At 42.7% G+C, this 128199-nt stretch overlaps 3 protein-coding genes and 1 long non-coding RNA gene across 12 annotated transcripts; 1 reads left to right on the forward strand and 3 right to left on the reverse strand.

Moving 5' to 3' along the window:
• Positions 1–8132: 8132 nt before the first annotated feature.
• Positions 8133–58476, forward strand: C12H16orf70 (chromosome 12 C16orf70 homolog). Of its 9 annotated transcripts, none has more exons than XR_004002791.1 (18): positions 8537–8989; positions 10109–10240; positions 16371–16453; positions 21209–21292; positions 27894–27937; positions 30769–30848; positions 34656–34750; positions 38720–38817; positions 41295–41407; positions 46208–46341; positions 47607–47690; positions 48470–48552; positions 49866–49909; positions 52513–52556; positions 54094–54152; positions 55837–55909; positions 56435–56879; positions 58265–58476. XR_004002791.1 is itself a non-coding variant. In XM_030581422.1 (17 exons), the coding sequence occupies exons 2-17, from the start codon at positions 10177–10179 to the stop codon at positions 56522–56524; spliced, it is 1272 nt and encodes a 423-aa protein (XP_030437282.1). In that variant the 5' UTR covers positions 8133–8188; positions 10109–10176; the 3' UTR covers positions 56525–57428. The 9 variants fall into 9 exon arrangements, 6 of the variants coding, with proteins under 6 accessions (XP_030437282.1, XP_030437279.1, XP_030437280.1 ...); XR_004002792.1 differs by lacking the exon at positions 58265–58476 and having other exon boundaries at positions 56435–56610; positions 56772–57428; XR_004002793.1 differs by lacking the exon at positions 58265–58476 and having other exon boundaries at positions 56435–56610; positions 56777–57428.
• A 10829-nt stretch (positions 58477–69305) lies between these two features.
• On the reverse strand, positions 69306–88671 carry B3GNT9 (UDP-GlcNAc:betaGal beta-1,3-N-acetylglucosaminyltransferase 9). The gene is given in 3 exon segments (XM_030581431.1): positions 69306–72710; positions 72713–72814; positions 88385–88671. Coding segments are annotated over 2 exon segments (1275 nt in total). The 5' UTR covers positions 72747–72814; positions 88385–88671; the 3' UTR covers positions 69306–71469.
• An 11356-nt stretch (positions 88672–100027) lies between these two features.
• Positions 100028–104278, reverse strand: LOC115660255. Its single transcript, XR_004002794.1, has 2 exons — positions 101058–104278; positions 100028–100530 (listed from the first exon to the last, which is right to left on the reverse strand). It is a non-coding gene; the product is annotated as an uncharacterized LOC115660255 (long non-coding RNA).
• A 146-nt stretch (positions 104279–104424) lies between these two features.
• Positions 104425–123447, reverse strand: TRADD (TNFRSF1A associated via death domain). The gene is made up of 5 exons (XM_030581436.1): positions 123155–123447; positions 117662–117812; positions 112848–113125; positions 109999–110191; positions 104425–106497 (listed from the first exon to the last, which is right to left on the reverse strand). The coding sequence occupies exons 2-5, from the start codon at positions 117801–117803 to the stop codon at positions 106187–106189; spliced, it is 924 nt and encodes a 307-aa protein (XP_030437296.1). The 5' UTR covers positions 117804–117812; positions 123155–123447; the 3' UTR covers positions 104425–106186.
• Between the last annotated feature and the right edge of the window lie 4752 nt (positions 123448–128199).

The following is a 128199-nucleotide window of genomic DNA, read 5'->3' on the forward strand; positions in this document are numbered from 1 at the left end:
AAATTCTATTAAACCATTCCAAAAACCTCTCAATAACAGACCAATGCAGGCAACAAATTCAACTTTCAATTAACTAAAGTTATCTGTAGATCAGCATTGTGGTATGCCTGGCAGTAACAGCCTTGAGTAGGTTACTATGCACAGTAGGTTGCTTTGGAAGAAAAGAGGGACATCATTGGTGCAGCCTCTGCTTTCTCAAATCACATTGCTTAAGTGATGACCCTGGTTTAATACTCTTCTCTTCCTGAGTCATTCGTCATCTCTTTTCAATAACTTTGCCTGCATTTGCTCAGTTTTTGCTTCAATCTTTCCTCTAAGACTTTGTTCCACAGCTTTCTGTTTGCACTGAATTTTTCCCAGATGAATTGTCAGTAGATTTCCCTCAGTTTACTCTATTTGCTTCCTGACAACATTTATTTAAGGCACAAGTGTTATATTCTACATGTTGGGATGGGGTGTAAAACCCCACACTGGAGAAGGAGGGGTTAAGAAGCTGCTCTGAGCCCAGGTAGCTCTGCCCTGCCACACCTGCAACTTGCCCAGCCTCTGGAGAGGATCTTAAAGGGGAGCAGGTTGTAGCTTACTTGTGGACTGCCTGAGGAGCACTGTGGGAAGTCCACCTGCCAGAGCGCCTGACTATTGATGGTCTATGTGACCTGCTGAGGGAAAAGGACTCTGGACTTTTGCAATGTCAGAGACCTATTCCTTGATTTGTTTTGTTTACACGTCCTTGTTTTTCACCTCTTGCATGAGGAGCTGATAGGCAGTGATCCAAGGAGGCAGCCACATAGCACTCCAGTGTTCAGGACTCAGCTGCTTACCTCTAGATCCTGGATTGGAACCTGATGGACAGAGTGGGCCTGGATTCTTGTGCCCAGCCCGTTGGGGCTAGAAACAAAGAGCCTATCCCTGATACTAGTGACCAAGGACTAGGAAGACCTCATATCCTGGGGAGTCCTGGCTCTGGGATTTTAGCTAGGTGAGGCCTGGAGCCCCTTTCTGGACAGTGGGACTAGTCTTGGTTGAACTCCTCAGGTACCGTGGAAGGGGTGGACACAAGTTGCAGCCCAACCATAGGTGGTGCCTGTGAGGAGCAGACCCCTTCACAAACCTATATACAAGTATCTTAATGCAGTTGCACCACAGGATGAATGCGATATCTTGGAATGCTGTGATGCTTCTTAAATGGAAATGCACAGTAATATAGTATCGGGGGTAGCCATGTTAGTCTGTATCCAGACCTTGGGAGGCAGGCCAGTCCTCATTTACAGACAGCCTCCCCACACACACCTGAAGCAAATACTCACCAGCACCTACACACCACACCACAGAAACACTAACCCAGGAACCAGTCCCTGTAACAAACCTTGTTGCCTATTCTGTCCCCATATCTACTCTAGCAACACCATCAGAGGACCCAACCACAACAACACACCATCAGGGCCTCATTCACCTGCACATCCACTAATGTGATATATGCCATCATGTGCCAGCAATGCCCCTGTGCCATGCACATTGGCCAAACCAGACAGTCTCTATGTAAAAGAATAAATGGACACAAATCGGACATCAGGAATCATAACATTCGAAAACCAGTAGGAGAACACTTCAGTCTCCCTGGACATTCTATAACAGATTTAAAAGTAGCCATACTTGAACAAAAAAACTTCAGAAACAGACTTCAAAGAGAAACTGCAGAATTAAAATTCATTTGCAAATTTAACACCATTAATTTGGGCTTGAATAGGGACTGGGAGTGGCTGGCTCACTGCAAAAGCAGCTTTGCCGCTCCTGGAATTAACACCTCCTCATCAATTATTGGGAGTGGACTACATCCACCCTGACTGAATTGGCCCTGTCAACACTGGTTCTCCACTTGTGAGGTAATTCCCTTCTCTTCATGTATCGGTATATAATGCCTGCATCTGTAAGTTTCACTCCATGCATTTGAAGAATTGGGTTTTTAACCCATGAAAGCTTATGCCCAAATAAATCTGTTTGTCTTTAAGGTGCCACCAGACTCTTTATAGTGAAGCTGTTAAAAGTCTTGGCCTGGCCCGGCATCACAAAATAATGAAATGGCTTAGCAGATAGCATGTCCAGCTGACATGACAAGCAGGAAGTAATTATAACATCAGCTGGCAGTTATGCAAATACACCCGTTCTAATTATCCTCCTGGTGTTGTATGTAGTCTAATAGTGAGATGCTATCTATCTAACTATCTATATACTCTAAAATTTTGCCCCATCACTGTCAAAAGAGGCCTGTAACCTCAGTCTTATTAGACTCACCACTGCTCCTAAATTCCCAGATCATGTCAGTGACCTGTTTTTTATCTTCTGCTAGCAAAGTAACGACACCTCCTTGTCTCGATGTGGCTCGGATGCCTTTGTTATTTTTACACTTGGGAATTGTAATAGTTTCCAAATGGGATCGAGTGTGATGTGCTGAGGCTATCCTGTCGTACCGGTGCTGTATTTGTGACACTGCATTTGGTTTGTTTTAGTTCTGAATCTTGGGGTTGTGATAATTTGTGTTAATTTTCCTTTGTTTTATTCTGGCTAGATGTGGGAGTGGTAATGTGAGCGAAGGGGGGGGGCATTCAGGGACTACCAAAGACAATGGGTAAAATGGACATAGTCTAGTGGCTAGGCACTACCTCAATATACATATTGAAAGGGCAGATACAGGATCTGTGCCTCACCCCCAAGGGGTTCCACTCTTCCTTAACGGAAAGTCATGTGGCCCCAGTGCCTCTGAGACTGAGACTCTCCCTGAAGGAGATTTCAAAATTTGTTTTTGTCCTGAACAGGAATGAAAAGTCAAAATCACAGAATTCTTCATGTAAAGAAATATTTTGAAATATTTTGTTTTGACAATATCATGCTGACACTGATACAAAACGTTAAAATATACGTTTTCATAACTTCTCATAGACAATTTTGCTGAGATACATTCCTGTGAAACACTTTGCTTTCAATGAATCAGTGCTTTGTGACAGAAAAATGTTCAGTGGGAAAATTTTGCCCAGCACGAATAAATATATCTTGAAATGGCCAGTGAAAGTGGTCTTACCAGAGAATGCAACCAATCCCATCCTATCATGCCAGGAAGGAAGTTGGATGTGAAGGGGTATAGCTAACAAGGCACAGTGAAAGGCAGGAGTTCTTCAGGATCTATATCAGGAGTCGGCAACCTTTCAGAAGTGGTGTGCCGAGTCTTCATTTATTCACTCTGATTTAAGGTTTCACGTGCCAGTAATACATTTTAATGTTTTTAGAAGGTCTCTTTCTATTAGTCTATAATATATAACTAAACTACTGTTGTATGTAAAGTAAATAATGTTTTTAAAATGTTTAAGAAGCTTCATTTAAAATTAAATTAAAATCCAGAGCCGTCTGGACCAGTGGGCAGGACTTAGGCAGTGTGAGTGCCACTGAAAATCAGCTCACATGCCGCCCTTGCCACGTGTGCATACATTGCCTATCCTTGCTCTATACTGAGAGAAGCAAAGGGATAAGCCAACTTTATCTGCATTGCCAATAAAGAGTATCAGCCTGTATTCCTTTGGCCCTCGATAGTAAGAGCTTTGCAATGACACAGGAAGTTGCCTCAGTCTCACCTGAGCTGCCATGAGCAGCGGCAGGAGATGCAGACTCCACCAGGATAAAAATTATCGATCTGAATTTTATCTATATATTTGTCAACTATATATTTATATTATTTTATATCTATATATTTCTTCCACTGAACTCATTGGCAAGATTCTTTCCTAGTGTAGCTCCAGTAACTTTACAGAACACCTCTGGTTAATTTCTCTCTCACATGCTTTCTCTTATAAAGTGTGCATCTTTTTTTAATAATAAATAAAGTTTAACTGTGGTTTATTTTGGCACAATCCATCCAGCAAGATGTAAATCTTGCCTATGTCAAGAATTGGAAAGAGCAAGAGGTGTAGGCGTGTACGGTACACTCATGTACCATTTGTCTTGCAGAGATTCTTATTTAAAGACATGAAGTTCTGGGAACTGTGTTTGTGTGTATCCAAAGAGCCAGGTGGGTTAGCTGGAACCAAAAAGGCAGGTGCAGTGCAGATGCCAGCATGAAGACTGAGAGGCCTTTTAATTCATGCGAGTTCTTGAATATAAACAATGTTTGTTTGCTATAGCCAAACCTACACTCTCTGCTGGAGGTCTTTTTGTATAACATTTAGGCAAAGTTATTTGAATTTTCCATTCCACTATTGGTCACCATCTAATTTTTTTCAATAGATCTTTGCTTATGAATCACAGCATTATTATTTTATAGGCAATATATGTTCCTTATTTGGTTGGTTCAGTAAGTCCCTTTCAAATGTTTTGATCCTTGTGTGGCCATTGGTGAAAGAGTGTCATAAACTATTATATTTAATTTAATGATTTGTTGTCTAGACTATGGTTTCATCAGCAGAATCTGTTTTAGGAGTAACTTTGATACAACAGAAGGAGGAAGAGGTATTTCATCATGCCTACTGTTCCTTAAAGGAATAAAAGAATGGAGCATTTGTGTTCTACAAACCCTTTAATGCAAAAGCTTCTCAAAGTGCTTTACAAAGTGATGAGGTTTTGGTGGTAGTGTAGAACTGTGGAAACAAATGCCACAGCTATTATGGGCTCAATATTAGTAACTTCCAGCCTTGGGCATTAATACATGTTTTATCAAGAAACTCTTAGCTGAGACACTGGGGTTATCACTTTACTCAATTTCAAAATATGTGATGAGCTCTTTAACTTCTTCTTAGCCCCAGGGAGTATGGTTTCATGTCTCATCTGAAGGATAGCCCCCATCCCGATGCAGTAAGCCCTGTTACGGCACTGAGTAATACCACTATCTACAAGGGGTAGATTTTCAAAGAAATGGGCATAGATATAATACATGCCAGGACATCTTCCCCTACGCATTTCCCTCTCACAAGAGGATAGTACTCAAAGCAATATAATGTACAATCTTACTGAACCTGAATTTCCCATTTAGCCCATTTAAATCTGTTTTGTTCCTCTCGCCCCTTGCCACCTTGTCCTCCTCTCCCCTCATGCATGCTGCCTGGTTCCCTTCTTTCCTCCTAACCGTGGACATGAGGCCTGGGTTCCTTATCCCCTTAGACATTCTTTTCCCACTAGCAACTCCTACCCTGCGGATTACACTGTCCCTGGGAGTCTCGTGTTTCCCCTCCTCCTCCTGTATTAATAACCCCTAGATCTACCCACTTCAACTGCTTTTTCTTGCAGCAATGAACATGATAAGTGTAGCATTGCTAGAAACAAGGAAAAGTCAGTATCACATGACCTGCCAGCTAGGTGGACATCCCACAAAAGCTCCATGGACCACTGGTAGTCAGCTGACCAGAGTTGAAATGTCAGCTGCTTTTAACACTTTTTAGCAAAGTTTTGATTTTAGACTAAAACTCTGAAAGGTAAATTCTTGGAACAGCCCAGAGATTTAATGCAAACAGTATCTACCCTTTATTTCAAAGGAGCTAGTTACGTTTTTTTTAAACTGCTGCTTCTTAGCACCTGCTAGGAAAAAACCTGGAGCTCAGCTCCTCCCACTTTAAGTACTGCCAGAAGGATTAAAATAAAAACCTCTCTCCAAAAGCATGTTTTTACTACCCTATACGCATATCAAAGAACATTTTAAAGGTCCTGCCTCAGGGCATCTGAAATTCTGGTCAATGTGAGATCAGCAAGCACAACATCCAGGCGCGGCTCTAGACATTTCGCCACCCCAAGCACGGTGGCATGCTGCGGGGGTCGCTCTGCCGGTTGCTGGGAGGGCGGCAGGAGGCTCCAGTGGACCTCCCGCATGCATGCCTGCGGAGGATCTGCTTGTCCTGCGGTCCGCTGGTCCTGTGGCTTTGGTGGACCTCCCGCAGGCACGCTTGTGGGGAGGTCCACTGGAGCTGCGGGACCAGCGGACCCTCCGCAGGCACGCCTGCGGGAGGTCCACCGGAGCCGCCTCCCGGCGACCGGCAGAGCGCCCCCCGTGGCATGCCGTCCCAAGCACGCGCTTGGCATGCTGGGGCCTGGAGCCACCCCTGACAATATCCTTCCAGGGTATTTTCTCCTGAGAAACTGTAAAAAAATTAAGATTTCAGAGTAGCACCCATGTTAGTCTGTATCCACAAAAAGAATAGGAGTACTTGTGGCATCTTATAAATTAGTTAGTCTCTAAGGTGCCACAAGTACTCTTGTTCTTTTTATAAAAATTAAGTTCTTGGAATGGTGAGATGCATGTTACTTTGTGGAACGGTTTATGATGTCACAAAATCATGCAAATTAATAGATGGAAAAGACCTACAGTATTAGGTTAATTAGTCCATCTCCCTGTTAGTGCAGGATTAGTCCCTGGAGTCCATTTGATTTTTATAAATACATTCTATAGCGCAGATACAGAAGTAGACGAGGCCATAGAACTGTTTTGTTTTCACCTTTCACCTTGCATTCTGAGAGGATAGAATAAAATCTTGTTTATTTGGAGTCCTTCCAGATTTTGCTGTTTCAGAAAGAGTTTGTGAAGATTGGAGATCAATCTGCTCGTAAGGTTTGACCCCTGAAGTACAGAGAATAATATCAAGATACTCTCCTTTCCATAGGACTTCTATCAGCACACAGCCTGAAACTCTTCTCCATTGCCTTGGTCTAGGGTGACCAGATGTCCCGATTTTATAGGGACAGTCCCGATTTTGGGGGGGGGGGGGTTCTTATATAGGCTCCTATTGCCTCCCACCCTCTATCCTGATTTTTCCACAGTTGCTCTCTGGTCACCCTAAAGGATATTTGTGCATGTTAAAGTGAACTAATAATGAGGGTCCTCAGAAGACATCCATCCTCCCTCGTCCAATTTAGGAGGAAGTTGGGAGCCTAGGATTCTTCTCAACCAGCTAAATCAAAATACAACTTACCTTTCTCTGCCTATGCTAGGATTTTACAATTTTAGCTACCACAGATTGGCTCTCATAAAAAAACACCTTTTTCCTAAACCCAGTCATAGTTGCACAGGTTTAATTAAATGCATAACCTTAAACCAATCTAGCATTCATCCACCTTAGGAAAAAAGATGTGTTCTTACCTCATATTAGCTAATACAAGAAAACTAACACAACTTGGACTGGAGACTCGGGCTCCGAACTCCCCCAAGTTTCAGAGCAGAAGTTACAACATCTACTCACCGCTGCCTTTAGCACACTAACCTTAGGCTGGGAGGCTCACTCTTGGATGCACTGTTGCGATACCCTAAGGAGCAGTAACATTAGAACAGGCCTGGCTAAAGATGATCCCATAAGCAATTCTAATTATTAAATCTTCTGCTTCCCTGAAGCTGGATCATTGCTTGCTGGGGCTCGCTGCATCCACCCTCCTCTTCTGTTAAAATAAAGGGCAGCCTCTGCAAGCTGCTGTTTGGAAGAACAACCGGGGTGCCAAAATCACAAGTCTCCTGCTATTTTTTTGGTGTTTCTTAAAGTGCCAGCTGCTGCACAGCAGAAAGCGCAGGAGAGACTCAGCATTTTAAAATGATGTATGTTTCTAGCCCTTCTGGCTGCCGAGGAAAGCTTGAAAATGTGACCCAAGTGCACCCCAAAGTCCCAGAAAACAGAAGGCAAACAAATGGATAAATTGTCTGATTTTTAAACCAATCTCAGGATTTTTGGGGGCAGAACCCTGGTTTTGGAACCTGGGGAGCTGACAATGCTAAAACGAGGTGCTGTCCCCAGTCCTCTACCATAGACCTTCTTGGTCCAACCATCCCCTAGAGGCGACATGGTTCCCCCTCCCACCCGCTGCTCTTGAATGGGTCAGGCCCCCTTTCTCTGTTATCCCCACAACACCTTGTTTCCCCTTGTCCCTGCCTGTTTTGCCCCACCTCCCTCCCCTTATCCCAGCCTTGCCTTCCCCTTCCCCTGGTTTTGGAGCCCGGCCCCTCGGCTAGGTGAGTTGGCCAAGGCTGCACAGCGCGTCTGTGGCACAGTCGGACTCGAACCCAGATGCCGAGCTCCAGACGAGGGCTCTAACCCCCGGCCTCGCGCCTCTCGCACGCGCGCACACACGCGCGCGGCCCCGCCCGCGTCAGTCCCCAGCCCCGGCCCCGCCCACCCGGGGCGGTCTCGCCTGACGGCCGTTGCAAAGGACTTTTTCAGCAGCCGCAAGTGAGGTGAGTCGCGGCCCTTCGGAGCAGGGGGAGGAGGTGTTAATGCCCCGGCGGGGGTGCCCTTCATCCCCGCGCACGCAGCTGGGGGGGGCTTGGTCCCCCCCTTTTCCCGGAGTGGGATGAGCGCAGCGGCCGGGAGCTGCTCCTCGCTGCGGGCGAGCCGAGGCTGCGGGCGGGGGGACCTTGGGCCCGCTCTGGGGCGGGGGGCGCAGGCCCTGAGGAAGTGAGGGGCCCCTGAGCCGCTGTCCCCAGGGGAGGGGGGCTCTTGGCCCTGGTGTGAGGGGCTCGCGGGCGGTGAGGCGAGTGGGGGTTGGGGGGCTGATGTAGAGGGGGGAGATTGGGGGGGCTGGCGTGGAGTGGGGGGGGCTCTCAGGGGGGGCGTGTGACTGTGGGTCTGACCGACGTTTCTGTGGTGGTAGCGCTGAAGGCCATAAGCCGGCTGGGCAGGCTTACCGTGTAGAAAGGTGGTGGGGTCATCGCCCTGTTTTCGGGGGCCCCCAGGAATAATTGGGGGAAGGCTGTTCTCCAATGGCAAGGGCCCATCAGGAGAGTGGAGGGTGCCAGAAAGGACTCTGGGGATGGGTCACATAGAAGGATCAGCAGGGTAGCCTTAATACTGGGGTCTTGCATCTGTGGGAGCCCTGTGGTTTGGCTATGATTCAGGGACCCAACTTGGATTTCTTCTCATCCTTGCAGCAAAACCAGAAGGAATGAGACAGCCCATCTGTTTTCCAGCAGCTTTTATCTGTGAATTTCTTATGAACTTCATTGTAGTATCTGTTTAATAGCTATATAGTGTCATAGGTATGTAAGGTGCTCTAGTGAAATAAAAAATACTGTCCATACAGTTCTGCCCCCAAAAGCTTTCAATCTAAGGGTATGTCCACTCTACAGCACCACTATGCCTCTGAATAGCAGCAGCATAGATGCTTCCTGCGTCTACACTAAAAATGTATACACCAATATAACTCACCCACTACACTGACGACATAACTCCACCTCCTTGGGAGGCGTAATGATTAAGTTGACGTAGTTAGGTTGATACAGCATTTATGCAGACACTGTGTTGCTTATATCAAATGTTACTACCTTTCAGAAACCATCTCAAAATGCCCAACGCTGGCAGTTAAATTGGTGCAAGTGCTCTGGGTGAAAACATGTGCCACTGATGAGCATAGTGTGGATGTATAAAACCGATTCAATTACTGCAGTGGCTCTATGTTGATGTAACCTAGATCATTTTAATTTTGTAGTGTAGACTTGCCTTGAGAGGCAAGAACTAGATAGACAGAATAAGTCCATCAACCTAGCTGCGTCTACATGGGAGGTTAGGTTGACCTAACTGTGTTGCTGGGGACACAGTTTTTAACAGCCCTGAGTGATGTAGCTAAGGCCTTGGCTACACTGGCGCTTTACAGCGCTGTAACTTTCTTGCTCAGGGATGTGAAAAAACACCCCCCTGAGCGCAGCAAGTCACAGCGCTGTAAAGCCTCAGTGTAAACAGTGCCCCAGCCCTGGGAGTGCGGCTCCCAGTGCTGTAAGCTAATCCCCACGGGGAGGTGGAGTACCTGCAGCACTGGGAGATCTCTCTCCCAGTGCTGGCGCTGTGACCACACTCGCACTTCAAAGCACTGCCGCGGGAGCACTCCCGTGGCAGCGCTGTATGGCTGCAAGCGTAGCCATACCCTAAGTCAACCTAAGTTATAGGTATGGACCAGGCCTTAGCTAGACTTGCATGAGGTCTGGTGACAACAGACAAGGGAGGGAATGGAATAAAATCCCAAAGAGGAGACAAAGGCAGACATGAGCAGTGATTTCTCCATCAGAGTTTGGAGGAGGGAGGGGAATAAATGCATGTTGTTTTGGGTTGTTCCCTGAGAGTCAGATGAGGATTGTAAATTAGATGTTTTTCTCATGCTCCAGCACAGGTCCAGTTGCAGTAACATCGTGATCTGCTGTGTGACTACTGGGCCGATACTCTGGCAGAGCCAATGCTAGATCTGGAAGTGGTTCCCGAGCGATCTCTTGGGAATGAGCAATGGGAATTCACCTTGGGTAGGTCCTGTGCTTGGCACTTGCCTTGTCATCACATTTTTCCATGCTGTGTTAATAAGAAGTAACGACGGCCAGAGGTTTCCCTAATGCTTCTAGCATTATTCTGAATTACTGAAAATGAAATTCCTTAAGACTTTTTTTTTGTCTCTTTTGTTTTTGGCAGTTATTTTAAAAAGGCAAAGTAATGCTAACTTTTATATAATACCGAGAATATTGATGTACATATGTAAGAATACTTCATGTTTATTTTTAAGGATGCTCTTAGACTGACTCATGTTTTATTTATCATCTGCATTTCCTTCTGTTCATACTTCCTCCAAAACCTCTTGTTGCTATTTTGGACCAGTCATTTTGAGTAACCTAGAGGAGATGACCTAGATGTACTAATCATAGTCTGGGTAATATCAGTCAAGTGACATCGGCCTGCTCAAAAACTTACTAATACTTTGCATTTATAGAGAGGTTTTTGTATAAGGATCGCTAAACGCTTTACAAATACTATTTAAATGTCACAACATCCTCATTGGGGTAACTGAATCGTGGCATTTCCATTTTACCAATGAGGAAACAGAGTTTAAATGACTTGCCCAAGGTTACATAATAAGCCTTTCTCCTTCCAGTCATTCTATACAGTCTTCCTTAAACCACATGTCTTTGGTAGATTCCTCTTCCCTCCCTCCCCGCCCCCAGCAGTGTATCAGAGAGAACTCCTGCAGCCAATCCAAATTTAGTTGATTTTGTTCAGAACTAATTCGAGGCACTTAAGTGTAGCAGTAGATTTTTATATGTTGTGGGTCCTCCTACAAATGATTGACTCTTCAAACCTATATTGTAGTAATAAGCGATCAGCATTTAAACATTACTACAGTTTGTCATAATTGTAAGCAATTACGAGGTTTTTCTACAATTGTGTATGTGTGTTAGGAGTTTCCGCACCATACTGCTTTGCCTGTAATTTCCCAACGTTGCTATTGATGGTTCTGAACCACTGGGGTAACAATGGTGGGAGTACTGGTATAGAGAGAGCTGCAGATAGGCACCATTTTTAATCTAAGCAGTGCAGAAGCTGCAGTTTCAGACATGAACTGATAAGCGGAAAAGGTTTTGGTTTCGAGTCTATATTAGGCAATTGTCTTTTTGGTAAGCAGCTCTTAAATGGATATATTATGATTATGGTAGCAGCAGTGCAGTTAAGCCTGTTCAGAGCCACACTTGCCTCTCAATACACTGTCTTTCTGAATTGTTCTTGAAAGCTGACATTTTCCGTGCCTGTTCTCAGTCCAAAGAGTGAAGTTCTTTTTTTTATAAAGTTTCATAAAATTCTGCTTGACCATTTGAAGTCACTAGTATATGGGGTAAGGGAAAGAAAAGATGTAGAATATATATATATTTGCTCTTCTAAGCCAAAAGCTAATTCATTTTGGCTCTGATCCTGCAAAGACTTATGCATATGTTTAATTTTATGAGTTGTGAATAGACCTGCATTGCATAAAATATGTGTAATTCTTTGCAGGATGTGAGCCTTGAAAAGCTCAAAGATTTGGTGTATACTTAGCTTTCAGTTTGCAAGGCTCGAATTCTTACATCTGAAAACTAGCAGCTTGTGCAATATTTCACTGTTTGCAATTTTTATTGTACAACTAATTTGATTAACCCAATATCTGTATATCCAAATAATCACTGAAATAAATGGAGGAGTATTTATGCATGTACACACAGTTCAGGATAGTTACATGTATTGCAGCGGTTTCCAACCTTTTTACACCCAAGATCACTTTTTGAATTTAAAGGCAACCCAGGATCTACCCCATCCCTTCCCCGAGGCCCTGTCCCACTCACTCCATCCCTCCTTTCTCCATTGCTCACTCTCCCTCACCAGGCTGGGATAGGGGGTTGGAGTTCGGGATGGGATGTGGGCTCTGGGCTGGGACCAAATGGTTCCCAGTGTGAGAGGGGGCTCTGGGCTGAGCCTGGGGCAGGCAGTTGAGTGTAGGAGAGGGTGGGGGTGCAAGCTCTGGGAGGGAGTTTGGGTGCAGGAGGGGGCTCTAGACTGGGGCAGAGTGTTGGGGTGCAGGAGAAGGTGTGGGGAGGGGGCTCTGGGCTGGGGCAGGTGCTTGGGGTGCAGGAGTGGGTTCGGGGGTGCAGGAGGAGGTATGGGGTGCTAGCTCTGTGAGGGGGCTCAGGGTTGGTGTGCAGCCTCCCACTGGGTGGCACTTACCTTGGGTGGCTCCCGGTCAGTGGTGCAGCTAGGCTAAGGCAGGCTCCCTGCCTACACCAGCCCCATGCTGCTCCCAGAAGGGGCCAATGCCTCCCTGCGGCCCCTGGGGATGTTTTGGGGACATGTGGCTCTGCGTGCTGCCCCTCTCTGCAGGCATCACCCTCACAGCTCCCATTGGCTGCAGATCCCCATTCCCGTCTAATGGGAGCTGTGGGGGTGGTGCTTGCAGGCAGGAGCAGCATGTGGAGGGAGACCCCTGTCAACCTGTCCCCAGGTCTGCGCTCACCACTTCCGGGAGTGGCATGGGGCCAGGGCAGGCAGGGAGACTGCCTTAGCGGCTGCCCTGCTGTGCCACTGGAGATCGCAGTCGACTGGGAGATCCTCTAGAGTCGATTGAGATTGACTGGTTGGTGACACTGATGTATTATATGCCTGATAATACAGAAATAAACTTGTTGTGCATTTATTTCAGTGTGCAGTGATTTGAATCTTATCACAAATTAAATACATGGCTGTCATCTTCAGTTTAGTTATGTGCTACATATTCTGACTAAGACACCCCTTGTTGGAGCTCAGATATCAGTGCTCTCGCTCACTGTTGGTTCGGCCCTGCATAAGTTAACTGATCTTTTTGTGTTTGTATTATCTGAAGTTCAAAAAAAGCTACTTCAAAATAGTTATCACACTGCACGGGTTTATTTTGGTGTGTGGGCACTCATTGTTTTTCTTTCCTTTATAAAAACAAACAAGCACAAGAAAATAAAATGCCCTTCAACCTTCCTCACCAAAAAATGCAAACAAACCTGCTAATGCCACCTTAAAGTTGAGATTACAGATACATGCACACGCAAGAGGAAATTCATCGGTACAGTGCCTAATGTAAACATAGCTCTGCCATATGAGTGTGTAATACATAATTAGTGTGGCCAAGTAGATTAGAGTAGGGGACTAATTGGCAGTCAAGATACTTAAGCTCTGTCTACTTCAGGGATATCTTGTCAAATTTCCCACTGTTGTTAAAAATTGTTTCACTTCCACCAGTTGTAGCAATGTTGGGATCCCTGCTGTAAATGGATTGCTGGCTGCTCCTGATACTTTGAGCACCATGTTGTCTATACCTGTTCTGGGCAAAATTAGATTACGGGGTTCTTGAAATGCTGATGACTTGGGCTCTGAACATTAAACCACTAGTGGAGATGATTAGTGTGAGATGTCGACACAATTTTCCTGGTGTACACAAGACCTTGGATTCTGTTCCTGGGTGTACTGCATATAATAGTACCATATTGTCATCAGCTTTCTATTTGATATACTTAAAATAATTCACTTACATTTCTCTTGCTTTTGTTATACTTCTTTCCCTTCTTAGTTTCACTCATGTATTTTCTATCAGTCATGGTGCATCTTTTCCTGCACTCACCACCTTAGTGTCTGTTTTCTCTTGTTGTCATCTTTGCTTTCCCTCCCCCCCCACACACAGGTGAGGCCAGAGGGAGCCCACTATCCATGGGCAGTGGGTTGTGGGAAGTCAGCCTTGCTGTCCCAGCTGCTGGGATACTGGGGTGCTGACACTGGACTGTCTTCTGGCTTGTAGGTGTTTTGGGGATGGAGGTATTTAGTTTATCTGGCCCTCCCTTGGCTTTCTTGTCTGCTGCAAGAGAGGGGAAGGTACTCTGTCTGTTCCCCACCTTTGTTTAGGTCCTCCTACAAACTATTCCTAGTGTACCTATCACTACTGCTGCTTGTAGCTTTGCCATGCTCCAGTGGATGTTGATACAGTATTAACATTGAAATGTACAAAACAGTATAATGCTTCCTCACTCACTCTTACTCATCTCCTTTGCTCCTGTTTGCTCTTAATGAGGATTTAGAACTTCTTCCCACTCTACCCGCCAAAGAACTTACTCATTTTTTGTGCATTAAGTGTTGGAAGAGCGTATTTGTTCCCTGCAAGGACTGATTATGCAGCCTCTTTAGCACACCCAGCCTCTGATGATCATAGGAGAGAGCATGAGGTTTGGAGTTCAATCTGAGTATCCCACACAGCAGCTGAGAGCATTGCCACTGTGGGTCAGCTTGTCTGTTCTTATTTAAAATAATTTAAAAGTGAGATAGTATTTCTTTCTCTATCTCCTGGGAGTACAATCTGCCATTTATGAAGAAATTTGTTCTTCTCACTGATGTGTACTCCAGGGAACAACTTTGCAGCAAAATTTATATCCAGTACTTACGTTTGAACAGTCATCTTCAAATTTGCCTTTTGTGGAAAAGCTTGCACCCATAATTCTCCAGCAGTGAAAGCAGCAGTGGGGAGAGGGCTGAGACAAAGGGTTTGACAACACAGTGGTAAAAATGTTGGCATCACATCTCTGCTATAGCTTCCACTATTGCTATGGTGGAAATGTCCTGGCAACAAATTACAGTAGAACCTCAGAGTTACGAACTCCAGAGTTACGAACACCGGAGTTACAAACTGACTGGTCAACTGCACACCTCATTTGGAACTGCAAGTATGCAGTCAGGAGCAGCAGAGACCAAAAAAAAAAGGGAGGGGGGGAAGGGAATGTGTTAAAGTACTGTGTTAAATATAAACTACTAAAAAAAATGGGAAAGCTTAAATAAAAAAGGTTTGACTATGTAAGGAAAATGTTTCTGTGCTTGTTTCGTTTCAATTAAGATGACTAAAAGCACCATTTTTCTTCTGCATAGTGGAGTTTCAAAGCTGTATTAAGTCACTGTTCAGTTGTAAACTTTTGAAAGAACAGCCATAATGTTTTGTTCAGAGTTACAAACATTTCAGTGTTACAAACAGCCTCCATTCCCGAGGTGTTCATAACTCTGAGGTTCTACTGTAGATATAGTTTTTTTCTAATATAGACAAGGTCTCATCTCTTGTTTCAGGAGTTGATGTTACATAGCTGATTCTATACCAAGAATAGTGCCTTACTTAAATTTAAGGTGTAATTTATATCCGTCAATTAAAAATTTACATTGAGTATAAAATATAATCTGACCAAAATAACACATACCATGGTATGTTTTCCAGAATAGGGACACTTTGCTTTTTTTAAAATTACAAAATTAGAAAGAAGAAAATAATGTAGAAAGAAGCAAGAAGCTAAAATAAATAGCAAATCAAAACTATAAAAGCTGAATTGACATGTAGCAATCAGTTACATTTCTGTATGGGTTTATAAGCTTTTTTCAGCTGTCGAATTGTGATGTTGGAACCAGGAATATATGTACAACTTCTTTACACATGATCACATTTCATTAAGAGATACCACAAAAGTTTTGACCACATTACTGAAGAGGAGCTGACACTGCACTATTCTCTATGTAGTATTAGCTATGTAACATCAAACACGAAAACAGGAGATCATCTACTTTAAAGTCTGTAATGAGCTTTGTTAGAAACTGAATTGCAGCAGGATCTTGCCGTTAAACCACATACTTACCTTAGCATGCATACCTTACTTGATTCTGCAAAAAGAGTTTATTTCAGAAATAATGGTGTGTAATGGGCTTTGGATCAGGCCCTTAGACACATTATTGGAGAATTAAATCCACCAAGAAAGGTGATTCAAATAGAAAACTGCTGTATATACATAAGAAAAATGTGAACTCTTTCTGCATAAACTTTGGCTTGTTATTTTCCTTTGTTGGAGATAATGGGTCTTTATTTTTTGAGTAGAAGAACTTTATTGTTTGGTGGATAAGCACAGACCTTTCTGTTCCAGAAACACTGCTGAGGTCACAAGTGAAGTAGGCTTTTGTTATTGTTTGCAAATCCTTATGTTGCAACTTACTACTTTTAGGTAATGAGCCAATTTTACCTCACCTTTAACCTATTGGCCAAATTTATTATCTGTGTGGAGAAATTTGAGAAATATGACTTGTGTTTATTTACAGGAATGCCATTGGCTCAAGCTGTAGCAATTCTTCAGAAACACTGTCGTATTATCAAAAACGTCCAGGTTCTCTACAGTGAGCAGGTGAGTAGAGAATGGCCAGGCCAGGTTGTTAAAGTAATAATTTTGTGATAACTAAGCAATAAGATATGAAGGTGTGTCAGTGTTGTGTAATGCTACACCCTGTGTATAGTTCAGCCACATGTTGTGGCTGTTGTCTAATATCACTCATCTTGAAGTGTGTGGCTTTTAAAAGTGGCTAGTTAAATATTATTATGTGTGTTTTTTGAATAACTCTTTCAGGAGGGTAATCAAAATATTTTATCAGCTGCTAGGATTCGTTGTTATGGCATGATATTGCTATAGCTTGGAATTTTCAGGCACCAATAATTCATTCTTTGGTGAATGCTACTTTTTTATGTTGACATGTTTTAGTAGGATAGGGAGCTCTGGAAATAGTGTGTTGAGAAATGGGAGTTTATTGCTAAGGTTGCTAAACTGAGTAGTTCTGACTCTCTTGATATAAAAGGATTTAAACAAGTAATGGCTGTTTTGAAACTGAGTTTAGTTTTTATAGTATAGGAAAGGACTTCTGCAGCTCTGCTCTTTAAATAGCTGGGCAGTGATCTTCTAATCTGTTCGCATTGTTTCTGTCAAGTGTTGTAATATTTTGTAATGGTGAAATACTTCTAACTTTCTCAAGTCCTGTCTGATGCAGTGATGATGAGCCCATGGGAAATGCTACTCTTGCTCTTCTGTGCATCAGCATTTCTGCTTGCAAAAGCAGATGCAGTAATTTAAAACACCTAGATGTCTTAATCATGCTTTTGCATGATTTAAACATTATCCAGTGTTACATTAGTTCCTGTGCTTTTGATGTCCCTCCTGCATTGCACGTTGTAGTGTACTGGAGGCAAAATCTATTAACTAGGTGTAATAAAATGCATTTTTTAACTTCTCTAGTTTTTGGGCGAGTGTGAGGAAGGGAGATGGGGATACCGAATACCGTGAAAATATACATGCTGCCTGTTCTCAGCTACAATAAGCTTGTGTTGTGATCTGTTGTTTTTAGGAAGCAGTAGATTAGAAGACTTTTTCACATTGTCCTTAACTAAATCTGTTACAATTTGAATTTGTATCAACAATCTAAAGACTGAGCAAGAGATCCTCTGACACAAGAGTACAAAAATAATCAAGGGAGAATCCTGACTCTTTGGTTTACTGCCAGATACATATCTCATTAATTAAATGAGTTTTATCCTTTTTTTCTTTCCAGGTAATATAGATTTATGGCTTTCATAATGTCTACATATTTACTTTGCAAATTAGAAATGTAGCCCATTACAAATAATACACTAGACCATCTGTATGACAGTGGTTAGTAACAGCATTAGTTTGTGTCCCACATTTTCTCAGCCCGTCAGTACAGTGCACTGCAGAATATCTTCTGGTTTTATTTAGAAGAATAATGTAATCCTTGTTTCATTCTGTGATGTGGTGTAATAGAAGGGTTAATATATCAGCGCTAGAAAACATAGCATACTGTTCGTTGAGCTTTGTGCTTTTAGAAAGATCATGCTGAGACTAACTAGAGATCTTTCCTCAAAGACCATCGTTCATCTTCACTCCTCAAATGATCATAAATATAGAAATGTTTTTATGGGATCATGTTTCCTGAGGAAAAATGTTTGATAGATACAGTATCAAAAATAAAAGTATTTTGAGCATTGAGAGTGGTTCTAAACACGTGTTTAGATTATAACCATTCCATACTAAGCACTTATATTAATTAAGCCCCAGGCCTGCAACTGACTGCATGTGGGCCCAACCTTGTTCTGGGGCAGATCCTCACTGATTTCAGTGGGGCTTCGTGGGTGCAGGGATCTGCTGGTGTGGTCACTTGGTTTCAGGGCCTTAATGAAGTGTCTCTTTTTGTTGTCTGGTCAAAAAGAGTTATGTTTATATACCTGGATTTAAACATTGAGAATAACTCCTCTTCTCCATGATGTTTTTTAAAACATGTTTAAACAATAGAACATAACAGCTTAAAATATTTGAGCATCTAGACTACTATCGTGAAACTCCAAGAGTGTGTGTTAATTCTTTACAAATGTATCTAAAAAGACTTCTCAAATTCAGCCAGCTCTGTTCATATTAAGGGTCTGATCTTAACGAACATGGGAAGCCTGAAATGCAGCAGAAAAGCTTTATGAACCTGTCTCTGTAACTGTAAATTGAAGGAAAAGCTTAATTCTGGGGTTTCATTGCTGGTGAATTTTGATCTATGGGTATTTAATACCTTTATTTCTAAACTGTCAATGGGAGCTGGGCATCTAACTCCCATTTGTGCCTTTATAAAACTCCCCCTCCATCTTATACCATCAGAATATAGTAATACCTTCCATTTCCCATAGACTTATGTGGAGTGGTATTGTATAGAAATCACCTTTTGGGAAGGGTTAATCTCAACCACCTCCTGGAATTTTTTGTCATATTTGAAGTTTCGCTTTGAGTACTAAAAATCCCATTAATTTAACTTGTGTCCCCCAAATTTTTCTTTCTTTCTGGCCATAAAATCTGTCATAAGGGAAGATGACCTGCAGAGTGTGGTAATTACCATGGCTTCTCTCAGATTGTTGTTTTCCCTCGTTAATAATGTTTTCAACTTTCACACTAAGCCTGAATTAAATTTATAAACATCCTGTGTAGAACCTTAGAAGTCAATTTGCTTAATCTCCTGGATAATGAGCTACTAAAATCAGTGGAATGCAGAGCCCATCACGTATATTCGGAAAAGTTATGTAGTATGTCTTCGGCATAACACAATGGATGTTCTTAACTATGTGTATAAGCACTGAATTAATTTTCTAAGACATCAGAAAAGTTCTAATACTAGCACTGATAGTCTTTTCTCTTGATATATGACATGCTTAAGTATCTCCTAATTCTAGACAACTTTGCATATTTGCATGTTTACTTTCTCACAGCTACCTTATTGCTTGGATAGAACGTAACTGGTTTTCTGTAAGGATGGATGCGATACTTAGTATAGAGTGGTTATAATCTAAACACAAATGTGTTTAGCACCATTCCCAATGCTCAGAATGTCTTTATCTGTGGTACTGTACCTATCAAACATTTTTCCTCAGGAAATAAGATACTATAAAGACATTTCTATATTTATGATTATTTGAGGAGTGAAGAGCAAGAATGCTTGCTGTTGGAGTTTCTGATGGCATTCCTGAGTGTCTCTCTCCACCTCCCGTGATAAAGTATTTTCCATTTTCCCTTCTCGTAGTTAAAGGAGCATTATCAGTTGATAAAAAGGCCCCAAAATGTACTCTCCGTAAAGGAAAACAAATCCTATGCGGCATTTCTGGAGAGAGTACTTTTGTATATTGTTATAGTAGCAGTTAAATCATAGGGAAAACATACAGTACATACAATATTTCAAACCACTTTTGGTCTAACTACAAAACATTCATGGAATAAACCACATTTATTTTGCACCTTTGACTTCCTTTTATTTAAAAAGTGGATTAGATAGGAGCCTGGATTAAATAGGCAAAGCGATTTAAAATCACATTCAGAGGTCCAGGATTTGGTCTATTCAGTTGTGGACCTATAGCAGTTTTCAGATTCGTTTACAAGATATCAGTCAGAGATAGCAATGAAAGTGTATCCCTGAAGTTTTTCAGTGGTATAGAGCATCTATCCTTGGTTGTTCATGAGAAACCTGGCTTTAAAACTATGAAATTCTGATGTATAGTAAACCTTATTTATATTTTACAAAAACAGTTCTAGTTTCTCTCACCTGGAGGCCTGTACAGTTGATTTACTTTAATTACTGAATCTGACTAAAAATCATAGATATGCTGTAGTTATAGCTCTCCCTTCTGCTGCCATGACAGTCTGTTCATGTTAGGTCAACTTCTCCCATTTGAGTTCCTCCAGAGGGGTAAGATTCACAGCAAGACTTACAGTGCCGGACTTTATCTTAGGTTGTGAATTTTAGTGTTGTTGGCTGCCTTTGCTTACCTACCAACCTTCTCCACCTGCAGGGAAAAGTTGGAAAGGTGGGTTTCATTGTGTGTGTGCATGCGCGTGCGGGAATGTGGGGTATGTGGTCAGACTGGCTGTGCTAGAGGCAATTTACTGGGTATGCCTGGACTACGTTGGCAGTAGAGAACTGCTATCACAGTATACCACTGAAAATAGAGACAGCCTTAGAGTCTGATCCAAAACTGATTGAACCCAGTCAAATATCTGTTCACGTCACTAGGCTTTTATTTAGGCTCCTAGTTATTATGACTCACAGTAACTAAGGAAACGTAAATTTGCAGCAGTCTGTCTGAAATATTCCATTTAGAACCTCACCCAGACTGGTTATGATATTCTTTGATATTTGACGTGCATACCACTTTCTTAAGTATAATATGTAGTCATTGCTGAGGAGAGGCTCTTCAGTCTCCATAAGATGAACCCACCAGTGCTGAGTGCAACAAACTATCCTACATGATGTGTTCCAATTTTTCACTCTTAAGCCCAAAATGTCAGTTTCAATTGCCCTTTTTCCATCTGTAAAAGCAGCAAGAAAGCTATATTCCTACTTGGTTGTGAGTTCATGCAAGGTGTGAACTTATCAACAACACTTCTGTTTCATTAAATAGGAAAACTGAAGGCTACATGTACTTCGGTTTAGGCATATACATAGAACAAAACAATTGGTTGCCATGCCAATTGAATTGACCATTTGGGAAAAATATTTTTCTTTGCTTTTTATATATGTGGCAACAGTCAGCTTTCCATCTAAATCCTTCTACTATTTTTGTTTTACAGTCTCCTCTTAGCCATGACCTCATCCTTAACCTGACTCAGGACGGAATCAAACTGCTGTTTGATGCTTTCAATCAGAGACTTAAGGTACCAAAAAAGTAACTAAAATAGATTCTAGCCTAGTCTTACAAATACTTAAGTTAACAAATCATTTTTTTTTTACATAGTGTTTATATGCCAACTCTAACAGACTCATGCAGTACAAGACTATCGCTGTGTTTCTGTTTGTAAATACAGAATATCTTAATATTTTGAAATATATTGGGCATTTTCAAGAGTGATCTCTTCCCTACTTTGTTCCAAATTGGGTCATATGCTAAAAATGGCTGAGATCAGATCCTGCATTTTTGCAGTGGGGGGTGTGTGTGTGTGTGGTGGTGGTGGATTTTTTCCATTTGCCCTTTTATTCTTTGCTTCCATTTTATCCATATAAACACTTTTTTATCCCCTAATTCTTGCTTTCAGCTGAACTAAATTCATGGTATACTCATGTAGCCACTAGTGCACCTGAAGTCATGTGGCATCTCAGAAGACCAAATTCAAATAAACAGGTACTCCTCCATGGAGTTTAGCTTACACTGAATTAGCATTTGTACCACCATCATTCTAACAGTGCTCCCAGCAGTATCCATTAAGTGATGCTGTACTCAAAGAGGTGCATCTCCCACGAATGCTTTGCAGTTGCATCATATTTGCTAGAAGACAGGCTGGTTACAACTACCCTACTCATAGAATTCAAGAGAAACAGAGAAAATACTGCTATTGTGGTGACATGGTTCAGCCAAGCAAATGGACAAGTACAGGTGTGCAACTGTAGAGATGTGATTAGGTTATTACAAAATAAAAAGGCTTTCTTAATTAAAACACCGTAGCTGTGTATTGGTTGTGGGGTACTGAGCCGTTCACAGAGTCACCAGTTCAAGTTCTGGTCCAAATTCTGACCAAGAATCAGTGTTGGCCGTTCAGTAGTCTTTCTGAAACAACTTTGTGACACCCTACCAAGTCCTGTTTCTAGTGGACAAGGTGTAGACAGAAAACCCCTACCCATTTGGCACAAATTGACATGCTACTTGGCATCACCTGTACAAAAGAGAAGTACTGTGTGAACATGATTAGTGATCTACAGTGTCAACTCTGACAGTGGTTCCTCCAGGAGAGGGTGCCTCACATCACCCTTCCAGCCACGATCAAGGGTGATATATGGCGGGGGTTCTCACCCTTTTTCTTTCTGAGGACCCCCCAAAATGCTATGAAAACTCCATGGGCCACCTGTGACACAATAAATGTTTTTCTGCATGTAAAAGCCAGGGCGGTGTTAGGAAGTAGCAAGTTTGGGGCACCATGCCACAGGGGCCCCCATGAAGCTACATTGCTCAGGCTTCAGCTTCAACCCCGGGTGGAGGGGCTCAGGGGCCTGGGCTTCAGCCCCATGCAGCAGGACTTCAGCTTTCTGCCCTGGGCCCCAGCAAGTCTAATGCTGGCCTTGCTTGGAGGCCCCCCTGAAACCTGCCCGAGGCCCCCTGGACCCCTGGTTGAGAACTGCTGCTCTATGGAACCTTGTTTTTTCTACCTGTGGCTGTACCGTCTGTAGAGAACTGTGCTCTCCCAGCTTTCAGTTTAGACTTCCCATGAGCACAAAAATCACTGTAAAGCCACTACAGAGGGTTGAGGGGAAGAAGTTAATCAACTGAAATATAAGATATTCTAATGGACTAAATATTTGTGAATTGCATGTAATTTGGATTGTTATTTTTAACTAAATTTAAGATTTCTTTATAGTTCAATACCATTATGCATTCATATATTTTATAATTGTTAGATGTATACCTTAAATGTTAAAAAGAAGTTAATATGTGCATTTTTCAGGCTAATTTTCCATTAAGAGTCAACGGAAATGAAATGAGATGTGATCAGATATTTTTCCTCCTTCAGAATGGGCCGGATTATAGTTTATAATTGAATTATGGAGGCTTCTGTTTATGAAATCCTTCCTGTATTAATGGGATCTTGCTGTCTTTAAAACAGAAGTCTTATTGATATTCAAACAGTGAAAGTGATGTTAGGGTTATTAACAGGATGTTTTAAAGCTGTTTTTCAGAAAGAGCTGCGTTTTCCCGGTGTGGGCTGTTGCTTGACCGTAGAAACTCTTTTCAGTAGCATTATTTCTTTAAAGAAACTGAGCTTGATAAGACTGAAATAATCACTTCAATTATACATCGCATTTCCTGCCATTTATCTGAGCCTCTGAATCTCATTTTTAATAAATAAAGCAGCTCCTTCTCTCCTGCCACCCCCAAATCTCTCACTTCAGTTTTTGAGAGGGTGGGATCAATGTCATTTGGATACCAATAGCACATATTCAGGAGTTTCCCTTCTATTCTTCCTCACTCTTATGTGTTTAAATTCTCCACCTACAGTCTGTTTAAAATTAGCAGGGTTAAACAAACTGATCTGGTTTAGTGGTCCAGTAAAAATGCATTTTGGTCTCTAATCTTAGATGGTCAACAGTTGTGTTGTAAATTGTGCAAACTGTACAATTGTAAAAGGATATAATAAGTATTTTGTGAAATTTAACTGATATTTATAAAGCTACTTGGGACATATTCTGTGTGCGTGCACACATTTATTTCAGATCACTTCTTAGTGGAGTGATCAGACTTGTTTTAAGAAGAATTTGTTTTTGGTGGGGATTATTAAAGCCTGCTGTAAAGATGGTATGATTCATTTTAGTTTCTCCATGATTCAGAACCCTAAATTCAGCAGTGAAACTGACAAAAATCGTGTCACTTCACTCTGCTGTTACTTGAATAGTATGTAGCTATTAGAGCTGGTCATGCGGAAGATAATAATAAATAAAGGCTTCTGGAAGGTAGAATGGCAGAGTTTGGAGGCTGAGGGAATAGTGGCAATATCCATGACATGCTTTTTGTGCCTGTCTGGGTAGGAAGAGACCTCTCTGTACCTTCCAGCAGCCAAAGGGATGAGGGGTCTTTAAGTCTATTGCATATATTACCCAGAGGCTGAAATGAAGCATGGTGCCCTGGACCAACTTTTAGGGATAGCACTCTAATCTGAGTCCAAGTACTATCCTCCTCTCACCACGCCCCACTCCTATTCAGCTAGGGAAGGAGCTAGACTTCCACTATGCTGTCGTTTCCCGTTGCCTTGCAAATTCTACAAGCCCTGTAAAGTATTAAATATTCAACCTGTAAATGCTCTAAAATTCTTTTAATGTTAGATTATAGTAAATTGTTTAAACTACTGATCTTTCTCAAATTCAAGCCAAAAGCTTCTTGATTATGCAGAGATTGATCAATAATTGGGTTTGAATGCTGCTGATTACACATTTGCTTTTATGAGCAGTGGAATAAATACCATGGTTGTTTTGTCAATAGTAGCTAAGCTAGTTTTTAAAAAGTCCTGCCTTAGCCTTATGGCTTATTGCAGTATTTCTTCAGTGGGTGTGTCTGCAATGACTATGAGTTTATGTAAATGCACTGAGTATTGCTGGACTGCATAATTATCTACAAATGTTCCAAAATAGAGCTTGTTTCTTTCTCTTACCTGTAGTTTATAATTGTGTGCTAGACATGAATAGATTTTGAGTTTGAATAATGGGATGATAATTTGATTAGGCTTGGAAGAACTGGATTTTTACTGGTAAATGTCAATTTCACAGTACACATACAAACCAGTTAAAAAAAATTTCCATCAGTGATAACTGAAATTTACAGAGCCATAGTAGAAATATTGCTTGAGATCTTATTGGAGTTTGATTTTTAAGAATATTTACTTAGTATATTTTGACATGTGATGTTGACAACTTTTGTTTTAATGGTTATAAAACTTTAACTTGTTGATTCTCAGTGTCTGTCATGCGATGTTGACAACTTGTGTTTTAATGGTTATAAAACTTTAACTTGTTGATTCTCAGTGTCTGTCATGCAGTAATTGTTTGACTCCTCCCATAATGGGAAAACTTAAATCAATAAAAAAGAGAAAAAGCTTAAAAGCCATAATTTTGCCCAACTTTGAGAATTTAAATTTATAAAAGTAAAAAGTGATTAAAATAAACATCAGTGTCATCCATTGCGATAATAAAAAAAAATTGAATCATGTCAAGCGTACTTATGATGAATTGGCACTTTTTTGACTACTGTCAATGCCTCTTGCTGACTTGGAGTTCATTTACCGAACACACAGTTACTTCAGCTGACTGTGCTCTTTCTGTGTTCTTTGATTCATCCTTTATTATATTCCTGGATTGTGAATAGTTTTAGCCAGGCAGCAGCCTTTGATTCCAGCACTCATAAAAAGCTGCTGAGTATTTTCCATTCTTGGGTTAGGCTAGATATTTTTTCCCTCACTTCCAGAGATGTCCATGTGCAAAACAAGAGCATGTGGAGGACTTAAGAAAATGGATTTTGGAAAAAAACAAATAAAAAATAGGACTAGTACTGACTCACAATAACGCCATTTAAATGATCTTCATTCTTACTGGGGCATCTGTTAGATCGTAGCAGGCAATCTAGAAGAATTGAACCAAAATTCTAATAATACAAAGTGTCCAGGATTTTAAGAAGCAGAACTAGGATGACTATATTTATATATAAACTTGCTTTAATGGACGGAAGAGAAATACTTGTTCACTGGGGTTTGTTTGTTTGTTTGTTTGAAGTTGAGTTTACCAAATAAAAATGTGTTTCCTACTCAGCTTCTTAGTTGTCTAAAGTGTATTGGCTTTTTCCTTTATACTTGTCATTTTGCTTGGGGAAATTTTCATTTTCTTATGCGTCAACAGTATACAATTAAACAGGAAGTACTTATTATACAGGATGTTGTGTGTAGTTTTAAATGTACATTATAATATTTTATATAGGGATATTTGCCAAACAAATTACTAAAACAAGACTTCCTTCTTGGTTGGTGGCATTCATATGAATTTAAAACCATGTGTGTTCAGTTAATATGCAGCATAATATGCAGAGTTTTTAAAAGTCTCTCCAAAATTCTCAGTACTACTTATGATGGGAGATTCCCCTTTATCTTCCATGACCCTGTGTCCACAGCCGCATTTCCTCCAGCCACAGTGGGAGGGCTTCTGTTAAAGCTTCATGAAGGATTATCCAGGGCAGCACAAGGCTCCCTGTTTTTTGCACAGCAGTTAGACACCATCCTCTCTTTCTCTCTGCAGCTACTGGCACAGGAAGAAAGGTATCTAAATTTAGGAGAAAGTGCGGGAATGGAGAGGGGCCAAGTTTAATCCTTTTTTATGCCCTGAAAATCTGCTTTAGGCCAAATCTAGCATCAGGAGCCATTAGTGCAGATTCCTGTTCCCCAAGGAGACTCATCAAGATCAACAGGAATCCATCTAGGTGCAAGAGTCTGCAAAAATGTATGCAGGCTCAGGCCCTCATAGTGGAGGTTCTGATGAGATCTTCTCTAAATTAAACAAAAACAAGATATGTACATAAAACAGAAATATTTAGAGTTATTATGCCTCTGGTCTGCTGTTACCCTTTATGGATGGCTATTTTAAGTGTCTGTTACAGCACCTAAAGGTTAGGTTAGGTGTCTTGTGTGTTTACTTTGAAAATTAAAACTTTTATATCTGCCACAAATCACTTTGCTGAGTGAAAAAATGAGAGAAGTCTGAATATAGTGAAAGGTGTACAAGGAACCATCATTTTTAGGCATCTGAGGAGTCCAGCCCAAAGAATCTTCAAATGTATTGATAGCACGTCTGTTGCATTTCCATTAGGAGACCACCTGCATTTGGTAAACATTTACTGTCACTTCCTTCAGAGATTGCTTAAAAGAAGTTGCTCTGTGAATACTACTTTAGCCCCCGATCTGCCAAAATGATCCATTCATACAGATCACCATTGAAGTCAGCAGGTTCCATTCAGGTGCAAGGATCCACCTTTGCAGAGTCATTTACAGGATTGGGGGGTGTTTGGTGCTTGTTTTAGAACTGTGATAAACTCTGAAAATTGATGCTCACTAATCTATCTTGATTTGTTTGCAGTGTTGTTATAGCTATCTTGGTCCCAGAATGTTAGAGAGACGAGATGGGTGAGGTAATATCTTTTATTGGACCAACATGAGGACCTGAAGAAGAGCTCTTTGTAGCTCGAAAGCTTGTCTCTTTCACCAACAGAAGTTGGCCCCCGCAAAAAAATATTACCTCACCCATCTTATGTCTCTAATCCAGTGATGGGCAACTTGCGACCCGCGGGCCACACACGGCCCATCAGGGTAATCCTCTGGTGGGCTGCGAGACAGTTTGTTTACATTGACCATCCACAGGCACAGCGACCTGCGATTCACCGTTCCTGGCCAATGGGAGCTGCGGGAATCATCAGCCAGCATGTCCCTGCAGTCCACGCCGCTTCTTGCAGCTCTCATTGGCCGGAAACGGGGCACCGCGGCCACTGGGAGCTGCGGGTGGCCGTGCCAGTGAACGGTCAATGTAAACAAACTGTCTTGTGGCCTGCCGGCAGATTATCCTGATGGGCAGCAGGTTGCCCACCACTGCTCTAATCTGGCTTGATTCAGTTAAAACCAAACAGATTTCCACTAGAGAAGGTGAACTTGCAGTAATAACTTGGGTCAGTAGTCTGCCCTAAATATCCTATTTCAAACTCCTGTGGAACTTCAATAATTTTTTCTATTTTCTGTCTTTCAGGTGATTGAAGTTTATGACTTGACTAAGGTGAAGTTAAAATATTGGTAAGTGATTTAAGATTATTTTGTACTATTGGGTCACACATGATATTTTAGTTACCGTCTCTTTTTCACTCCAGTCATAATTATTACTGGACTGCACTGAATTTTTGTCTCATTAATTTCTCTTCAGGAAAACAGTTGTACATTTTTTCATGAGAAGTTAATTTAATTATTCAGAAGTAAAAATAATAGGTGATATTCTCAGAATATATCAAATTAAAGAACATGTTCTCAACAGAAATAAGTTCTGGGTACATTTTGAACAAGAGTCCAAGTATTTAAGGTTGGCAGGCATGATGCATGTTGGATCATTAGTTTTGTGGTGCCAGTAGGATTGGTTTGGGTCAGTTATACTGTATTTTGTTGCTTATGCTTATTATAATTATTCTGTTTAGCTGGGGAAGAGCTTTCAATTATTTATATGCTACTCTAACAGTGAGAACAAAATTCAGATAACATTTCTAAGCGTATTCCCTGTGTACATTACCAATCCCTTGTTTCTTCTAAGGTTTTTAGACTTTCTGTTCTCATATTATTAAACATGTATATGTAGCACGAAAGATGGGCATGGACCTTTACAAATAAAGTTTCAGACTCTCCCTCAAGGACCCTTAAAATCTAGGGGCAGATATGACTTCAGGCAAGGGAGAGAAAAGAAGACTTACACAATACAGCTGAGGTTTTATGTTCCATACAGACATGCATTATGAGAGTTATTTGGAGATGTATTAGGTGAATGTAGAAGTCTGGGTGGTATATAGTGCTTGTGTTAGTGACTGGCAGCGACTCCCATTTTTCTGGGAATCTGGCTTTTTTCTGGTTGCCACCAATTTTTCATCTTGTGTGTTCTATTCACTGATTATTTTACAAGTGTGAATGTGGTGGGTAGGGAATGTTAATTAGGTAAAATAAACTGAACAGCATTCCACTGCCACATACAGTATGTGGTATTATATCTAGTTTTTTTTAGAAAGCCTGCATCCCATAATTATCAAAGGTTAGTTATAATAAAAAATGATCCTTGTGAAATATTTTAATGGACATACTATTGAAATGGTTTATGCAAGCCAAAGGCAGAATTTCTTTGATTAAAATCAAAAGTCCATCTTTTTCTTATTTTCAAAAGCCCACCTTATGAGTATGGAATTGTCATTTTTCCTCTGAGCTCCAGGGCTGAACCTGAGACAGAACTTATCAAGACTTTTTTGTATTGGGAGTTGAAGGTTGGGAAGCTGCGTACACAGAATGATTTTAGAAATACCCACAGATGTTTGTAATAGTTCAATTTAAGTGAAAGATCTTTTTTGAAAAGAGATCAGTGCTCGCTCTCCCATGTGGCTGTCCCTTAAAACCTCTTTGTTATGGAAAATGGCTGTAATACCCTTCTTTCCAAATTTCTTGTAGCAATCATGGAATTATAGGGTTAGAAGGGACCGCAAGGGAAATTTAGTCTAACCCCCAAGCAGTGGTATCAAGTGATGAAAGCAGGGTCAAATTCTTCTCAACAGAGCAAAACTTAAAATAGCTGCAATTCGTGGATTTGGGAAGTTTTCATATTATGTGTATGAAGGCAGAGTCTGATTTTATAAATCCTGTATTATCTTTTTATAGAAGTCTAAGGGCCAAACCCTGTTTCCTTACTCCTGATACTCATTCAGAGTAACTCCACTGACATCAGTAGAGTTACGAAGGAGTAACAAAGAATAGAATTTGGCTTTAAGAATTATTTCCCTTCTGTTACAAAAAATTCATATAGTTTTTGGCTGAGCTTGTGAGGCCAAAAACTCAACTTGATGGCATTTCTCTGTTTAGATGGAACACTAACTTTTGAACATAGCCTCCAATCAATTCACATCACAGTGAATCTTGAATAGAATCCCTCAACTTAGATCTGTCCATCCTCGCAGGTGGTATACAAATGTTGACATCCTGAAAAAGAGAAAAAAGGAGAATGAGAATGGCGGACACTGACATGGGGGATTGGGGGAGGGGTACAAAGTAACACTGCCTGGGGTAAAATGGGGACACACACAGCATGAGGGAGAGGATAGAGGGTTGCAGGGAATCTCCTAAAATAGAAGGAAATGGGAGGGAGCCCCTCGTGTGTGCAGTTAGCTTGGCTGACAGAAGCAACAAAGTGAGTGACCCCAAAGTATACCGTATATAGTCATTCATAAGCCGAATGTTTTTGGTAAAAAAGTGACGCATCAAAGAGTGGGGGTCGGCTTATAAATGGATCTACACCAAAATTTGTTGATTTTAAACTCTATGGAATCATTGAATTGAATATCTAATACATTGCCGTTTTGTTTACCTGGAGCATCTGCAGGCATGGAGCCCCTCAGCTCCCTGTGGCCGCGATTCGTGCCACTTCCCACAGATCCCATTGGCTGGGAACGGCAAACCGCGGACACTGGGAACTGAGGGGCTTCATGCCTGCAGATGCTCCAAGTAAACAAAACATCCCGGCCCGCCAGCAGCTTACCCTGATGGGCCAGGAGCCAAAGTTTTCCAACCCCTGAAATATAGGGTCGGCTTATGAAAGGGTCATACAGTTTTTGCTATTTTTACCTAACCATTTTGGGAGGTCGGCTTGTAAACGAACAAGCTAATGAACCAGTATATACCGGATTTAATTCTCCTTACCTTGTTAAAACATGAGGTGTTTTCTCTGGTATTGGATTGCTATGTGAGATAAATGTAACATAATTTTCCCTTGAAGAATGAGTTGTCTGAGCATTCTTTTTTTTGTAGTTAGATGATTTTAACTAATGAACCCCAGCTAGTAGCCCACTCCTTAATGATGATTCAGTGGCTTTCATTTTCTTTTTCAGTGGTGTCCATTTTAACTCTCAGGCAATTGCTCCAACCATAGAACAGATTGATCAATCGTTTGGAGCAACACATCCAGGAGGTAGGCTGTGGTATTTCTGAGGTCATCCCAAGTAGACTTCACTTACTATCTTCATCCAAATGAATTCATCTCTTGGTTAACATTAAGAATGACAAACTGTTCTAAAGAATATGCCGTGTTTTCATATGAGAAGCCGATAAAGCCTTCCGATCTTAATTGAAATGAATTATGTTGTTTTTCAGAGAGTTGTCACATTCTTACACTTTACAAAATATTCCCATTATATTTAAATTTGAAGGTGGCCTACTTAGGTAACTAAAATAATGTGAAATATATGTGGCCTGATAATATGTTCACGTAGCATTAATGGGCTCACGTGAACCCACAATAACAAGGAATTTCTAAGGTTTTTTCCTTTATTCTTGTCTAGTTTAGGTGGAGAGAGAATTTTCTCAGGCCATGTCTACACAAACGCTTACTGTGCAGCAAGTTGGGGTGTAAAGCTCTAGCATACCGTGCACTAACTGTCCGTGTCCATCCTGCTGATGCGCACTACAAGCTTCAAGCAACAGTATGTCAGTGTTCCCTGGGGAACATTTATCGTGCATCATCAAGTCCACGCAGGCAGTGTGCTGGAGTGCTGTAGATATATATACCTGAGCTTGCCACTCAGTAAGTGTTTGCGTAGTGATGTCCTAAGTCTCAGTGCCTGGTTAACTGGACTATGGATAAATACAGAAAAGTGGGTGGGGAGTGAGATGCCCCCCAGACCAGGGTAAGAACACCGGACTGTTTCAGTAGTTCCTTATGGCCACTCTCCAGTCTGGAGGTTGGAACAGCAGCCAGACCTTCTGAGCACCTGCACAGGTGTCACTGGATCCATGTAAACAGACCACATTGTCATGTGATGTGGTCAGCAGGATCCGCAGTGCTCCCAGCATGAATCTCTCTGACTTCAAGGTGTGGCATTCTAATTTATTAACACAAACACATAAGAACATAAAAATGGCCCTATTGGGTCAGACCAAAGGTCCATCTAGCCCAGTATCCTGTCTTCCGACAGTGGCCAGTGCCAGGTACCCCAGAGGGAATGAACAGAACAGGTAATTATCAAGTGATCCATCCCTTATCACCCATTCCCACGCAATCAGTGTACAGAAGAAATGAGAGAAATAAAGTACAGACTATAAACAGATAAATTCCCCAAATGGGCCCAATACCCCCTTCAAAACTTCTATCTCACAAGGTTGCCCCTTTGTATTCTTGATAGATTATTCTCACTTGCTCCTTTCTTGATCATTTACCCAACCTTCTACTATATAGAATCACTGAAGAAAAGGGAAATCCAACAAAACAGAAGTACATTACCCAGTGTTTTTGATAGGTGATTAAAAGAAACAATGATTCCTGCAACTCCCAGGGCAAAGGGTAACTAGAGTTGAATTACCTGTTGGGGAGAAGCCTTGGACAATCAAAACCGAGTGCAGCCATAACTGTGAAATAATTCCTCTCTTAACTGGGGACTGGGGCTTATGTCAGAATAGGCAAAATACCATTTGGGCATCCTTTCTCATGTCTCTTTTGGCCTTATGCTCAATCCAATTGCCACACTCCAAGCTGGTTCTCCATCGGCTAGTACCAAGACACTCTGTGGTGTGTAAGGATGTATATCCCTATCTCTTGCAGTGTTACCACTCTGCTGGCGGCTTCTTGGACAACCTATTGCAGGGATTAAGGGATGTGGAAGGCTCTGCAGGGTCTGTATTGAATTATATTCCTTTAACCATGTAATGGTGCCAGGGATATAATTGGATAGAGACCCTGCAGTAATTGGATACACCAAATTGGAGTAAGTGAAGGCTGGAAGAGTTGTAGCCTTTACGCTGTGAGTGTCCTTGATTTTCTGTATATAAATCAAGCTGTAACACTGTGAAGGCCCTGAGACTCTAGAATGGGTGTATACAAGCACACACACACACACCCCTGGTTCAACATAGTGAATTTAATAACCATCTGGGCCTAGAGAAAAATGTCTGTTTGATAGAGATTTTGTAGAGGGCCATGGTCATGCTTCCTTTAATGAAGAAGGGATGGGAAGGCGGATGTTGTGGGGGATGGGATTGGTGACTGACTAGCTGAGTTCCTGTTGAATGAACTACTTTAATGCTATTGAGATTTATTTGTATTGTTAATGTGTTAGGGTGCTTAGAGTCTTGTATAGCCATTTCTTTAGTTATTTCTCTTTATATATTACTACTTAAGATATCTTGACTTCCCTATGAAAGCATTACCTTCTCCGCTCCCCATTTTGAGACACTTCACTTATTTGTTTACTGTGATGCAGAGTTCCCTCTAGATTGTCTTTGGCTTGAGCGGGCTCCAAACACCACTGCACAATATTTTTGTGCTTGGGCAAATGGATGCTTTTTAGGGAGCAGGTCCTGAGGCTAGGTGAGGTGGCTGGTATGGTGTCAGCCAGAGGAGTAGGCAACTGGAAACGTGGAATGTGCTGTCTACCGTTGTAGCAACGCAGCAGCAAGTTAATTCAGTGTAAGAAGACTTGAAAAAAAATATATAGGGGACACCATAGCCAGCCACCACCTCCTCCTTCAGGCCCTGCTCCCCTGGCTGGCACCTGTATCCCTATCCCTGCCACCCTTCCAGACCCTATTCCCCCAGCTGAAACCATACCTGACAATGCACACCCCAGAGCCAGTTCCCCTGGCTGGCACCTGTATCCCTATCCCTCCCACTCTTCCAGACCCTATTCCCCGGCTGAAACCATACTTGACAGTGCACACCCCAGGGCCAATTCCTGTTCACCAGTGCCATGAGCAGCCCCAGAACAATGAGGAAGATCCAGTCCCCACCCACCTTAGAGATCAAGACCTTCTGGCTTTGCATGGTATAGACTGTTGGGAGAGCACGTGAGCCTGAGCACCAGTGGGGGGGAGCACAGGGAGGGGCAGAGCCTGCAGGGCCATGGGTAGGAAGGGCGCGTCCTCTCTGCTCAGCCCCATGGAACGAAAGGGATCCTGGAGGCAGAATCAACCCCACTACCAGCGCTGCCAGTGTATACGATGGGGGGTATTTAGAGCGTTGGAGAGAGAGGAGGGCGGATACCCAAGGAGAGTCACTTTGGGTAATTGAGGGAGGATTCTCAGGGAGCTGGGTGTGTGTGTGTGAGGGGCCACCAAGGGGGAATGTGGTAGGAGGAGCCATAAGGACAATTCCTGGGGCGTTGGTCTTCCCTGGAATGTGTATGATGTGGGCAGGTTCTGGTTGGCAGGGTCCCTGGGAAAAATAAGAGGGGATACAACTCCTGCTCCTGAGGTCTCTGGAGCTCCTGAGGGCAGCAGGCCCAGATGGACATGAAGTTGTTCTGTGACAGGGAACTTGCCTTCTTGCAAAGTAGAAAAAGAAGCAAGTGACATGCTGCCTCTCACTGGCACATACCCTGGAACCATAGGAACCTTCCTCCTCTCACGATAGGGAGCAAAATCTCACATGAAGCCTCGTCCTTGCCATGGCGTGGCATTACATGGTCTGGAGTCAGCCCTCTTGCCATTGTGTTTGTTGTAGGGAGTGTAGCTGGGTGCCTGTCCCCTGACCTGGGGTCTGAGCAGCAAGATTTGTGACATACGGTATATTCAGGGTTGTTCCGTGTGCATGTGGTTTACAGGGAACATTGCTGCGATGTGAGACCTTAAAATTCCATATCATGTCATGATAGTTCATTCTTCTCAGATATTTTGCTGGGTCAGGAGCATGCAGAAACAGCAGACTGAAGTGATAGAAAATGCTGCTAGATCTGAACTAGAGAAATCACTGTCTGTTTCTGTAATTCCATTTTCTTTCTTTTTCCAGTGTACAACTCAGCTGAACAACTCTTTCACCTCAATTTCAGAGGACTGTCTTTTTCTTTTCAATTGGACTCATGGGCTGAAACTCCAAAGTACGAGGTCAGGAATCATTCTTAGTTAATAGATACTCTGCTTGTTTGTTTTTTGTCTTTGTAACCATTGCAAAATATCATCTATAGTTTGCCTTGCCTGCAAGCAAAACAAAACCTTCATCTGGATGAAATTTAAATCTTAAATTGTGCTCTGACCCATTTTCTTACCTTGAGTGTAATCATTTCAAAGCCAGAGATCATGCCTGGCTTTTAGCAGAAGGGTGTGGATGGAGGATTTGCTTCCAAAACTAATAGGGAATAGCATTTTCATTATTGAGCAGAATCTCTAAAGTTTGCTTCTCAAATGTGAACACCCAATTAATATCTAAAATATTTCAGTTAATCTCAAACGATCTATAAATTCTGTTTGAATTCCTCCAAAGTGATTGTGCAGCTAATTAGAACAGAGTGCATAAAATACACTTGCTAGATAGGAGAGTCTGGTAATCAAAATTACATGTGTTATGCTATGTAGGTTTCCGTATTCACTAAATGTTTTGATGGGTTACTAAACGCTTAAGTGGGCCTAATCCTATATCCATTGAAGCTGGTGACAGATATAACACTGACTTCACTGGAAGCAAGCTCAGACCTACTGTGGTAATACTAATGGAGGCATATGTATAACTCACTTCTGTGTTAATGAAAATACCCTCTATTGTGTGATCCAGTCTCATCACCTAAAGGCAATGCATATTGTACAGTGTTGGATTCCGTGACAAGAACTGGAAAAGGGGGAGCATAGGTTAGCCAATATAGTGGCATATGTTCTCATTATATCAGCAAATTCCTCGATCAGTAGGCTTGCTATGTGTAGAGAGAGCATTTAGAGTAGGGGTCTCAAACTCCCAGCCCCCGTGGGTCTCTCCCTTGGCCCCACCTGCCACCCCCAGGCACTCCTCCCCAAGGGCCCCGACAGCACAGCGGAGCTGAGCGGCTTCTGCCTGCTCACTCCAGTGGCTGCCGGCCCCTCCTTGCAACCTTGAGGAGGGGCTGTGCCTCCGTGGGCTGCCCCCATTCCCAGCACCCCCACAGCCAATAAGAATCTGCAGGGGCAGTGCCTGGGGGCAGCAGCGCGCGGAGGCCCCCCAGCCCACCCCGCCTTGGAGCCTCAGTTAAGCGCTGCACCCCCGAGCCCCTCCCAGAGCTTGCACTCCGACCCTTGCCCCACATATCCCCTCCAGCCCCCAAAGTCCCTCCCAGAGCCTGCACCCCCTTCCCACACACCCCTTTCTGCCCACAAACTTCCTCCCAGAGCCTCACCTCCTCTCTACACCCCCAGCCCCCAAAACTCCCTCCCAGAGCCTGCATCCCCTTCCAACCCACCCACTCCCAAACTCCCTCCCAGAGCCTGCACCCCTCCTCCCTCCTAGAGCCTGCAACTCCACCCCCTCCTCCTGCACCCCTGCCCCAGCCCAGAGCCTGCATGCAGCACCCAAACTCCATCCCAGAGCCTGCACCACAGACCCCCTTCCCAACCCAAACTCCCTCCCAGAACCCAACCTCTCAGCCCGTCTGCATCCAAACTCCCTCCTAGAGCAGCACCAGTCCCCTACCCCAGACCTTCTCCCCCACCCAAACTCCCTCCCAGAACCTTAGGCAGGCGGAGGCTGAGTTGGGGGGGAGTTTTGGGGGGCAGGTTCTGGTTGGCATGAGTGACATTATTGGCCCGCTGGGAGGTTTTGAGGACTGGCATTAGCCCTAAGGTAAATTGAGTTGAGAACCCTGATTTAGAGATTAAGGGCATTGCCAAGAAGCTTAATGACTTTTGTATAAGTCTTCAACAAGTAAGAGAATTGGGAGATACCTACCCAAAAGGTATTCTTTGCAGATATTTAAGATAGTGTCAGCAAATGAGGTGTCAAAAAAAAAAGCACTGGAACAAACTGAGAAACTAAATTGCAATGCCCCACCAGGATCGGATGGTATTCACCCAAGAGTTCTGTAAGAATGAGCTGTCTGAACTGCTTAATGAAAGATTTTATTTTTATCAGGTATTATATCAGGAGACTGGAGTATAGCCAATGTTGTGCCTATATTTTTTTTAAAAAGAGCTGTTAGGAAAGATCTTAACCATTGCAGACCTATGCATCTTATTTCAGTACCAACTTTGGCTGGCTAACTGGAAAAATAATTAGGGGTAGTTACAAAACACATAATAAGAGCATGTCTTGACTGGAAAAATTGTGCCTCTCAATGCTATTAGAGTTATTTAACAGGAGTCTCCAAAATAGAAGCTAGAATTGATTTTTACTTTCAAAGCCTTTCACAAAGTTACTCACGAGAGGCTATTATGGTTCCTAAGCTTTCTTATGATAAGAGGTAAAGTTCTTCCATAGATTATAAATTGTTGTAGAGGTAGAAAACAAAAATGATCAGCATGGAAGGAGATCAACAGTGGAGTTCCCCCATCGAAACATACTGGAAAAGTGGTTGAACAGTGAAGTAGTGAAATCTGCACTTGACAGTTGTTTTTTTGCAGATTAGGAAGGATTGTGTGGAAATCCAGAAAGACCTCACAAAGCAATGAATGTCATGTCTGTTGCAAAGTCCTACTACTTGTTGTAAAGAACACTTTGAACTTTTGATGCACGTTGGGTAAAAAACACCTGTAAACTTCCTTGTGGGAAAACACAATGAAAACTTCGGCTCAGTGTAGTCAAAAGGCAAACAAGAAGTTTGTTTCTATTTAGAAATGACTAGAGACTGAACATATTAAAATGACATTGACTGTCATTTTCCTTAAATACTATTAATTTGGTTTCCCCTTGTCTTAGACTGCCAGATTGTTAGGACTAATTAGGTTAGAAAGGAAACAGTGTGTGAAATGATAGGTATATAGTGAAAGGTCAGTTATTCCTGTTACGTTTCCTGTTTTTTCTTACAAAATATTTTTTAATATTAAAAAATGTTGATGTGTTTAGTTTAGGTGAGGTCCTAGTGGAGTAAACCAGTTAAAGTAGGAAACTCTTTTGCATAGTTATTTTTTCAGTGTGTGTTGTTTCTGTGTCTGTATGTTATGCCAGGGAACAACATAGCACAACAAATTATTTTCCTTTCCAAAGCTAGTAGTGTGTGTTTGAATAGTGTTGCAGAGACAACCTTGTATGCATCCAACGAAGTGGATATTCTCCCACGAAAGCTCATGCTCCAATACGTCTTAGTCTATAAGGTGCCACAGGACTCTTTGCTAATCTTGTATAGGTGAGCTGTATATTCAGTATGCATACCTATAAACAGATTCACTTAGGACAGTATCAGATTTCCTTCTTGCGCACCACTCTTCTTTAATAACAAGATTTTTAAATCATTGTAAAAATTATCCATACATAAATAACACTGAATTGTGTTGGAGGGGTTGGATAAGAAAAGAATACTGAAAAGAACCAGGTAAGTCAAAGTATTTTCTCTGACAAAGGCATTCTCCAAACCAGCAGAGGTACAAGCATTAATTCTTAAGTTTTTGGGGAACAATTAACTGGTTTCAGAAAGCAAGCATAAGTAATACGACAAAAGATTGATAAGATTTTAAAAAAAAAAAAAAGTGTCACCCACATGTACAATTTTCCAGTACCATAAATACTGTAGCATACCAGACCTAATGCTTTCAGAGCCAGTAAACTTTTTCAAACACTAGTCCTGAACTAGAATGTCTTGGGTATATGTGTGGCTTATGTTAGGTAACTGAAAAATTACAGCCATCTTGCAGAGGGTAGGTAAAATAACTGAGCATTTCCACCCCACCATGAGCATCAACGAACAATGCAGTGCAAGCAAGTATTTTCCAGTGGCTTTTTTTCCTGCAGTTGTAGTGTACAGACATTCAGGTTAAGTATAACTAGAGATGTACAGTCTGTATTTACAAATACAGTTGTGTGGTGCAATATTTTGAATGGAAATGGGTGTTTTTAGAGCAATGTATATGTTTGTCATACAATATATAATAGTCAGTTAGAATGTTTTTATATATTCACAGCCTAACTTTGCTCATGGCCTAGCTTCTCTGCAAATTCCCCATGGTGCAACTGTGAAACGTATGTACATCTACAATGGAAACAGCCTGCAGGATACGAAGTATGTATAGCTGAATTGACAAAGGTGGTTAACCAATATCTAAAATGTTTTTTTCTCCTTCATGTGTATTTATTTATTTATTTAGACTTATATGAATGCCAAATCTATAAGAAATGCAGTGTCTAGTTCCAATTGTTCCTTTCTCTGGATGGTGCCAAATACATCATTTTGTGGTAATGCTTCTTCAAATATTTCTGGATGTTGCGCACAGAACCATACTGTCCTATGAAACAAGGCTAAATTCTGATCTGATTTACACTGGTGTGAATCTGGTGTAAATACATTTAGATTAGTTGCACTAATCTAAGGCTATGTGTACAGCGTGCTGCAGTGCAGACTACTGGGATGTGAACTGCAGAGTGCATGCAAGTGTTGGACTTACTGCCCCATGTGAATGCTGCTGACATGAACGAAAATGTACCTAGTTCACGTTAACTTAGTCCTCTTTCAAACAGGAATATGTTAACGTGAACTAGGTACCTTTTTAGTTCATGCGAGCAGCGTCCATATGGGGCAGTTTAGAGCAAAGCAATTCCCACTGCTCTGCAATTCACACCCCCCATAGTCCTCACTTCGGTGCAGTGTAGACAACCCCTAAATCAACTAAGATCAAAATTAAGCTCAGAGGATAGGTGGGGTAGTATGGAAGAAGCAAGTGAGACTGAAGGAAACTCTTCTCCAGGAGTGAGGTTACATGCTCCAGGATGAGGATATGAGCTGTATTGGGAAAAGCCACTGTACTTACACAGTTTGCATGTACACTGATGCCCTTTATTTAGCTAAGTCAAGCTGACTGGGGCAAGGAACAATATTTTCGCTATTTGTTTGTCGTGTCAATGGGGCTGCAATTTCTGATTAGGGCCCTTAAGCTTTACTGCAATACAAATAATAAAATACCAGTCTCCGTGCTCATTTAGCATATGAATAATGTGCCATTTCCTTATTTCCTTCCCACTGATCCTCAAGGGATTTGTGTGTCTAACTCCCGTGAGTACGAATGGGAGTTACTTATATAAATCCCTTATCAACAGGAGAATGAATCCTTGTGTCTTTTTTTCCTATCTGAATGAACTGTTACATTCATATATGACATGGCATTTCATTGTTCCATATTAAGCAATACTGTACTGTTACCATTACTTCAAGGTTCAGTATTTCTGAAAGTATTTTTCTTCCTGCGGATTTCTTAGACAAGATGGGAAACAAAGGGATTTCTGTAAATTTTTGCTTTCTCCTCATACATTTACATACCAACACAGATAACACCATTTGTTTTGCTAAAGAAAGTATTGTTATTAATGCCAGGGGAAGACTAACACACTTGTGGATTAATGAGCAAAAGAAGGGGATACATTATAATGGACCTTATTCATATGGACATTATAGTCTAATTAGAATCAAGTGCTTTGGAAAAGGTTTCCTGCACCCATCTGTGGCATGGTGGGTTTTAATATATGTGTGCATGTGTAAAAGCCTCAGCTCACAGGCAAGTTATGTATTCACCCAGGCACAGAAAAATTCACATTATTGGGAAAAAATAACTTTAAGGGAAGTACACATACTCTCTTAAAAGTATATTGCCTTTCTGTAAATTCCTTACTTGCTACTGTTGAGTTAATTAGGCGATTATAACTGAAAGAGATTTCAAAAGGAAAATTGGCAAGTGAACTGAGGAACAGATGGTGCAGCTTAAACTCCCTCAAAAAATGTTAATTGTCTAGAGTTCATGCTGATGATGCCCCTTTAAAATAATTCAGATACTTTGACATTTAGAAATGGTGATACATGACGACATGAATCAATTAAAATCTAGGGACTTAGGAGACATGTGTTTTATGATCTTAAAATAGACTTTAGATGCTAACTCACATCAACAAACCACTGCAGAAATCAGTACACTCGGCCATCTGTATTCAGGAATGGTCCAGGACTGGACTAATGGGAATACTAGAGCTGAAGAGTGAGAGGAGCTGGCAGTGTGATGTCTGGAAGCCTCCCCGTTGCACACAGATGTTGTTTAGTTCTAGCGGCAGCTGTGAGTTAAGCATGTATAAGCACAGTATGGCCCTTATTTTCACAAGAAATACATTTGAAACCAAAAACTGTCTGAAACAATATGTTCTGGTATAATACGAGATATATAATTGTAAAGTCCAAGGACTGGATGCAGCTAATGTAATTTCTAGATCCTTTTGAATTGGTTTTTAATTAGTAAAGGACCCAATCTTTCATGTTGCATTTTTATTTATTGTGCAGCTTAACAAGGCTCTAGACAGTGTGAGCTTTTTTCAAAGTTGAATGTCTCAAAAGTTACTTCAGCCCCTTCATTCCAGGTGAGTTAGGCTCTCCCATGTCAACACTAATATGCTTTGCTTCAATGTATTGTACTAGCTTCTGTCATTGGAGAGTTAGCAGAAAATTTTAAGCTTAAGCATTTCCAGTGTTTGTTTTTGTTATATCTGATCTAACTCTTCCAGGGCTCCCCTCATGCCCCTCAGCTGTTTCCTTGGTAACGTGTATGCAGAGAACGTTGATGTTCTGAGAGATGGAACTGGACCCTCAGGTTTACGGCTCCGCTTACTCACTGCAGGTATTACTAAGAATAGATGTTGTGTTGCCCTCACTTTTAGTCAGGAAAGGAAGGGCAAATTTGAATGAAATATGTGTTAGCTAGCTTATTGTATTTTCATAGGTGGGTTTCAAAATATTTTGCACATCTTATTTTAAACCCTCTATGAAATTGTGTCTTACTGTTGCTGCATATCCACGCCCGTGGAGAAATCATAGATGGCTGTGGAAACTTCTTTCAATTCCAAGGTCATGGAGTTTCTTGCTGGCAGTGGAATTTGTTTTATTCTGTGTATATTCCCAGAAAAATAAACAGATGCTGTCTGTCATAGGAAAACCTTGTCAAAACCAAAGAAACCTCAGGTAGGTCTGTGCCCTGTACATTGTAACACCAGAACTACACAATGCCACTGTCATTCTGAATTCAGTAGAGGTGGCATTACAAGTGACATGAGTTGATTAGGTATTTACCCCTTGTTCTCTTGATGGGTGGACTTACAGAATAAGAAGAAAGGGTTATTGCCTGCTAAGAGATGCCAGTAGGTGACTTTTCCTTTAAAGGGCTTTAAAATATTGTCAAAAAACATGTTCAGTTTATTTCAAATTCTTCTCTCAAGCAACAGGGTTTATTTTCTCAGTGTTATGACTTTTTCAGACATGGTCATGTTGAGAGAACTCACATATATTCCTAGTGCTCACAAGGTAAAAAATGGGGGGAGGGAAAGCTTTAAAAAAATGAGGAGTAAGAAACAATGAATAAAAATGTAGCAGATTTGTTAAAGTTACTTTGCTTCTGTCTTTACAGAGGAAGATAATGGAGAGCTGCCTAGGACAGGGATCATATATCCTGGTGTAGTAGGGAAGGAGTTAGCTATATTATCCAGATAATGTAAATGGTTTTGAAAAATTGGATACTTTTAAGGTAGAGTGTCATGTCTAGATAACATACATACCTGAGATTTAAAGGAAATGATGTTAGCAACAAATAAAATATTCATTCAAATGTTATATTAGCTGTCAGACTTCTAGAACTTTATAAAGGACAAACTTGCCATGTGTCATTCTTTCCTAGCTGAACTGAGTTCCTTCAGTTAATTCATTCCACACCCCTTCTAGAATTAGTTCCTGTGTAAGCAAGTTAACTTACAGTAACCCTTGATGAAGAAATCAAAGCTGGCTTGATTGGGTTTCCTTCTCTTTATAATACTTATGAAATATCCCAGACCAGGAGGCAGCACTTGCTGGCCTTCTCTTGGCTCTCAGGAAAACTTTCTCAATTATGGTGAGAGAGCTGTTTGGTAAGGAAAACTGAATTCTCCATGAATTGAAAAAAACACTTCTGGAAATCATAAATAAAAATACTAATTAGCCTCTCAGCATTACATTTAAAATTTTTCTCTTAGAGGCAAGGCATGTTTATCCTTGACCTATATCACTGCCCAACCATTGGCTAGACATAGAGGGTATGTCAAAATGGCAAAGTATGTATGTGTGTGAGAGAGAGATTCTTGTTAACACATTTGAAAAGCCCTGTGAGGTATGTCAAAATGGTGTGTGTGTGTGTGTGTGTGTGTGTGTGTGTGTGTGTGTGTGTGTGTGTGTGTGTGTGTGTGTGTGTGTGTGTGTGTGTGTGTGTGTGTGTGTGTGTGAGAGAGAGAGAGAATTGTGTTAACACCTTTGAAAAGCCCTGTGAAGTATGTCAAAATAGCAAAGTGTGTGTGTGAGAGAGAGAGAGGGGGAAAGAGTCATGTTAACACATTTGAAAAGCCCTATGAGGTATGTCAAAATGGGCAAAGTGTGTGTGTATGTTTGTGTGTGTGTGTGTGAGAGAGAGTTGTGTTAACACATTTGAAAAGCCCTGTTAGCTTGCATCCTCATACTTCTGAAGCCATGTTAGCTGGCCATGTTGTATCTTAGGCTCCCCATGAGGCCTGTGAAGACGTAGTCAAATAGGCAAATACTACTGTTACGGCCTCTGTTGTGGTTCAGCACCCTTTCATGCCATGATTGCCTTAGTTAAGTGATTGCTGGCAGTGAAAGGCTAGAACTGTAGAGAACTTCTGGTCATGGGATTCAGATTAGAGCAATTGGCGACATAGTGCAATTAAACTTGCCTTGTGAATTGCCTGTTTGTACCTATACAGCAACCAGATGAGCTAAAACTTTAATTCCAGTATATTGCACTTTAGTGTCATCTAATATATAAAGAAATTAATTTCCTGATTTGTTAATCTGATTTTTGTTCGGGGGAGGTTGTTTGTTTTTGGATTTAAGCTATTTTGGTGGAAAATACCTTGAGTTGTAATGCCTATGCAGCAAAGTAGAGCAATGGAACGTTATATATACAGTCACTCATTTCATAATTTCAGACAATGTTTCAACCATGCATCTATGTAGCTGTGATTCAGTGCACTTATTTAAATAAGCATTGTGTTTATGTGAATTTACTTACTGTGTAGCTAATAAAAAATAGAAACTCTCAGGTGAGAATGTAATATACCGTATATACTCGTTCATAAGCTCTTTTTTTTTTTAGTAAAAAGGGGAAGCACCGGAGAAGGGGGTCGGCTTATGAATGGGTATAGAGAGGGAGAGGTGAGACACAGCCCCCCCCCCCCCCCCCAGCAGAGGGGGAAAGAGAGGCAGCACAGCCAGCAGAGCCAGAAGGGAAGAGGTGGGCCAGAGTCTCTCCGCTTCTGGCCACGCTGCTCTCCCCCCAGCCTCCGAAGCAGCTGCAGCTCCAGCTCCGGGACTGGCAGGCTGCAGTCATGCTGCTCGGCCCCGCCCCCCCAGAGCAGGCTGTGCCACCCAATCTGGCCCGCCGGAGCAGGCTGCAGCCATGCTGCCCAGCCTGCCAGAGCAGCTCCAACCAGGCCAGAGACATCCTCCCCAGATAAGGTGGAAAGGGATGAGATGGGGAGAGTGTGGGGTCCCGGGTTAGGGATGGAGTCGTGTGGGGGGTTGTCATGGTATAATTCCCCACTCTGAACCTTAGCGTCCAAAAGATGGGGTACCAGCATGAATTCCTCTAAGCTCAATTACCAGCTTAGTACTTGTAGTGCTGCCACCAACCAGGAATTCCAGTGCCTGGTACACTCTGGTCCCCCCAAAACCTTGCCCGGGGTCCCCCAAGACCCAGACCCTCTGGATCTTAACACAAGGAAAGTAAACCCTTTCCCTCACCGTTGCCTCTCCCAGACTTCCCCTCCCTGGGTTACCCTGGAAGATTACTGTGATTCAAACTCCTTGAATCTTAAAACAGAGAGGAAAATTCACCTTCCCCCCTCCTTCTCTCTCCCTTTCCCAGACTCTCCCTGAGAAAGTAATCCTAACACAGAGAGAATTTTACCTCTCTCTCCCCCTTCCCTCCTTTCTCCCCACCAATTCCCTGGTGAATCCAGACCCAGTCCCCTGGGGTCTCACATCAGAATAAAAAAAAAAATCAGGTTCTTAAGCAAGAAAAACTTTTAATTAAAGAAAGAACAAAGGTAAAAATTATCTTTGTAAATTTAAAATAGAGTAAGTACAGGGTCTTTCAGCTATAGACACTGGGAATACCCTCCCAGCCTAAGTATACAAGTACAAATTAAAATCCTTTCAGCCAAATACACATTTGAACTCCTTCCAACCAAATACATATTTGCAAATAAAGAAAACAACCATAAGCCTCACTCGCTTTTTCTACCTAGTACTCACTATTCTGAACTTATAAGAGCCTGTATCGGAGAGAAACCTGGTTGCACATCTGGTCCCTCTGAGCCCCCAGAGTGAACAACAACCAAACACTAACTGCACACACAAAAACTTCCCTCCCTCAAGATTTGAAAGTATCCTGTCCTCTGATTGGTCCTCTGGTCAGGTGACAGCCAGGATCACTGAACTTGTTAATCCTTTCCAGGCAAAAGAGATAGGAAGCACTTTTGTTCTATTAACTCTTATCTGTTTATGACAGGGGTGGTCACAGGGGTTACGACCCTGACCCCCATCTTTCCCACCCAAAACAGTTCCCCCATCAGTTGCTGTCCCGGCCCGTCAGGGTAAGCAGCTGGCATGCCTAGACACTTTGTTTACTTAGGTTTACTTCCATGCCTGCAGATGCTCAAGGTAAACAAATCATCTTAGCCTGCCAGCAGCTTATCCTCAGGGCCCGGGAGCCAAAGTTTGCTGACCACTGAATTATAGGGTCGGCTTATGAACGGGTCATAAAGAATTTCCATTTTTACTTATCCATTTTGCGGGGGAGGGGGTTGGCTTATAAACGAACTGGCTCATGATCGAGTATATATGGTATATTTATTTGGCCTAAAACAGTACTGACAAAGAATTCTATTGCATGGGCCTTACTTTTTGGCGGGTCAGATTACACACTATTTTATAACCTTTAAAACCATACAACTCCCAATGTGCTTCCAGTACTGCAGTTAAACTTCTTACGGACATAGCTGACTGCTGGCACTTATACTTGATACGAATTGATCAAATTTGAGACTGACAGTGCAAATAAGTAAATTGCATTTTGTAAAATGAAAAGAGATAGAGTAAGAGTTCTTAATCTACTTCTCAGGGAATAGCACTCAGTGAATTTAGCCATTAAGATATGGGTCTATGAAAGTTAACCACATTACCTAGATGAGACCTTTTTGTGTGTAAACTGCCATCAGAATTAAGAACTGAATTCAGTACAGCAAAAATGTCTTACAGGAACTTCTTTGCATTCCATCCCCTTAACTAACTAGGTGCTGGGATTTGTGATTGTTTATTCTTTATGTAGTTTTGTGATCGAGGAGTTATGAACATTAGGCTGTTGTTCCTCATTCTTCAGGCTGTGGCCCAGGTGTATTAGCTGATGCCAAGATGCGGGTGTTTGAGCGCTGTGTGTACTTTGGTGATTCATGCCAAGATGTTCTGAGCACTTTGGGGTCTCCGCACAAAGTCTTTTACAAGTCAGAAGACAAGGTAGGAAAAATTTCAAAGTAGCAGCTGTGTTAGTCTGTATCCGCAAAAAGAACAGGAGTACTTGTGGCACCTTAGAGACTAACAAAAAAGGCATTCCTAATTCTAGGCCCGTGTCTGTATTCAGGATTGCTGCAGTTTAAAGGTGCTATGGGTATTTTTAACTGATTTTAAACAAGTGAAAAATGCAGGCTGGACACTCTTTTAGTCTGATTTAAACCTGGTTTATATGGGTTTAGTTTAATTTAGTAAGGAATCTATTTAAATTGATGTATAAACCTTATTTAAATCATACTACAGGTGCCTACATTGTCTTGCACTGGAATAACCTAATCTGTTTAAAAACCAATGTAAACTGGTGCAAGTTTGAATATAGACAAGTCCTAACAACTGTGTGCTGGGTTCTGGGTAATTTCTTCTTTTTAATGAAAATTAAAGGTAACTTTTAGGTAAACTGTGTGTGTTCTTTATGTTTATGATATGAAAAAACCCACTCACTATTTATGTATATAATACACACACACGCCTCATGTCAGATCCAGCTGTTGCCAGCAGCTGGTGATCCTGCAGTAAGCATGAGGCTTTACATTTTTAAAATAATTATTATTTTTATTTATTTAAAGCTATCTCCACAGCAATTTTCACTATTAAACTCTTTGTGGATTCCTCTTGCCTCATCCTTTATTTCACTGAAAAGTGTAGATAGAGGCATATGAACCTTTTTCAGTATTAGGCAATAGAATACGTTTTTCACAGATACCTGGAGGACTTTAATATATACTCTTCTCGCTTTACTGCCAGGAGGAGTCATTTTCAGTGGTCTTTGCCCATCTCTCACTTCTGGGTGCAGGGATATAGGGTGTGTTAACACGATGAGAACAAAGTGTTTAAAGGTGGATTCCTTTAATTTTGAGTTATCTTTTTATTTGCTATTTATATAATGCCAGTAGTATAATCTTATTTCTGTGCTAGGCAATCCGAGCACCTCCTGTTGAAGACATTAGGAGCTGACTTCTGATAAAATTCCCTTATCTCCTAATTGACATGGAACCCCTCGGTAGTGTGGGTTTTACATAGCCCAGATTGTATAGACATCTCACAGTATTAAAATAATTTTGCACAAAGATCATTTAGAATCTGAATCTGAGGGAAAATATGTGGACGCTAGTGTGAAACCAGATCTTGGAAAATTGTTTTTAAAGTAAACGTATTGATAATACCTTAGCTATGGTAAGCACTGATAAATCTATATGTGGGTTTCTTTGCAGATGAAAATTCATTCGCCCTCCCCCCATAAGCAGGTTCCATCAAAGTGCAATGACTACTTTTTTAATTACTTCACACTTGGAGTGGTAAGTTGAAGACTTCTATAAATAAGACATTTTAAATTTGAATCAGCCGTCCAATGTACTGTTTAGAATGACTGAGTATCTCAAGTTAGTGTTTGATATAAGTACTAACATTGTGCAAAACTCTCGGTGGCTGCCTCAGGCATCTTTGAATATGAAAAATGGGATTGCAAATGCTCAAATTAAGTCAGACTTGAACTATATTTTACCATTTTCCCACAATCCATGGAGTGGTTCTTGAATGTTTGTCTGGCATCCTCACCAACACTCTTATCACATATTACCCCTAATATGTAGGAACTGAGGCCCTTGTTGCTGAAATCTAGCCTTCTCTACCCCACCAGATACTATTTCACCATTCCCATGCCTGACTTTGATTTTTTTTTTATATTGCTATGGCGTTTGTAACAAATTTTCCTCCCATGTTCATCGTCATTTTAGCATCTCAAGTAATTTGTATCATAAGAATGTTGGCTTTCCATCTTGCATCAATGTAAAGTGAACTGTAATAGGCTGATAATAGACTTGCTCAGAGAAGCTGCTAACATTTGCAGTTACAGCATCAAACTAGCCATATAGTTATAGTTGCATATGCACTTGCTGGAAGAAATACAGATTTGAATTTATACATAAAAATGTCACTCTTATATTGTAAAGGCTTTTTTTGTTTGTTTGTTTTTACTTTTAATATATAGTTAGATCCTCCATACTGCATATTGAGGAAAAACTACATTCCTCTACCAAACTGTTTTGCTCATGTCTATCTCCTTTGTCTTCTCCAGGATATTCTTTTTGATGCAAATACTCACAAAGTGAAGAAATTTGTCCTGCATACAAATTATCCTGGTCATTACAACTTTAACATGTGAGTACAGAGAAGTAGTCTGTGAAAGTGCAAAATCTGCAAGTAGTAAATCCTGTGTCAACCTTCTATAGTTCCTGTAGTTTCTGTTGAGCAGCTTCGATTCATCTAGTGGGAACTTGGAAGGATTTCAGGCCACCACTGTTATGACACTTTTTAGCTCTGGTTTTTAACTCTTGTGCATTAGTAAGTATACATTAGAAAGAGACTTATGAGGGGACAGCAAGCACTACTTCAAAGTCACATTCCATGCAATGTTTAATAATAAAACATCACAATAGATAGAGAATACAGTACGTACATTTTTAGAGAGGATAGTCATGAGCGATAGCAAATTTTTAAACTTAACTCCAAATAGCTTAGTTATTGGTTCACTCATTATAAGCATTGCTTGTACAGGGTGGACTTTGTATATTTGACACGTAGAAACAAAACAGCATTTGGGAAGTTTTAGCTGTTAAAACTATAAAAACAAATACACTGGACTGTGGTGGATGTTGCAATAGTCTGTAGAGAGCCTGTAAATAGTTCAATGTCTGTTCACAAGAGGTCAGAGAACAATGAGGTCACACAATCTAACCAATAACGTGGTATTCTCCTGTAAGTATTCCCAGTATTTTTTTTTTCCTTCCTTGAAGAGCTGGTGATGCCTTCTGGCAAATGTTGTTTAGAAATGGATATGTTTTATTTGTAACTTTTTTCTAGAATTTTTCATTCCCTGTCTCTGTATGACAGAAGAGAATGATTTGCAAATACTGTTTGTTAAAACTTCCCACTGTTTATTCCCCATCTGATGATATAAGCCTCTGACATATTTTCCACGTCAGCCTATGATTTCATAGGCTTCATCTACCCTAGGAAGGGTTTCTGGTATAGTGATACCAGCAAACCCTCTTGGAGACACGCAGTTTATATCAACAGAGTTATTTTGCCAGTGTAACTTATACCAGCTCACTGAATGAAATAAGCTATAGTAGCAAAAGGATTTTTTTGCAATTATAACTGTGGCTAGGACTTTTGCTGATATAGCTGTTTCAGTTAGCGTGGGGTTTTTTTTCCACACTTCTAATCTCTGTAGCTATCTTGACTACAGTAGTGCTAACTTCAGGTTCATGCCCGCAGCATCCACATGGGAGTGTTACAGTGCAGCACTGTGGGGTGCACTGTTACTGGCACACCGTGTCCGAACTGTGGGGCAGTGTGGATGTGCCCTTAGTCACAGTAAACTGCTCACTAAAGAATTTCTACATCAATTTGTGCTACCTAGTTTGTTGATTCCTGTGTTTTGTAACAAATTACAAATTTCAATGTTCTAGATACCATCGTTGTGAATTCAAGATTCCACTAGCCGTTAAGCGAGGTCAGTAATCCGTCCTCCTGCTCCATGGGTTTCTAAAAGAAAATACAAAAGGCAAAAGAGTGGACCAGTTTTTACTTTAAATATAGTCTCAAACAACAGAAGATAATATAAGTGCTGACGATAGTAGGAAAGAGATCTTTTGAACAGTTTTCTAGTATATATAGTAAGGAAAATATTTAAAGATTTTAGTTCTCTGGCCACTCCAGCTTCATTCTTAGGTGAACTTTTTTTAGCCTGACCATGCCTACAAGTGTGTGGCTATAACATAGTGTTGCTAGTTTCCTGGAGGAGTGCTGCTGCATCTTTATCAACATGAATTATGTTGTTCATTAAGACCCAAAAGTTGTAGGGCAATGTGAATCTGATCTGATCCTTCCAATCTACCTTTGTTGTTATATTTTTAAACTGTTATCTTGATAATCACTCATAAAACTCCTTTCCCTTCACCACCTACAAGGTCTGTTTATTATATTTAATGTAATTTGAATTATTCATAAGAATAACTATGCCCCTACAGTATGTGGCATATGTCTCTATGTAACTATCATTTGGGAATCTCCAGGCTCAGGAAGAGTTTAGGACTTTGCTTCCTAAGTCTCTTGTTGTACACAGACCCTTATTCAGCAAGGTACTTAAAAATGTGCCTAACTTTTAAACCTGTGATTAATCTCTTTAAAGTACGGGGATACTCGCATGCTTAAAGAATCATACATTTTAAGGCCAAAAGAGTCTTTTATGATAGTCTAGTTTAACCTGCTGCATAACATAGCTAGGCATGTGTGTAAGTACCTTGTTGAACTGGGGCTTTAATATCCTAGAAGAGATATAGGATGCTTGCTAAACTGCTGCCAGAGATCCCTTTGTCATAGTACTCATCGACAACATTGATTGTCTCCCTTGAAAGTCCTCACTTGCATAAGGGACAGTGCTTTGATGGAAGTAACATCAGCGAGAATCTGAGTTGGGCTAAAAAGAAGGGAAAGGAAGGGAGATGGGGTGTACATTCATGTGTGTTTAAATGAAAGTCAAATTTATGATGTACGTGAGAGTATCAGCACTTACTTTCCTTCATTTCCTATTTAAATACGGTTTCCTAAGGCTCTTGTGCAGTATTTCACACTCCCATTTCTGAGTACTTGTATTCAGTCCAAGTTGTTTTGTGCCTCTATTATGGATATATTTGATTTCTTTTATTCATCCTTTATTTTCCCAACACGCACCCACCACACTGAAACTTTGATCGTATGAAGCCCATTGAAGAGTCTGTAAACCCTTCCATGGGCTAGCAGTGTGCAGTGCAATTCTATCACTGGCTGTTCATTGGTACAGTGGGCATATTTCTTAAACACTGAACCCAGCTGTATTGGGAACCACTTGCTTGGTGGTGAGTGGCAATATAAATGAGCCTTTGGTCTGATTAAAGAACACTTCATGGTTGCCCCCAGAGAAGACATTTTCCATTTTAAAAAGTCCAGAGATGAAAGGAAATACATGCATAGGCTGGAAAAATGGCGAGCAAGCAATTTGGTGTGCCTGGTTTGTTGGGACTGCAAACCATATGTGATGCTGTTCCTCTGTTCTGTCTTTTTTCATTCTTTTGAGAAACAAGGATTAAAATTCCTAAGATTCTTGCTTTTTCTGCTCTTCAGAGAGCGGCGTTCTTGTACACCAGCTCATATAAATGGAGCCAGTCTGGAAAGCAGAGGTTGGCACGACTTGTGCCCATACATTCATAATGTTTTTGGGGAGGAGTGTTCCACGAAGGTGTGGCTTGGGGTTTTTGTCTTTTCTCTCTCTCTTCCCTCTCCCCCTCTCCACCCCCCCCCCCCCCCCCGTAGGGATTACTTAAACTGTTCTGGTTTGGGAGTGATTGGGTCAAATCTGAGGGTTTGTCGGCTTCTTAAATGCATACAGTGCTTAGTCTTTGCAAAGTAGCTCACTCACAAGAGTTGATTTGTTGCTACTGCTATACCTATTACCTGACACTGTACAGTTTTGACAAGTCAATTCAGTTCACAGAGAAGTAAATAATGTCTTGTTTCTTCCACTCCTGTATTTCCTTTTTTTTTTTTTCTTAGAAGTAGGGGCGGCTCCAGGCCCCAGCACACCAAGCGCGTGCTTGGGGGGGTGTTCTGCCGGTCGCCAGGAGGACGGCGGACAGCCAGCCTTCAGCAGCATCCCTGCGGAGGGTCCTCTGGCTTCGGTGGAGCCGCGGGACCAGCGGACCCTCCACAGGCACGCCTGCGGGAAGTCCACCGGAGCCGCGGGACTGGCGACCAGCAGAGCGCCTCCCGTGGCATGCCACCGTGCTTGGGGCGGCAAAATGTGTAGAGCAGCCCCTGCTCAGAAGCCAGTTAGTCTTTAAAGGTTACTTTTAAAAATAGTGAATGGGCAAATCTGTGTCTCCAGTGTTGTTGTTTAATCTAGTGGATTTATGTTTAATCAGTGGGATTTTTTTGTTTTGTGTTGTTTTGACCACTTTGTGTGATGCTTTCAAGTTCCCTGATCTCTGAAATCATTTTTCAAACTCTTTTTGAAATGTATCCAATATGAAAGTACCAAATGTAATTTCCAGAAGAGCATTTTTTGTTTACCTTCCTCAGATAGTGCGGATTCACAGACTGAAACATGCACAACGTACAGCAAGGTGAGTCTTCATAAAAACAACCAGAACAGCGGCCAGTATAAATTAATTGGCTGTTGAGTGTGCGGAACTCTTACTGTGTGTTGCAGAAATAATAGCAAATAGAAAGATGGTTTTTTAAATAAGGGAGTTCAAATTACTCTCCTCCCACCAAAATTTAATTTTAATTTTTTTTTGGATTTGGATTTTTTCAGTTAAATTGTTGTAGTTCAAACTTTTTACTCTTAACACAGTCAGAAATATAGTGCAGTCAAACCTTGGGCTTTGTCTTCCAGTAAATTATGTTATGTTTCCAATTTTAAGGCACCTAAGAGTTAGAAAGATTAGAGATACCTTTGAAATGTAATATTAATGGTGGAAATCAGGAGTTAAGCTAGAAATAATTTCACATGGATGGATTTGACAATAACTGTTACAGATTAATTAAATATCTTTAGAGTAGTGACAAGATAACTGCACTCTTAGGAATTTCATTTACTCAGATATGTGTTTCAGGGTGCACCTTTGAATTTTTTTTTAGCACTTGCTTTGGGGTTTGTCTGCACTTTGTAATGAACTTTTGACAGTGGTTTCTATTGCATAAAGAATGGCCCATCATTCAAACCTTCTGAAAACAGTGTAAAAAAAAAAATCCACCAGATAACAGTAAATCAATCTTTTTGGTTAAATACATCATGTATTTTACCAAGCGGGGCAAGAGAAACATTAAGTAAAATGCTTCCACTACACATATAGAGATGCCTTTGACATCCAGGTGGGCATAAATACCACTCAGTTGGCTTCTGGAGTGAGGGCTGTTCAACAACACCACACACTTCTAGCCTGTAGCACTTCTGGTTCCTGCCAGTCTAGGGAATGAGACTGGGCCTGTGAGGTGAACCCAGGTGTTATGGTAATTGGAGTATCTAAATGCCGCTGCAGAGCATTGACTGCTTTACTGAAGGCAGGAGGCCTGTATCCTCCTTTGCTTTCTGATTGAATTATTTGATGTACTTCAGTGCTTCACTGCATTGTTACATCCCTTCAATATAAAGCAATAGCTTCATAAGCTGTCATACCACAGGAGTGGATAGTACTGGGAATTCTCAGTCGAATAAACACTGCGCCTGTCTTGCATCCTGAACTTGATCTCAGCAAAGTTCTAAGAGAGTGCCTTCCTGTGGGAAATTTCAGATGCCTTATTCTTTGAAATATCTCCTTAAAATGATGGACACAGTGCTTTGTGTTTCTGCCATCAAGCCTACACAGGTTACAATAGTATTTCATTATTTGTTGTTAATTCAGTTAAAGTCCACTTTCCACCTAAAATGGAAACTAGTTTTAAACTAGGAGCAGTCTCCTAGCTGTAGGTTCTGCTGAGTAAAGCTGGCTCCAATCACAAAACACTTTCTAAACATAACCTTCATAGTTCATCGCACTCTGTGCTGCCTTTTGGTTTGTACCAACACTACAACCAAAATGTGCATGAACCTCCTCCTTTGTGTAAAGAAAAGCTTTCATGTGACTCTCTTATTCTAACACCCTTTTAATATGATTACAGTGGGATAGTATTCAGGATCTTCTGGGACATCCTGTGGAAAAACCCGTGGTACTTCATAGGTAAAGATGCTGTTTGTCTTGTTATCCTGTGTGGTTGGCAGGAAGTGAGCAGCTGACAGATGATTACCACAAGGATAGGTCTGGTAGTAATTATCATCAGGATTTATGCCACCTCTTTGCTGCTGAAGCATCAGTTCTGCTGCCTCTAGCTAGGAAAGCTCACTACCATTTGGGGGAATCAAGAATCTGTAATATATAACAATGGAATTCCAGCAATTCTTTTAAATGCCAAAATCTATCCTCTGTTGCGCAGTGGAGAGTATATATAGAACATAGTGGGTGTGTGTATGTTAACAAATAACGTACTTTATTTTTGTGTAGTGGGTGTGCCCAAATAACTTTAATCAAGAGCAGCAGCCTATTCTAGAGGACAGTGTATAAACATATGGCATGACACAATCTCTGCTCCCAAGAGCTGGCAGTCTAGCATGAATGCACATGTTCAATTGTAAATCTACATAAATCTAAACAATAGTGTCAGTTTAAGTAGTTCTCATCCAGTTCTGGAATATGAGTAATTTTACACAATTTTGAGTCTGTGAAAGTGCGTAGAAGTATTCATTTGACAATATCTCTTTTGTAATCCAGCGTATTCACTAATATAAGCATTTTAGTAGTAGGCAGCATAATTTAGACTTCACTTTTTATTGAAAAAATTGGAGCTGCCTTTTTAAATTAAGGAGCCTATTCTCTTTGTGGACACTTTCCCCTATTACATTTAATTAATTCAGATACAATCAAGTCTTTCCAGTGTAAAATGAGTAGTTGAGAGATTGGATGGCTCAGAGAATTAGTGATGACATATGGACCCTTTCATCATAGGTCACTGGTTCAAATCAATATAAGATGCATTACCATCTGATGATGTGACATTTGCTATGTCACATTCAGTTAAAGAAATTCACCAATTGTAGAGGAAGCCAGAACTTACTAAGAGAAACCAGTCCTAGCTATGCTGAAACTACAGTATAAACAAGTCTTTAAATTTTATATTTTCCAGGTGTTTTAAGGATCTGACCTAAAGTCCATTGCAGTCAATGGGAGTCTTTCCTTTGACTTCAGAGGGGCTTTTGATTGGGCCTATATTGATTAACTGCTGCAATTCTCCTAAAAACAAAACAGCGTTTAGTTCTTGTATAGCTTAAATGTTTATGAAGCATATGTGAAAGTCAAGAAATGTATTTTTTTTAAAGGTAACTAAATTTAATTAGGCATGTCACTTCAGACATAAATAACTACTTTGCTAGAGATTCAGTATTTTTAAATGACTAGATTAATATATGTTTTGCAGAAGATACCTTTAAAAATAGGCTTCCTAGTAATTTTTACTTGAAAAAGGCATGGGAGAGAGATGCATACGTGTGCATGCACAGAAAGGTCTAGTTAAAAAAGTCCTCTTTTTCTTGAGCTCCTTCTTCTTCGTTATTTGGTTTATATTCAGTTTTTCCTTTCCAGCCTTGGTTGAATGGGAACGGTCTCCTGCAGTCACTAATTGTCCCACTAGGTCCCCCCATAGTTCAGCACCACTCTGAGGAGTGACCCATTTGAAATCCAAAAGCAGCATAGCATCGTAGCACAGATAAATGTAATCCCTCCCAATTTAAATTATCTTGGCGTAAGAGAAATTGACAAACTTGCCACATAATCACAGGTGGTTATTATTTCACATTTCTTCTTTTTTAAGGTCATCATCTCCAAACAATACTAACCCATTTGGATCAACGTTTTGTTTTGGACTGCAACGAATGATCTTTGAGGTTAGGAAAAAACTTTCAAATTTGTTTGTGTGGGAGAAGATGGTGTGGAGTTTGCTTCTGGATTTTACTGCAGCTTTTTGTCTTTCCTATATACCTATGAGAGCCAGCATTCGAGAGCGGCTGTAATATCAGGGAACATGGCACAAGTGGGACATTTACCAACCCTCTCCCCAGGATTAATCCATCTCTTGTGTTTAAGGCTGGTGCATCTACCTTGTCATCCATGACTCATGCTATTGGGAGATGTGCTTAGTTATCACTAAATACTTTGGGTGGTGGTGAGTGCCCATGTTAAACGAGTGTGACTCTAAATGACACCTGGACATTTAGTAGTAATTTTTTAGAATTGGCAAAGATCTTTAAGTGTTTTAATTCCACTTATCAGTTGCTTAAATTTTTTTTTAATATCTCTACATTCAAGCATATAAATACTGTAACTGTGTCACTGGCAACTTTCTGAGTTCCCTTTGGCCTATGGGATTTTTTTTTCTTTAATTTCTCTTTTTCTCTGCCCTCCTTTTGCAGGTGATGCAGAATAATCACATAGCATCTGTTACTTTGTACGGCCCAGCAAGGCCCAGCAGCCAGTTGAGAACGTCGGACCTTCCTCAATGAAGCATTACCTTCAAAATCAGCTAATCTAAATGCTACAAAACTAGTACAGCGTGCCTTGATTTACTGCCACTTATATGGAAAGCATGGTATGATTTTTTTTCAAAATAAAATTCCTCCCGTCCATGCGTGGTGCGGAGGGAAAATTCTCTCAACCCTTCATCATAAGGCATGGAACTAGTGATGGAGGAAAGCAGCTAGATGCCTGTGTTGTCATTTTACTCCTCTCGGTTGGCCGTCTCCTGCACAGTACAGACCTGAAGAGACTGTCTGTCCTTCCTGAGCTGGCAGAAGGAGCATTAATGACTGCAAGAATTAGAAGCACAAACATTCTGAGCCTTGGAGCATCTGGAAACAGGTATTGATATTAGTCTGTGTTTGTGTTACTGTATTGATGTGGTGGTCCTGTTTTAAGAAACCAAGTATATATACATACATTATATATATACACACAAATATAAACACATAGATAGTTCTGTGGCTTAGGACATGGTACCAAGTGTGACAAGGGTGTATATATGTCCATGATTTCAGGCACCACATCTTTGTGTAACTTCAGAACAAGCAAGTAGCATGTGCATAATACTTGGTTGTGTAACATTTGCACTACATACACTTTAATTACTTGATAAACATTATCTTCACTGAGGAGCATCTGTGTACGGGATGTGATGGTTATTTAATGTACGCTGCGCATTAAGCTTATTTATGTGGTGGATTGATGAATAGTCCACCTTCCTGCACTAATATTTACTTGACAAGCTGAAGCAATTGTTTTTCTGCCATGCCTGGTTTACTAACTTTTTTTCATATGCCGTTTCCAAAAAAAACCCCAAAATCTGGAAGAGATTATTCCTATGACTGAAAGAGGTTTTTCTTTGACAGCATTTTTCTTTGTACTTAAAAAATCCATCCCATAAAAGAAAATGCAGTTGCCTCATCTACAAACATATTGAAATATGTTTGTTCCAAACCCCTAGCTCCTCCCTATGTCCTGTAGAAAAGGAGAAAAGAAAGAGAATTTGTAGTGAGTATGTAGATTATTGAGAGAAAAATTCCCCAACTCCCCCAGCACCAGGAAACCTCTTCCCATGTCTGCTAAACTATAACTTTTATTTAATGCCAAAGTTTTAGCCAAAGATATCCTCAATCTAGTTTTACCATCTCCGTCTATATAATCTAACTGCACACCCCACCCCCAGGAAACAGGATATAGGCTGTTCTCTAGTCAGGAAATGCTGCTCACTGCATTTTATCTCAAGTGGATGCTTTGAGTTTGTAGTTCTCTTACAGTCTTATTGGGGAAAATAGCGTGTGTTCTTTGAAATATTAACCCTTTTTAAAAATGGAAAAGAGAAATGTATAATTTTGTCCCATTTTTAATATTTTGGTGTAGCAACTTGTGATACATAGACAACAATTTTGTGAGTTTTACAATGTGTGTACAGATTTTGTAAATATGACATTTTTGTAATTTTAACGCCATGTACAGTGTAATCCTGTATAGTTTATCAATGAATGGGAGATAGGAAATAGAATGTTAACTAGTGTTTTGGATCCTGGACCAGTAGCAGGGATAAATGTGATTTGGTTTGTGTGAGTGAGAGAGTTTGTGCGTATGATATTCTTTGCCATTTAGTCTTCCTGTATACTGTGACATTCTAGAGTGTTTTATTAAAACAAAAAAGCCCCACTGAGACTCTATCTAAGGAAAAAGTTACTGTTTACCTTCGTTATTCTTAGGTGTTACTCCTGTTGAATTCCTGTTCAATCTGTGCTGTTTCCTGTGGTCATTGCTTGCTGAGAAAATTCTACACCTCCGTCTATTTCTTTGTTTCCTCTCAAATTTTCATTTTGGTTTACATAGCCCTTCTGTAAATTAAACAGAATACATAATGAGCATGTACACTGAAAGACAAATAAAATGCGACTCTCAGTTACTGTTTTGTGTTGCATACAGTTGCTGGGTGTTTTTGTAATAAAGTGGTGAATGCTTCTGCTTTATTTCATGTCATTTACTTATTGTATGCAGGATAATTTTACCAGGGAGTTGGAAATAAAGACTCCAGGATTCTGCTCCAATCTCTAGCACTGGCTTGTATAAACTTAGACAAGTCACTGTCTGTGCTTTAGTTTACCCTTATGAAAATATGTTAATTTCAGAATTAAGCTACCTCACAGAGTTTTGAAACGTAAGTATTTCTAGAGCACTTCACGATATTAGAATAAAAGGTGCTGTATAAATTCATACATGTTTCTAAATATAAAGCTAAAATATGATTGCTAATTATTAGTTAATTTTCTTAAATCTCTTTTGAAAATTGACCTACATGAGACTTCAGATTAGAAGCTCTGTCCTGGTGTTAGCAAAATTCTCACCATCTTATAGAGAAATACAGACTTTCACTCTTCCGTGGCTCATCCTTCTGAAAGGGATGAAGGCATCCTTCTGTCAACCTGACATGTCTCAGGAGATGTGCTGCCTGCCTGGAGCCCATGTCCCAGAAGTTACAGAAAATTTGCTGAGCATCATCTGTTGCTCTAACCACTACTCCATGCTGCTCATCCACATGATCAGATATTACCTAGTTTGACCCCAAGTAGATCAGCAGTGACTACTGAGCTCTGGGAGCAAGAGGGATGGGAGGACACAGGCTGTGTTCTCATCCATCCTCCTGATTGAGTGTAAGGACCCATGCGGGGACACGCACATCCTGGATATGAATGCTTGGCTGCACAGATGATGTCAATGGGAGGACATCGGCTTCCTTGACCATGGGATGCTGTTCCGAGAAGGTTTGCTGGGAAGAGATGGAGTCCACCTGACTAAAAAGGGGAAAAACCTCTTTGCTCACCAACTTGCCAGCCTAGTGAGGAGGGTTTTAAACTAGATTAAAAGATTGGGGGAGGGGGAAGGGAGCACAGGAAACTATATTATGGTTGTGACACTGCACCCCATAGTCGTCATAGTTGTATGATTATGATATAATTATACATCTAGTACAAGATATGTCTTGTTAGGTATCATTGGAAAAGTTATGATTTGCTGAATATAATTATCCTATTTGTGTGCATGTATCATTTTTGTATCTAAAGTTATGAATATTTATTATGTATCTGTATTTCAATGTGGTTACACCTGGATGACACCCACTTGTCGAAGTGCTTCCAGTCTAGACAGCCTGTTCAGGGTAATGGGCCATTAGGGGAAACAATAGGCCTTAGGAGAAGCATATCACCCACCTGGTTAGCCTTCCTGTAAATGTTTCAGCCAGCCTGTGAGTAATGGCTGCTATGACTCAGCAGGGCATGCTAGGACATATGACCAGACCACATGACACTAAACTATTTTGGTACCTGTATTTTTCCACAAGCTGGACTGGAAACTGAGTTTGGAACAACGGGTTCCCACCATATGGAAAAGCTATGTAAGGTGGGGTGTGACATTATCTCTTGGCTTCACTTCCCACACAAGAACTCCTGGAACCTGAAGAACTGAACTGAACTGAACTGAACTGAACTGTGGGAAATGCTGGACCTAGGCTAAAGGTATTTCTAGCCTGTGTATGGAAACTTGGTGGACTGCTTGTATCATCAATCAGGATCTGAATAAGCAATTTCTCACCCTATCTAGTATTTTAGGCTGAGTTTGCGGTTTTGTTTATTTGCTAGGTGTAATCTGCTTTGATCTGTTTGCTATCATTTATAATAATTTAAAATCTATCTGTAGTTAATAAACTTGTTTTATGCTTTATCTAAACCAGTGTGCCTTTAAGAGAAGTAAGTATCTGGGGAAAATCTCAGCTCTGTGAGCAAAGGCTATTGCATATCCTTCCCACATGGAGGGAAAGGCGGACTTTAATAATGAGCTTACATTGTACAGGTCTCTGGGCACTGTAAGACAGTATAATTCTGGATTTATACTCAGGGAGCCGGGAAATTGGCTGCCTGTCTTTGAGTGGCTTAGTTAAAGCACTTGGAAAACTCGGTTGGGTGTGTGACGCCACCTGTTGTCGTGTTGGGTGATACAGCCAACTTTTCCCAGCCCTGTTATCTCCAACAAAGTAGCATGAGCAGGGCCAGCCCAGCTGGGTGGTTAGAGGGACATAGAGGTTCCCACGGCTCCCAAACTGCACCCCAGGGGTGACAATCCCCATCACAGTGGTTATAAGCCACAACAGGGAAATCAGTGGGAGAAACTGCTCAATGTCTATATGCAAATGCTAGGAGTATGAGGAATAAACAGAATAGAAATATTAGTACATAAGCTACATTTTTACTTAATTGGCATCACACAGGCTGGATGGGATAAATCTCATGACTGGAATATTGGTATAGAGGTGTATAGCTTGTTTAGGAAGCACAGGAAGAAGGTGTTAAGTTATACATGAATATGTACACTTGGTCTGAGGCCCAGAAGGAAGTGGGAGGCAGACCACTTAGAGAGTCTCTGATAAAGATAAAAGGGCTAAAAATGGGGGGAGGAGGAAGGGTAATGTGGCAGGAGTCTATTATAGACCACCAAATCAGGAAAGGGAGGTTGATGAGATATTGCTAAAAAAAAAAAACAAATACCCAAAATACACAGTGTAGTAGTAATGGGAGACTTTTAACTGCCAGGCATCTGTTGGAAACAATAAGGCAAAACACAGAATTTCTAATAAGTTCTTGGAATGTATTGGGGACAACTTTTTGTTTCAGAAGATGGAGGACGTAACCAGGGGGACAGCCATTTTAGACTTGATTCTGACCAACAGGTCAGTAGCAAATCTGAAGGTGGAAGGCAATTTGGGCAAAAGTGATCTTGAAATGGCAGATTTCATGATTCTAAGGAAAGGAAGGAGTGAGAGCAGCAGAATAGGGACAATGGACTTCCAAAAGCAGACTTTAACAGACTCCGAGAACTGGTAGGTTAGGTTCCATGGGAAGAAAATCTAAGGGAAATAGGAGTTCAGGACAGCTGGCAGTTTCTCAAGGAGGCAATATTAAAGGCACAACTGAAAACAATCCTGAAGAAAATAGAAAGAGTAGTAAGAGGCAGTACGGGTTCATCGGGAGTGCTTTTAATGACCTGAACTGCAGGTGGAGGGATCTGCTATAGAGAAGCTCACACCAAATAGTTAAAATGAGTGGGGATGGGGACAGCAACTTGTCTTGCTCGGCTTTATCAGACGCCTGCCTCTGATCAGCTGAGTTGAGGATGTTTGAGTGGATGGGGAGAGAGGGGCTTTAAAAATGGTGTGAGGGAGGCCAAAAATGAAGCAGGTTTCTTTTTTTGTAGTAGCTGTTTATAACCCTTTTCTCTTTAATATCTGTTTCTTTATTTGCTGCTGTTTGTCTTGGGCCAAAAGATGCTCATCCCTAAGGTAAGTGCATTAGGGGAGATGGCATGGCATGTTGTCGTAATTTGTCTTCTGGTGTGCCAAGTATATGGGGATTGGAGCTTCTGGCAGTTCTGAATCACCTAGAGGGTTCACCCCTGAGCGCCGGATAGCAGCTGGATGGCTGTGCTGCAGAAAACAGCTACATCTTAATGTGTGTCAAAGTCCATCTCGTGCTATGCTCTCCCTGGTGCCTCTGGAGCCATGTATGTCTTCACACAAGCCTTGCACTCTCTGGCCCCCTCAGCACATTACCACTTAAGAGGTATAAATTAGCCCCTTATTTTATTTAGTTGTGTATATTTTCTGTTTGGCAAAATAGTGTGAAAAACAATCTTATTTCTCTTATCAACCAGTTCCCAAGTGCAGCCCTCTCCAGCATGTGTTGCTGCCTTGTTTCAGGAGTAGCCCTTTTGTCTGATGTGTGTGTTGCAACTCCTACAGTGCTGACCTTTTCCCAATTCCCCCTCTCTTTATAAAGCTGATCCTCCTGTCCTCCTCATCAGATATGGGGCCAAATCCTACTCTCCTTACTTCTGCAAGCAGCCCATTGACTTCACTAGACTACTTACACGACTAAGACAAGTAAAGTTAATAGATCTGGCTGCACTGTTTCCAGCAATGTGCTTCCCATCAGGAAAATCCAACTTTCTGTTACCAAGAACCATTTTACTTTTAGTTCTGAACAGATTTCATGCTGAAATGACATATAAGCAGTGTGTTCTAACTGATAAATGCACTAATGATTGCTCCCGTTTCAGAACTACATAAATGTTTCCTACAGCTCAGCACCATGGTCATATGGTGATTCATCATTATCAGAGCCTGGTTCAGAAGACAAAGATTCCAGCTGGCATTTTCAAAGAGAGCCTGTGCATGTTGGCTCCCAACTCCTATTGGAATTCAATGGAATTTGGGCACCTAACTCATTTAGGCTCCTTTACAAATCCAAGCCTGCCTTCCTTATCAAGATTTTATGCTTGCCTGAGCAATCCACGAACTGTGCACAAGCATAAGCTTGCACATCTGAAGTCTTGCCTTTGGATCTGCCCGAGACTGCTCTTTAAAGTTTTTTTACTCTAGAATATGAAGACTGGCTTCAAGACACTATTTAATGTAGCAAAAGCACTTACAGATTGATGACATTTTACAGCTCTTTAGTGGAGGAATTTTTTGCTAATCTTTTATTGGAAAAGCTGTTCTTTGTAACATCATTTAGTGCTTGAAATTGAGGATTATCACTTTTCATAAGCACCAGTATTGCATCTTATGCACTGAGACTAATACTCTATCTGTTTATTACGGTGCGATCACATAGGCTTTTCAACCAAGTCAGAGCAAAATATCATGGTTCTGTGTGGTGGAAGCATAAATATTGAGGTAATTGCAATAAAATACAACTCCATTCCAAGTCATTCCCTTCGTGCAAACTACATTCCAAGATGCTTCAGAGTTAAATGTAATCACCTAAAATAAGGAAGAGGGGAAAGGAAAGTAGAAAAGTTGTCTTCAGTGTTGAAACAGAGAGTGGATGAGATAGAGGGACTTTGATCAATCCCAAGCCACAACTGATTCACGTGATGAAATGTACACCTGTAAAAATGGCCTGCTGGAAACCTATGCATTATTTCGAGTACTCTGGTGTGACTTAAGTTGTGCATCATTCTCTGCTATACCTTAGTGAATTTCAGCCACAAAAAGAATGTAAAGCTGCTTCCCAGCTGTTAACCTAGTTCCACATTCTCAATTCAGGGGTAGGCAACCTTTCAGAAGTGGTGTGCCGAGTCTTCATTTAGTCACTAATTGAAGGTTTCGCATTCTAGTGATACAGTTTAACATTTTTAGAAGGTCTCTTTCTAGAAATCTATAATATATAATTAAACTGTTGTGATATATAAAGTAAATAATGTTTTTAAAATGTTAAAGAAGCTTCATTTAAAATTAAATTAAAATGCAGAGCCCTCCCCCCCCAGATCAGTGGCCAGAATCCAGGCAGTGTGAGTGCCACTGAAAATCAGCTGACGTGCCATGTTCAGCACCTGTGCCATAGGTTGCCTATCCCTGCACTAATCTATCCTTTATTCAGCAGCAAACTATTTCTCATGATAGGTCACAGCCATTTCCTCCCAGCTCATGGACTGTACTATTTTAAAGGCAGGGTGGCATTTCCCTTACAGACTTACCCCTGTTTGAAAGTGGGGTTAAAACATTAACTTCTGCTTTTGGGTCAAAACGTGTGCCCTAAATTTAATTCTTCTTTTCCCCCCAGTTCTACATCTGTGTATATATGCACACTCAGTTTAACCATTTTAAAGCACTATGTATGATTTCAGTCTTGGAATCTACTGTAAGGGTTCTAAAGGTTCCAATCTAGACTGGAATTTCTTGAATTGATCAGTAGGGTCAGTCTCATTCCACGATTAATGCACTTAACAGAGAATTTTCCATGTTTTTGTTTGTTTGTTTTTTAAAGGCATCCCAAATGTTATGGGTAAGGCTACAATTAAGTCACGGAAGTCATGGAATCTGTGACTTCCCTTGACCTCCGTGACATTTTCTGCCCTGGGGCTGGAGCTCCCCATCTTGGGGAATCCTGCAGCTGCCCAGCCATGGCGGTGGGGGACCTGGGAGCCCCAGCAGCAGTGGGTGCTGAACCCACCTACCCCTTTTGTCAGGGATATTTTTAGTGAAAGTCAGGAACAGGTCACAGGCTTTCCGTGAATTTTTGTTTATTGCCTGTAATCTGTCCATGACTTTACTAAAATATCCGTGACACAAACTTAGCCTTAATTATGGGTGATGTTCAGGATGCGACATCAGTTCATAGAAGTGGAGCTTGATACTCCTGAACGGTTGGTTTCCCTGCTTCTGAGTTACCCTGAGAAAGCCAAGTCCTGAGGTTATGTCTCCACTTCAAGCTGAGGGTGTCATTCCCAGCACAGGAGACGTGCCTGCACTAGCTGGGATGGAGCTAGTGTGCTAAAAATACAAAGTAGCTGGTGTGGTAGAAGAGGCTTGCTGCTCTGAGTGTATACTCAGCATCTTGGGTGGTATGTCCTCTGGGTGGCTAGACCCTCCTATTGCTCGTCCCATCACAGCTACACTGGTTTTCCTATGCCAGCTGGATCAGAGCTAACATAAGTACATCTACTTGAGCTGGGACTCGCACCCCACCTCAGTGTAGACATCTAACACCTTTGCTGATGTAACTAAACAGCTTTCACTAAACCAGTGTGAACTCCTAACATAGACACTATACCAGGTTAGTTTAATTCAATAAATTACCAAACTGAACAGGTTTAAGTGCTTTTTTTTAATCAGTTTAAGAGTTTTGGAATGGGAGTTTGTACAGATGTAATAAAATCAGTTTAGACTGGTGGAACAAGACCACCCCAGGCCAACCCTTGCTTGCTTTAACCCACTCCCACTTTTGTCTGTGTCGAGACTGGAGCCCCATTGTGCTAGGCACAAAGCTACTTATGCCCCATACCCAGCAGGGTTTTTCCCCCTTCTCTCATGAGAGTTTCTGAGGCTACTGGTAGTCTCCCTCCCAGCCCCACTTCCATTGTCCTTTCCTACGTCACTCTCTAGTCTCCCAAGCAATTCTTGCTATGGCCACTCTAAGCCACTTCTACCCTACTGTCCTTTGGGATCCTACTGCCACCAGGTCCATGCTGCCCTTCTATCTCAAAGAGGGTTGTGGGAGTGGCTCACCTGGACACTGGCAGGCTCACCTAGGGTCTGGACATCCCCCCGAGACGTGCATCAACTTGGTTCTCCCATTGGCCTGGTGGTTGACCTTGCCAAAGGGAGATAGGAAGGAACTGTTAGACACGGTCCATGAGCCTAGTGGGGAGTGAGTTGAAGGGACATTGTTAGGCAGTATAGAACCAAAGGAGATGCTGTGAGTGAGTGGTGTTCTTCAAAGGGTTCCAGTGAAAGCAGTTCTTGTTTGTATTTCCCCAGTTGCCTTTACAGTTTGCTGCCTAAACCCAGCAGCACTTTGCTTGTGTCTGAGACTAACTCATATTTGCATTGCATTCAGCTTGCACAATGGACATAACAGCAGAAGTAGTGAAAATCAGTTAGTTTTACAAGTCCTGCCGTTTTTATCGTTTAATGTAGTGTTAGTAACATACCGAAGGAAGCTTGCTGGGCTGGTTTTCAAAACCTGAAGCAGATGCCAGTTGAGGTGCTCAGCTCCTCTGAAAATTGGGCCACAGAGGTTTTAGGTTTAAAAAAAAATTTTTTTTAACTGGGTTATCCTTTTCATACTCTCCAAAGGCTGCTCTGTTCTATCTGCTTGAGACAGCCCAGCAGTTAGAAAATAGGCAATAGACGCCAAGCAGAGAATAACACCAGCTCGCTTCAGAAACTTCTCTGGCTTTCTTTTGTATGATAGCTAAGCAACCATCAACCCGACCCAGTGCTGGATCTTGGCATGCGCCTCCACATCCAGTTTACAACCCTGGAGACAGGCAGACTTAGAAGTGCTGAATGTGGAGTCCAACCCCACACCACTCACTAAACAACCCAGCCTGGATACTTACGTATAGTGTGAAAATGGTTGGTCTGCGTGGATCCCTGAGACTCAGTAAAACCCTTTGTACTATATTAACTTCAGATGTTTGCCTTGGTCTCATGGAAGTCAGCTTGCATCTCTTGCTACTGTTAGAACCCCTCTCTCACCATATTCTTCATTCCTTGCCAAGAGTCAGGCCTGGCTTCAAATGTGCGATGAAAGGCTTTGTTAGTGCATTCAGTCCATTTTCAGAGATCCAAGTGGCTGTTAGTAAAACAAAGCCATGTTGCAAGTCTAATTTTGGATGGTGTTTTGGAAAAGTTTGTTGTCTTTCACCATGTGTATGTTTTTTAATTTACTCTTTGCAGTTTGTTTTGCTTGGAGAGGGAAAGGGGAAGGGTCAGTTTCTGATTCTTGTCCACATAAAGCACCTTGTGGGGGAGAGGGTTAGGGCTCCAGCACTTCAGAAGAACACCAGAAAGAAACTGGCTTCTTGGGAAACATATGGTTAAAATGTTCAAACTTGGGTGCCTGATGATAAGCACCTGAAATCTTAAACCTAAAGAAAATGGCCTCCTTTCAGAGATGTTCAGCAACTTCCGAACTCCCCTTAGTTTCTGTGGGAGTTGTGGATGCTCAGTCAGCAGTTCTGGAAACTGAGCCAAATTAAAGCACCTAAATATGGATTTTAGGTAGATTCACTAGCTTAAAAACTTTGGGGCATGCACAGATAGATATATAAAATTCAATGGGTTTTGTAAATTTCTCCCACATTCCTCTTCTAAATTTTAGAATCTCAGCTGCCTGGCAAAGTGTCACACACTCTAATATTGATGTGTGCACCTTCAAACTAATAGATTCTCTTTACTTACCTTAGCTATGTTCTTCCAAGCCAAAAATTGGTCTCCTTTCCTAAAGCTGCTTCCATCAGTGCATTATCAGGTTCAGAGACGGGCTACTAGGATGATCCTAGGAATGGAAAACCTATCTTATGAAAGGAGACGAAGAGCTTGGCTTGTTTAGCCTAACCAAAAGAAGGTTGAGAGGGGATATGATGGCTCTTTATAAATATATCAGAGGGATTAATATTAGGGAGGGAGAGGAATTATTTAAGCTTAGTACCAATGTGGACACAAGAGCAAATGGATATAAACTGGACACTAGGAAGTTTAGACTTGAAATTAGACAAAGGTTTCTAACCATTAAAGGAGTGAAGTTCTGGAACAGCCTTCCAAGGGGAGTAGTGGGGGGAAAAGACACATCTGGCTTCAAGACTAAGCTTAATAAGTTTATGGAGGGGATGGTATGATGGGATTGCCTAATTTTGGCAATTGATCAAAGATCAATTGCCAAATTATCAGCAGGTAAGTATGCCCAGTGGTCTGGGATGGGATTTGGATGGGATGGGATCTGAGTTACTACAGAGAATTCTTTCCTGGGTGCTGGCTGGTGAGTCTTGCCCACATGCTCAGGGTTTACTGATCACCATATTTGGGTTGGGAAGGAATTTTCCTCCAGGGCAGATTGGCAGAGACCCTGGAGGTTTTTCACCTTCCTCTGCAGCATAGGGCACGGGTCACTTGCTGGAAGATTCTCTGCAGCTTGAGGTCTTCAAACCACAATCTGAGGACTTCAATAACTCAGACATAGGTTAGGGTTTGTTATAGAAGTGGTTGGTGAGATTGTATGGCCTGCTTTGTGCAGGAGGTCAGACTAGATGATCATAATGGTCCCTTCTGACCTTAAAGTCTATGGTCCTATGAGTCTGGTCTATCCTTACGTGTGGACCTAGTGCCTCACATTCAGAAAAACTGTCCCCCAGATTCCTAGTAGCAGTTCTCAACTTGAGGTCCTTAGACTGCCATGAGGGGGTAGAGCCCTTCCCGTAGCCTGCAGGCAAAATATTGACAGAGACAAATCATGGGGTCTGGGATCTCAGTCTGTTATGAAAGGCTCATCAGCCTGATAAAAGTAGGAGAGTTACAGCTTCAGTGGGGGTTAATAGATATGTTTTATACTGGATGACTGGATCTATTTTTGTCATGTGGAAATTTGAGACAATTACACAGGTAAGGCAATTTTTATTTTGCTATAAATTTGTATCTTGATGCTCACATTTTACAAGCATATGGATTGCTTTAAACTCAGTCTGAATGGGCGACCCAGAAAGCTTTGATAAATAAAAGGGACTTTATGGCCCTGCTATAGATAACAGCCCTAGTGTTTAAGTGAAGAAATGAGACATTCCAAAGACTGGGAAAATGGAGGCCAGGAGAATGTACCAGTTCTACCCCTGCCAGCCCTCAGGGCATGTGTGCAGCTGCTGAATGCGAGCCTTTTTTTTGTCCCAGGCAGCTCTGCCAGTCTTCTAGCGGCGTTTCCCACTCCTTTTCAGCTAGGGCCAAAACAAGACCCCTTCCGTCAAGGCTGTGCCCTAGCTCCTTCCTCTGCAAAACCCTCCTTATAATTCTGCCTCCATCATATTAGGGGGCAGGGTTTACATTGAATCGAATGGATTCTGTGCCACTACATTACAAGTGGGCTGCAGCTACGGAAACCGTGTATGAGAGGAAGGATACAGTCTACTTCTGCACCCTAGCTTGAAGGAAAGGACTGCTGGACCCTGACTAATTATGTGGTAAGAAATCATGAGGTAAGCTAAGCACAATTTTCTTTTGTAAGCATGAAAAACTGCCATTGGAAAAAATTCGCTGTGGTATCCAAGACCACTAACAACGTCGTCAGGTTCTTTCTCTGCTCAGAAATGCAAGCGTGTATTAGTTTTACTAAACCACACACCCCATATTCATTTTGATAAGTGGACATGCACATCCATATACTGTCTTTTAATTGCAATAGAAATAATTGCCCAACTAGCAAACTGATCACCACATAAAGCATTTCTGTACGGTTCATCAAATACATGCATATGGCACGTTTACCACCCTCGTGTGATGGTTTTCCAGCCAAGACTGGGACTGATTTCCAGTCTCTGCAGAACTACCGTATATTTCATCAATGTTTTTTGTGTGAACACTTTTTATACAGAAGGTATTTATTCCCAGAATTGCCAACATATCACAGAAACAGAAGGATCATAATATCATCCACAGTTGACAATTCTCCTGAAAGTAGATAAGGTCCCTTTCTAACCAAGAGATAACACATCACTGCACTTCATCAATAAGTGCTACAGCGCATCAATAAAGGTTAACGGACTCCCTCCCCTCCAACTGTGCAGCAGAGTGAAAGTTAGAATTGAGACCATGGTATAGCAAATGCAAAAACAAAAAAAAAGCTGGTACTGTGCACTATCCTGCAGCTGTGAAAGGGACCTATGAGATAGGCCCCAAATCAGGAAAAACAGCCCTCTGCAGGACAGTCCTTACACATCGGCTTAAAGTCAATGGGATTTGAGCACGTTCTTAAATTCTCTCCTCAATAAGGGTGGATTTAAGTATATGCTTAAGGCTTAGACTCAGATCGTGAAAGGTATTTAGGGGCCTCACTTCCATTGATTTCAAAGAGTTAGGTCCCTAAATTAACAATCATAGTCTCAGCTTTTCAGCTGTGCATCGGGGCCTATAACTTCCTGGATCAAAAGGCCTTTCCTAATCCTCTTTAAGAGATTCACTTCCTACTTGTGCTGGCCAGTGAGTACTTATTTTTAAGGTTACCTGTGATAAGAAAATAAAATGCTTTAAGTGCTAAAATGCTGTCCAAGCTGTGTTGAATCAAGCAATCCAGCGATCCTCTCCAAACGTCTAAATGCTTATTCAAAAACTTTGAATGATAAATTGAATGTTACCTAATGGCAGAAAGTTGTTTGTTTTTGTTTACTTGTGTTTTGCTGCAATGTCCTGAAGAGCTTTTATTTCAAAGCCTTTGTGTCTGAAGGATATTTTCTCCCTCCAGTGTCTGAGAATGCCCAGCTACTTCTCATATTTGACTGTGTTCAATACACTAAAGGCCTGAATCTCTATAAACTAGTCCCGTATGTCAGTAATTTCTTCCAGATCAAAGAGCACAGCGAGAGACACATGGGGCAGAAGTATGCATTTGCCATTGCTCTGCTCGCCAGCAGAGGTCTGACATGGGGGATCTGGACCATCAAGGTGAGAAGATGATCAGCTGTTGTCAGATGATTTTCAGCTTCCATTGACTGTAAATCAATTTACATCATAAATAGTTGAAAGCTGCCATGAACCCGCCCAACTTGTATCCTGACTCAGCATCAGTTTAGCAGGAGTTTGACTGGAGTGTTGCTATGAATGAGACATCAGTACATAGGGAGGGGCAACAATGAAACTTCTTATCCTCACCTTCAAGGCCCTTCACAGCTCTGACCCTTCCTACTTACCTGCAGGTCTCTGATCATGTTGCCCCCTCACCCATTCTCTGGTCTGCCGGCAAAGCCCGCTTCCAATTTCATCTCCTCTCCTTCTCCCATTCTGCATAGAGCCCCCTCCCTGAATTAATCCATAATGCCACTGCCCTCTTCTCCTTCACCACCCACCTCTGTTGTAACACCTCCAAGGAGCCAGCTGATGGTGGTTTGGTTTGTGCATCAGTTGGGGAGAGCTGATTTTCTGTATTTTAGCTACTGCACAATTTGGTGGTTCTTGCTGGCTCTCTGTAATCCCAGACCTATGTAGCAATGATTTTTTTTTATCTTCACGATCCTTGTCCTCATCTCCCCCTTTACCCTGCTCCTTTTATGTCACATTCACTTATCATATTAAATCTCAAATTAGATTATAATCTCTTTGGGGCTATCTTTTACTGTATGTTGTATAGCAGACTAGTCCTAGCTGGGGGTCTTTAAACTCTACTGCAATACTAATAAATAACAATAAATTAAATCTAGTTTTGTGAATTATTTGGAATCAGGTTAAGGGGAAAAATCCTACTGCATATAGTGTGTGCAGATGTGGAATTCTGGCAAATGTCTGCAATAGGGTGGCCTTGTCTCCTAATAGTTTGTGAGATGCGCTAAATCAGCATGTTGGGTTGCAGCCCCCCAAGGTTCTTCTGAGCTTCGTTCATCACCTACTTCTGCCATGCTTAGCCTGCTTTATCAGAAGGCTGCTGTCCGTCATTGCTTCAGGTTTTTTCCTTTTCCACTGGAAACGCTTCTTCACCTGCTTCTTCTGGGTGCAGGAAAGCCGTGGGCTGTGAAGCAGATTCCACATTAGCCAGATTTCGGCTACTTTTAGACTGTGGACTACCATGAGATCTTTGTAAAAGCAGGGGTCAAACGTCTGCAGGTGTGGGGCAGCTGAGGGTTTCACGATGCCAAACGTCTTGAATCCTTCATGCAAAACAGGTTTGAGATTGATTCTCTGCAAGCACATACCCAAAAAGACATCGTCAATGGGGAAGAGCTCCACCTCTTTGCAAGCCTGGAAGAGCTTTTTCATGGTGCTGCTGGACAATAAGAAGCCCCCTCCCCCTGCATAGAGTGGGTATGTGCCTAGCCCATACATCGTTTCTGGGATGTAGTATTTACTCTTCTGCACCCGGATTGGGTGAGCATTGTAGATGATGTCCCCAACAAAGAGGTCTTCTGCAGGGTCATGTCTCTCGAGGAAGTCAATGATGTTCTCCACATTGACAAAAACGTCAGCATCCCCTTTAAAAATGAACTTCACACTGGAACAAAACTCGTCAGCCCAGTTCAGGAAGTGGATCTCTTTCAAGGTCAGATTGAAGAAAGTATCCAGAAAGTCCCAGAGTAAAATATCCTGGTACATCAGACTCTCCTGATGGACAAGAATCTCCCATGTTGCAAGTGCCGTCTTGTTCTTTGGTATTCCCAGGAGGAAAACTCTTTGAACCTGCACCCCGTTCACCAAACCCTCCCTGCCCCAGGTCTTACGGACGATCTCACGTCTGTCAAAGTCCTCAACCACCGATTTGATGGCTATAAGCAGGAAGGGACCTTCGGGTGTTCTCAGGCATTTCTTGGGCTGGTTAATGAGAAGATCAAAGTTCCGATTGTCCTTGTTTAGAAGGTAGCGCTTGAAGTCGAAGGCAGAATGAGCCAGCGGTGGAGGAGTGGTAGTTTGGGCCTTTTTACTTGCCACCTCTGCATCTTTAGCGATAGAAATGATTCTGGGTCGGCCAAATGTCACCTCCGCTTGAGGATGCCACTTGGGGGCTTCGGGTCCTGGGAAGATCCTCTGCGTTGGGGAAGGTTTCTTGTGCGTTTGCTCCTTGTTTCCTGTTGGGGAAGTATGCTCCAACTGGGAATAGAGTAAAGAGCAAAGCACTACCACCAGGAAAGGGTGCAGATTGCATCCCCTTTGAGCTGAACTCTCATTGTCTCCACACTTCTTGTAAGGAGTGTTAAAAGCTGTGCCTGGTGAACTGCTCAAAACCCACGTCCATCTGCAAATAAACACATCATACATCAGTGCAGAGCACTTAACATCTTCAAAGCACTCTGGTAAAATATTAATTCAATAATCACAAGACACCCGGGAGGGAGGTATTAATGTTCTTGTTTTACCAGTGGCAATGCTGAGAGCCATTAAGTGCTTTACCAAGAGCTAGACAGCAAACCAGTAACTGAGCCAGAAGTTGAACTCAAGAGGGTCTGACTGCCAGTCATTTGCTCTGACCTCTAGACCATGTTGCTGTTCAAGTTACCTATGGGAAACCCAACTTTTCCTCTGATACATGATTGATTCATGCCCCTCCAAAACCACAAAAGATCTTGCCATTGTGTCCTGGAAGAACAGAAAGCAAAACTATGATCAAAACCATTCTTCTTGTCTCCTATAAATAAAACCCTTGATAATATTAAGTGGCTTCTTTAGTTCTTAAGTCCCCTCCATGTCATTCAAAAGCAAAGACACAAATCTGGCAGCTGAAGGCAGCTTGAGGGCTTCAGCCCTGGGTGGTGGGGCTCAGATTTTGGCTTTGGCTTCAGCCCCAGCAAGTCTAATGCCAGCCCTGGCGGCCTCATTAAAACAGAGTCGTGACCCACTCTGGGGTCCCGACTCTCAGTCTGAGAACCGCTCTTCTATTCAGTTAGATTAGTAACTAAACTGCAAGAAGAAAAATAAGAGTTACAAGGATGCAGAAAGCAATATCTAAATATAGTCCAGGGAAAGAATTGGTCATGTGTCTATAGCTGGAACAGACACAGATCCTTTTTCACTGCAGTACATATAGCCACATTGTTTCCCACAGTGGCTAAATAACTAAGTGGAACAGAAGCAAATTGATGGCGAGAGTTGTTCCAACTTATCCTTAGGAGCAATTAGTTCCCTTTCTCCCCGGAGAAGGGTGTATCTATTTATTTAAGCCCTACACACCCAGGGGGAAGTGGTGATCAGAATCTGAGAACTATCTACACCAGTGGGATTTTTTAAAAGATCATTATGATTGATACACACACTTTCACTCACACACACACAATATTAAAGTGATATCTGATTACAAATCCTGTAGTTGCCATAATTTACATTCATAGATTTTTAAGGCCAGAAGGTACCATTATGAATGATCATCTAGTCTGACCTTCTGCTTAACCAAAAATTGATGCCTGCGGGATCCCTCTAGAAACACACCCGCTCAATGATGATTCCCCATTTAACATTATATTTTGAGACCTCTCAGTTAGCCAGTTCTTAGTCCGTTTAGTGTTTGCCATGCTAATTTTGTCTCATTCTAGTTCCTTAATCAGAATGTTGTGCATACCAAGTCAAATGTCTTACAGAAGTCTATTACGTCAACATTATCTTTTATCAACCAAACTTGTAAGCGGATCAAAAACAAATATCAATTTCATATGACAAGATTTATTTTCCACACACCCAACTAGACATCTGCAAAGTGCTCTGTGTGGGGCGAAACCTGAAATACAATTGGAAGCTGCAGCTGGTGCAGAAAGCCACAGCCCATTTGTCACCCTGACACTGGTGATCTCACTGTCAACGTGTTACTCTAGTGCTCTGAGGTCTGCACTGGCTTCCTCTGGGTTTCCAAGGACAGTTTAAGGTGCCGGTGCTGACATCTAAGCCTTGAAGGTGCTTAGGCATTGCTACCTATTTTAAAAAAGATTTAGGCTCCAAAGTGCCTAAACCTCATTGACTGCCAATGGGATTTAAGCTCCAAAACTACTGACTTTAGAATGAGTTAAGGCTGTTAAGTGCCTTTCAGGATTGGTCCCTCTATGAGAAAATCCAAGATATATTGGCAAATGATTATGTATCTCAGATCAAGTTAAAAGCTGGCAGTGTTTTTCATAAAATCCCGTCTCCTTCCCCATTTGAGAGAGGATTTTTTTTCTTTTGTGTAAATGTCTGATCTTACATCAGCTTTCAGATTCCAGATGATAATTAAGAACTTTGGATAAAAAGCTGGCTTTTTACTGCATTTAATTTTATCGACTAGGAGTTGGAATAAAATGTGTGTGTCATGAAGCTAGAAATTTCCATGACTTACAGATTTATCCTGCCAAAACTGTGGAGTCTGGCAATAGAATCCTTGTGAAGGAGCCAAAAAAAAATCCTGGATTGTTACATGCATGGGCTGATGGCCCAATCCTTCTCTGTGTTTTCATTTACTGAAGGAAAGGACTCTGAGATACAGCAATATAATGCTCCAATAAAACAGATTAATGCTGAATATAAACTTCTAATTTAAAAGGAATTGCTAGCCCTGATCCTATATCAAATTAGATGGACCTTTGTGTTAATATTGGATATTTTTACAGCACTCATCCTGGCCTTGGCTATTAGCCAGGAGTCAGCTCTGTTTGAATTTGTCAGTGTGGGAAAAGCTCTCTAGGTCCTGTTACTGAACTTGGCCAACAAGATGCTGATGAGTCCCGCAGATCCCTTTATATTTCTTGAGTATTCATCACCAGTCAGCATCAGGAAAAACTAGGGTGATATCAAAGCAAGCAGAAAAGCTCTACCCCTTGGTACATAGGCCTGCAGCAAGAGCGTGGCTGTGGGGTAACGGACTTCATAGTGCAATGTGCTTCCATGTTGGAAGAGCAGGTTTTGCTCTCTGGGCGCAGCCTCTCACTCCTGGGACTAGCTGAAGCTGGTAGGTTCAAGCTATGACAGCAGGGATGGTTTTGTATCACTCAGGCTGCTCTGCCAACAAAACCAGACCCCTCCAGCCCTCTGTGGCTAGTTGGATAAGATAGAGAAGCCTGAGGGTTCATTGCCAAGTTCTGCCCAGTCAGATTTCTTGCAACCCTTCTTCCCCAAAGTGAATGTGAAATCTTGAAATAGATGGTTGGGGGTCCCACCAGACAGGCTGTTGGACCTACAGCACCCCTACCACTGCTGTGAAAAAGGCAGGGCAAGGATACCTCCTTGCCCGCCCTCTTGTTGCCCCTCGGGTGGCATTGGAAGAGAATCAGCAGATCTGGTGTAGGATTTCTCGATGGCATCTCGGGGCATTTGTTTAAATGGTGTGGGGTTGGCTGTATTTCCTGCAACCAGGGAAGTGTGTTGCCTATTGAGGTGAAATCTTAGCGCCCCCCAACCCCCCAAAATCAATGACAAAACTTTCATTGACTTCTGTGAGGCCTAGATTTCACCCTGGGAGCGCAAACTCAAGGTATAACCCTGAGGTTGGATGGTTTACGACAACTGCTGGGGAGAGTTGCTTTTCTTGCCAGAGCCAGTCACTAGGCCAGCAGCTTGTTGGCAAAAGGCATAGATGGCAATGGAGACCTGGGCCTCTGGAGTTGAGGGAGAGGACTGTACAGGTGATCTCAGAAACTCTGCCATTCCTTAGGTCAAATGATGCAAGAAGCCACAGGATTCCAGAGGTGAACCAGTAGCTGGGAGGGGTGACAGAGCATCGAGCTTCCCCCGAGACGCAAGGGGGCTGGATGAGTTACATGGCCTTTGCTTGAATAGCAGTGAAATCAGTCTCCAGGACATCTAGCCAGCTTTGCTAGTCCAAGAGACAGAGGAGTAGGGTCTATAGAACACAACAGTCAACCCCAGTGCGAAGAGAGAATGGGAAAACCATCTAAGTGTTTGCATCAGGGGCATTTTAAAGAGCTGAGACTGGAGAGGGACGTGCATGAAGAATGATGAAGATAGAAGAAATTGAAATAATAGAATCACAGAGATGTGGGGCTGGAAGGGACCTTGAGAAATCAAGTCCAGCCCCTGTGCAGAGGCGGGACCAAGTAAACCTAATCAGTGGTTCTCAACCAGAGGTACACAGAGCTCTTCCAAGGGGTACGTCAACTCATCTAGATATTTGCCTAGTTTTACAACAGGCAGCATAAAGAGCACCGGCAAAGTCAGTACAAACTAAAATTTCATTCAGACAATGGCTTGTTTATACCGCTCTATATACTATACACCGAGATGTAAGTACAATATCTATATCCCAATCGATTTATGTTATAATTATATGGTAAAAAGGAGAAAGAGAAGCAATTTTTCAGTAATAGTGTGGCTGTGACATTTCTGTATTTTTATGTCTGATTTTTTAAGCAAGTAGTTTTGAAGTGAGGTGTAATTTGGGGGTATGCAAGACAAATCAGACTCCTGAAAGGGGGAAAGGTGGAGAGACAATGACAGACCATTCCTGACATGCATTTATCCAACCTGTTCTTAAAAAGACAAATGATTCTACCTCCATTGGAAGCCTATTCCAGAGCTTAACTACCCTTAGAGTTGGAAAGTTTTTCGTAATATCAAACACAAATCTCCCTTGCTGCAGATTAAGCCCATTACGTCTTGTCCTACCTTCAGTGGGCATGGAGAACAATTGATCAGAGTCCTCTTTATAACAGTCCTTAACATATCTGAAGACTTACCAGGTTCCCCCTCAGTCATCGTTTTCTCAAGACTAAACATGCCCCTTTGTTAACCCATTCCTCATAGGTCAGGTTTTCTAAACCTTTTTATCATTTCTGCTGGTCTCTGCTGGACTCTCCAAAATGTCCACATCTTTTCCAAAGTGTGGCGCTCAGAAAGGACACAAGACACAGCACGCCAGCTGAGGCCTCACCAGTGCTGAATACAGCAGGACATTTACCTCCCAAGTCTTATATACATCACTGCTACTAATGCACCCTGGAATGATATTAGCCTGTTTCACAACTGCATTACATTGTTGACTAGTATTCAATATGTGATCCACTGTCACCCCCAAATCCTTTTCAGCAGTACTACCACCTGGCCAGCTATTCCCTATTTTGTAGTGGTGCATTTGATTTTTCCTTCCTAAGTGAAGTACTTTGCATTTATCTTTATTTAATTTCATCTGGTTTAATTCAGACCAATTCTCCAATATATCAAGGTGGTTTTGAATTCTAATCCTGTTCACAAAATGTCTGCAACCTCTACCAGCTTGGTGTTATCTGCAAATTTTATAAGCAAACTCTCCACTCCATTGCTCAAGTCATTAAAGAAAACATTGACTAGTACTCAACCCAGGTCTGGCCCCTGCAAGACCCTACGAGATACATCCTTCCAGCTAGACAGCGAACCATTGATATCCACTTTTTGAGTATGGCCTTTCAACCAGTTGTGCACCCACATTATAGTGAATTAAGCTAGACCACATTTCCCTACTTTGCTTCTGAGAACATTAGATGAGACTGTGTCAAAAGACTTACTAAAATAAAGACATATCATATCTACTGTTTCCTCCTTATCCACTAGGCTAGTAACCCTGTCAAAGAAGGAAATTAGGTTGACCTGGCATGATTTGTTCTTGACAAGTCCATGCTGGCTTTTCTTTATCACTCTGTTATCCTCTAGCTGCTTACAAACTGATTGTTTAATAATTTTTTCCAATATCTTTCCAGGTATTGAAATTAGGTTGACTGGTCTATAATTCCAGGGTCCTCTTTGTTCCCTATTTTAAAAACAGGGTGCTATGTTTGCCCTGCTCCTCTCCTCTGGGACCTCACCCATCCTCAATTATTTCTTGAAGATAATTATGAATGATTTGGAGATGGCTTCAGCTAGTTCTTTAATTACCCTCGGATGAATTTCACCAGGCCCTGCAACTTGAATACATCTAACTTATCTAAATATTCCTTAAGCTGTTCTTTTCCTTATAGAGGAGGCTTCTCTTTTAACCCTCAGTACCCCCTACTGAGCCCATCCTAGTCTCCTCTGAGTCTCCAAAGCCTCTGGTCGTGGTGGGAGTGCTGTACTCCGATAGCTCCCTGGATCTACAGCAGAGCTTTGCAGTGCCACTGATTGTCAACTTCTTTCTCCTCCTACTTGGAATAGAGGAAGATGCTGCAGGTCAAATGGAGGCACTGGGCCTCATAGTCACGAAGACACTAATACTGTGGAGAAAGCTAGAACTTGCACTGGAGGCCCAGAATAAGCACCTGGAATGCCACACCAGATGTACTGCTACCGCAGGGAGTTTGTGGGCATGGGTTAGTACGAAATCGGCCTGCTTGGTTCCCTGCCTGTTGCCAGCTTGCAGGCTATGAAGCTGCTGCCTAGGAAGTCAGAGTTGTTTGTAGAGGTTTCTCTTGGCAGGTGATTTGTATGAATTACCTAGTTGATTCAGCTGTGTGCCCAGCTACACAGAGGCTACTGTCATCCACCCTTCACTGCTAGGTCCTCCAACAAGGAAAAGAATATGCTACTCTGATGCATGTTGTATATATCTGCACAGGGGCAGATTAACCCTGGGCTTCCAGCAGGCTGGAAAGTGTGCTGCTAAGCACAGTGGTGTGCAGCCTGGCCAGGGCCGTCCTTAGCCATAGGTAGAACAGGCAGCCGCCTAGGGCACCACTAGGTCTGGGGGCACCGCTCTGCTGGGAGCCTGGACAGACGGGAAGCAGTGGAACATGTAAGAGCAGGGCTGCTGGGTCCTAGAGAGAGTTGAATGCAGCACAGTCTAAGGGAGAGGATTGGCTGCTGAGGTCTCTGGGAAGAGGTGAGGGAAGGAACTCACCTGTAGGGTGACCAGATGTCCCAATTTTATAGGGACAGTCCCGATTTTGGGGTCTTTTTCTTATATAGGCTTCTATTCCCCCCCACCCCCGTCCCGGATTTTCACACTTGCTGTATGGTCACCCTAAGTGGTGGTAATTGGTACCTATATAAGACAAAGCCCCAAATATCAGGACTGGCCCTATAAAATCAGGACATCTGGATCTGGACACCCTAGCTGGAAAGCGCGTCTCTCCCCTGGGCTGGAACTGATCATTTCATCCAGGGGGAGCTGCACTGGACAGGATGAGCTGCTGTGGCTTCATGGGTGCCACGTCCCTGAGATCAGATGCTCTGCTAATTTCACCATGGTCAGTTGGGCTGGCAGTGGTGCCCATTGGCATGTGATTGGACCTGAGGGTTTGCTGCTGCTGTTGCCACTCTGCAGCCCAAGAGGTGGAATTTGGGGTCCTGCAGTTTTCCACCTATCTCCTCCTCTACTGCAGCTGTTGGACCAGCAGGCTGGGGGGTTAGCCAAGCATGAAAGCAGTACTGTGTTTCATTTAGATTGTCATTTAACAAATTTGGTCCCCAAAAATGCTTGTTAACAATCCTGAATTCAATTTCAATATTTTTTTAATCAATATCTTAGCTAAAAACAGAAAATTAAGTTGACAATTATTTGTGACAAGTTTGGTATGGGGAAGGGAGTGGGCCAGTTTTCATCAAAGAAACAAAAAATGTTGACTGACTTTCCTATAGCCCTGTTACTGCTAAATAGAGCCCTCCAACAACTATAATATGCTCATCTCCTCACTAATGTATAGAGCAGGGGTCGGCAACCTACGGCACATGTGCGGCACGCGAGCTGATTTTTGATGGCATGCAACGGCAGGCTGAGCGGCTGAGCCCACCACTGCTCTGGGGTTCCGGCAGCTGCCCCATTGCCACCCGGGGTCCTGGCCGCTGGACCCACTCAACACCCACTGCTGGCCTGGGGACCCCCAAGGAACCCCAGGCTGGCAGCAGGCCAAGAAGGCCAGCGGCTGAGACCCTGGCTGAGCCACTCAACCCGCTGTCGGCCTGGGGTTCCATTCACTCAGCTGGTAGCGGGCTGAGCAGGACTAAATTCAACGAAATAGGAAAACAAGAGCAACTAATGACAAAGTGCAAGAACCTAGAGCAGTGGTCCCCAACCTTTTTCGTCTGGTGCCTGCCAGACAAAGGACCATGGCAGTGGACGAGCATCCGCCAAAATGCCACCGAAATTCGGCGGCATTTCAGCGGCGACGCCTCTGGATGACGCTGCTTATTGGCAGCAAGCGGCGTCATCCAGAGGCATCGCCGCCAAAATGCCACCGAATTTTGCTGGCATTTCAGCAGATGCTTGTCCGCCGGCCAGTACGCAGGTGCACTGAGAGGCCCCTGCAGGCGCCATGGCACCCCTGGGCACTGCCCTGGGGACCCCTGACCTGGAAAGCCTCCTGAAGCATGGCGATCGTTTTGATTTAAATGGACTTGAACTGTATGAAGAATTGAGTATACTGTCATCCATGTTGCCACATGCAAAATCGATGATGGACATTGTACAGTTTACTCATACCAGCAAACTTGTTGACATATATCCTAATGTGTACATTGCCACTCGTATTCTACTGACAATTCCTGTAACAGTAGCATCAGGAGAATGGAGTTTCTCAAAACTAAAACTCATTAAAAACTATCTCCGCTCTACAAGGAGTCAGGAACACTTGACTCGTCTTGCTATTCTTGCAATCGAACAAGACATCACTTTGTCTTTGTCATACGATGACACTATTCCTGATTTTGCAGCCAAAAAAGCCAGAAAGATTGCTTTTAAATAAAAACAAATCCTTGTTTCAATACCTCTTCATGGAAATTTCCAATAAAATGTTGACAAATTAAAAAAAAATTATATTATTTGCATCATTCTGTCAAATCAGAATTTTTTCTATAGTGCTACTTCTTTAGTGCTAGTCCATCAGCATTACAGTGTGCTTAACGACGTTAAACTGGTCTTAATAACATGCATGTGGCAAGTTTTCCACTAGTGTAAGCTTATGTTTGTGTTGCTAAGAGCAAGACAGGCACTGGGGCACCAGATTAATAATCCCACCTAGGGCACCATAAATCCTAAGGACGGCCCTGAGCCTGGCTTTAGGAAGGGACCACTGCTGCTTTGGTGGGTCCTAGGCACTGGTGCGTCTTAATTTCCTTCTAAGATTTCTAAGCAAAGCATGCATTGTTTTACAGCACATTAAACTCTGAGAGAATCAGGCTGCATTGTTTATTGTAGCATTACATTAAAACCAGCCAGAAATGCATCCACTGGTTAGTCTCGTTCCCCTTAAGCAGCAAAGCAAAAAGCAGAACGCATGAGAGTCTGTCCCTCCACCACAAAGGGGTGGAAGAAAGTAACCCTCCTTCTCAAAGAATGGAAATACCAATAGGAGGAATTACTTCAAGCACGTTAATAAACAGCCCTGTCCAGATCCAGATGTGTAGTGGAGTTGTACTGCTGTAACTTTGTGCACTGGATGCATGGGTTCTAGTCCTGGCTCTCCCACAGATCTGCTGGGTGACCCTGAGCAAGTCGTGTGCCCTCTCGGTGTTTCACTTTCCCCCGCCTGTAAAATGGGGATAACGAGAATTATCTGCCTGTTAAAGCAGGCTGAGAATGAAAGTGCTGATTATTGTTTTGTTCACCACTTTGTGTTTGCTTTAAAAGGGACCTTCCAGCTGCTAAAAGGATTGCATGTTTCTCTCATCTCAGTGCAGCAACCTGTGAGCTCTTTTGGAACTTCTGCTAAAACGCTGTTCTGTTGCTCTCTAGCAATTCTCGTTCCGTTCACTGACACTCCCTAGGCTTCTTTCAAAGGTAAACGAGGAGAGAAAAGAGGAAGCTGAATTTTTACCAGGGACAAAATGCCTCCTTTCACAACACAGAGCAGGATCCTGGCCCATTCGACACTGGAACCAGCTCGCCCACCACTGAAAGTGAAGATCTGGAAAAGTCTCCATGGTAAGCTTTCTGGGCAATACCTGTACTCCAGTCATGATTACTATTCCACCATGTTTCTGTTATCTCTATAATATCTGGTTATGTTGGGCCCAAATCTGTTTAAAACAAACAAAATCTTCCTACAAATAAGGAACAACAGAGACCAATGTAGATTTTTATTGTGAACTGGAAGCCAGAGACTTTTTTTAAAGCAGAGAATCAGGATTTTTTTTCATTTATTTCCAGGAAGATTCTGTCTAGCCAGCCCAAGGGTCAGAGAGCTTGGTTCTGTGCCCTGCTAACCTGGGCATGAGCAGACTATGATCAGACAGAGCATCCTAGGACTAGGTTCCAGAAAGCTTCTATCTCTTTTCAAGTGGGTGGAGTGACACGGGGGAAGGGTGGCAGGATGCTGCATCCAAGAGAGACATGATAAGCTTGTCTCCAGTTGTGCTGCATTCTATGCTGGAAGGGAGAGAGGAGAGAGTGGTTGTGCTACTGTGTTGGCACAAGCATGTGTCAAAGCAGTGACTGCTCTGTCCCCATGCACTCTGTAACAGTGGTTTCTCCTTTGCTCTACATCACCTGGCCAGGATTCAGTCTCTCAGCCCCATACCTTCCTGAGTGCAGAGTCTGTTTACTCAAACTGTGAGCAATCTCACCTGATGTGACTCTTGGACAGGTTTCAAGTCATGCTTTATTTGCACAGTATGAGAAATTTGGGGGGGTTGGAAAAGTTCCTTGCAGGAGCCAGTCTCGTTGATTTTAAAACAGCAGGTTATTCAATTCTCCTTCCACCAACATCACATCCTCCCTTCCCTCCGCTCCCTTCACTCAGAATAACTATAAATAGATAAAAGGCTTGCCAGAAATAAGAACAAGCCATGGAACTATGCAACATTTCCCAGAACAGGCTGGATGGAGCCTCGCTCTGGAGCCAGAGATTCGAAGGCCAGAAGGGACCATTGTGATGATTTAGTCTGACTCTGGCCATAGAACTGCCCCAGAATAATTCCTAGAGCAGAGCTTTTAGGGAAACCTCCCATCTTTATTTCAAAATTGTCATGGAGAATTCACCATGACCCTTGGTAAATTGCTCCAATGGTTAATTACTCTCACTATTAAAAATTTACACCTTATTTCCAGTCTGAATTTTCCTAGCTTCAACTTCCAGCCATGAGGATCAAGCCATACCTTTATTGGCTCGATTGAAGAGCTCATTATTTAATTATTAGTTCCTCATCTAGATATTCATGAATGTAATCAAATCACCCCTTCACTGTGTCTTTGTTAAACTAAATAGATTGAACTCCTTGAGTCTCACTATAAAGCATGTTTTCAAATCCGTTAATCTTTCTCATGGGTTTCCTCTGAACCCTCTCCAATTTATCAATATTCTTCTTGAATTGTGGACCCCAGAACTGGATACAGTATTCCAGCAGTGGTTGTACCAGTGCCAGATATAGAAGTAAAATAACCTTTCTACTCCTACTTGAGATTCTCTTGTTTATACCTCCTGGGATCACATTAGTTCTTTTGGCCATAGCATCACACTTGGCAGCTCATGTTCAGCTGAGTAGCCGCCATGACCCCCAAATCTTTTTCTGAGTCTCAGCTTCCCAGGATAGAGCCCCTCATTCTGTTTCCAAATGTATGTTTACATTTAGCCGTATGAAGATGCATAGTGTTTGCGCCCAGTTTACCAAGTGATCTAGACTGCTCGAATCAGTGACCTTTCCTCTTCGTTATTTACCACCCCTCCCCCAATTTTGTGTAATCTGCAAACTTTATCAATAATGTTTGTTTTCTTTCAGGTCATTGATAAAGGTGTGAAATAGTGTAGAGCCAAGACCTGTCCCTGTGGTACTTCACTGAAAAACCTCCCTCTCGATGATTCCCTGGTTTGCCTGTTGACACCTCTGAATTAACCAGATTCCCCTTCCACACTGTCAGACCACCTCATCAGCCCTGTCACCAGCCTTTATAGTTCACACCCAACCTCGGTTTCCCCATCAACCATTGCTTCAATTCTTACCAGCAATGCCCCACAGGTGGCGTTGTTCTTCACAAGTCTTTATACCTCCATACCTCCTCACCCAAACATCCCCTCCGAGAAAAGCTTTGGGCTCCTTAGTCCTACTGGGACAGATAAGAACCCAGGAGGGTATTCCCTTGTAACCTAGTAGACAGACTTTTCATGCCATGGATGAACATAGCCATCCCATGGATCAACATAGCCATCCTTTCCCCTCCCCTTGCATTTCCAGTCTGAGGAAAGCATCGTGGCTTGGTTGAGGGAGCAACCTGAGAAGAAAAGAGGGGGGAAAAACAACACTGGTGTGATCGACACTGAGTAAGTTCAGAACAGAAGAATGAGAGAGAAACCATTCCCTCAAAAACTCCTTCCTCAACTATGTATCAGTCACCTTCTGGGGAGCAGATCAGTATAACTATGTCCTGTACCTTGAGCCCACTCTCTGATTAGACTTAAGCCTTGTCTACTCAGAGGCCACGTCTACACTACCCGCCGGATCAGCGGGTAGTAATCGATCTATCAGGGATCAATTTATCACGTCTCGTCTAGATGCAATAAATCGATCCCTGAATCGACACCCGTACTCCACCTCGGCAGGAGTAATAAGCGGAGTCGATGGGGGAGCTGCAGCAGTCGACTCGCCGCCCTGAGGATGGCCAGGTAAGTCGAACTAAGATACTTCAACTTCAGCTACGCGAATAGCATAGCTGAAGTTGCGTATCTTAACTCGATTTCCCCCCCACCCCCAATGTAGGCCAGCCCAGACAGTCGCACTGATTAAGTTAGTTCTCACCCAGTAGAGACCCGTGTGTGGACATGCCTGTTAGGGAGCTGGTTTGGTTTACGTTAAATAGATTCCTACTGGATTCTGAATTGACTTAAGCTAAACCGCAATAATCCTGGTTTACACTGAGATAAGAGAGTTAGTAAATAGCCTGGTTCACACAGGTTTCACTACATTGTTTTTAAATCACACATTAGTTCCATTAGTGTAGTTTTGTCATCTGGATGAGGCCCATGTTTGGTCCCTTCAGAGCAGCTCTAGTTCTCAGCACAGTATTAATTCTGACATGAGTAGCTGAAACGTCTTTGGCAGGAGCAGATTTTAACTATATAATGCCAGTACACTTTTTTAAAAGAAAATTGATTCCATTTCTGGCCTTGACTCTCACATGCCTAGTCCCAGTATTTATTGGGTTTCTTCAGGCAGAGTCACAAACCTCATCAAAGTTTATAACACAAATGGCTGTGGTGCCATGAGGACTTCTCTACGTGCATGAAAGGGCGCCTCGGAAAGAGGTCTAATTTGAAGTTATACCATTACAAAGCAAAGCACTGTGGTTTGATCTCAGCTCAGTTAGGAACGAGATGCTTTGTAATACAGCCCGTTGGGAAGCCAGGCAAATGTTGTATGAAGCCCTGGCAAAGGAAGCCACAAAAACAACCAGCAAACTAATTTATTAAAAAAACAGCCTCAGGAAGGTCCCTAGAAGTTTATAAATCCATAAACAAACTTTGAAAATGTGCTTTGTTTAGCTGAACAGCTTTAAGCAGTTTTTCCAGTAAGCCTGGAGCCTTATCCAAAGCCCCTGGAACTCAGCGGAAAGTCTCCCATTTACTTTAGTGGGCTTTGATCAGCTCCTAGCATGATGGTCCATGAACAGATCTCCTAGGTGCTACCACAGTACAAATAATGAGTACTACTATAGTACTAGCCATGGGCACTGCTATGGCAGATAGTACTGGCATTGTGCTGTTACTATTAAGCCCCATGTGTGAGCAGGCCGGACATTTTAAGCCTTCGGCCATGAAAGGAGATGTGGTTTGTCCAGGGTGACCCTTCTGCAGAGCTCTGGACCTTTAAAATGTACAGCTGTGGTTATTGATATTTACTATCGGTTTTGCTGTGACACCTAGAGATCATGGGGCTAGGTACTGTATATACACAGAGCAAAGAGATGGTGCCTGCCCCAAAGACCTTACAAAACCCCTGTGTGAGCCGCCTCTCATTCTAGCACGCTTTAACTGACATAGTCAAGATTATTGCAGGACGGGATGCTACAATTCTCATTAGTTTGTCCATTGGCACTAATCCTATGAAGTACAATTAATCCCATTAGTTTTCAAGCCGGTTTCTTCCTTTTTCTGGTGAGTCAGATTTCATCACAGAGCCCCTCATTTCACTTATCAGTTTTATTAGCCATTCCTTTTTAATCCCACCGATACACACCTTAGATTTTGAGAAAAGCTCTAAAACGGTTTCGGAAGCTAGCTGGGTACCTTTCGGAGGCAGAGCTATCTGGCTATCTGTTTGTAGTTTCCAAATGCTGTATTCAATCAACTTATCAAATGCAAAAACTGGAAAGCAGTTGCTACCTCCAGAGAAGTTTTCTGATTGCAAAATATTGTAAAATAAACCCAAAATTAAATGGGGAAAAAAACCCAAGCTGTTGGGCCCAACCCTGGAGCCCTGGATCTGCATTTGCTGAGTGCCCATGACTCCCACTGAAACTACCACAATTCAAGGTGCTTGCAAGGGATTGGTCTCACACGGATTGGCCTTGTCTGAGTGAGGGTTACAGGATCGGGTGCTATTTCTGTGTCTCTGACATGCATTCACAGGCCTTGGTCCGTAGGGGCTATTACAGTATTTCACCACGCCCTGAGCAGCAGGTGCTGCCGGCCTGCCCCACTGCATGAGGAGAGATTGTGCCTCTGAGGAGGCAGCGAAAGGTACCCCCTGGGTTTTTGTGTTTGAGACTGTTTCTTTTTCGTTTGGTGGAGGGCCACCCCTTAGGCTGACCCTCAGGGACTAAGGGAGCACAGAAAGGGGAAGGCAAGCCCCTGAGTGGGGCTGATTACCCCAGGCTCACCATCGCCAGGGGCGGAAATGCTAAATCTGGTGAAATGAAGGAGGTGCCTTGCCACACAGCTTAATATGGAATTAGAAGCCTGCCTTTAGCTTCCTGTTTTTGAAAACTTTGACCCACATGCCCCCTAAGCTCCAGAATAATGCTACAGCCTTTATAGGATAGTGAACATAAGTGTAGGAGTTTTCCTGATACTCAGAATAAGGGACAACATCTTTTAAACCTCTGTTTCTGCCCCAACAATCTGTGTCACTTGCTTTCTTTCCTTCTCCCTGTTCCTCCGATCCCCCATGAAATGATAAATCTGGCTTCTTTTGATGATCTGCCATTGGTGAACAGCAACTAAAATTCATTTAAGTTTCTCGCATTAGCATCTTCCATAACGATCTACAATGCTATTACAATTTGTGCTGCAAATATTGCAATGTCCCTAAATACATATATAATAGTACTTTACTCTGGGAGTATGCCCCATCAGTTGGAATGGGATGCTCATGAAGTAAAATACAGTGTGAGTAACAGTATCACAGTCTGACAAAAAAAGCTATTTAAATAGTCGTATGTGACATTCTGTTAAATTCTAATGAACTATATATAATATATATATATATATATATATATATATATATACATATATAATTTTTTTTTTTTTACAGTGATACACAGTTTGCAAAATTATGTGTACATGGATTGAGCTCCACAGATTACACCATTGGAAACTCTGGTGAAGAGGACTGCATAAAAATTGTGAGTGCAACCCAAAAAAGAAGGTCTTGTAAGCATAACATGCCCATATTTTCACACGATTACGTTCAGAATGTAACAGCCCTTCTGGCAACTCTAAGACTCCCCGTAAAGAAGACCTAATGTCTTGCCTAAAAAACATCTAAAAAAATGCAAAGAAGATGCTGTTGTGAAGTAAAGCACAAGCCTATGCAAAGCTGGCCAGAGACAGTTCATTTTAACTGGCTCTGCTGCATATTAAAATGAGCTGCATAGCTTCTTTCATAAACCACTGCGGGAACAAAAAACTGTAGGACTGACTAAAATAAAAGCTTGACTATAAGAGAGTTTCCAGTTAGCATTGCCTTTAGTATAACATGTCCCCCTGATCAATCATAAATACTAGATACTTACATCCAATTTGATAGTGTAGATCCTGTGTCCCCTCAGCAACGTTTCATCAGTGGGTTGCCAAGTAGGCACATCTGGAGACAGTTAGTGGAGACATTCCTTAGTCTCTAACTGAAACTGAGGAAATCCTTGCCGAGCAAAGCAGTGCTGAGTCTCCTGCATTTGGGGGCATTTTTGTTGCGGAAGCCACCGAAATTCCTCCATGCATGTATGTGTGCAAATGTGGCTCGTGACAACACTCTACGTCTCTTCTTTCCAAACACTTTCTTACTGTAGTGGTGAAAGGGGCAACTGCATTAGGGAAAGGAGCTCAGTTTTCCAAGTGCTTGTCATGTGATTTAGGCAGATGTCTCAGCACACAGGCTCTGGGAAGTTAGAGAGAGCTCTGAGTGCAGATGTTTGCTGGCACTGAAAAGGGGTTGGCTGCTTGACTGTAAATACAGTGATAGATCACACAGCCTGTGTCAGGTCTGGAAGGCATTCCACATATGTTTCTTAGAACAATAGTGTTAATGCCTCATATAAAAGGGGCAGAAAATGTAAATTGCTGGGGATTAAAACATGGTACCAGAGTAGTGATTTCTTATTACCACTGAAAGAGCAGCAGAGAGTCCTGTGGCACCTTATAGACTAACAGACGTTTTGGAGCATGAGTTTTCTTGGGTGAATACCCACTTCATCAGATGCATGTAGTGGAAATTTCCAGGGGCAGGTATATATATGCAGGCAAGCTAGAGATAATGAGGTAGTGCAATCAGGGAGGATGAGGCCGTGTTCTAGCAGTTGAGGTGTGAAAACCAAAGGAGGAGAAACTGGTTCTGGAATTGGCAAGCCATTCACAGTCTTTGTTTAATCCTGAGCTGATGGTGTCAAATTTGCAGATGAACTGAAGCTCAGCAGTTTCTCTTTGAAGTCTGGTCCTAATGGTTTTTAAACGGACACAAATCAGATATTAGGAATGGCAATATACAAAAACCTGTAGGAGAACACTTCAACCTCCCTGGCCACACTATAGCAGACCTTAAGGTGGCCATCCTGCAGCAAAAAAACTTCAGGACCAGACTTCAAAGAGAAACGGCTGAGCTTCAGTTCATCTGCAAATTTGACACCATCAGCTCAGGATTAAACAAAGACTGTGAATGGCTTGCCAATTCCAGAACCAGTTTCTCCTCCTTTGGTTTTCACACCTCAACTGCTAGAACAGGGCCTCATCCTCCTTGATTGAACTACCTCATTATCTCTAGCTTGCCTGCATATATATACCTGCCCCTGGAAATTTTCATTACATGCATCTGACGAAGTGGGTATTCACCCACGAAAGCTCATGCTCCAATACGTCTGTTAGTCTATAAGGTGCCACAGGACTCTTTGCTGCTTTTACAGATCCAGACTAACACGGCTACCCCTCTGATACTTATTATCACTTAATTCTTCCCTCTGTGCTCAAGTCAAGTGAAGTGTTTACTGAACACCGGGTCTGGTAAAAAAAAAACGCAATTATTTTCCATGAAAATCTTGAAGGCAACAAAGCCGTGTTCAGGTTGTTCAATATTTTTCACAGACTTTTATTTTTTTTGTCCAAATATTTTTGTATAGAATTTCTAACTTAAAATTTTCATTTAGAGTCAAGTGGATTCAAGTGAAAAAGGTAAAAAAAATGATGTTTGGTTTTGGTTTCTCTCTTAGGAAAAAAAAATCTGGGGGACTAAATTGAATGAGGGACCAAAAAACATGGTTTTTTCCCTTTTGATTTGAATCAAATGGAATTAAAATAAAAACATTAATTTAGAATGGCATCTACATTCAAGTAGTTACTGGTTTGCTGAATAGCCATGGGCGAGTTATAGTGCCTCCTTGTGCCTCAGTTTCCCCATCTGTAAAATGGGGATCAGAATACTGACTTCCTGTGTGGAGTGCGTTGAGATTTACTGATGAAAAGTGCTGTAGAAGAGTTAGGGAGTATGAGAAGTATTTATTAGTAGAATTACTTTTTCATTTTTGACAAAACGGAAAATTTTAAATGATACAATTTAAAAAAAAATGTTCATATTGTCCAAAAAAAGCAAATTTTTGGTAAAAAAAATAATGATTTTAACCAAAGCATTTTCACCAGCAATACTGACTACACAGGTGTGTAAGTGATATATCATAAATTTTTCTACTATGGGCAGGTGCAACTGAGCAACTTCAGCTAATATTTAGTCCCTTGAAACAGAACAGCTTATTAACAAGTAATGTGACCAACACACCCCTCCCCCAGCCTTTAGCATTACTGGCCTTATTCTTTCCCCATGGAAATCAATGGAAATCTTCCCACTGATCCCAGTGGGAGCCGAACTGAGCTGTGAATCAGAGACAGGGCTGTGCCTAATTTTCATTTTGCCCCAGGGGATATAGACAGCCATGCTGGGAGTCTGCCCTGGAGTCTGATACCTGGCTGGATACTGCATTGCGCTTCCAGCCTGAAGCCAGCCACTTCTGGAAGGAGGCAGTACCTTCCACACAGAGAAGCAGCTCCCTAGGTCTGCTGTTACTTTTACAATGCTCCCTCTGGGCCCCAGCCACCCAGAGTGGATGTGGAAGCATGCTGTAGACTCACTGTTCCTCCCCTCCTGTGAGTTTTGGGGCCTCCCTGTCCCTTTGCTTCCTTCTGCAGGATGAAGATAAACAGGGAGCCTCCTAAGTCATACCTCTCCTCTGTGGGTAGTTGCTGCTGCTGTTTTGAGACCCATGCAGTAGGGACTGGAAGGTAAGGAGAGGAACAGTGGCCAGGGTGGACCCCTCTCTCCTGACACTGCTACCTATTCATTGTTTTGATGTGTCTATATTCTTCAGCTGTTTCTTGTCACGTGCTCTGAGGCAGAGACTGTCATATTTCTGTAATGTGAGCATATAGCTTCTAGCAGCATGGGGGCCTCAATCAGGGCCGTCCTTAGGATTTATGGGGCCCTAGGCAGTATTATTAAACTGGTGCCCCTATGCCGGATGGCAGCCCAAGCTCACAGCCTGGTGGGGGAGGGGGAGGAGGGACTTGACAGCAAAGGATAATGAGATGCCCAGCCTGCCTCATGGTGGCGGAGAGTCACAGTTCCCCGCAGAGACTTCCATGCACTCTCCCTCATGCAGAATGGACATGAAGAAAGTACCTAATTAAAAGCACTAAAATTTGGGAATAAAAAATGTCAGTCACAGGTTTTTTGATATGCCCTGAAGTTTGTCAGAGATTTATTTGCAAAAACTTCATAGTAAGGGTGTCAGCTGTCCTGCTGAATACAACATTACATATAATGGAATACATGATGCAGCTCTTCTCTGTTTTACATTTTCTTCATCAGTATTTCTAAATTGAATTTATATTTTAAATGTACTCAAATCTTAAACCAGTATTCCAGATTACTACATATTTAACTCACTGAAACAAAGACATTCTTTTAAATTAATCAGAGAGGTTTAGTGTGTTCATAACAATGTTCATTGCTTTTAGAAAAAGGGAACAGTAATTTACTTTGTGTGATCTCCATAACTAGATACATGGTTATGAAATTTCACCAACTTTAAAAAAATATGTTTCCAAAGATTTTAGGTATAACAAGGATTTTGTCTTACTAAGGTACTGATTTTGCTGGAGGGTTCTTTTAAAACTAGTTTGTCGGATAGTCAGAAGTAAAGAAAGGGAACTCTTTGTCCAGCTATCTGGAAGGGAAGGACTGTTGTCCCTTTAAGGGCTCTCTTCAGTGGGGAGTGGGGGGTGAGGTGGTGAAGGGATGGACAGGAAGACTTGGAAGCACTTTTTTTTTAACTATAGTAATTAAAATGTGTATTTTAGATAAAGGAGGTCTTTTGAAGGATTTATTTAAAAAACTGTGTGTGAAGATCCACACATATAAGGCTAAAGATGATTGTGCATCTAAAACTCTATGCAAGCATTTTTTACAAATGTGATTTTATAATCTTCACCAGCTCACTAATGAAATATTTTTAAAGCAAATTTTAAACTAAGGTCCTGTAGACTGACATGTTCTGTGTAAATATTACATTAATGCACAACTGTTTTTGTCAGTAAAGTCAGAAACTGACAGTATAAAAATTTATTTGGGCATAAGCTTTCGTGGACATCTGATGAAATGGGTTCTAGTCCACAAAAGCTTATGCCCAAATAATTTGTTAGTCTTTGAGGTGACACAAGGACTCTTTTGCTGATACAGATTAACAGGACTACCACTCTGAAACCTGTCAGTATATACCTTGGGGTTGGCAAATGCCTGTTAAATGGCTTTATTACCCCTTGAATGTCTCTTTAACAGTTTCAATGTTTTGCTAATAGGTCTGGCAGGCTGGAGGTTTTTTCACTTTTAACTACTAGATTCTCTCCCAAGGAAGACTCACCAGGCTAGAGCAGCCATCTGTGGGAGCCTGCAGGAAGGGTCAAAACAGGGATAGGAAAACAAGAGGGTGGACACTAAGACCCAGTGGTGCCCCAAATTTTCAGGTGCCCTACGCAGCTGCCTATGTTGCCTATGCCTAAGGACGGCCCTGGCCTCAATCTCAGCTAGAGGATCTCAGTGCTACTGCGGTACAGATAATTAATAGTACATGGCTTTTCCGAGGCGTCCTGCAGATGGAAGACCCAGAGGAGCATTGCCTATTGGCCAAAGGGGCAATAGATCCACCCAGAGCTTTTGATAGACAAAGGAATTTTGCAGAGCTCAGTTACTCAGCACATGGCGAGTGTGCTAACATTGACATACTGCTGGACTTGTTTAGAGGTGTCACTGGAATTGTTAGGTAATAAAGCAAGTCCTTACTCACCTCTCCAGCACCTGAGTTCGTGCGGGAGGCTATGGGCACACAATTCTGTCAGAGACCAGACACAAATGCGTTGATCAACGGGCTCACACTAACCCAAAAGCTTTAGAATAAGTGTGGCCCCTTTATTAGGGGTGAGCATCAATATTTATACACAGAAGTAAACAAAGTGATTAATAAAAGATAATGGTCATGCATAATCAATCAAGATTTTACAGGAAAAGCAAGTTTAACAAGTAAATGCATAGAGATAAAGGCTAATGGCTACTTGATAAAGGGGGTGTCATGAGTAGTTTGCAGGTCAGTGCTTTGTTCGATAAAGGGTTCAGAAAGGATTATGCAGAGACGGCCAGTCTGGGTGTGTTTTGGCTCCAAAGTTCACCAAAAGTTTAGACCCAATATTCCTCCATTTGTAGCTTTGAGATAACTATTAATCAAAAAGCTACACCCTATTTTAAGATCTCAAGGGCCGCTTGGCAATTTTAGCCTGGGCCAATTTGAAGAGAGTAAGGCTTTTAGCTGAAGTGGGAAAAGAATAAACTGACTTACATGAGTTTATGAGGGAGGGGACACACTGAATACAGCAACACAGTATTATAAGGACTACTATGGCCCCAACAACACCCACCAAGAGGTTTTTAACCCACCCAAGTCCGGGCAGCCAATTCCATAAGGCTCCCCACCAATCATAAGGTGGCTGGCCAGAGGAGTAGTTTTTAGCCATTTCCCTTAGGTGTTTGGTACGTTGAAAAGTGTCAGAGTAGGTGTTATTTACAAAAACACAGCATTTTTTATTTATGAGGGCGCAAGTTCCTCCCTGGGCTGCTAACATCATATCTAAAGCCATTCTGTTTTGCAAAGCTAACTGGCGCAGCTGGGACATTTTCCCGGCCTGATTTTCAAATAGGGTTGCAGTTTTATTGGTCAAAGATTCTAATAGTCCCTGTAGACGGATGATAGCACCCTTCAAGCTAGTGTGACCAGCCCACCGCTGCCAGGACAAACCATCACGGAGATTAATATCTCTGTCAGTTTCACGAATGTTACGAACGTGGGGAAAATGAGGGGGAGTGAGGGAGATGCGAGAAGGCGGTGCTAGCCATGCCAAATAACATGACCCTGCCCAATCAGGGGAGAGAAAATAATAAGCCTTGGGCCCGCACACCCAGTATGTTCCATATAATGCGTTTTGGGTATTCCATTTTTCAAAGTAGGAGGTAACCCACCACCCGGTGTACCACTGTTCCCCTGGTAACGCAGAGGGGTCGTTGTGTGAACTGCAGAGGCACAATTTGGTAGTGTGGTCCTCAAAGGGCAGTGTAGTACTGCTTGAGCAGTTGTAGAAGGCAACTGTGTATCCTTTAACAATTAGTTGGACACCCTCTGAGCAGGGCTTTTTAAAAACTGACTCTGAAAACCTGCCCCTCCATGAAAAAGTTGAAAAGGTTGGATCGGGGTGAGGGATCCACATATGGGATAAGTGGGATGCGCAAGGCTTGAAGCCAAGATTTTTACTAAAGGCGGTGCCATTAAAATATATGTTGCATTTACTTGTTCCCACAAAAGTTGACCCTTTTTCTTTAACAAAACACAGTGATCCTGTTTGATTGGTTACCCTGAGATATTTGTTAATTAGCACTTCTGTTTTGTCCCATGTAAGATTGGGTTGGACTGGATCTTTTATTCTAGTCGGTGGCATCCAAGTCATATTAGCAGTGGTTAGGGGAATGGGTGTGAAGGGGAGTCCCTGTGCTGCATTTACTGGAAATTGAGTACATACCCAGCAATTACTTCTATTTTCTAAAATACGAGTTTTAACCTCGTGGGAATATCTAATAAAAGCATTATCTTCATAAGCAGAAAATAAACTAAAAAAGCATAAAAAACATACAGTTGTCAGAATAAAGGGTCCTCTCATTTTTTCCGAGTTAATTTAAGTCTAATGTCTGAGAGAGGTAAGCTGGTCCACTGGTCGAAGGCAGTGTCCTCAGTGGTGACAAGAGCTGCTGGTCCATCACTGTGGTCCACTACGGCTGGCTTGACGTGGGAGTGGTGGATCCAAGATTTGCGTCCTTTCAGGAACACTGCAGTCTGGGTTGTCAAAAGAACCTGGTGGGGTCCAGTAAACCTTGGCTGGAGGGTGTCGTCACGAAGGAACTTTTTGGCCCAGACCAAGTCCCCTGGTTGGAACGGGTGGATTTGTTCCTCCAGCGGCACGGTCTGGGAAAACTGCGAGGCTTTCCAAAGGGTACGGAGGCGAGCCTGTAGGGAGAGAAACTGACACGCGGTCATATGATCCCCTCCCAATAGTGAAACATCAGCACGTGGTAGCGCCCCGCCTTTGAAAGGGGGGTGTCCATAGAGCAGTTCAAAGGGGGATAATCCCAATGCGCGGGTTGGGCGAGTACGAAGGTGAAACAGGACCAAGGGAAGTACCTGAGGCCACTTTAATCCTGTTTCCTGACAGTATTTAGCCAATGTAAACTTAAGTTTCCTATTCATACGCTAAACTTTCCCGCTAGACTGGGGGTGGTAGGGTGTATGAAAGGAGTGTGAAATGCCCAGTCCTTGTTGTAAACGGCCAAGGACATGACCAGTAAAGTGAGGTTCGCGATCTGAGTCAAGCACAAGAGGGATGCCAAAACGGGGTACAATATCTCTAAGGAGAATCTTCGCCACTGTGGCAGCAGTACAATTAGCAGTAGGAAAAGCTTCGACCCAGGAAGTCAGAGGGCAAACCAAAACAAGGAGGTGCTTTTTCCAAAAAGCCTTTGGCATATCTGCAAAGTCAATTTGAAGATGTTGAAATGGAGCAGCAGGCGGAGGTCTTCCACCCTTAATTTTGTTAAGAGGCGGAGCAGGTCCATTACGCTGACATGTGCTGCATGCTTTCACTATTGATAGGCAATAGGGTTGAATGCCTGGAGCATACCAAAAGCGAGCGATAGTGTCCATGAGGGCGTGCGTGCCGTAGTGACCCCCTTTATGATGGTGCCAGCGAACTGCCACGGGGTATGTGGAGCGAGGGAGGCAGGCTCGGCCATCTGGCATAAGCCAGGTCCCTTTGACCAGAGTGGCCCCGAGGCTCTCCCACGATTGTAGTTGAGCAGCGGGTACTGGTACGGGGTGCGGTGGAGTAAAGGAGGAGGTTGCAATAGCCAATGTGGGCATGGCTAAAGGTAAGGTGGCAGCCTTTTTGGCGGAGGCGTCAGCCAGGGCATTCCCACGGGTAACGGGGCTACTATCTTTAGTATGGGCCCGGCAGTGAACTACAGCCAGGACAGAGGGTTTTTGGAGGGCGTCCAAAGCTTGTGGATGAGGGGGAGGTGCTGAATGGGTTTACCGGCAGCTGTCTGGAAACCTCGAAACTTCCAGAGGTGGATATGACAATGCACAACTCCAAAAGCATATTTGCTATCAGTAAAAATGGTAACGGTCTTACCAGCGGCCAACTGGCAAGCTCGGGCCAGGGCATAGAGTTCAGCGGCTTGGGCTCCCCAGTTGCCTGGCAGTGAGGCGGCCTCTTGAATGTCCCATTCAGAGGTGACAGCATAACCAGTGAAACGCTTGCCATTAACATAGAAGGAGCTTTTGTCCGAGAAGAGGATGCAAACAGGTTGTCCCTTATCTGTAAGATGCTGGAAACTACTTCCACACAGTCGTGCTGATCCTGGAGGACTGGCAGGTCAGGAAGCAAGGTAGCTGGATTAAGGGGTCCACACCTTTCAAAAATTAGGTTAGTGTCTTTTAAGAGTTTGGCCTCTAGCTGTTGCTGACGATGGGCCGAAAAGACTTGGGTTGTGCCCCTACGCAGAAGGGCTGACAAGGCATGAGAGGTCCAAACCGTGGTAAAATGACCCAGGGTTAGGCTCTTTGCCTTTGTGATCAGCAGGGCAGCTGCTGCCAGAGTCCGGGTGCAGGATGGGGTTTCCTGAGCGACAGGGTCGATTTGCTGAGAGTAAAAAGCAAGCGGGAAATGGTGGGGCCCACTCAGCTGGGTAAGGACACCACTACACGACCCCTCAATATTGAATTGGCTGGGAGAAATCTCCTGTGGCGCCTTGCCAATTCATATATGAGTGGTCTGACCACTGGACAGAGGTACCGCACCAGAAGGTATCCCGGACGAGCCCCCAAATTGTTAGGTAATAAAGCAAGTCCTTACTCACCTCTCCAGCACCCGAGTTCGTGCGGGAGGCTATGGGCACACAATTCTGTCAGAGACCAGACACAAATGCGTTGATCAACGGGCTCACACTAACCCAAAAGCTTTAGAATAAGTGTGGCCCCTTTATTAGGGGTGAGCATCAATATTTATACACAGAAGTAAACAAAGTGATTAATAAAAGATAATGGTCATGCATAATCAATCAAGATTTTACAGGAAAAGCAAGTTTAACAAGTAAATGCATAGAGATAAAGGCTAATGGCTACTTGATAAAGGGGGTGTCATGAGTAGTTTGCAGGTCAGTGCTTTGTTCGATAAAGGGTTCAGAAAGGATTATGCAGAGACGGCCAGTCTGGGTGTGTTTTGGCTCCAAAGTTCACCAAAAGTTTAGACCCAATAGAATGAATTAGGAGAATATGGTTATATTAGCTGTTCGAAGATTTACTGTTTCCCATCATGTGTGTTGGGCTGTGCAGGGTATTCTTTGAGCTGGCACTGGTTCTCCAACCCACTGGATGGCATCTTGTCCCTCAAGGGTCACTGGACAAGGTTGGGCAGAAGGCTCAGTCTGGCATGTGAAGCTTTTAAATAAGCCAAGACCTACCCCGCCAAAAGAGAACTGAAACTGCTCATGATCAGATTTGGCTGTGTAGGAGCTGGATTTTATAATGTACTATGAGAATTAATGTATGATTTGATTTCATCCTGTCAGCCACCTTTTTTGAATAGCAGAAAGGAATGACAGACCAGAACAATCCTTCTGACTGATTATGGTCACCTTCTGTTTTAGGATAAGTTATGATGTCTACTATGGTTTCCTATATGTATTACAAATTAGGCACTCTAGTTAAATATACATTTCTTTGTTTTAAGGTTTAGTAGGCAAAAGACAGAACTCTCTATTGTATCTATGTTAAGTAGATTAGAGAAACATTGAAGGCAAGGTTTAATTTGCAATGCCTTTGGGGATAGCTCAGTGGTTTGAGCTTTGGCCTGCTAAATGCAGGGTTGTGAGTTCAGTCCTTGAGGGGGCCACTTAGGGATCTGGGGCAAAAATTGGTCCTGCTAGTGAAGGCAGCAGGCTGGACTCTACGACCTTTGAAGGTCCCTTTCAGTTCTAGGAGATTGGTATATCTCCAATGCCTTTTTGCTCAATATAAAATACTACTGTTTGTATTCTCAATCTGTTTGTGTGAATGAGAATGCATTCATTAGGAAAAGATAAGGTGTGAAGGCCATTGTTATAGCCAGAGTCAAGGAAGAAAAAGTAGGACAATTGATTAAATCAGAACAAAGGACAGGATGACCCTCTCGGAGGTGTATTGAAATGTTTACACCAATTAAAAAGTAATCAATCACAAACTGACACAGCAAAATCCATAGACTTCAACAAAGGAAAAAAACCTATAAGAACCAGGGTGCCTGGCCATGGGACCTTGGTTTCGTCCTGCCACACTCCAAGAGCATCGGATCGCAACTGACAAGAGCCCAGCTCCACACTCGTGCTCAATCTAACTGGCCATTAGATTGACTTGAGCTACAATAGACTGGTAATTATGAACATCACGGGCAGGATTATATGTGTGTATGTGTGTGTGACTAAAAAGCATATGCTACCTGTTGTATTCTCAATAAATGCTGTGTATTTACCTTCCTCTATAAAGATCCCATGTGCTTTGTATGAGCATAACAGCTGATTGTCAAACGTCGCTCTTGTCCATCACTAGGGCAGAGAGTACTGCACTCTGAAAGTCTACCCTGATACAATGATCCATGGGGTTAGGATTAGAACAGGGTGATACATGGAAGAAGGATGGTCTAGTGGCTAAGGTATTGGACTGTGGAAAAATCCTGACTCCACTTAAGTCAATGGTAAAACTCCCGTTGACTTGAGTGGGAACAGGATTTCATTCCTGGGTTCAGTTTCTGGTTCTGCCAAGACTTCCTGTGTGACCTTGGGGAAGCCACTTAATCCCCTCATGCCTCAGTTTCTCATCTGTAAAACTGAGATGATCATTCCCTACCTCTCAGGGATGTTATGAGGACAAGTTCACTAATGTTTGTGAAGTGCTCAGATACTGTGGTCAATGAGGTGAGCTACTTACGTGGCCAACTTACATCATGGCATTGAAACTAAACGAACTTTGCCTGTCATCAAGCTTTGTAACAAACCTCAATTTCTGGTCATATTTGCTGACAGGCCCATCAGAATTATAGGTGGAACCTCTATGGAACTTGGTGCTGAAGCTTGGTTGTGATGGGAAACCAGAGCATTTAACTGGGGAGGAAGCAACCCTGCAAACCAAAAATCACTGACGTTTGCACAGCTGTCACCAGAATCCAAACCACATGGGCTTTGCACATCCCTGTTTCTGGACAGCAGGATTCTCCTTATTATATTTGTTTTACCACAGTGCTTAGGAACCCTTGTCACAGACCAGGACTCCATTGTACTAGGTGCGGTGCTAACACAACAAAAAGTCCCTGCCCCAAAGAGCTGACAATCTAAGTATCTCCAGGATCTTTCAGGTGGATAAGTTGTCAGAGCTGGTGAAGGCAGTTATTCGCTCAGAGCTTCCCATGGTGCCCTCATTTCCTACCATTGCAACATCCCATACTCAATTATATTCCTCTTTTTAATAAGTTTTATTGAGTAAGAAATGAAAGCGGAGGCAAAGAAAGCCAAACTAATTTATTTCTTTTTCTAAAGACATTGTAAAAATATGATATATGCAATCAATATTCACCAAAAATACATGTTTCTTTACAGAAAAAGTCAGAAAAAAATAGAACAGAATGATTTCCGATATAAAAGACAAATACTATTGAGGTTAAAGGCTATAAGTTGGGAGCACATGCTGCAGCGTTGAAATCCCGCAGCGCTGGAGCTGCAAACTGTTAATCTCGAATTGGAGCTGAACTTCCGGGGAATCCAGAGCTGGAGTTTCAGCTTGAGATTTTCAAACCTGACGAGGGGATTGAGCCACGCAGCTCTTATTGAAATGACTAAGTGTTGCATGACTCATTCACCTAGTTGGTTTGGAAAACCTAGGCCATGGTTTAGCCCTTAGTATAGACAGGTAAAACCAACAAAACTTGGATCCAGACCTCAACTTGCCCAAAATTCGGGCCCATTTTTAAACAAAAGACACAGGGCCAGATCCTAAATCAGTAGCTCCACTGAAGTCATAACTTCTGAGGGCCTGGCTCACGGTGAAGAAACCCTGTTCTTTCCCTTTCCAGTGTCCTTCTAATGTCTTAGTGGGTTGATGCACAAAACATTACAATTCTTTCAAAGACACATTTTTATAAGAGAGTTTCAAATTCAAGTAAACAAGCAGTTTGAGAGAATTCAAATGCTTTTCATTGCCACGTTCATGGTATCTATTTTTTACTCAAATTTTAAGTGACGTGTGTGAGGGTGTTGATGGGGTGGGGATTGAGGCTCAAATATTCTGGACTCCCCTTTGAAGCTGGAGAGAGACTAGTCCATCCTAGCAAGGAGGCCCATGGAATCTCAAGGTGACCCTTCCAATTTCTGTCACCTAAATGCGGATGCAGGAGGCAGCTCTGAGGTGAGTGGCACAGGTAATGTCTGAGAGATAATCCCCTCACCTCTTTCTAACCAGGGCCTCAGCTCTGGGTAGTTCAAAATCTGAGCATCCTGATTCTGATTGTTTGAATAAGTCCTCAACTGTAAACCTACCTTTCAGTAACAGTGCAAGTGTCTTGTTCTCAGCCATGTTTTCCTCTGACTTTGGTATAATTTTTACATGGTTCAATGACTCCCTGGCTATAAAACTCAGTGTTGCCAACTCTCTCAATTTTACCACAAGTCTCATATTTGGTGTTTTTCTTAAAGCCCCAGACCCAGAATCATGTGACTATACCAGAATTCCAGCATACACTGGGGGCGGGGGAGGGGGGAAAACACAACCTCCAAACCTTAAGTTTCTAGCCCTCATGACTGCAGAGATAAGGTTAAAAATGTAAAACCCTAAAAATGCACATACCAGATGTCAAATAAAAAGAGCTCCAAATTTATTATTTTTGAAATCTCATGATTTCTGGGTCCTGACTCATGATTTCTGAATACTGGGGACTGGCAACATTGAAAACTTTTCATTATTCTTGGAATTGTTTGCAGCTCTTGAATAATAAATCGGTCCATCATGAGTATGTGGCATGGGCTTGGACTGAGGCTGGAACGGAGTATCTTTCTGTCATCTACCATGGTTTCTAAAGCACCCACCGTAGTGTCTCCTCCAAGTGGAAGAATTAATCTAGGATGTGATTTTTCAGCAGTGCTGAATGCCAAACTCTCACTGATTTTTGAAAATCACACCTCTGATGACCAATTTGATATTTGCAGTGGTGTTGTAGCTGTGTAGGTCCCAGGATACTAGCGAGACAATCTTTTGAGCTTACATTAAGCTCTTCAGATCTCTGTAAGCTTGAAAGCTTGTGTCTTTCACCAGCAGCAGGTCCAATAAAAGATATTACCTCATCCACCTTGCCTCCCCGATTGATATTCTCTTTCACTAGACCTTTAAACAAAGTTGGATTTACTTAAGTCATAAATTTAGTTAGACAAGGGGTTGAGGTAATATGAATAAAAGATATTACCTCATCCTCCTTGTCTGTCTAATATTGTGGGACCCACACAGCTACACTGCATATAAAAGTTACGTTTTTATGCCAAAGTGGACATGGTGGCCATTTAAAACTTCATCCTCCTCTTTAACAGCCATGTAAACGCTTTAGCTCAGTTATGCCAAAACATGTCACTTAAAGCCCAGTTTGGATCAATCTCTTCTTCCCTCTGCCAGCCTGAAGAGAGCCTGTTTCAAATTTGAGACATTGCAAACACTACAAAAACAATCTGTATCACAAAAAAAGCCCAGTTGGAGTTTTCCCTGGGAATTTACTTTGGCCTCTCATCTCTGTTGTTTGTTTAATATTTTGTCCATTTATTTTGTTTTTGTGTAGCTGATTAGTGCCTTTATTTCTGTGTTACATTCTGTGGCGTTCAAAATAATAGCATGTTTGACCTTGAAGGAAACCACAGGTACATCTTCACAGATTCCCATTAAGATATAGGACCAGTATCAAGGTGCAGGGAAAAATTCAGTACTGATGCCAACTATGGTGTAGTACATCGCACAATTGGGCATTAGATGACTGGTGTAAGTGGTAAAGAAGCATCCCACTTGTGCCTCATTGGTATTTTAAGTATGTGCAAAAAAATGTGTGTACCTAACACACCAAAGGAGAAGAAGGAAGTTCACCAGGAAAAACAACTTGCAGGAAGATGTGTCTCTCATTAGCAATAAGTGACATGGCAGAGTTACAGGAAACAGAACTTCATTACCCTTGCTGACAGGCCACTCATACATGTTGAGGATCTAGTGTGTGTGTGTGCAATAGCAGCTTGGCCCCTGCTTATATTGCTGAGCCCCTGGAGCCTCACCAAACTAGGTCCCTCCTGAAACCGGACCCTCATCCTCCAGTTCCACTCATCATACTGTAGAGTGAGGTAAAGCAGCCCCCCTCTTGTACTCTACACATTTCTGGTAATTTCTTTTCCTTCTGCCACCTCCTCTTCTTCCCCTTCATTGTGTAAGTTACACTCTTTTTGCACATCCATGTAAATCAGGAGTAATTCCACAGACTTCAGTGAAGTCACACTGATATAAAACAGAGGTGAGATCAGAACTGGACCGCTACTGAATGCCAAATTAATGCAGCTTACTCTGTACCATTACATCACATGATGAATTTGTCCTAGAGACTTCCATGAGAGTTGCACCTGCTGACACTAGGTCTGAATTTGGCTCAAAGTGCCAGATGACACTAAAAGTCATATAGTCAGAGCTGTGGGATAGGAGGTTAAGTAGGTGTTGGTTTGAGGCCAGAATTCACCATTTCTAGGACATGTCAGCTGATTCTAGAAGGAATGATTGATGAAAAGATGCTAAGACATATAGCCATTCCCAGTGATCCTAACCCACTGTGCATACTCCTGACAGCACCATTATGTCATGCCACTGGAAAACCCTCTTACTTCACCTCTCTGAAAGAGGACACTTGTGACTGCTATTAAAAATGATGTTATCCTGTATGCGCTGCCAAGAACTCTAACACTTAATGCAATTTTGAGAGGAAATGTGTGAGTAAGAGAGAACACACATGACTAGCACTGGCAGAGGAATAAAAAGCACAGGGATGGTAAATTCATGCATGCTCCATCCCCAGATGTAAAATGGCAAGAGCAATGAAAAAAATCAGACTTAAGGTAGACTCAGGAATAGAATGGTAGATTTTTTGACTGCAGAGCGTTGGCAGGTTTTTCTCCCCAGAATGGCTAGCACTGATCTGAGTAGAAAACTCTGCATGCAGTTAAGCAAGACTACAGCCTAATATCTTAGGAATGTTAGATTAAACAGTGACAGGACAGCATGTATATCATCTTGTATTCTAAGAACCATTACTGGAAAATGCAATTGCAAAATAGATATTAAAAAAAGAATTTCCAGTTTGTGCTAGTTAAAATGCCCTTTGTCAGATGGCTTGTTGTAACATCAGTTCTCCTGCCAGGGACCAGCAGGAATACTGACTGTCTTAGTGGAGATGGGCCCAAAATGAGGTTCCAATCCTGCTCCCTTTGAAGCCAATCACAAAATAATGGGAGCAGCATCGTACCCTAAAATCCCATATCCAAATTGTATACTTCACACAGTCCCTTTGGGATTAACAGACCCTGCCCGTGAACACTCATGACCTTGGGGATTCGGAATCGGATCCAAATGCACTGTCTCAGGTTCCAGTTGAATGGTCAGGCTGTTTGTTCTAGGCCAGGGGTGGCCAACCTGTGGCTCTGGAGCCACACGTGGCTCTTCAGAAGTTAAATGCAGCTCCTTGTATAGGCAACGACTCTGGGGCTGGAGCTACAGGGGCCAACATTCCAATGTGCCGGGGGATGCTCACTGCTCAACCCCTGGCTCTGCCACGGGCCCCCCACTCCATCCCTTCCCACACCCACCACTGAGCCTGCTGTGCCCTCCCTTCTCCCCCCCCAGAGCCTCCTGCACGCCACAAAACAGCTGATTGGGAGGTGTGAGGAGGGAAGGGGAGGCAATGATTGGCTGGGCTGCTGATGGGTGGGAAGCGCTGGGACCAGGGTGGGGGAACTGATGGGGGGCTGCTGACATATTACTGTGGCTCTTTGGCAATGTACATTGGTAAATTCTGGCTCCTTCTCAGGCTCAGGTTGGCCACTCCCCCCCCGTTCTAGGCACTCGGATACCACCGTGACAAACATAGTATCATTCTAGCAGGCGGGGAGCAGTATTCCTGTGAACTCTGATTTGAACCTACATCTGAATCTCAGGGCTGAGCTCTTCCTGGTCAGGGAATTTCTTTGTCTCAGCCAAAGGTTACAAGAAGTGCTTTATAGGAATAGGATAAAACATGAAATGGTTTAAAAGGACATCCGCTCTTGCCCATTGGAGAACTGCTGCCTTGCGAGGTAGAGTGAGCAACTTTACATGAATACATGCATTGGCAGATCCACTCTCCCTTCAAATCTCAAATGTCCTCCAAGGACTGTCTGCTATTCTGTGATCATTTACAGAGGGGGAGGCTAGATGGAGTAAATAAAGGGCCTACAGATAAGTAAAAACCGGACAGGATGCCAGAAGAAACATGCCGCAGGAAAGCAAGCTGGATGATGACGTTTACATGATACGTCTGCTTATGCTCACTTATATGTTGCTGTGTACTTCCTTATAGGCTAAGGCACAAACTCTGCTCTTGTTACAGCCTGGGCACACCTACTGAAGCCAGTGGGGTTGTCATGATCTAAGAGCAGAAGTTGACCCTACTTCTTTTTTTGTACTTTCCCAAACTTGACACTTGAAATCCGGAGTATATGAACCGGGCATCCCAGGCACAGCTGGTTCCTGGCTGTCTCAGAATCTCAGCATGCCCAAGAAAGATGCCATGCAAGTCCTGACTCTCCTGGTATGCGATGTCCCAGAGTGCTGCATTCTGGGGCATCTCTAGTCAAGCCAAGGCCAGTTTTTAAAGAGAGCCGGTGATGCGATGAATGGACCTTGCAGCCTACTTGGCGGCATCACTCAGCACGTGGGTAGGGGCTTGAGTTGGTTTTGATGTTGCAGTACACCTTTAAGAAGAGTTCGCCTGCTCTTCCTGCTTATTTACCACCTGCCGTTTGTTCCATTGCAGCTGCTTGCTGCATGGAGAATTGAAACTTTCTTAGAGTAACGAAGATGCCTGCAGGTGGGAAGAGAAAGGAAACAGCAGACAAGCTTTTCAGCGGGGATTACTATTTTCATGAAATGTCCTTATTTGTGAAGAATAAAGGGGGGGGCTACCCCTCCAAGCGTGTACTATATACAATAAGCAGAATTATTTCTAAGCACCTGTAGAATGTTTCCCAAAGGACTTTCCTGAGACCGCAGTTGCTCTTTAACACTCCCCATGTTGGCATGGTCCGTATGCATGGGCTGTGGCATTGGTAGGTGCATTGCAACATGTTGTCCCAGGGGGTAGTGACTGGGAACCAGTTGGAAGCCACTCTCCTCAGCCCGTAAACAGCACTGTCTCCTGGCAATGAAATGTGTCAGTGCTGTAGTAATTCAGTACCAGGCTGACTCTGTAAATGCACAGCAGCTTTTCCTTGGGCATTCTCCGCTAGCAGGATACCATGGTGGTTACCTGAGCTTGGCATGCCTGGGAGGCCGGCAAGAGTCTTGGAAACTGTTTGAAACAGGCGAGATCCAAGTTCCACTGACTTCTCTATCCCTGGTCTATGACGTGTCGTTTTCACTAGGGTGGAGGCCCAGGAGTTCCTCTGCTAAGGTTATGAGACTGTTTTCCTCCAGGGCTGCAATCAGCCTCTGTAACGTGGCTCTCTTGCCCTCCGACTGGATAAACTTGAGAAGGAGCTGGTACGCTTGCTCATATAATCCCTCTCGGTCATATTCATGGGCCAAGTTGTCTATGACAGGATCCCGAAGGGCTCGGCAGTTCTTCTGCAAAGACCTACCCACCTGCTTCCATTTCTTCGACACGAGCTTGGCAAATTTTTGATGGTCATCTGGCGTGAGTGTTCTGTTGGCTTAAAGGGAACACAAAGTGCTTAACACGTTGGGGTCCCAGTTCATCAGTGCACTGGCACAACACAAGGCCATGTTAAAGGCTACATAATATTTGTGGAGCAAAGACCTCATTACGGTGAAGGCCCCCAAAGGACAAAACTTAGCACGTGTGTAATGTATTAAACTCTATCCTGGAGTTGTACCCACCCTTTGTTAGCTGGAGTTTTCACTCACTCCCGGGACAACACAGTGCCAGTTTAAATTTAAAGGATTAATTCTGCATGAAGAGGGAGTTATGCACAGAGATCTGTGCTCACTGGAAATACATCCACATCAGCATGTATGCAGAAAGGGAAGCCATGACAACTGAATGATCTGCATTAATCAATCAGCAATGCTGATACTGTGATCAACTTCCCAATACCCTCCAGGGCAAAAAGCCAGCTGATTCCAGTTACACATTTCAGATTTTGAAATCATTGCCATAGAAATTTGTTCGTAACAGATTCTTACATTAGTGCTAATCCACCATTCAGTATCTGTGATCATGGGGATCTCTACAAGCACAGTGTAGAATTACTCTTAGCATTTCCTAGCAGCCTTTCGTTTGTGCCTTTGGTTGTAATAGAAAATATGAAGGGATGCTGCCGTCTGTGGCATTATTAGCAGACCTGATATAATTTGTATATGTTTTGAATTCATCCTGAATGTTGATTTTAAATGGAGAATAAGTGTTTCGCTATCAGCAGATGAGTCATTACCATTGAGAATTGCTTCTCTCCTTGCCCAGGCTGGGAATATCAGAGGTCACGTCCATGGTAACTTAGGCTACGTCTAGACTACCCGCCGTATCGGCGGGTTAAAATCGATTGCTCGGGGATCGATATATCGCGTCTCATCTAGACGTGATATATTGATCCCCAAAAGCGCTTATATCAATTCCGGAACTCCACCAACCCCAACGGAGTTGCGGAATCAACAGGGGGAGCCGCGGACATCGATCCCGCACGGTGAGGACGGGTGACTAATCCGATCTTAGATATTCGACTCCAGCTACGTTATTCACGTAGCTGAAGTTGCGTATCTAAGATCAATTTCCCCCCGTAGTGTAGACCAGCCCTTAGTTCTACAGGTAGTGACTATGTGAGCAGAGCAGGGTGCATGTTTTACAAAGGTGCTGAGCAGGGAAGGGTTTGAGTCCACAATTTATACTAATGAACATTCTGTGTCCATTCATTCCAAAGGACAGTGCTATCTTCACTAAGTGGCAATTTTTAATAATGATTTGTGACTGTTAAAATGTGCCATTTTCTGGTTTCGGGCATCTAGCACCCGCTATCAAGACTAGAGGATAGTGACCTATGTACAAGAGAGAGTTCATGCTTAGGGTGACCAGACAACAAATGTGAAAAATTGGGACAGGGGGTGGGGGGTAAAAGGAGCCTATATAAGTAAAAAAGACCCCAAAATCAGGACATCTGGTCACCCTATTTGTACTTGGTAAAGACCTTTTCAGCTTGATGTCCAAGGCAGTCATGTGTTTAGAGTGCCCCCATGAGGCCAATCCTGGCTACACAGATTGTTAAGCTGTCACACTGGGGCGGAACTATACGTTTGTTTGATGGGATTTACTTTTCTCTTAGCTGTTCCCCTTTACCTTATGCTGTCAGCCCTGGCCCTTTTAAAACCCTCAGGCTCTTATTTCTGGTTTTTCTCTGTTCCTTTTCTAAACACTCTCAGCTTCTTTCTATAGCTGTTGACTCCTGAAATAGTGAATCAGGGAGGGCAGATCCCACTCTGCTTTTTACCTGTAAAATCCTTATATGAGGCTAAATCATACTCAGCAATGACCCAGGTGGGCTCCGCTGTGCACCCCACAAATCCATATTGCAGTTTGAGACATTCAAAAATCTCTGTGCTCAGGAGAGGGCCTAGACTGGAAGAGCAGGGGTCCAGCAGCTCTCAGTTGGGGTACAGCAGCAGAGCTGTGAGGGGAGACCTGGATGGTTATCTGCCCAATCAGTGCCGTTAGCCCTTTATTTTCAGGGGCCCCAACTTCAGGCATGGGTTTGTCTCTGAAAACAGAAGCATTTTCCTCTTACTTTTCCATTCAGGGCACAGCTACACTAGTGTTTACAGCTGCACCAATGCAGCTGCGCCCCATAAGCTCTCCAATGTAGCTGCTCTAAGCCAATGGGAGAGAGCTGCTCCCGTTGGGTAAATTACTCCACCCCGTGCGAGCGGCAGTAGCTATGATGGCGGGAGGAGCTGTCCACACTGGTTCTTATGTCACGGTAACTAATGTCGCTCACGAGGGTGATTTATTCCTATTCCCAGAGCTAAGCCAGGCCACTGACTGACCAAACTTGCATGTTGCAGAGGAAAACTCCAGTCTGTTTTTCATTCAGTCTTTTTCTGCTGCTGCAAGTATGACCCGGAGTTACAGCAGTGAGGAGTTTAAAGCACCCAAGAGTCTGGGTGGGATATAAACCCTCCTGCTTCAGGGAAGGTCATGGCTGGAGATGGGACACTGGCTGGCATGGGCCAGGGCTCTAAGGTGGCACCAAGCATTCTCTTTCTTTCTATCTCTCAGGTGCTTGGCTGCCTGATTCCTGCGCATTTGCTCAGGGTCCAGCTGATCACTATCTGGGAGACTGGGAAGGAATTTTCCCCCAACTCAGACAGGCAGTGACTGGTGGATTTTCACCTTCCTCTGCAGTAAGGATGTGCAGGTCATTTGCCAGGATTATCTGGGTATCTCTCACTGAATCATTTCCCTCCTATTGTGGGGGCCTTGGGCTCTGGTGCATCTGGGTGCCTTCTGTTCTCTGCCTGTAGCACATAATTGTCTGGTCTCCTGTGGGCTGTGATTCTTTGGTCTCATTGTAGTTATTGGATTCAGTATGCGGGCGCTGACATGTGGTACGCAGGAGGTCAGGTTAGATGACCTAGTGGTTTCTTCTGGCCTTTAACACTATGACTATAAACCAGCCTCTCATTAATGGGATTGGGAAGAACCTTTCCCTCAGGGTAAATTATATCCCACAACTGCCTACTGTGGGGTTTCTTGCGCCTTCCTTTGAGCGTATGTCTAGGCAGCAGTCAGGAGCTGTGATTGCAGCATGAGTTAACTGAAATAACAAGAACAGTGTAGATGCACTGGCACCAGCTAGCTGCCCAATATGTCCTGTGTTGGACTGTCGTTGAGTGGCCGGCCCATGCTGCTGTTTTTAACAAACTAGCTCCATCAAAGCTCGATGGGTATGGCTACAATCACACCACCTGACTACAATGTAGCCATACCCTGCAGCCCCTGGTGCTGGCCACAGTCAGAAACGGAGGACTGCCTTGGTCTGAGCCAGTATGGCAACTTGTACGTTCTTATGATCATAATCTGGGAAATTCTATTCTTGACTCATCCGGAACCAGTCACTGGGTCCCCAAGCTTTTTCCTTTATGGGGTTTGAAAAGCAGAAGACCCAGGGCTTTAAGATTCTGACAGCTCGGTTCTAGCCACTCACCAAAGTGTTGTTCCTGAAAGATGAAGGTGGCTCCTGGGGGCAGAGAGCTCCTCCCTGAACAATAAGACAGAGATGAGGAGTTCAAAGAGTTGCAGTTGTTTGAAGGAGTCGTGTTGTTGCTCTGCTGTCGACAAGTCAGGCTCCTGAAAGATTCCTCCAGCTCTGCAATTTCCTCATCCCTCAGGCGGTCGGGCTGTAAGGCAAACAGTGCCAGTCATTGGCGGTGCATTCTCCTTCTCATGAAGTTGTCAAATCAACACCAGATGCCCTTCTGAAAGACATGCTTTGCCTAACACAAGTTACTGGGCTCAACACAGTTGTAACTGGATGAAATCTATGGCCTGATATACTGGAGGACAGACTAGATGATCTAATAGTCCCTTATAGGTTTACAGTCTATGAATTTGCTCTAAATAATCTTCATTTTAAAAGGCTCTTTTCTCCCCAAACTTTTCCCTATACTATTTTTCCATCCACACAGGTTCAATAAATAAATCATAAAGAGGAGGGAAGCCCATTACTGATAGTACCAGAACTCCAGTCTCCACTGAAGTCAATGAAGCTATGTTGACTTGCACCAGCTGAAGATCTGGCTCAAAGAATAAGTGGCAGACCTGGGAAAACAGGCCAGGAATAGAGCGGGCTGCATCTCAGAATTTGTTTCATGGGTAATGTCGACACTTCAAAATTTATTTTTTGTTCTGAACCGGAACGAAACAAACATTTTTTGAAATTTGTCATGAAACAGAATTTCCAAATAATTGTGATTGAGGAAAACTTTTGTTTCAAAAATGGCAAAATTTCATTTCCAAATTTATTTTAATTTATTTTTTCATTTGTATATTATTTTTTGATAGTTTTCCATTATTTCATAGCATGTCAGAAGTCACTACTACTACTGACATGTCATGATATGTCGTTCGCAGTGTGATCGTAGCCATGTTGGTCCCAGGATATGAGCCAGATGAGGAAGGTGAGGTAATATCTTTTATTGGACCAACTTCTGTTGGTGGGAGAAACAAGCTTTTGTAGTCTGCAGAACTGTTCTTCAGTTCTCTTTCGTTTTCTTCAGGACCTCAACCACCGTGTCTCATGTCGTAGTACCTGAAATATTCTATTTTATTTTAAAAATCATTATGGGCAGCAGCTACTTATCACTGACTGAAACATCATGTTGTCTGTTCTAGACCAAAATGCTTCCTGTATGTATTATAATGAAACAGTCTGGCACTCTGGCAAAAAAAATCTGACCAGAGTTAACCAGGAGTTCGGACTCTCAGTGCCCTGCTTTAACCACTAGGTTACACATTAGAGTGAAGATGTGTCACTACAGGAGTCTTTCCTTTCAGCTAATGGTCCTTAGTACGACATAGGTACAAATACACAGGTGAGAGCATGCTCTGTTGCTGGGGTTTTCAGATTCACACCAATTGAGTCAGTTTGAGTCAGGTTTGTGAGCAGAGAATGAGTCCATCTTTTCTTGGCTTATCTGCTAATTCAGCAAAAGGACTAGGAAAGGAGCAGCAGGCAAAAACTGACAGGATGCGTAATATAGCCTCTTGTTATCTCCCATAATGACATGTTTGCCTTTCATTTCCTTGCAAAAAAGCAATCCAGAGATGTATCCCAAGCGCCTCCTCCCCCACCCCCCGTAGGTACAATAGGTATCTGTTTTTTGGGATAGTGAAGATGTTTAGTAGCTACCATTCTGAGCTAGTCCAAATTAAATTCCAGGCCAAACAAGCACCTAAAGGCAGCACAGAGGCAAGGAACAGGAGACAGAATACAATTATTTAATCTATTTCAGAGGCCCTATACTCTAGTGAGCTAAGAAGATCCCAAGACAGCAGCCTCTATTATCATTAGCAAGGTTTGGAAACTATTCAGGAACACTGAGCAATCATTTGCCAGACCATTCAAGCCAGTTGCTGGTATGACACATGTAAAACTTGCATCTCTCTCAACTGGATAGGGTCCACATCAAGGATAGCAGCCTTCTACTGTTACCAGCTCAGGTTTTAGAGGTCTGTGTCCTGGTGCTGAAGGTCCCAGTTCAAACCATGTTGCCAACCTGTGATTCATAGTGGTTGTGCTTGCCCCAGTTTTTAGGGGTTGTTCCAAATGCTACTTTCAAAGGAGATGTAGGGGAGGCAAAAGCAACATTTGGGAAGATGATCTAATGAGTGTAACACAGCACTGCTTGGCTTTCTTACTGATTCACTTATGTGGCAATTCAGCTTTGTTTGTGCCTCAGTTTACCCTCCATATACAGGGTATAATAGAATTTTCTGCCTTACAGCAGTGCTGAGCTTTAATAGATGCTTGTTCAGCACTTTGAGACCCCAGGATCTAGAGAAGTGCCAAGTATTACATGCAAAATATTTAATATTCTGGCTTCATTTATCTATCTTCGGTCCTTACCTGACCCTCGTTGCCATAACGTCTTAGCTACTCACATCCTTTCATGTATTTACCTCACGGCTCCCCTGTGTGGTTGGGCAGTGCTATTATCCCCATTGTCCAGATGGGAAACTGAGGCACAAGAGAGGCTAACAGCTAGATTTTTAAAGGTATTTACATGCCTTGTGCCATTTTCAAAAGCACCTAACTTTTGAAAATGTCACTAAACTCCCACGGATTTCAATGGGAGTTAGGCACCTGGGCACTGCTGAAAATCCTGCTAGGCACCTACCTGCATCTTTAGGTCCTAAGTATTTTTATCTATTTGGCCTTAAGTGACTTGCCCGGGATCACACAGGAAATACATGGCACAACTGGGACTTGAAGCCAGGTCTTCTATGTCCAAGCCTAGGGCCCTAACCACCGTACCATCCTTGCTTCTAATGTACCTTTTCTTTGTAGATACAGTCCAAACAGCGGTCCTCCTCGTTCAGCATGCGGTCCAGCTGCTCGCTGCCAGCCTTCAGCTCCACTTGAACAGGTACGGCTGTCATTGACAGGGTGACTTGGAGGTGATTCTGGAGAGACTCCCGGAACAACCCGGCCCGGTAGCTCTGAAGGAATTTGCGGCAGTTCTCTCGCAGGCAGAATTTAAGCTGGATAATCAGGTGCGGCTCGCTGCAGTGAACTTTGAGCATGTCGACGCCATGCAGGCTGCCTGTGGAATCTGGCACAGAATGGCGGACAGACTCAGTTTCTTGCCATGAAACAGATTGTCAACATGAACTCTGCTTGGGTGGTGACTCACTGTATGTCTCCTCGAACGTTTGGTGACAGACCTGTGCCTGGATAGCCTTTCTCTGTGTGTGTTTGGTTGTTTTTTTTTACTGTATTATAAATTATTCTGGGTTGGGGAGCTTATATGTGAAAGTGGGAGGAAAGAGGTAAGCTTTAACTGGCCATGTACTATGCATGCAACCCATTTGAACTGAAGTATTCAGTCCAAATTATCCCACAGCTAAATCTGTTAGAGTTCCATTAATTTTGCAGTTCACAGACAGGGGGGTTAGTTGACTCCCTGCAACAGGGAGAGACCGTTCATTATATCTAATGTACAATGCAGGGTGCACTGGGCACCAGCACAATTACCCAGTACTAACAGCAGGGGTCAGCAGTGGGAGAAATACATTTGCTGAAAACAGAGGCGTGGCAGTCAGCCAAGAAATCCAGTGTAACAATGCTATGTGCTCAGTTTGTCCTATTTGCAGTTAAAACATCCATATACAGCTGCACCAGGTGTCAGCAACAGGTAATTCTGCTGGTGTCACAAGCCCAACAGGAGAAACTAACTATGCTAAATGGGTGAATTAACTTTAAAATCTAACTACAGGGCAGGTAGACTTTACCTCAGAGGAGATTAAAGAGGGAGTGTTCCTCTCCCACCTGGCCAGACTGCTGTCGAGATAAAGTATAGGTGAGATACCACACAGCATTTTACCTGTCAGCTTCCTGCTTGAAACCCCAATCCTTCTTCAGCTTTGTCTACACTAGAAAGGGTTTGCCAATATTGCTATTCGATATGACTGCCATCCCCAGTCTAGTGTACACCATTTCCCTAAACAAAATAAGCTATACCAGCAAAAAGACTTTGTCTACTCTAGGGCTATTGCTGGTATAGAAATGTCATTAAAAATCACCCACTGAAGTGACACTGCTGTACAGGCAAAAGTTTCTAGTAGAGACCAACCCTTAGTAAGGTTCCAGTTGTGCACCTTCTGTGAAATTATCCTTTTATCCTCTTGTTCTCTCTCTTGTGTTTTGGCTTTATACATAGTAGCTGAGATTTTGGAACTGTGTCCAGATCCAGATCCCTGAGGCAGCTGTGAAAATCTCAGCCAGTGTAAATAAACCCTATATCTAAAACCTCTCTGTCTGAGGCTTTGTCTTTGCTGCAAACAGATGTATCTGTTGCACAGAGATAGCTAACTCAGGCCATGTCTACATCTAAAATTTTGCAGCGCTGGTAGTTACAGCTGTATTAGTACAGCTGTATAGGGCCAGCGCTGCAGAGTGGCCACACTTACAGCAACCAGCGCTGCAAGTGGTGTTAGATGTGGCCACACTGCAGCGCTGTTGGGCGGCTTCAAGGGGGGGTTCGGGGAACGGGAGAGCAAACCGGGAAAGGAGACCAGCTTCGCCGCGGTTTGCTCTCGCGTTCCCCGAACCCCTCTGCAAACCGCAGGGAAGGAGACCAGCTTGCTCGGGGTTCGGGGAACGAGAGAGCAAACCAGAAAGGAGACCAGCTTCGCCGCGGTTTGCTCTCGCGTTCCCGGAGCCACCCTGCAAACCGCAGGGAAGGAGACCTGCTTGCTCGGGGAACGGGAGAGCAAACCGCGGTGAAGCTGGTCTCCTTTCCCGGTTTGCTCTCGCGTTCCCGAACCCCCCTGCAAACCGCAGGGAAGGAGACCTGCTTGCTCGGGGCTCCGGGAACTAGAGAGCAAACCGGGAAAGGAGACCCGCTTCGCCGCGGTTTGCTGTCGTGTTCCCGAACCCTCCTGCAAACCGCAGGGAAGGAGACCTGCTTGCTCGGGGTTCCGGGAACGCGAGAGCAAGCTGGGGAAGGAGACCAGCTTGATTACCAGAGGCTTCCTCCTTCCACGGAGGTCAAGAAAAGCGCTGGTAAGTGTTTACATTGGATTACCAGCGCTGGATCACCAGCGCTGGATCCTCTACACCCGAGACAAAACGGGAGTACGGCCAGCGCTGCAAACAGGGAGTTGCAGCGCTGGTGATGCCCTGCAGATGTGTACACCTTCAAAGTTGCAGCGCTGTAACTCCCTCACCAGCGCTGCAACTTTCTGATGTAGACAAGCCCTCAATCTAAAATCCTAATGCAGACAAGGCAAGGATATTTTTTACCTCAATGTAGTTAACCAAAGTCAACCCCTTCCTTCACACACCTCTCAATGTAGGGTTGAATTCAATCAGCTATATCAAGGTAACAAATATCTGTGCCAGGTCTTGGGTCAGCAGCCTATGTCAAAGTGGATCTGTTTGTGCCTCATTAGTCCAGAGCACTCGAGTTCAGCCCCGGCACTTCTAGGATCTCTTTGATTTACGTGAACGACGAGACTTTTGCCCTGCTGTGATGTACCGCAGAGATCCTTTATGCATTTCAGGTTGCATCACAAGGTCAAGTTTGGAACGGATGTAAGACTGGGACATCTGGGGAGAGAGGCATTTGAATTTGCTGTTATTACTAATAAATGCCCTTTGCCCTGTATCTCTGCCTTCTCATTCCATTTATCAGGAGTACAAAGAAGTTGATTCAACTGAAATTTGCACAAGAGTTTGATCTGGGTAAAGCACGTAGTATACAAACACGGAAAGTTGTAATGAACTGCGTACAAGTTATCTTTATGGCTGTTGCTTAGGAGATGACTTTGGGATTATTTGTGCTGAATACCCAGGTCTCATTCCCTGTTTAGGTCTGGCTGTACAGTGCAGAATGCAGTGCTGTTAATACAGAAATGGGCAGAGCTCTTGTTCACATCTATGGCCAGATTGACCAGTACAATCTGGCTGCTTTGCACCACCTTAGGTAATCCATAAACCTGGCCTAAACAGGCAATCGAGCCAGGTTGTTTGCTGCTCTGTATCGCCGGAGGAGCACAAAGCGTTTGGAGCGTGCTAATGAATCTGGCCCGATATTGTTAGATTGGTAAGAAAAGGCAGGTTGTAGTTCTAGAAACCCAGTTAAAGGACACACTGGAGAGTGGGTTGTACAGTAAATGATTGACACTAAGATATTCATGAAAGGTGATAGCTGGTTGAAATTATTGTTACCCAGGGACTCAATAGGCTGCAAAGGATCACAGCTGAGATGTTTCTGCTGTTTGTAGCGCCAGTTCTGTGTTGGTATAAATGGGCTCAACTCCACCAAAGCCAATGTAACTGTGCCCATTTACACCAGTAAAGAATTTGGCTCAATATGTTTGATAAAAGGAAGCCAATAGAAATCATCAGTCATTTGCCCCAGGTATTTTTTCACTGGTAATTTTTCCCATACCCAGAACTTCCCACACTTGACAAGTCTCGTTTTCTGATGCAGGGTGAGTGAGGTTCATCACTGGGCTGCAATTGTGAACCCAGGAATAAAAAGTCAAGTCAGCTGTAGTAGCCAGCTGCTCTGGTCTACTGCAAGGAAAAGTTAGACTGGACCAAATTCCTCTCTGTTGAAACGCCACTGACATTGGATGGGGCTAAAATTGTCCTGTCTTGGTTTCAATCATTGTTTTTAAAAAAAAAAAAAAATCTGGACTCTAAGCAATTTGCTAACTTTGTGATCCAAGTGTAAAAGATAATGATTGGGAACCTAAGAATAGTGGCGATCTCTTCCATCTGGTATATCAACAGCTAAGATACTGAGAAGGGTGGTCATGAAAAAGGAAGGATGGTTTTGTAGCTTAGGCACTGGATTGGAGCTGGTTTTAGAAGAACTGGGTTCCATTCCCCACTCAGCCACAACCCTTAGGGCTCAATCCTGCAGGGTGCTCAGCTTTCTGATCCTGCTCCAGCAAAACACTTGAGCACATGCTTAATTTTAAGCATGTGAGTAGCCCCATTGGAGTCCGAATCCCTCAGTGCATTAGTTTCCCATCTGTGAAATGGGACTAATGCGTCCTTTCTCCCACCCATTGTCTCTTGTCTATTTAGACAGTCCCTTCCCTGAAGAGTTTACAATCTCTTCCTTTGTGTCTACACAAAACATAACGCAATGGCAACCAGTCTCGTTTGGGCCCTCTGGGTGCTGCTGTAGCACAAATAATTTATGACTATTATATATGGAGTGCACATATCTGTGTCTATGTCTGGTGCTATCAATGCAGAGTTCTGATTTAACCAGTGTGACCTCAGTTTTGCCTAGTGCTGCAATGAAAAGGAGAGAGGAGCATTCACTTTACTATAGGACAGTAAGTCATCCAGCAGGTACAAGGATTCTGATTGCCTCAGTGCTTGAATTCAAGCCTTGGAGAATCATGGCTTGAATTTCTCTATAAAAGCCCTGAGAAGTCTACAGTCTTCAATGAAATTATTAGGAAAGGATGGGATATGACCCATGAAATTGCAGTTAGATACCTAAAAAAATTCCCTGTGTTGTGAATGTCACCTTTCCCCAAGCACCAAATCCCTTGAAAATTAATGTAGCAAGTAAAGAAATAAGACACTGTGACATTTCTATTTGTATTCCAATGTCACGTACCTGCTAACGCCAACTTGAGGGCCTTGAACACGCTAGATTTCTGGTGGGAGCTTCCATAAAGAGAGGGCAGGACAATCTTCTCAGATGTTGACTGGAGAAATAGATAAGCGCTGCCAATCCAGAGATCAGAGCTGTCTGCCATCCTCAGCACCTAAAATGCCAGGTATGTGAGCACGGTCTGTTCTGGAGGCAGTTACGACACACACAAAGCACAGCAAAGCTTGTAACAAGTCTGTTAGTCGGAGGTGGTTTTGTTGTTCTAGCTGAAAACTTGTTGTAAGAGAAAAAACACTAACAATAATGAGATTGTTATTGGCAAAGCAAGTGTAGCCTTTAAGGGATTTATAATAATTATCTCTTAAAGCAAAGACTGAACATTGTGCACCAAAGAAAGAGTCATTCAATATCCTACACTGAAGTCCCCCCGATGGATAGATTTCTAGTTCAGAGACACCCTCAGTTCAAAGGTGAGAACCTGCTGAGAATTCACCAGTCAGGCCCCTAATGATCAGGTCTAATGAGCATGAGAGGTGGTTAAACCCAGCTCCTTTCTTCTCCACAAAAAAATAAAAATCCGAACGTAAAATCCTGGCTCCATTAAAGGCACTGAGCAGGACGGTCATTGATTTCATTGGGATCAGGATTTCACTTCAAGGCTTTAGATAATGCAAAGAGGAGGCTGGATTTGGTTCTTTGTACTCTCATCTCCTCCGTGACAAACCTTCATCAGTGTCATACAGTGTCTAGAGCTCACGCTGGAGCCTGGCTCAGTGAACATAGCACACTGGGTCCTGAAGGCAAACACTGTCCGGCTTGGCTATCCCACCAAGTCAGCCAGTTTGGAGAGCCCAAGTCAGCTTTGCCCAGGGGATGAAACTGAACTGAGTTCTCTTTCAGCATGGCTGAACTCCTGGAATGGGAAGAGGATGGGAATTTACTACTTTCCAATCTCTAAATTCCCCTGCTCCTCTGTTGTGATATTCTTATATCTTAAAACATTTACCCCCAAACAGTTTCAATCAGAGAAATGTCTGATAAAAGGTCATGCAAAAAAATCTGCTTAAAATAATCCTGAAATTCCCTGTGAGACTGTCACTAGGTTTGCATTTTGTAACCCTACATATGCTTCTTGCCACAGTCCTAGCTTTACAGTGTGCCTTGCTGGGAAAGCCATTCAATGTCAGCAACCTGTGGTGGGCGGCCCAGGAGTCAGTCAAGCTCTCAGAAGGTGGGCTTCTGTGAACGTGCTTCTTAAATATAAATACAAAGGAATCATCTCCAAAGCAAAACCAATTTAATTGCATGACTTGGAATAGGAACCAGTTGCAGACTGTATGGCTTGACTGCTGAAGACCAAACCACAACTATCAGCAACGTTTTTATTAACACCAATCAGATAATATCAACCCCATGCAGAGAGGAAATTTGATATCTCTCCCTCATTGTCAGGCACAGTCTCCTAAGTGAACCTGTTTCAGTTAAGATGAAGAAAACTTGGCAGTCAGAAGAGTAGATGAAGTGGCCAGTTCATAGCTTCATCATGTCAGTCTGGTGGGAGATGCATGACACCTGGCAGATTTGGAAGTTCCAAGTATTGGCATGCTGAGGCCTGCTCTAACTCCAACTGAGGTCAGTGGAAATACTGCTTCCATATCAGCGGGGGGTCTAGATCAATCCCGAATGACACAACAGGCTCCCTCCTTTTGCACAGACTGTTTTATAAATGGATGTAGTTGCAATTCGGGATCCTGTCTCCACACTGGTGCGTTTTGATTAGCATCACCAGGATACTTAGAAACGTTCCTTTTGCATTGCATTCTATCAGCCTTCCCCAGAGATGGCTGGTAGGTCTTGTATATTTTCAAATGATAAGACTGTTTAGTCTCCCATCTTATTCATATCACTACTATAGCTTGGTTGGCTAATTCTAACATTAATATCAAACACACAAACATGGACTAAAACTTCCAAGAAAAACAATCTGCAAATCATAGGTGCTAGGGATGAAAATTCCTATCAGATCATCTAGTCCAGCCCCTGCCAATGCAGAAAGAAAGCCTCAGCTACTGGAGAGTGTGTGTATCTAATAATAACCTGATCAAGGCACACTGAACTTTTTGTTTTCTGTAGCTACTAGTTTAACTTTTTCTAACACACCAGGGATAGAACCTGGGACCCCAGAGCTGGGAACTAAAGAGCCAGGCTTGCTAGCTGGGGGCTGGAACAGCATCTTATCCTCTCTGGTTTAGGTGTGTGTGGGGGGGGGGGGGCGCAGAAATGTACCACACACTAATTAGTAGGGTACATAAGCTCTCCAAGGCAAGGACCATCTCTCAGCATGTGTTTGTACAGGGGGTCCCCAACTGGGGCATTCAGACACTGCTGAAATATAAATAAAAACCAGTCCTGAGATTTGTGCTGAAATATCTATTGAACTGTCTAGAGGTGCTTATCTGTGTGTATGTAGGATGGAAATTTTAGAACTGCCAGAGTGATTTAGGAGTCTAAATCCCAAGGACTTGTGTCCCTAGTCACTTAGCTGCTTTTGAAAATGTCACCCAAAGAGAGTTTCTTAGGTAACTAGGTATATGGAAGGGGAGAGAAAAGAAGCGTGTGATTTAAACTGCAAAGAAATAGGTCACCTACCACATAGAGTGACCAGACAGCAAAAGTGAAAAATCGGGACAGGGGTAGGGGGTAATAGGAGCCTATATAAGAAAAAGACCCAAAAATCAGGACTGTCCCTATGAAATCGGGACATCTGGTCACGCTAATTCCACATGAACAAAAAAAACAACAACTAAAAAAACCCAAAACACCCAAACAAAAACACGGTGCAGAAGGGGTGTGTGGTATCTGCCTAGAACTGAACAAGCAATAGATTTTTTGGTTCGGGGCTGAACTGGGAGTGGGGGGGAGAGAGTGAATGGCTCCATTTAAACTGAAACTGAAGTTATCTGGGGTTTCCAAATTGAAAAAAAAAATCATTTTGAGTCAACCAGTTTAGTTCAACTCCCCAAAAAAATCAGTTTGGTGTTTCTTTCTTGGTGTGTTTTACTTTTTGGTTTCGCTTTTAAAAATGAAACACATATTAATGAACCACTCTTTAAAAATAAAAAGTCAAAACATTTCATTTGAAATAGTTGAAACCAGATCTGCTGACTTTCTTTTTTAATCATATATTTTTTCCATTTTTCAGCAGTTTTACAGCTAGTCAATAATATTCCCTCAGCTCTAATCCTGGCGCGCTCTGCTGTCGTTGAGTGAGCACGTACCTAGTTTTCTTTATGTTGGCTCTCAGCACAAGTCAGCTGGTGGGATTTTTAAACTTTCTCCTAGGTTGAAAGACTGGAAGTTCCACAGGGGAATCTGGGAATTACATTGTACATGCGAAAAACAACTCTGAAGGTAAGCAGCACTTTGTCATCCCCTTGCATCTTTTTCACAGAACACAATTCCATGACCACAAAACTTATTAGCAACCGTGGGTGGGTTTCTCAAAAGCATTCCGTGTTGGCCTACTCTCAGTAAAGTCATTTTGACTTCCGCCACTGAGCTCAAACAGAAGTCAAGCCAAAGCTGAGCACTCTGAAAATCCCACCCGGCAGGTACACCTGTACAATATGTAATTCATCATCTTTCCTGCCTCATCTCTTACCTTTTGCATCTGTCACCTGTCAGTTCATACTTATGAAAAAAACTAACACAGGCTGTCATTTTTAGTTTAAATATCCAAGTTAGTTACCAAATTGAAAAGCAGGGACTCAGTTCTTTGCTATAGTCAGTTTCAACAGAGACCCATTCCAGTTGTTATAACACAAGATTTTTTACCTGAATTTTGTCACACTGTTTCAGGACAGTAAATTATGTATCAAACTAGCTTATTTCCCTTTACTATTATTTTACATATCTGTTGTACTATTGTAGCATCTAGGAGTCCTAGTCCTGGACCAGGACCCCACTGTGCTAGATGCTGTACAAACAGAACAAAAAGATGGTCCCTGATTAAAATGCAAACAGAAACATCATAGTTCTCCCTTTGATCTGAGAGTGAGGCATTCACTTGGGGTAATATTCCTACTATACGGTATAATATTCCCTGTAGCAGGATGCTCTGTTAATAGCTTTTGCACCGTGTAATAATCCTAACTTTCCATAATCCCAGCAAATGCCATAGTATCCCAACAGCTGGTATAAACAGTGAGTGGCATTTCATTTTCTAGGAGCTCTGCCAATGAAAATATTTTTAATCCTGGCTTGTTAATACACAGATTCAGGAAGGGAAAGGTAGCCATAGTAATAGTTCCAGCAAACCTGTTAGGAGCAGCGATACAGTGCAGATTGGTTTATTAAAATCAGTGGGATTTGGTTTACTAATATGTGAAAAAATATAGTGTGGAAATAGGGTGGAGACTTCCTTTAGTAACACATCTTGACTTTAAAAAATCTCCATGAATTCAGTGGCCCATGTGAAATGAGTGTTGGGAGTCTCAGCTTAGTTCCTAGTAAACAAATGCCTGTCTCAAAAAGCTAGGGTGACTAGATGTCCCGATTGTATAGGGACAGTCCTGATTTTGGGGTCTTTTTCTTATATAGGCTCCTATTCCCCCCCACATCCTGTCCTGATTTTTCACATTTGCTGTCTGGTCACCCTACAGAAAGCCACCCCACAGCTAGCATTGCTGGCCTGCCAGCAGGAAGCAAAGAAATGATTCATGGAGACTGAGCCCCACTTCTCGCTACAAACGGCTGGTGGACACACCTTAAACAGGCTCTGGGGCTGCTCCGAGAAGTTTGCACTGGATTTGCTCATTCAATGCCAGTTCTGTAGAATGGACAAGATCCGGGGCTGTTAAGTTGGCCCATTTTCACCAGCATTGATTTTCCTTGACTGAAAGGGTCAGTTGCGTAAATATCACACATGTGCAATATCTGCCTGTCCCGCTTAAAAATCTCTGGGCTAAATTTCCTGCGGCTGTAAACGACTGCCACTCAATTGACTTCAACAGCATTTCACCCACTTACACCAGCAGCTAATTTGGCCCTATATTTTATAGACAACAGACACAGCACCAGAAAGACTCAAGCCCCTGTGTCAGACTGATAAATCACAAAAGACTGATGATCCAAAAGATGAAACTCTTTTTTTCCAAGGCCAGAAAGTTTGCTGACGGGCTAATGACCCTGGAAAACTGCTTCCTTGTTTTGATTTGGTTTTGGTTTTATTTTTTAACTTATGATTTCATAGGGGGGAAATGGAGCTAATTTTAAATTAAACAAGTTTGTAAAAACAAATTCCCCATTTGGTTTGGGTCTCGTGACAAGTTTCGCGTTGATGGAATTTGGGGGGCGAAAGGGAAAGCTCTCTGAAGCTATAACTTTCTTGGCAGCAGATTTTTCTTTGCAGCAAGCACAGCTGATTGATCAGAGCAAAACCACATTAAATGTCACGCCCACCAAAAAAACACCCTCCTAAAACTCATAGTAATTTACCTTGTCCAGACACCCCTTCTCACGCTTTCAGATGCCCTTCACTTCCGCTTCTGAGCACAGCAGCAGGGAAAGAGTCACTAAAAATTCCTCCTGGTCATGTGGCTTTACTGAGAAGCAGCTGAAGGTGAGAAACCAGTCCCCCAGTTTGGCAATGCTGTAATCCTAATACCAGTAGCAAGGACTTTAAGACAGAAAAGGGTAAAATCTGGCATGATGGTAGGGCACTGAGGCTCAGATCAAACTATGTCTGAGAAAGTACATTTTCCTGTGTCCTGGGGTTGTACCTCCCCTTCAGGTTTAGGCATCATGTTATTGGCCAGAGCACTTGCCAGTCCTATGTGCCTGGGTTAGCAGTAGAAGGCTGTAACTGAGTGCGAAAGAAGGAATTGTCTGCTCTCATCAGATGACTCAGTGAACCAATCAAGTGGGTTTAGGGTTGGGAGTTTAAGGAGGTCTCTTTGCTCTGATGTGAAATGGCTTTCCATGGTGCACAGTGAATGCAGAACTGTGTGCACCAACGTATAATCATTTATGTTCCTCATAAAAATATAACATACACGTCACACCAGGGAACTGTAGAAAAGTGCATCCCCTAGTCCTGCTCTTGGGCCCAATCATGTCCTCTTTGAAGAGCCGGAAAAAATGACCAGGATTGTGAGAAATGCAAGCCTAGTTTGGGGAAAGAAATTCCAGATGTTGAAGTTGTTTTAGTTTCAAAGGGTTTGATGCTGATTTCTTATTTTTGTCTTAATTTTTCTTGAGGTTTTTTTTAAATCCTCCCACAATTTTTGTATTAAACTGGTTATTGACATTTTTCATTTGCTCAAAACTTGGTTTTTGGTCAAATGAAGATTTTTTATGATGTTTTGGGGAAAATATTGAAAAATTTTTCAAAAATTCACACCTATTTTAAATGAAAATTTTCACTAAAAAGTGATTTGTCAGCAAAATGTTAGCCATGTAATCAGATAGTTTCTGTCTGTCACTATATCTATTGATTCAGAGATCAAAAAGGAGTATTAACATTTAGATGAATCTTGGGTGAAATAATGTCATTGTTTAGATGTCTCTTTAAAGTTTGTGACAGACTGCCTAATGGATATATTTCCATATGTTAATCTGTGCAGCTAATTACTGGTGATGCTTAGGAAACAGGTCTACTTCAAAATCTCCAAAATTGGCTATTGTTCGCCAGAGGACTCTCAGTTGCCAAAGAAGACCTGAAACTGTATAAGAATGTCTAGGGTCCTGATCCTTTTCTGATCCTGATCTCATATCTGCTTGATGCTTCATGCAGGGGAAGATTAAACCCAAGACTGAGATCTCTAGTCCTAATCTGGAATCACTCTGACTATGAACATTGAACTATAACCTATGGACTATTTCTGAAAGGTTTCAGAGTAGCAGCTGTGTTAGTCTGTATCTGCAGAAAGAACTGGAGTACTTGTGGCACCTTAGAGACTAACAAATTTATTTCAGCATGAGCTTTTGTGAGCTACAGGTGCATCCGAAGAAGTGAGCTGTAGCTCACGAAAGCTCATGCTGAAATAAATTTGTTAGTCTCTCAGGTGCCACAAGTACTCCTGTTCTTATTTCTGAAAGAATTCTTTGCAACTACAAAACTCACAATCTCTACTATGAATGTAATCTCAAGAACTGTACTCATGACTGTATGTAAATGGATCTTTTAACCAATTCTCTCTTTTCTTTAATAAATTTTAGTTTAGTTAATAAGAATTGGCTGTAAGCATGTATTTGGGTAAGATCTGGAGTATTCATTAACCTGGGAGGTAATGTGTCCGATCCTTTGGGATTGGTAGAACTTTTTTATATGACGAATAAGATTTTCAATAATCCTCATCATATCTGACTTTGGTGTCAGGGTGGAGGCCTGAGGCTGGGTTACTTTAAGGGAACTGTGTTGTTGGCTTCTGGGTAACCAGTGAGGTATTATAGACGCTGTTTTGTGGATTGTCTGCCCCATTCTTTGCCGTTCACCCTAATTGAGTAACCTCAATTGGCTCCCCTGGGGGTCTAGTCACGGTGGGATAGGAGAGAATCCTGTAGTCTCTCTCTGCATACAATTGTTTTAAGTAGTCCCCTCTGTCTTCTCCCTCGCGCACACACATTGGAGAACTAAGGAGCCAGGCAGCAGAAGATGGATGTTGAGTCAGGGGCGGCTCTAGGCATTTTGCCACCCCAAGCATGGCAAGCAGGCTGCCTTCGGTGGCGTGCCTGTCAGAGATCTGCCGAAGCTGCGGGACCAGCAGACCCTCCGCAGGCAAGCCGCTGAAAGTAGCCTGCCTGCCGCCCTTGCGGCGACCGGCAGAGAGCCCCCAGTGGCTTGCCACCCCAAGCCGCGTGCTTGGCGTGCTGGGGCCTGGAGCCGCCCCTGTGTTCAGCACCTGATGGATTGTTCTCAATGTCATGATAGAGGAGCTTTGTTGGCCTCTTCATTCGAAAGTAAGGCTGTAGTGTTGCTACAGTGCCAACACCATGATTCAAAAATTGAGAGTCAGACCCTAAAAAATCAGGAGTGGCTTAAAAATCATGAGGTTTTTTTTTTTAAATACATGTTGGGTTATTTGCTTGCTGGTTGTTGGGCTTTTCCCTAAAATCACAAGGACTAGTAGCTTCCTCTTCTTTTAGCATGAAAGCTGAGATTCTAATGTCCTCATATAACCTTAGCAGCTGGGTCTTTGCTTTCAGAGCAGCACTAAATACCTCAAGAGACAGGATAAAATCACCAGTTGGCAGCTCTTGATTTATAATGAAAGAGGTTAGGGGTCTATGACAGGAGGGGCTGGGCAAGGTTCTGTGGCCTGCAATGTGCAGGAGGTCAGAGTAGATGATCATGACGATCCCTTCTGACCTTAAATCTGGGTCTTTATGAGAACTCCAGCCTGAGGCGATGACAGGATAAAAGAGCATAGTTTGCTAAGGAGGGGCTAAATTCTTTTTGCCTTACTAGGCTCCAAATCCGGTAAGGTATGGAGCGCCTCTTGCAAAGTGACTTCAGCTCCTATTGCCTGGTGGCGTGAATGGGAGCAGAGGGGGCTCAGTACCTTGCAAGACCAGGCCCCTGACTAGTCCAGCCTTCGGCTACTGGCCAGCAGGTTGGCTCTTGCAGAGAACTCGCTCCTGTAGGACTAAGACTGTTCGTACAGACTGAAAAGATATAAGGGTACTTGGCAGGCAAGATACTGATCGCATAGTGACTGAAGCAGGAAGTTCTTTTTGAATACTTTTCCTTGCCCTAGATATCATTTAAACAATGACTGCCCAAGACATCAAGATGTCTAGCAGGGATTCAGTATCTGTGAAACATCTGCTAACGGAGATGAAGATAGACTTCCCTTAACCCAGGATGTCAGAGAAATTAATCTGGTGGCGGTCAGGGATCTCATCTTTTCTTTCTGAAAGAAGACGGTGGCTTGGCAGATCTGTGCAGACCGGGAGCATAGTGAAAGAGAGACAGCCCCAGGAAAAGGGCTGTGAGACTCAGCAATCCACGTATACGTATAAAAACAGTTGCCAGTGGAGGGGAGCAAAGGAACAGGGAACATTTTGAACCATCCCTAGTGACTGGAAAGTCCCGTAGTGCAAAGCCTGAGGAGCTGGTAAGAATGTGCTGCTTGGGGTTCTTTTGAAGGATAAAGGACGGATAAGCTAGCAGCTGTTTAAATTTGTCCATGTAACTGACAAGGAGAAAAGCTCATGCCTGTTTACTGTGACTTTTATCTCAGGTATTTATCCCCCGCCCCCCTTACTGAGCACCTCACAACACCCTGTGTGGTTGGGAAGTACTATTATCCTCACTGTACAGATGGGGAACTGAGACGTGCGTGTCCATCCAGGCTGCTGTCACAGGGTGTGACTGCGACATACCAGACCTCGCTTTAATCTCGCTAGCTCAGGTTCCGAGCTGGTGAAGCTGTGGCAGTGTGAGCTTCAGCGCAGGCTTTTCAAACTCACTTGGATCCCTACATAATACTCACGGGGCCACCCCCGCTGCCAAGGCTGGGGCCTGAGCTAGCTAGATTAAAGCTCAGCTGTGCCGCCTAGCTCCGATATGCCCAGAGATTGCCGTCTGGGCATACCCCGAGGATACGGCTGCACTGCAGGTTAAGATGTAACTGTAGCACAGGAAGGTGTACTTTAATCGAGTGAGTGTAGGTAATAATAGCAGTGAAGACATGGCAGCACAGATCCTGACATAGGCCAGGAACCCCAGTCTTCAGTGGTCTTGTAATCAGGCAGGTAGCCTGCGCTGAAACCCATGCTTCCATATCTTCTCTGCTATTTCCCCCTCATTAGCTGGATTAAAGCTAATGGGAGTACATGCTATAATCACACCTGAAACTGAAGTGTAGACATACCCAAGTGATTCACTTAGGGTGACCAGACAGCAAATGTGAAAAATCAGGACAGGGATTGGGTGGACCAATCCCCACATGGCCCCCTCAAGGATTGACCTCACATCCCTGGGTTTAGCAGGCCAATGCTCAAACCACTGAGTTATCCCTCCCCCTGATGAAACATACTTCCAAATAAACAACAGAAGAACTAACAGATTTCTCTGCTAAGGAAAAGGAGCCTGTAGGAAATAGTCTGCCAGACAAAAATTCTCCAAGGGAAATCTTCCTGAGCTCCTGCAAGCAGTGTCCAAACACCCACAGGTGAACTACGCCCTCTTCTTAATCTACCCCAATTAAGCCCAAGAGAGAACCTTGTAAAAGTGAGCCCAGGTACACGCCCATCTTCTCTGGCTCATAGATGGCTCCTTGGCTGCTGTCTGATATGATGTAGCAGTCCAGTCTGATCTTTTCTTCACACGTCTATCTTTTTAAAACCTAACCGTACTTGAAGGATAGGTGGCAACTACATTAATTAGCCTCAGATCATAGAAAGATGGTGCAAATTCTTGTCTCAGAACTTTCAGTCCATAGGGTAGGTTAGCCTGGCAGCAGCAGCAGCAGCCTTGGTTTGGAGATTAAGACAAAGCACAGAAATGACCTGGTTTTTGAAAGGATTAAGCCCGTTGT

Source organism: Gopherus evgoodei, chromosome 12 (assembly GCF_007399415.2).
Source record: "Gopherus evgoodei ecotype Sinaloan lineage chromosome 12, rGopEvg1_v1.p, whole genome shotgun sequence".
Classification (NCBI taxonomy): Eukaryota; Metazoa; Chordata; order Testudines; family Testudinidae; genus Gopherus; species Gopherus evgoodei.

Coding starts and splice junctions, on each gene's coding strand:
- C12H16orf70 (XM_030581422.1), top strand. CDS start 10,177: ATGCTAGATCTGGAAGTGGTTCCCGAGCGATCTCTTGGGAATGAGCAA. Junction 27,938..30,768: donor AAGGTGAAGTTAAAATATTG/GTAAGTGATTTA, acceptor TTTCTTTTTCAG/TGGTGTCCATTTTAACTCTC. Junction 47,691..48,469: donor ATTACTTCACACTTGGAGTG/GTAAGTTGAAGA, acceptor TGTCTTCTCCAG/GATATTCTTTTTGATGCAAA.
- TRADD (XM_030581436.1), bottom strand. CDS start 117,803: ATGGCAGACAGCTCTGATCTCTGGATTGGCAGCGCTTATCTATTTCTC. Junction 113,126..117,661: donor CCTCAAGTTGGCGTTAGCAG/GTACGTGACATT, acceptor ATTCTGTGCCAG/ATTCCACAGGCAGCCTGCAT. Junction 106,498..109,998: donor CTTTCAGGAACAACACTTTG/GTGAGTGGCTAG, acceptor GTTCCCTTTAAG/CCAACAGAACACTCACGCCA.